This window comes from Poecilia reticulata, chromosome 6, assembly GCF_904066995.2.
Source record: "Poecilia reticulata chromosome 6, P_reticulata-male-v2, whole genome shotgun sequence".
Lineage (NCBI taxonomy): Eukaryota > Metazoa > Chordata > Actinopteri > Cyprinodontiformes > Poeciliidae > Poecilia > Poecilia reticulata.
Genome location: NC_088835.1, coordinates 19,760,859 through 19,900,509, shown reverse-complemented (window position 1 = coordinate 19,900,509; position 139,651 = coordinate 19,760,859). Strand labels below are relative to the sequence as shown.

Here is a 139,651-nt window from a genome sequence, read left to right as displayed (position 1 = left end):
AAGTTTGAAGGGAACAACAACAACAAAAAAAAAAGATGATTGGGCTATGCGCATACGATTGTGCATAACCCACTCTGTGTAAATAAATTTGGCAATTCTCTAGTTTAAATCATCCCAGAACCCCACAAATATTACTGACATAAATGACAATCACCTGATTCAGACGATTGCAGTTCAGCAGTGACAGGGAGAGAGAAAGTACTGTCTTCTCCGTGGAACATTGTAGGCGCACCTGTGGCCCTGTGTCCACGTGGCCGACCTCTGAGCTTAGAGGTAATTGAAACAGATGGGGGAGTTGAGCAGAAACCCTGAGGGCAACAGCAATAAAAGTAGAGAAGCGGTAGATAGCATGTTGAGCCAATAAATTTAAGATCTGTTGACCTTTTACAGTGCAGACAAACAAAAGCTGTGCACCAACTACTGTAACTTAATGTAATGTCTGAAAAGTTAAATATGTTGCGATGTTTCTACTTGTTTTAACCCTTGTGTTTAGGAGTGGGGTCCAACTGACCACATACATGTAAAAGTTGTATCATTTGCCTCAGTCCTCTACGTTTGCCTCAGTCCTCTACGTTTACCTCAGTCCTCTACGTTTGCCTCAGTCCTCGCACGCACAAGGGTTAAAAAAACCTGATTCAGATGATCTAATACACTACAGATAGAGGAGATGTTGACGGTTGTGTTTTTCCTGTGTTTTGAAGTTTCAAGCTGCAGCTGAACGCATGACGCACGTGCGAGAAAGACAGCAGTTAAAGATGAAGAATTTAAGACTATGGAAGAAAAAAGCAGTGGAAGAGAAATCAGTGAAATCAGATCTTTAATTTTTCATTGTTTCACATCATATAGGCAACTGGCACTAAAAACTGTTAAAAACGTGTCGGTACAGTTGATTTTAAATTAACTCCGATCCTGACTCCGGGGAGGAAAGTAAAAAAAAGAAGAGATCTGATCAGCATTACTATCAGCTGTCTAAAGAAGTTCTGAAACTGAAATAAAATCCTTTCTAACGCAGAGGAAGTTTTCAATACTCTAGAAATATTTTTAATAATTAAGCCTGTGAGATATGTCACATAGGAATACCTTCCACATTCACTTAAAGCTAGACTGTTGTTTTCTCTAATCAAACCTGTAATTGGTTAATGATCAGCAATTCAGGGGAGTAGTGATTTATTTCATTTGTATCTCAGTACATAAAAACTGGAAATATTTTAACCTAAACCACTAGCATTAGTTTAAAAAGTCCTTGATGAAAGCATTACTCTTTTAATTCCTCTCTGTGGAGTTGCCGAATGTGATACTAATGAAATATTTCCACTAAGGATGCTGTTGTTGTTTTTTTTTTTCTGTATTTAATGAAAATTATGTAAAACATTATAATATTCAGCACAGGTGGCTGGGTTTAAATGTCTTCTCAGACAAAAATACAGAACTCCTGTCAGAAATTGAAAGTAAACAGTAAACATGGCCTGCAGAGGAGGATAAACTGCAAGCTGACTGAATTAAAATGCAAGCGATTCCTGCAGTGGAGAGGCAACTTAAATGGGGGCTCAAGAGCTTGAAGTACTTTCTTGGTATGCTTTTGTTTGTTGTTCCTTCCTTTCATACTTGTGGGGCCTTATTTTCTTGGTGCTGCAGATTTTTCATGACCTTTCACATCCCAATTGTTGGTGACATTGAAAAAGTACGAAATAGTCCTTGTGTAGAGGTTTTCTAAAGACTTCATTTGTGAGACCTACTTCTTGCTCAATGTGAACTAAATACTCTAAAAACAGTTAGCTGGTTGTCTTTGACATTCTCCCTAGAAAAGCTGATATTATTGTCCACGGAGTTAAAGCTTCTGATAAAAGCTTTGATGTTTTTGAACTAAAAAAAAAAAAACTTTCAGAACTGAAGAAGTCTTTTAGATGAGAGGTAACATTGTTAAGAAATATGGAAAGGTTGTGACGTTCTGAAAGCACTTACGATTCTCCTGTCAAGAATAACTGAGAATCTGCACTGATGTACCAACACAGGATGTTCTGTATAATGTGTGTTTCTTATTTAACCCATGTAATCAGCAAAGCTCATTTTAATAGATTCATGTGAAGACATCTCAGAAGAAAAATCTATTTTACATGTATATGTTATTTTTTTCTAATTTCAAACATAGCACAATAAACAACATCCATGTTTATACAATGGCAGGATGTTCATATGCAATTATAGGTTTTACAAACCTATTACAAATCTGGTTTTGAGGCTTTTTTTTTCAGAAGAGAAAACAAATAATCCCAATAAACTATACTGAAAGTATTAATGTTAAATAATTTAAAAAAAATAAAAATTCTCTGAACACTGCACTTACTTTTTATAATTTTGGGGGGGATTAGTATTAAATAAAAATTTTGTATCACAGAAGTGAAAAAAATAACAGCCGTTTTTCAAATTCGTCAGGTTCTCTCTCCTACCTGTGGAGACGGCTCCAAGCCGCAGGAGAAGGTAACAAAGCCGAGTTCCACCGGCGGCTTCGCTTTATAAATATGCATAAACAAAAGAACAAATGGTTCTGTCAAAATACAACAAAACTAAACAAAAAGCGTCAAACTCCTGTTTCCGTGACGAAAGGTCGAGAAGGTCAGTCATATCCTGGAAGAAAAGTGATTTTCCGTCAGCTTTCTAGTCAAACGCCTGGGGAAAAATGAAGCTGCTGCTTTCAGACTTGACCCAACTGCTCAGCCTGTTCTTGTGTGTGTGTAGTAGTTATGTGTGTCGCCCTCTTTTTGTTGCCAATGGTAAAAGGATCCTGGCGTGAAACAATACCTGACCATTCAAAGGGAGATGAACTGACTTAACTGAGTCACGCTGGTTCCAAGCCAGAACAGACCAGACAGAGGCAGGGGGAACTGAATGCCTCCTCTGTGAGGGGAAGAAGGAGACCAGCTGTCTGGTCATTAGCTCCCAGTGTGTGTTGGTGCGTGCATGTTTTGTCGTGAGGAAGATTCAAAGGCTTTCCTGTAGGGTCAAATTGGGATGATACAGCTGGAGATGATGATGGAGATGAAAGTTGTAAGAGGAAATGGGGTGGTAGATGGGGTGAAATGGATCACTTTTTACCTGAATGTAAACTCTCCCTCTCTGCAGAGGTAATCCACACCTGCATGAATTATTGAGGAATGGTCTGTGTGTGTGCTCGAGAGGAATCTAGACACTGTTTTCTTTTTGTGTTTTTTTTACCAGTCTGCCTGTCTTCCCTCTCAAAAGTCAGTAAGATTCACTTTTTCTGGTTGGCAGTTTTTCAACAAGAAAATTGATCATTTACAGGCGATAATTACTTCCCTTAAGTTATTGCTTTTGTTGGTTCACACATTTACATATGCTTGCCCAAACCGCCTGTTATTCTTCTCACTCTTCCACCTGTGAAGGGCAGCAGCTGTCACTCATATCAATGAGCTTTCTGGGTATTTAACAGTCAGCGAGTAAATCCACTCCAGCCTCAAATTGATCTCATCTCAAACAACGCCCAAAAAGACAAAAAGACAATTTACATATTCATAGTGAAACAGAACAATGCTGACTAAATTTGACAGCCTTGAAGGAAGGCTGCAGCTCTTTTCAGCTGATCAGTGTCAAGTGGTGTACATACCTGCAAACTGCGCAACATGTCCCATCAGCCCAGATCAGGCTGAAGGGAAATGTGGTCAAAACTGCAGACGCTACATGCAGGATTCTTCAGCCGTCAAAGATTTATGCTTTTGTGCTAGCTTAATTTTAATTTGGTTAACCAATCATTAACTAGAAGTTTCATCATAAATATTCATATTAAATGTTTTTAACACACAAATAAATATATGTCAGTACCTGTACACCTGGGTGAAGGACTTTTCTGTATGTTTTTTTAAATAATATTTTTTACCGTTGTTTAATGGTAAAAAAGCATCTTTAGGCAAACAGGATGTGCAAATGTCATACTTATACAGGCAGAAAAATGATTAGAGATTTTTTTCTTTCTCTAAATTATACACAGTTCTCTTATTTTGGAGGTTGCGTGGGGCTATTTGCATGAAATTCCTAAAACAAAAAAATTAAAATAGCCCATAAAGCATGCATAGTTGAGTGGAATGAGATAATAAATATAAATATTAAAAAAAGAAGATGTAAAAAAAAAAGCATTTAAAGTAATATATATTAAAGTACTAAGAAAAAAAGTCTGTGATCTTTCAGTGGCAGTTAATTGTGACCTTATTCGTATTATCTGATGCTCTGCAGAAATGTTTCTCATGAGTGTGATGTGTCACAAGAAGCATCTCATGATGAATAAAAAGTGAAAATGTCTCAAATGTCTCTGTCAGTGCAGCTGACAATGATTAGACATTACTCAGTGATGTAAAGCACTGGATCAAAATGGCCTCCATGAATGCTCATCACACCAGAGTCCACAGCTAGAAGCAAAAAACATGACAAATCTGTGCAATGTTTGCTGCAGAACATCTGGACAAGCCAGAACTACCAAGACACTTTCCAGCTGAGGATAAAACTGAACTCTGGATATTTTTACCCAAACCAAGTCTGGAAGAGAAGTAGCACTTCAAAAACACAGCACCGGCAGTGAGGTTGGAAGGTGAGAATGTTATGGCATACGGCTGTTTTTTAGTCATACAGCACTAGCAGACTTAAAGGAAATGAATGAAGAAATTTAATTTCTTAATAAGACCTTGAAGATGAAGTGAGATTAAATTTTCCATCCAGTTACCTCAAAGGCAGATACAAATAATACAATGTCTTCTGGCATTGCTTCACCAGCTTCTGAATTTCTTTAGATCTTTTACAGTGCTCTTCATCTATGTTTTTCTTTTGACTTTGGACTGCTTTCTGATTCATTTTCAATCCAGTCCTTTGACCTGACCATAATGTGGCAGCTGTTTCTTTAAAAAAAAATCTGGAGTATAAATTTGAAGGATAAAAAAAGAAGCATGAAAAAGTTGAAAAAAGCTGAACTCTTGTGTTTAAACAACACGGAGGAAAAAAATCAGCAAAGACCTGATGCAAGAGTTATTTAAGTTCTGACAAGGTTTCAGATAAACCTGCTCAGAGGAATTTACACATACCTTCACAACACTTGAACATTTTTCACACTATCTCACAATGTGGTCATTTTTCTGCAGTTCAGTCATAAATCAGATCAGCACCCTGACTAGTTTGTCAACAAGTCAAAGTAAGAAACTTACACACATAGGAAGAAGGAAGAAAAGTAATTACACAACTGGGTTCAAACTAGGTCAAGAAGTACCTGAGGATTTTTTTAAAGGTTTTATAACCAAAGTGACTTCTGTTGGACCAAATGGATGAGCCTAAGGCTGGATCACTAATGGTTCACCGCTTACAGTGGAGTTTCAGCAGCATGGCGGAGTGGGAAAAACCACGGGCTGCCATTTTCAAACACGAGCCGGTCTGTCTCTGCAGCTAAAGGAGAATTCAGCAGCATCCAATTAGCCTGTAATCTTTATTCAAGACAATGCTCCATTACAGGCAATTATTCCACTTTTTAACTAGGGGAGAACTTGGCCTCAGAGTTGAGTGAATAATGACCTGGGCTCTTTCTTTTGCTTACCTAAATTGTGCTGGGCACTTGTGGGTCTTTCTCAAATGTAAGATTTACAATGGGGAAGGACAATACACCTCTACAGAGAGCTTCTGGGCAGCTGTGGTCGCTGTGTCAGCAAAAGTTGATCACTAACGACTCGGGAAGCACACAGTCGGTGGATAGCTTTTTGAGTTTTATTGGTCATTTTCTTGGTCATTTTCTTGAACAAATAAAGTAAGAGATGCTTTTTATAATTTTGCTATTCCTCAAAATATGTATTCATAATTGACAAAAAAAACAACATAGCTTCATTAAAAAACACTTTTAGAGGTTACAGATTTATTCTGTTTTTGCTTTTCTTACATATCTTTCAAAACATTTTAATTTAAGACAAATACATAATGCAGTCTTCATCATTTGGGAACTTTTTTGTATGCATTCCAGTTATGTTTGTCTGCTTTAAGTGACAAACATAACTGGAAGAAATCTGTAAAGAGGCAAATACTTTTCCACACCATGACATAAACAAGGACGGCACAGTTGTGGTGCTATGCAAATTTTTATTTCTAAATAAAGATCGTCTTTGCCAAATATTAAAGTTATAATTCAATCACATTCAATTTTCACAGTAAGACTGAACCACAGGAGTGCAATCACCCTAATAATTAAGCAAGCCCCATGTGCATGAGATATTACATGAGAAAAGCTAAAAAAAAATGCATCAGACTCTATCTGAAAATAGGTCATGCTCTTTCGAATCTGTACCATTTTAATACTTCTATCCAAGTTTTCACAGGTATAGAAAAAACACAGTTTTCAGTGTTTTAACTGCTGCTGTGTCTGAAAAGTGTCAGATAAGTGCAAAAAATATATTTCATTTATTCATTTATGTATTTTTGCTGTCCGTTTCACCGTTCGGTTTTGAAAATTGCACGGCAAGTCCAAATCGAAGACATTTGTGTTCACAGGAATTGTCTTAGAGCAGTTGGAGCAGCTGAGTCAATTCACAAAATGTGAAATGGACAACACTTTAAAGATCTATGAGACAAATGAAAAGCAGTTCCAGCACTGAAAGATGGACAGTGTGTGGAAAGAAAAGGAATAGGTTTTATCGAGCGTGACACAGAGAAATGGGATCTGGGTTTGTGGGCACTGGAGTGGTAATTGATTCAAGAGGCAAGATTTGCTTGGAGGCCGACCCCGGGAACGCCGTCGTATCAGGACAGATATGAAGCATGATAGCCTAAATACCCATTTAACAAGAAGAGAGATTAGGCTCTGTAAGGACTCCTCAAAGCGATGTATCTAATGGATTGGCATGCAAACTTTGTTTTAAGACTGTAATTAGAAACTTTATACCGGCTTATGTTCATATCATCTCCTTTTACTGAGTGATTTTCATGTGATTAAATCTAAACAGCGCTGGAGTTGGATATAAAGTAGAAAATTGTGTTTTTTTTCCACGAGCAAAGTCGGAGAAGACACTCTATGCAGTAAGAAAATTAAAAAGCAACAAATTAAAGCACTGTATAGAACCAAGCCAGCATGCAAAATCGTATATAAAAGTATGATGAGAGAAAATTTTCATTAATATTGTATTATCTGTAAAGTCCGATTAGCATCGTTTTAATTTGAACTCACCTGATTGTTGAACATTTCTAAACATTAACAGAGGCTGCTTTAGGAAGAGTGCAAGGACGAGGACGCTGTCAAATTAACACAAACAGAGTTTTGCAGCTTTTTTAGCTGAAACTGTGCAAATTGCTTTGTAGTGTGATGAGAGGAAACTTATTTTCATTTGAATGTCTCATAAATCATCATACGTTTTGTTTTAGTATGATGTTTGAATGCTGTACAGTTGAATTAATGAAAAAAATCACTTTCTCTGTTTGCATCTACTACACTAAATCTATTAAACTAAAACACCACAAACCATCAAAAGAAAAATCATAGCATGATGTGTTCTTATAACAGCCCTGGAGAAGTATAATTCATTTGACATAATTCATTAAAAGTTTCAGCTTTGTCTTAATATGTTTAAACCTTAAAATGTGTTATTTTTCTTTTCATAACTGTTTATTCTCTATTTGACTTCACCCTAGTTTTTTTTTTCAATCTCTTGAATTGTAGTACTTCAATTTGCTCAGTTTTGCTTCTCATATGGAAAAGCAACAATACTATTGTCATGCATCACTGCATTGTTCCTCACATTATTAAGCACACAGTTGAAAAAATGATACTATAAAGTGTTCTTATTAAAAATAGCAATTGGCAACACTTCAACTACTCAAAAAATAACAAATTAAACATATCTCTCTGTAGGCTACATACCTTAGAAACATAACGATTTATGCATAAAGTCTCTTGCCGTTTTATTAGAATATTATCTGGTCCTAACTTTATCAGATCCCCCCTGTACTCAGAATGAGCTGCAGAGGAAGTTACATCTCCTGACAGTCGATCTAGGTAAACCCTCAATCATGAAGTCAGCTCAGGCTTTTTGCTTTAACACTGTAGCAGGAAAGTCATTAGGAGGGATCTACCCCAGGACTGAATCCTTGGAAAAGCTTAACTAATTTCTTTACAACTTCTGCAGAAAACGCTTTACTGTTCACATCTGTTAAAATTCAGTTTGTTGTTGTATGATGAATAATTTGTGTTGTGATGTGTTGCACACGTTTCCACATCCCTTTAATGTTTCTGTAAAATCTTTTTTTTTTGTCATTTTAAGTAAAAGACTGAAACAAAGTAGTGCATAAAAGACTGAGATTATTCTGAATTTGGCATGGATTTAACTTTATCTTTGTGGAAGTAACCTTTATACAGTAGAACCTCCTTTTAATGCAATGACAGCTGCAAGACTTTTGTGACATATCTCTACCAGATGAGCAGAAACTGTCAGCTAATTATTTTTTAAAATGTCTTAATCTCAGTCACATTGTATATTAACACTTGTGACAGATTCTCAGTTAAAGTCTGGACTTTGGATGAGCCATTGAATATGATTATACTTTGATCTAAACCATTTCATCTGAGTTCTGGCTGTAATGATAAGAGGTTGTGATGGAACCTGTTTATGTGTTGTTTTTTTTTCCCAGGAACGTTCTCTATTTATCTCCGTTTACCTTCATCAGCTCTTTCAAACTTCCCTGTTCTTGCTCAAGAAAAACATCTCCCTAGCATGATGCCACCACCACAATCTTTCATTGAGTAGATGATGAGTTAATTTCTCCCACATATATATAATTTTGCAGACCAAAAATGTTTATTTGCCTCTCCTCCAACCAAAGGAAATAGAAGATGTGCCACACTTTTAAGATTCCTTTTTTTAAGGACATGGTAAACATTCAAAACTATGTTTCACTTTGCATTTATGAAGTCCAAACCTTTACTTTAAGGTTCGCAGTTTTCCTGCAACAAAGTGTAGAAAAATTAAGCGGAAACTTTTGTGAGGCCCAGGATAACGCTGAGGCCACATATGTGCAGAGAAAGAGAAGGCAACAGAGAGGAAGACAAAACATGTTCAAAGTCTCGTGAAGGTCGGAGAGCTGAATATGAAAATTTAGGATCAGAAAATATTGACATTTCAAAATTGGAGTCGCAAAATGCAGAAATTTCTCATTTGCTTTCAACAGCAGTCTTTGCATTAAAAAAAACTGTCTTGGCAGATTATAATGAATTCAGACAGTGCTGTTTACAGACAAAGCAGAATATTTTTTATCCCCGAGGACAAACTCAACCCATCTCAAGGTTAGTTAAAGAATGCACAAGAGGGATCAAGATAAAAACCTCACATTTTATCACAAATCAGGCATTTGTGTAACATTAACAATAGCCTTTTGTTAAGCCTATAATCTATTTCACATCTCCGGTGTAGAAGAAACTTCAAATTGGGCAAATGTTATCTTGCTAGGAAAAGCCAGCTAATCTCTAGTCATCTCTGTATCTATCTAAAGTCCCTCTTTTGCCATAACAAGAGCAGAGGTGATGTAAGAGTCAGTTTGAGATGGAATAAATCACTTGAGGAAGCGGCTTTGCACTGTTGTGACAGGCGACAGCCGAAGGCTAGTTGAAGGACGGCAATGGGCATGAAGGTGATCCAGCTGCCTCTCTTTGTAACATTTCCTTGCTGTTGTAGAGAAAAAGGTTACAAAGTTAGGTCATAATTACCACAGAGAGGGAAGAGGAAGTTTATACAAAAACTGACATACATGCACACATGCTCCCACATTGACAGCCAGTTGTGATTGGCCAGATCAATATTTGACCACAAGTTATTATTTCACCACTCTTTCAATTAGAAATGGCCATTCTCAGTACATTTGTTTTATTTACTGGCATGGATATTGGTTTTAAATGCAGTCCAAAAAAACGTTCACTATTGCTGAGGTTTGGGCCTTTCCAAAACCTTTTGTTAGTCTCTTTTTTTCTATCCCAAAATGAGTCTTTATGTGTGTTCAAGGTCATTTTTCTATGTGAATACGTTGATTTTACAACTGGCTCTGAACTGTGCCCAAAATGAGACGGGAATATTTTTCCTGTTAAAAGCATGTTTTCTTTTCCAGTGTCACCAGATACATGCTCAGCATAAAAGTTAACAACTTGATGTAAGCAAATGTCCACTGTTACCGCATAATCATTTAGGAGGAGGGATTGTTGCAAAGTGTGTCACATGATGCAATAGGCTGTGTTTCCTTAGTTTAAAAAAAAAACAAAAAAACTTTTTACCGCTTGGCCATATGTATAGTTTAAAATCTAGGGTTGAAATGGAACGTTGAATCTTTTTGCATGGCTGGATTTAATTAACTATTTATTCTGGATCTGTTTATTTTGTAAACTACTGTTAAACATTTGTTGTGGACCAGAGCCATATAAATAAACTGAATTGAATTGAATTGAATTGAATTGAATTGAATTGAATTGAATTGAATTGAATTGAATTGAATTGAATTGAATTCAAAGATTCACATTGACACCTCCAAACATAGTTAATGCCACAAAATAGTTCCCACCATAAACATTTTTACAGAAGGGATTTGGTTTGTCTATGTGGGCTAATGCATTTGTTTTGGATCATTTCCATTTTGAAGCAGATTTTTCCTTTTTGCTCCACACTCTCTCATGATGATGTAAAAAATGCCTAAGTGTGGTGAGAGACACTGGTATTCCAGCAGTTTGTATATCATTATAGGTTTTTTTATTTGGTTACATTATGTACATTCTAACTATTTCCCAATATTCTGATGCTGAGAGTTGGGTCAGATGACTACAAGGAATACTTTTTTCTTCAAGACAATGATCCCAACCACATATCAGTTTTTTTAAAAAATCAATAGTGTATGTTGACATTGAATTTCTAGAATATTCTTCCCAAAACCCCGACTTCAATCTTTTTGAAAATTGAAAGATTCGATTTAAAAGTCAGATGTGTGTCAGAAAACTAGTTGAATGATGTTTGCTAATTTCACAAAGAACAGAGGTAAACTATCCACCCAGAAGAATGCCGGAAGCATTTTGCTGGCAACAAAACTTAGACAGTTCAGGTGCAGCTTTGAGAAATGTAACTAACCAACTATGAGTTCTGTGTTTATAATTGACAGTGTGAGATTTACAAAATCTCTGCAATAAATTCAAAATTGCGCAACTAATTCCATTTTTTTTTCTAATCAATTCTAATAAGTTTTATGATTATTCAGTCCTTTACCGAAATATCTTCACTGCATTTGGTTCAGTAAGGGTGTTGCTGTGTGAGCTGAGAACGTTGACAAAAGTGCATACTGCCCCAGCAGGTTCTCAAACATTTATGAGTTCTTCAGCTCATGTTGCTCCATGGAGGCCTGTCAGATTTCATTGCATAATTCGGTGCTCTGATCCAGCTTCTATTGTGCCAACGTACCTCTATTTGCCAGGATGTTTTCTATTGCACCTCCCTCTGCTCAGGAGCTGGAATAACAATGACTGAGAGTGTACCGGTGTTCTGACTATCTGTGCTACTTAGTCAGATTTTCCTACTGTAGCACGGATAGATAGCTATGCATGGAAGAGGATTAGGGCCCCTGAAAAATAAAATAATTCTGACTTTAATATCAGAATTTTGACTTTTTTCCCAGAATTCTGACTATTTCTCAGAATTCTGACTTCTTTTTTTTTCAGTGGCCCTAATCCTCTTCCATAACTATGTCTTTCTGTTGGTTATAGTGCACAGGTAGAATGTATTAATAAGAAACCTGCTGAGTAAGCAGCAGGTGACGTAGCATCGACATGTGCATGCGCATTACCACAAGGTAGGACGGATTAATGTGTAGCACAGATAGTTACAACACCGGCTGATCCCTATTTAAACAGCAGATTGTAAGAAAAATCTCATGTTGCATTAAATGTAATGAGGGATTTAAGCCGCATTCAGTTTAGATGATTGTCTTACTATGTGGTGATAATGTGCGTAATAACTGTTATTTATTATAATGATACATGATTTGTTTGGTAATACTAAATTAAAACCCACAAGTGTACAATCATTTTTGTACGATTGTATTCATCACTATCACAGAGGATACTTTAAAGCAGCATGCTTAAATGCATTCACACAAGAGCACAATAATCGAAGTTATGCTCATTTACATCTCTGTATGTCTGGCTCTGAAATAATTTAGCACAAGAAAAAGCTAATTTACTAACTGCAGCGCTGCAATTAAACAGATACTACAGATATCAGTTGCCTTGCAAAAGCCTATTTTCTGTTGAGTAAATCTAATAGTATTGTCAGGAAAGAGAGATTTACAAGACAATGTCTGCTGAGCTGGAGCAATTATTTAAATATATTATTTTTCCTCTTGCAAAGTCTGTCAGGATCCATACATTAAGTAGTCAAGAGGAACTGTGATCTAATGGCGCCCACTTGTGTTAAACAGGCCCACCTGCACCATGTCATGTTGACTTCCACTGACACGTCTGCACGGCACTTCACAGTTTAGCTCACAGGTTCACACAGTCCACACCTTGTCAAATGACAAAGAAAGACAGAGAAATAAAGAGAAAATAACTGAGAACTGTTTTTCGCACCGACTTGCTGTTGCTTCTTCACTCCTTCGTCTTCCAGATAATTCCTTTGTGCATCTATTGTGAAAATAAATTTGCAGTAAGCTGTGAACACATCATAGGCAGAAACAAAGGGGGTAAGGAGAGAAGAGGTGGGGACGGTTTCTGTTTTTTTATCGTCTGCTTAGGTGGACTTTGTTTTCTATATCAGCTCTGGAGGTTTTATTTGCGCCTACATCTCCATCTGCCTGAATACACTAGCTATGTGCATGTAAACTCCTTTAAAATAATCATTACTGTATGTGTGCATAAAGGAAACAATCAAACTTCTATAAAAAAAACAACCTCAAATTACAGTGCATTTATTGTAGACACAAACATTTCTTACATTTATTACTATTACTCAAAATGATTTACAGCAAATGGAATCTTAAAATTCAGTTTCCCAGAAAATTAGAATGTTACAGAAGAGCAATGAATTATATATTTTCAGTGTTGGCCTAGTCAAAAGTATCTCCATATACTGTGCTGTATATACATTCAGTATACAGTACTTAGCTGGTTCTCATTTTGCAGTAGTTACGGCATCAATGCTGCATGAAATTGAAGCAATCAGCCTGTGGCTTTGCTCAGGGGTAAGTGATTTTGCTCATCTGCATTGTTGGGTGGTGTTTAATACATCTTCCTCATAGGCACAGTGAAACTACAGTAATTAAAGGAGGTGTTGGATACTGAACTATCTCATTGGCCACATCAGTATGCGAGGACACAGGGCTGAGTCTCTGACAGGATGGTCAGCAGTTCGGGAGCCCTGCAGGGAACTGTGCTGTCATCTTCACTGCAGGCTTTTCCATCAACTCCACACACTGCCGCCTGGAAAAATTCTCTGATGACTCTAGTTGGCCTCATCACAGGTGCGGACGACTCACAGTACAGACCGTGGACTCAGGACTTTGTGGGCTGGTGCCATCGGAACCACAACCCGATCAACACTGCTAAAATCAAGGAGTAAACTTCTGCAGGTGCACACTCACCCCACTGGCATCGGTGAACATCCAGGGAATGAACTTTAAGATGGTGAACTCTTGAGTCTTCACCTGGACAATAAACTGGACTGGACTCACAACACATGACAACTCTGTGAAGGAAGGGTCAGACTGTACCAGCTGAGAAGGCTGAGGTCGTTTGGAGTGCAAGGTTAGGGTACTAACGCACGGACATTATTTGACCCTGTGGTGACATCAGTAATCTTTTATGGTTTTGTCTGTTGGAGCAGAAACGTATGTGCAGCTGAGAGGAAATGGTTAGATAAGTTCATCAGGAAGGACAGCTCTGTGCTAAGACTCTCCCTCGACCCAGTGCAGGTGGTGGGAGACAGAAGGACTCTGGCTATAAAATCACATCAGTGATGGACAGATTCTCCCACCCGACACATGAAGCTGTTGCTGAGCTGGAGAGCTCCCTCAGTGACAGATTGCTTCATCCGAAATGCACAAAGGAGCATTATCAGAGATCCTTCCACTCAGCAGCTGTCAGACTTGATACCCATCACCGCTCCCAACAAACTCAATAAGGGTTCACACATATTCTAGTATCTTTACAGCTTTACTCATTCTGAGTAACATTCTCCTATCATCACATCTCTGCTGTTGCACAGTTTTTATTGTCACTTATTGTAAATTGTCTGTTTAATGCTTAAATACACATGCACATTGTACACCTGTGAATTAACCTACTCAAATTCATATTCCTTTGGACTAGGGCACGTTATTTTTATTTTATTTTTAGCTACACAATATTTATGTTGAAATTTTGCCCTTACTGTATAGTATTTTTCTTCTTCATTCTGTCTTTTTTAATTTATTGCTTATTTTAGTCTTTGTTTTGCTTTGATTGCCTTTAATTTTGCTGCTGTTGCACAGAAATTTCCCCATTCTGGAACAATAAAGAATATTTCTATTCTGCTCTATTGGTTCCCCAAATCATTATCGACTGTGAAGACCTTCTCTCTGAATCTCAAGCAAATTAAATTCTGTTGTTCTCCAGTCTTCTGTTAAACTCTGGGATTTAGATTTCAAACTGCAATGCAAATCTGAAAAATGCATAAAACATAATTGTACATACTTGCTACAAAAACGTCCTGTGGAAAAACATCCATATACTGCAAGCGTAACTAGTGTTGGGTCACAGAAACACACAGATTTACACCCAACTGCACTCAGACACAAGGTTGAGAGCCCTTTCACAGCTTTCGCTGCTTCACACTACATGGTTCTGCTTCATGCTCGTCACCGACAACAGTTTTCATTTACTATTCATGAAAAGGTCAGAGCAGTCATACTGAAAAATCTAGGGGGCTGCATGAGCTGTTGTTTATGCCCAGTGGCTCTCCTTATGAAATGTTTACAGCTCCAATGAAAAACAACCTCACGGGTAGTTAATGGATTCAAAACCTTAACCGTAATTATTCATCTTTCGCTCCTATTTATGGCAGCCACTATGTTTTCTAGAAAAGGCTAATGGAGTAATTATTGACTCATCATCCAGGTGGTCTTACCAAGTATGAAATCTTTAATAGTTGTCCTTGCGTTAAATAAGACATCTGTTCAGAAATACGGGAGCCTCCTCTGCAACGCTCCACAGTCACACCATTCCCTGCAGAGATGTTTCTACGAGTCTGTCTTTGAGAAGATTAGAAGAGCAGAGCTCCAACTGTGAAATAGTTCTTCAAAAGTTCCCAGAGACTGTGATGTTTCCTTTGTTGTTCCTGCATGGCCCCGGCTAATTCCTTTTCAACCTCCCTGCGTGCACAGTGTACATAACCGCAGATGTTTAGTGGTAACCTAACAGATCACAACATACACAATTGCACAGTGCTGGAGAAACACGAAGATGCGCGCATCAAATTTATGCTGATAAAATCCTCTTTTTGAAACAACAAAGCATTTTACTTGAAAGAGAATAGCAGAAAATAAATGCGATGTTAACGTTACGCCCATTCTGTCGTTTTAGATACTTTATTTCTCCACACTCCTATTCCTCTCTCCCACCACTTCCACACACACAAATTCACAAATCCACAGCGGCTGCTAAATCTAGGTCATCACTGTGGAGAGATGTGAAAGTGAATGATAAATCAAAAGCATCAATTTCCCCGAGGCTAGATTGTGGCAGTGGACAGCATGTAAGCCAAATGAAAGGTAGATGAAGGCACAGACAGTTGTATACGTATGACTTTAGAAGACATTGCAATGGCACACATTCATTCCTAAAGTTATTTTAGCCATACACAGCTGCTGGTCACCTAACTCAACCTACAGCCAACATTAAAATGTCAGCATCAATTGTTTGTTATCAGGATTTGCTTTCCCCAATAAATAAGACATTTTAAAATGTCACAACAGAGTGATCAGGCAGGGAAACCCCACAAAGCCTGTATTTGAGAATAACAAGTGCAGGATCAATTTAAATCATATCTCTCTTTTGATCTCGCATTATGCCACCCTGTGCAAATGCAGGTGTGTACCCTTTTCAGTCCTCACCATCTCATCTCACTGATGTTTGCTCCTGAAAATACACAAAGTAAACAGGCCCTGTATTCTTTTAACATTCCAAAATCATCTGTGACGTCCAATTCTGCACATGCCGATGAATTCTGCACCACACTGTCAATGGTCTATTTCTCTTGTGTTTGTGGAATTGCCCACATGTCGGCCTGAATCAGTGGAAAACTGTGGACTAAAGCATCACCAACAGGCTTAACTTTATTCAAGAGGAAAGCAAAATATTAGATGACATGGGTGAACAAAAGAGTTCATTCTAGGCAGATCGTGGAAAATTTGGATACACAAGGAACCTGTTAGTTACTAGGGTTGGAATTTATGATGATGTACTCATTACAGAAAGTTGAATTATTATTTAATAATTATTATTATTATTTATTACCCATTTATTCTTGCAGGTCTGCAGAGAGGCTGGTGTCTATCTTTACTGAACATTGGGCAGGAGGCAGGGTACACCCTGGACTGGTCCGCAGTCCATATTGCAGGACATCACAGAGACAGGCAGGACAAACAACCATGCACACACACACACTATTACATTATTATTACTATTACATTATTACATTATTACACACCCTGCATAATAATGTGTATTACTGCAATGGAGGTCTATGAAGGTATGTAAATATCTTCCATCCATCCATCCATCCATCCATCCATCCATCCATCCATCCATCCATCGACATATGTAAATATCATTCAAAGTTATTATTGTTAACTATATTACAATAAAAGCAAACAATATGACATGGCAAAACCTTCTACACTTAACTTTAACAACAGATAAATATCGCAAACATTCTGGACTGTTCTAGAATAAGAAACCCAGATGTCAAAAGCATGGTTGGTATGCATGGATAAAATCAAAATGCTTTGCAGACAGGACCAGAAAAAAAAAACTAGTTTATCTACTTTGTCCAGTACAGTTGTGGGGAAAAAACTACATTTCCCATCAACCTATGACGTCACGCGCTCAAAACTACAATGAACAACCATGTGACTTGTTTTTGCGTATTCATTGAATCGGGATATTCTGCTTCAGAGGAAGAAAAATAAATATGAGTCTCTATAAAGCTTGGTATTTTTTCCTTTAAAGATATTTTAAATCCTTCCGTTACTATTGGACAGGGATTTTTAACATTAATTTAAAATCTAAACGCCAACTCTCTATTTTGACGTTCTTCATCAGCGAAACATTTGGAAATGCAATTTAATGATTTTTAGTGAATGAGTAAGCTTAGTTAAATACAGATGGAAATCTCTAGTAATTAAACGTAAAGACATCTGTAATGTTAGTTAATCTCGGTGTCTATAATTTACCATAGAACAATTTAAATAATTTACATGATTTAAAATGTTCTCAGCTTTTTCCGAGGCACCACAAACGCCGCACTGATTTTGTTTTAGAAGTCACTTCCTTGTCTTTACAGAGTTAGAGGTCGGCTCACAATGGCTTATCTGCTCTTCACCTGCCTTGTTCTCTATGCTTTGTCCATTTGCTCTGCTTCGCCGCCGAATTTCGTGCTTCTCTTCGCAGATGATCTGGGATTCGGGGACTTGGGTTGTTATGGACACCCGAGTTCACTGACTCCTAACCTGGACCGCCTGGCAGAAGGAGGACTTCGATTTACAGATTTTTACTGCACCAGTCCGGTCTGCAGCCCCTCTAGGTAGCCCACCGCCTTATGACAAGCTGGTCAACAAGCAATTTATTGTACCAATTTGATAAGTGTTCGGGATACCGATTCTGTCCCGTTCTGCAGCTTTAATTTCCCTGCATTTTTAAAAGATGTCCTATTGGATTGCATTAACTAATTACCTCAATTGCATTGCTTGCTTCTTCTCAGAGCATCGTTGCTGACAGGTCGCTACCAGACCCGCTCAGGCATCTTTCCAGGTGTATTTTACCCAGGCTCCATTGGGGGTCTCCCACTGAATGAGACCACCATTGCAGAGGTGTTGAAACCTTTGGGTTATGCCACAGCTGCTGTGGGGAAGTGGCACTTAGGCTATGGAGCCAATGGAACATTTCTTCCAACCCAACAGGGGTTTGACCAGTACTTGGGAATCCCTTACTCTCACGACCAGGTTAGAGTTTCAAAACCTAAAAAAAAAAAAAGAAATTACATTTGAAATGATCTGTATCTAAATCTGCTTTTCTGCTTTTCTCTCAGGGGCCATGCCAGAACTTGACCTGTTTCCCTCCAGATGTAAAGTGTTTTGGACTGTGTGACGTTGGAGTAGTAACCGTCCCTTTGGTCCATAATGATAAGATCAAGCAGCAACCAGTCAACTTCCTTGATCTGGAAAAGTCATACAGCGACTTTGCAACCAATTTTATAATCACATCTGTCAAGAAAAATCAGCCTTTCTTTCTTTACTACCCATCACATGTAAGTAATAAAACAATATGAGATTTGAGAATAATTTTTTTTTTCTAGTACACTTTAGTTGTGTTGCAGACAGTGAAAGGGTAATTAATAATATAACTGTCATTGAATCACTGAATAATTTCAGTGACTCAATCCAATAAGTTTAATTTGCATGATTATAGATTTATTATACGTCTGTTACAAATCAAACATGTACTTTTTCACAAGAAACTCATTGGTTTTTCTGTCATTTGCCTGGTTTTTATGTTGCCTCCATAAAACTCTTAATAACATCAAAACACAACTTTTTCTCTTTTTTTATATATTTTTATGCAGGCTTAGCTTATTGAGTTTTTCCTCTTCAAGTGTTTTTTTTTCTGTTTTGAGAGTTTGCTCAAACTAAAGCTAGTATTATTCGCACACATTTAACTACAAGAATGTTTTACAATTCCAGCAGGACCAAATGTATTTTAAAATCTGTAGCATGCATACATTTTTTTTCTATAAACGTAATATTTCGTATTTTTTAGCTACATTTGGAAACATTGTGCTACATAATGCTTTAGTTACATTTTCCGTCATGCTTTTCTTACAGCACACTCACTACCCTCAGTATGCTGGTACCAGAGCAGCAGGTCACTCTCTGAGAGGTCCATTTGGTGACGCCCTCTTTGAGTTTGACAGCACAATAGGAAACCTAATGGCAACGCTGGAAAAGATGGGCGTGATCAACAACACACTTGTGTTCTTCACTGCTGACAATGGGTTGGTTGGTTGTTGTGGTAAAGAAATGAAGAAGAGTAAAGATGTTAAAGACATATATTTTGGCAGTAATACAGAAGTACCTGTCCTTTTTCTCTTACTGTGTTTAAAAAATGCAACCCACTGTTGTAGTAAGTCCTAAAAATGTAACAAGGACTCGCCTTTCATTTTTGTCGCTGATTTGAGCGGTAATGTTCATCTCTCACTTGCAAATGGTTTAGGAATAATATAGCTCTCATGTACTGCTAAGGCAGATCTGTTAGGGAGGTAAAGTGATACATTAGATGGCTTTTATTCTGTTCTTGAACAAATGATTAAAAAAATGCTCTTGCAGCACAGCTGAAAAAAAAAAAAAGAATTTCAGGACGTTTTGTGCTATGAACTGACAGACATACTTTTTATAGAGTAAGAAGGAGAAGTGAGACCCTCAAAACATGTGATTTCTAATGTTACAGCATCACTTGCAAATTACAGAAGCAATGATTACAGAGATCTGTTCTCCTGTGATGTAACCCTGTCTACCCACATAATTTTTGAAAAGAGACTGAAAACTTGTAAACAATCTCAGCAATGTTTGATGTAATTAAATAGAGTATTATTTCTGTGTGTGTGTGTGTGTGTGTGTGTGTGTGTAGGCCTGAATTGATGCGTATGTCGCGTGGTGGAAACTCAGGCCCACTGAGATGTGGCAAAGGTACAACATATGACGGAGGCATGAGGGAGCCAGCCATTGCATTCTGGCCAGGGGTCATCAGACCAGGTAAGGACAAACTACCTCTTCTTACCTCTTAAAAGAAAAACGTCTGATGTTTTTCTGGTTTTAGTCACACATCATAAATTACCTTAATGACTATATTTATGAGCAGACTGCTCATAAATATAGTCATTATATTTTTTCAGGCTTAGTAACGTGGCTTCATGGCCTTTTAACGTCAACGCCTTCACTCGTGTCTTTGTTTTGCCCATTGTATTGTCTGAATGTTGCCATTTGCCCTAATGTGTCCTTTCCTCTTTTTTTGTGTGTTTTAGGTGGGGCACTCCCTATTTAACCCAGAAAAGGATTATTTTAGTTTATTAGTAATATCAGAAATTGTGGAGTATGCACTATTTAGATCAACATTATACAGCCCAGAAATGGAATTAGAATTAGAATAAGTACAAACACTGCTTAGTTTATATTACTTTTAACCCAGAAAAGGCTTTAGAACAAACTTAGAATTGTGGAGTACTCACTTTCACCCAGAAAAGGAATTGGATCAGTCACTGTTTAGCTTATTTTATCAGAAACTGCAGAGTACTCACTATTTAGAAATGGAATTAGATACTTAGCAACCCTGAACAGGAGCACTTAGTTTACATACTTTAGAACAACATTAGATTAGTTTTCTTTCCTTTGGTTTGTTATTTGGTTTGTGTTTCCTGTTAACTCATGTAAAGCACTTTGAATTGCCTTGTTGCTGAAAATCTGCTATATAAATACAATTACCTTACCTTACCTTACTGCTAGGGTTAACTTTGTTTTTATCTTCTTAGTCATCTCTTGTCAGTATGAAAACATTTATTGTAATGAGCCTGCAGTAACAGCGGCTCTGTTTCTGGACTGTTTCCGTAAAGGGCTGACCCATGAGATGGCCAGCACTCTGGATATCCTCCCAACCATTGCGAGTCTGGCTGGAGCCAAGCTTCCCCCGGTGATACTGGATGGGTTTGATATGACAGATCTCCTCTTTCACAAAGGAAAGGTGACAGCAGTGTCCTCTTGTGTTCTTTAATTAAAGACAGATTTTTAAACCAGGCTGACTTAAGTGTAATGTGTGTCTTTGATCTCATTCTCTGTTTTGCAGAGTAAAAGGGAGGCGATGATGTTCTACCCCATAGACCCTAATGAAAAATACGGCCTGTTTGCTGTAAGATTGGGAAAGTACAAGGCCCACTTTTACACAAGAGGTAGAACCCAAAGCACACAGAGTATACTGAGTGTAAAGCAACATTTTTTTGTGAAATATGAATGGTTTCATCAGTCTGTTTAAATAATGACTTTTAGTAATTGATTGTTAATGTATCTCACAACTTTATTCGAAAAAGGTTTAAAAAAAAGAGACTATCAATGTGCGTGAATTATTTACTATTCATACTAGATAGAAATCTAAATAAATTACACCTAAATCCTGGACACAGTTAAAATGTAAAACCTTCAGGATTTAAAAGCTCATTGATTTGCACGGTTTATATCTGTGTTTGGTTGTATTCTGCTGTGAGTTAACAAATGGAAAAGCTTCATCTTTTCTCATACCATCTTATCATATTTAGAAACGTGTCCAGCTGACACGCACAATCCTTTATTTTAATGAGCTTTATTGAAGGGGGATGTTGAGAACGATGCTATAAATAGACGTCAAAAGCTATGAAGAATAAAAACATGTCCAAATCATTCTAAGGGCCATCTGTGATCCTCAAAAAGGCTTTTTTTTTTTTTTTTTTGGCCCACAGCAACAATTTAGAAATGGTACAAATGTGTCCTGCTAGCAGTATTTGCAGAAAGATGTTAATTAGGATAATATCTTGACAAATAAAAATGTTCTTAAAATGGGAAATATTATTTATCGCACAAAGTATTTGTCAGTTCTTAAACATATGAAGTAGGTATTTTCAATACAACAGCATTTTTTTAAGAAAGAAAAACCCAAGAGTTATGCAGTTAATGTGAAACTTGCTAATTTCTTTTACTGTTTTTCCCCATTAGGCGCCACCCACAGTGCTACCACCCCCGACAAAGATTGTTCCGATTTTGCGGTCCTCAAGGTCCATGATCCACCTCTCATTTTTGACCTGGAGGCCGACCCCTCGGAGCACTACCCTCTTCCTCTGGACGAGAGACCTGACATCCAAGCCGTGCTGCTGCAGATAAAGAAAGTTAAGGTGCAGTTTGAGGCGACCATGGTCTTTGGAGAAAGCCAGATATCAAAGGGAGAGAACCCAGATCTTGAGCCCTGCTGCAGTCCTGAGTGTAGCCCCAAGCCCACCTGCTGCCACTGCTGATTGGTGGCTCTGGGGGTGTTTGTGAAGACAAGGTGGGAGGAGACATTTCACTGAATTTATCCTAAGATCTAAAGATCAGAGGACATTAAGGTCATGTGGGGTTTTGCACTAATCGTTTTCTTTTAGCTTCTGGAGAATATATATCCTTATTGAAAAGGAATACTATGATATTTTCCTCAATGAGGAAATTTTCTTCTGATTAACATTGATGTCTTTTAGTACTGTATGTTCTCCAACTTGAACACAAATGTTTGAATATTTGTACAAAAATGTTCACCTTAACATTCCTACATAATAAAATTTATGTGAAGCTCAATAAAGACGACAAAAACGTTTCAGACATCAAGCATATATTTTATTCATAAGACCAAACCCATGACAAGGCAGAGTGATTTTTTTTTTGTTGTTTTGCCATTTTTCTTAAGTTTTCCTTGAATTTTTAAAGATACAAGATAGGTTATGTTGGCTTTTTCACATACTGTTTTTGCTCTAGGTATACAGTGATGAATCTCGTTGAAGTAATAAAGTCAAAAGTTTGGTTTAACTGTATTTCTCAGTGGCTATATGGGACTAGACCATCCTCAAAGGCTGTTTTAGTGGAGCTGCTTTGAAGAGAATGGGGTTTTTAACTCGGCTGGAACAAGATAGAAAACATAGTCAGAAGCAAGTAGATACATAGATCAGAGATGGATCACGCTGTTTTTGCTCAGAGGCGATGACCACAACGGGCAAGACGCAATACGATAGTTTTCCAGTGGCATCTGAGTATCTGAGTGGGTTTAACTCCACTGTTAATGTGGTGCGGAGGGTCGCTCTCGCACTCTGGTGGCCCCACAGCTCACAGATGTGCCCTAAGTGTGCTGCCGAAGCCTGTCTGTGTAGAAACTATGGAGCCAGCAGGAAAGTTCCACCTGAGTGGCAAAACGTAACACATTCAAATTAAATTATTGCAGATCACGTAGATTTAAGTCTTTTCTTTGTTTTTAGGAATTTTTGTCTGGTTGTGATCTCTCTCTTTTTCTTTTTTTTAATAATGAATTTTTGTAATCATTTTACATACTCATTTTGTCAACATACTCAACATAAAGGACACAGCACTTAGATTTTCTATTGTATATACATGACCTAACTGACAGCGATATATATGTAGATAAAACCCTCACTCCTGTCATGTCGACTTATACCACTGAAGTCCTTCAGGTCGGGAGTGTGTTCTTTATTATGACTGAACGTAGCAGAGAAAGACGCGAAATATCTGAATGCTAAGATGACAAGAGCAATGTTTGCCGCTGAGTTTCAAATAACAGATGGCTTCGGTGCCCGTTTCGTTTTTAGGTGTGCCTCTGTCTTCTCCTATCTAAAAATATATGTTTCCGCAGTGTCAACACCGGCGGAGATTATTGAGTGCATTATGTCATCTTTAACAAGCCTAGAAGCATTAAATAAATACGGGGAACCGGTGACTATTTTGTAGTTTACACGACTATAAAAACTCTCTTTAAAGCTCTAAGAAAAGGTTAGATTTCACTGATACCTGGACCAAGCAATAGCAGTTTACTGTGTCACTGACATGCAGCCACTGTTCGAACTAGTCTCTTTCAGAAATTTCAAAATAAAACAAAAATGTTGGCTAACACGTTACCCAAAACCACAATAATTCAGTCAAAACATTGAGAATATGGCTTGTCGGGGGAGGCTTGGGGTGGAGGGAATTCAGCTATCTTTGACCTGAATATCACATACTCTCCAGCAAAGCAGATTTTGCAGGTTTAACTGTTGTGAGATTTCGTTTGTTTGGCTTAAATATGCCACAATCTAATTAATAAATATTTTATTTGATAAATATTTAAAATATGATCATATAAGTAATTTCTTTTTATAAATGCATTAATTAAATCAATAAATGTGTAATATATTAATGTGTCAATAATATATTAATACACAAATCTAAATTGAAACCATTAATAAAAAGTAATTGGTTTTGCGCCAAAATAAGTATTTATTTTATATTTCTAGTGCTACAGTTCTAGTTGAAAATATTAAGAATAATACTGAAAGCAAGAATAACAATAACAGGCTGCACAGTGACGCAGATGGCAGCACTGCTGCCTTGCAGCAAGAAGGTCCTGGGTTCAAATCCCAGGGTCTTTCTGCTTGGAGTTTGCATGTTTTACTTCTGCATGCAGACTCTCTGTGTTGTCCTACCCCACTGACCGCTGGAGATAGGCACCAGCACCCCTCACAGCCCCACTAAAGAGAAGCATGTCAGATAATGGATGGATAGATAATAATAATAGTATTATAAAAAGATTTATCGATGATAAATAGATTTATAAAAAAATCATGTTATTACTCTGGATAGTCTGTAATGCCTAAATGATTGACAACAACAATGGCAATCTTGCCTGTAGCAGTGTTTGTTCCTATCCTTCGACGGGTTAGACAGGAAGATAAAAATAAATTCAAGAGGTCCTGAAAAACAGAGCTACAAAGCTAAATAAATCAGACACTAAGATAATTGCATATCCTTTTAACATATAATAAAAGCAAACTTCTAAGTTTGAATTTGTTAAAACACTGAAAATTTGAAACAATTTAAGATATATATGTTAATTCATCTAATGCATTTATTTTTCTTTGAATTATTACGTGTATAAATATCTACAAAACAATGTATTTATTAATTGAATTGTGGCACTTTTGGGCTTCTGTAAATTTGCCATGAAAGCTGCTTGTGGTAAAAAGTCAACAAGCAAGACAACTGTCAGGTCAGGAGAGGAGGGAAAATCAATGCTGTTATGTGATTCAGACAGTTACTGGATCTAATCCAATGTGAATAAAATATCTGCAAAGCTAATAGCATTAAAAGTTAGTTCCAAGTCAACTTTTCCAAACTTATTCCACTTTTACATCTGGTGTTTTCCCATCAGAGCAAGCCATTGGTTCATTACTTTTTTTTACCCACATCGAAATCTATAGCAAAATCAGTCCCATCTGTGTTATCAATCAGACTCAATGAGGCAATGTATGTCTGTCTACTTTCTATACACGTATTTACAACACACACTTTATCTTGTACGAGACGCAGGGAGTAGGTTGAATAAAAGAGCCGCTAACTTTCTCTAATCGACTCCAACATTTTCTTCAGTACAAAGCAAGTTAGCTGTTTGAACCAAAACCAAAAAAAAAAAAAAAAGATATTTACAAACCTTTTGATTCTATACCATTCCCTTACGATTGTTGAGCTGCTTGTCATTCACTTGGATATGTGTATTTGTTGGTGTCAGTGTGCAGCAACCCTACCAGCCATGCATTGAGAAGTGATACAGCCGTAGTAGGTATAATGCAAGTTCAAAACAAGAACTTTTTTTAAAATAAACAGATGCTCAGCTTTTTAGTTTTATATCATAGAAAAAAAACGGTAAAAGAAACAGGCAATCAATGCATTGCGATCAGGTAACTCAACGGGAAAAGGGATGAATGAAATCAGTCTAATAAATAGCTTACTGTAGAAACGATGATCCCAGTTTGAGAAGGATGCAGAAAAATATTTTACAGTGATCCTGGAGGAACGCAAAGAAAAGTAAAGAAAGACTGACAGTGTCCTCTGGTGGAAAACTTAACCAATGTACACAAGCTGTAGAGGAAAGGGGTTGTCATGTGAGCTCCTACTCCAGGTAGATGTCTTCGGTAGGGCAGGCGTACTCCAGGTGTTCTTGGTAGTACTCTTGGAAGGCTCGACTGCAGTAAAATGAGAAAAAAAAACAGACATGGGGACTGGTGTTACATTATAAAATTCAGTTTAGCGTCTTAATGTTTTAGAATGAATGCCCAGGTACAATAGCACAAAAAATAAAAATGTGAAGATAAACACAGGTCATGCTTAGGCTCAGGTCTTGATATTGTGTCTACAGAAGGCAGCATGAGAAGCCAATAGGTAAAACTGAGCCTTGCTGTCGGGCCGTAATATTTTCACAGACAGTGACGTATCTGCGTCTTTAAATACTCAGACATACAGTGGCTGAATGAGATGTGAGAAATGCTGGAGTCTTTTAAGTTGTCTCCTCCTACCCACTTAAAACTTGGGTGGGACAAAAATGGATCACTTCTGACTTTTAATGTTTGATTCCAAAGTGCTTCATATATATAGTACAGAGAAGCTATTGATGTATATGGAGAAGATCCTAACGTTGATTTTGCTTGTAGTGATAAGGGTCGTGGTTGTATTGGTTAGACTTCATGCTGGCGATGTTTGTAATTCTAAAAAAAACAATAAAATAAAATAAAATGTACAAATCAAAAGTAATTGTTGCAATTATTACATGGGAGTTGTTGCTTTGATAGATATTCCCCCCTCTTTTGATAAGAAAGCCTTTTGTATCTTTTCAGGTCATTTTATTAGATATTAAAATTAGTTTGCTAATCTGAAACATTGAACTGTGGAAAAAAGACAGTACCAGAACACGCTATAAGTTACCAGTCTTTTTTTTTTCTTCTTTTTTTCTGTATTTTCTACATCTATTATCAAAGAGGAGGTAGTTCACTTATGCCAGTACCTTACAACATAGAAAAAGTAAAATGGACAAATATTAGAACTTACACTTAGATCTCATTCACTGATTCTTCACAGTTTTCCAGGAACAATAAAACTACTTCTACTGGTTGGTTGGCACCAGCTCCGATGTTTGTTTGAAACATAGGAACTGTTTTAATCCCTACTTAAGAGCATTGTTTTAGCATAGTTAAATAAAATGCACTCTTGGTAATTTAGATTACCAAGATAAATTGATACATTTTAAACCAAGATAAAGTGATAAATTAGACCTTTTTCCTTGTTCGTTGAAATGAGACTTAACTTGTGAGCCAACAGACACAAAAACAATTTCACCATTTCTCGAACATTGTTAGATTGCATTAATCAACATTCTAATAATACAGACGCACCCGACACACTCAGCCACAGGCCGCATGGATTCCTGGGATACAAACACATGGCAAGCAAATCTGTTCAGCATTGGATGCTTGGTGATGAAGCCAAAGTAGCTGCAGAGAGACGAGAGCAACATGATGCAATCAGTCAGGTGTGAGTTTGCAGTAAAAAACAGGAGGGCAGAGGACAGGAGGCCTTGCTTACCAGTTGTTCCTCGGATGACATCCACAGAAAGAGATGTTCTTCATCTGGAAGAAGTGACTACATCTGTCGTACTGGGGATGAGAAGAGAAAGATGGACAGAATTTAGAACAAGATTGTAGATGAATGAGGGAAGTAAAATTACTCTGCACAAGTTGGATGTTCTGTCTCATGTATTTATTCATTTGTACCTCATCAAGGGTGTCATATTCGTCGTCCAAACTCATGATTAGTTTAACTCCTTGCAAGCTGATCTCCAGTTCACAGAGAGAAGGAGGTCGTACATGTACCGTCCGTTTTCTCGACATCGCAATCTACATGACAAAAAGCATGTTCATGAGGCTAGTGATAGTTTTTCAGGGTGGTGTTTGGTAAGTATGTAGAGTCGGTCAGAAGTTTGCATAAGCTTGTGATCTACAGAGTGAACTTTGCATTAATTGTGGCTGCTATTGAAGACCTATATTATTTTTTGATTTTTTTTCCCGTCAAGGTGGAATGATTGTACAACTTCAATAAATTTTAAAATCAAGGGTTGAGCACACACATTTGAATTTAATGCAAATTTTACTCAATTCACATAGGTTCAAACTTATCAACACAGGCTCAACTAAACATATACATCTCCACTGATATTTTGTATATTATTCCTTCTCAAGTTGCAAAGAAACCACATACTTTTTGTAGCTATCAACTCCTTATAGCAGAATTGGTTGAGCTCATTTAAATTGGTCGATTTCCTGGCATGAACTGAGCTTTTAAGCATGGTCCATAATTTGAGGTCATCACATTGGGGAGGACATCCAGGAAGCCTTTAAAAATAGCTATAATGTCTTTGGGGTTGTTGGCTTGTTGTTCTGGGCCCCATCTGTATTGAAGTTTTTCAAAGATGAGAATGCCGTGCCAAATGACAGCATGGTTGTAGTAGAAGTACTTGTTCCTAACTACAAAAATGTATGATGTCTCTGTTGACTTAAGATAATTTATAAAAATACAAATGGAAGCACAGTTATGTTTTTGAATGTGTTTGTATCACTGATTCAGAGTGGATTAGAGAAAATCCACCATAAACTGAAACTCGTTTTAAAAATACCAGTTCTTAAAATTTACTGAAAATAATCTGGAAAGAGAACACTGATTCCTGATTTCCTAACATCAGGAAATTTTCATTTGCTCAGTGTAAAAATCTTGCATCACTTTTTTTTTGCTTGTTTATTGTTGCTGTGAATCCCTTTGCTGTGGATGTTTGCTTTCTGTTTTTAGCAAAATATGTAGTCAAAGTTAATTTGACATCCATGTTCATAACCAGGGTGTTTATGTGTGACTGTAAGGAATGTATGTATGCTTTAATATTTTCACTTTTCTTACCTTTTGCATTGCAGCACAGAGAATACCGTTGCCTTGGTGATAAGGAACCTCAACAGAACCCAAAAACTGAACATTGAACGTCTCAATCCACCCTGGATTCCTTTTCAGGCCTACAGAGGGCAAAACAAATGTGTTACGCTTTTGTAATCCTTAGTTTGATGAAATGTTAAAAAGTACTGCAGATGCATGTCGCCACTCACTCAGCAACTCTTTGGACTGGCCTATGACCTCATGGGCATAGAAGGCAGGAAATATCCCTTTTTCTCCTGTCCGCATGTTGTAGCCTCTGTACCAATAGTCATCTTCTTCTTCCTCCACATATAAAGGATCATCCACATCCAGCTCCAGTTCATCCTCATGTCTAGGAATGAACCTGGATAAGGCAAACACAAAACAATGATATTGTTGTAAAATGCTGCGTTTGCTTCTATAAGGTCTTCCATTGTGGACAGAGGAATGGAGAAAGAACACCTCTCTTACACAGGGAAGGCAGTTTTGGGCTTTCCTCGTTATTTAGTTTAGTTTGGAGATGTGTGGCAGCTGATCTCATTGTTTTCAGCCACCTAACACCACCCAGTTCTACAAGTAACCATTACATTTTCTCTTCTCCTAAGTGTTGATGATTGCCTCAGAACACAGTCAACCACATTATTCACATTTAATTTCTCTGTACAAGAGTTTTCCAACTTATTGCTCTGGGTTTATGCATTTTTGAATCATCTGTCAATGTTTTGGATAGTTTATACTTTCTTTATTCACTTGTTATCTGATTGCAGGAACTCAAAGTTCACCTGTACACTGCTCTGTGTGTCTGGTCCCGCTCCTCTCCATTGATGGTACATGAGAAAAGTCCAAAGGATTCTGTGCCTGCATGGAAGACAGACAAATTACAAATGACTTATTTTGATACAATCAGGAAAGTGTTATTTCATTTGGTCTCTTCACTGATGCAAGAGAATCAGATTGTTTGTGGCTAATAGAAAGAGCTTACTTGATCATAGGCCAATAAAAAAGTGAAACATCTTGTTTCACTTTTTTATTGTTGCTGTGAATTCTTTTGCTGTGGATGTCTGTTTTCTGTTTTCAGCTAAATATGTAGCTGGGAGGTGTTAATGCAGTAAAGTCGGAAAACATAATAAATGCTGTTGAGGAAATACTTTTTCCCCCCTTTTACACTTAATACTAAGGAGGTACCTTCACAGTAGGATAGGGTACCTACTGTGAAGACAGCAATATGTTAAACTTTTAACGCAAAATATTCATAAAAGTGGTAGCTGATTCAGATCTACAGTATTTCCTTATGCCTGCTGTGTTTAAACAGAGCTAAAATGATTGCCTTAAAAAAAGAAGTAATAAAAGCTAGCTTAGAATCTATTAAAATATATATATATTTTTTTGCACTGCTTACTTGAGGAACGGGAGGTGCTGTTGACAAACACATTTAGGAACTTTTTGGAAAACGGCAGATCAGCCTCTGGAGAGGAGTCCTCCGAAGAGCTCAAAAGTTCAGGCCTGATCCCTTCATTGTCGTGCCTGTAGCCCACCTTGCCGGTCTCCAATGGCTCTTCATCACATAAGGTAGACAGCTCACTGTCATCACTCAAAACTGAGGTGCACCTAAAATAACAAAACAGCAAGAAATAAAGGTTGACCATAGATAAAACTGAAGGACAATTTGAACTCTATTTTCTAATTTTTGAAACAATGTTAGGCCTACCGCCGAAGGCTAACTAGTTCCAGCGTTGTATTCTCATCCACCACAAGTGTGTACTTCATGGAGTCATAAGCCAGTCCATCATCTTCATTCGATTGCCTGAGAATCAGGTCTTTCTCACACAGTGGGAGGTCATGGTCAGGTAACGGATGATTGTGCACACTGGAATCAATCGGTGGTGAGCTGTCGAGTTCTAAATCACTACCACCATACGATTGATTCCTCATGCTACCCATGAAAGAATAAGAGTCTCCATCGTCCTCCTCTTCATCATTGTCAGTAGAGTAGGTAAGACTAAAGCAGCGATTGGTCTGAGCGGTCGGTATGTCGAGCGTCAGACTGTTTTTGACCTCTGTAATTCGCTCAAGAGATGCAGATGAACGACTTGTTGGCCTGGGTTCAGTCTCCCGCCCCTCGTCCTTGTCACTTATCACACTCTCGCTGAGGCTGGGCGAGTCTAAATCCCTTCTGCCTTCCATCATTAAGTCATTATTAGGTTCTTCGTCCTCTGGTCTCCCAACATTCTTTGATAGCTTCTCTGTGGAATTCTTGTCACAGTCTATGCTGGCATACAAGGTGGTTTCCTCCTCTAGATTTGCACAGCGCTCTAAAATCAGTGGGCTTATAGTATCACCAGTAGGGTTGCTTATACAGAGATGAGAACTTGCTCCTGGCTCCATCATCTCTTTTCTGTAGCCTTTGCCTTCTTTTTCCCTTTCCTGTGACCTCTCTATCTCTGTTTTCTTATCCAGGGTCTCGTCATTGAAATCATCTCCATCTCCAATGTCGGAAGATGGGGAGATGGTATCAGACACAGATGCCTTCCTCCTAAAGCACTCCTCAGGGCAACTAATTGGATATGAGCCCTCGGAAATCATCCTATTCACTAAGTTACTAAGAAGCCATGGGGAGTCTGAATTCTCACTTAGGTCATCTTCACTCTCTGATTCGGACTCCCCCTCACTTGTTTCATCATACTCATCTGCACATGGCATTAGTCTGGGCCCCACTGGCAGGTAGAAGGAGCGTTTGAAACTCTCCAGGCTATGGTCTGGTTCTATCTCGAGCACCATTGGTCTGGACAGACGATCGTCGCAGCACTGGGCTGGAGGCAGCGTCTCATCTGGATCGGCATGGTGCTCACAAGCCAGCTCATCATCCACACTCTGCATCCCCATCAGAGCCTGACCATCATCGTAGGACTCAGGAGGTAAGATGGGTGAACCAACAAGTGAGGGTGTGGCGATAGTAGGTGAGGGATTAGGGGAAGGAGAAGGTAGGAGAGAGTCTTCTTTGATTGGATCACGCTGGCCCAAGAACAGAGATGTTTTGAGGCCAACAATTCCACTGTCCTGTTCTAACTCGGTATCTGGGTCTAGTTCCTGGTCGGATGTTGGTGAGCTGGCCTCCTCAATTGAGTTGGTAAGGTGAGACGAACGTCCACTGCTGCTCTCATCACTTGTCAAGTCCAACTCTGTTTCTGAAATAGAGGAGATCATGTTGGAAACCACAGGACCCCCACAAGTAAATGCTGCTTCCAGTTCCACTTCAACGTCAGAATCAGAACCTGGAGAGCTAAGGTCCTTGTCCTGGTCTGAAGTCACATAACCCTGTTGGTTCATGTCTGCTATCCCTGGGTCTGAGGATGGGGAGGTTGAATCATTAGCCACTGGCTCCACAGCAGAAGCTGTTTGAGTATCTGAATGGATGGAGTGGTCTGGAGCTTCTGAGCGGCTTGACGAGTGATAGCTGGAGAAAGAAACGGGCTCAGAGGGCTCAATCGAAGGGAATTCAACATAAGACGACTGATTCTCCTTGCAGACCATGTCATAGGCCTCCTTGCACATGAACTCCACTTCAAAGTCCTTCTCTAGCTCTTCATCAGACAAGGGTGTATCAGCGCCCTCATTTCCTCCCATGGGAGCCGTGGATGATAAACAATGACTGGTACCATCTGGGTCAGGATCGTTTTCTGGTTCCATACCAGACTCGCTGGTGATTGTATAAGTGTCTGTGGCACACCGGTTTGAGTGTTTATGGTTGTGGTCACTGTTGAGGTCATGGTCCACCTCTGTGTCTGAACACTGGGAGTGCTCGTCTACAGAGGGTACTCTGGCTGTCTGGATTGTTGGGTCTGCCTTTAAGTCAGTAAACTCTGAAGGACATGGGTTGGACCTGTGCTGGCCAAATGATCCTGTAAAGATAATAGTGTTGCAGAAAGAAAACATGGTAAACACAAAAACCACAGCACTTGCAACTTTAATGAAGTTGATGATGATGAAACGGAGATGAAAGGTAGACAATCTAAGGAGCTGAGATAGAGAAATTTAAACATGCTTGAGAAAAATAAAGGCTAATCTCTGTTTTTAACTGATCACAATATTCATTAAAAACTAAATATAAGCAAATGCCTATATTAAAAAAAAAGTTCAATTAATTTTCAAGTTGTACGTTAAATCAAATCCACAACACAGCACTACATCACACCAATGTAAATGGGGATGAAATTCAAGCTTGATGGGCTGGCCTTCGTGTTACCATATTCTGGCCTTTCCCGTCTGTTGCCCTCCATGTCGCAGAGGAGGGGCCTATGAGGAGACTGGGGGTTCCCGCCCTCCCCTGCTTGTTTTGGTGGAGTACCTTTGCTCTGCAACCCTGGAGCCTGGGAAAGTGGAGAGGTTCTGCACTGGCCTGTCACATGGCTACCATCCTCCAAGCATGAATGGGTTGGAGACAGACGACCTGAAAGTAGGAAAGGACCTACTTTTGTCAGTTCAAAGCTAATTGAACTTCAATGAAGAATAGGAAGTATTTACTTTTCATATTCACTGTTTTGTTTTGTACAGTATAATAACTTCCATCAAGTGCTTTACAGATAATGTGATGAGCTCACCTTGTGAAGTTGGATTGCGTAAAGAGTCTTGCCAACTTCCTTTCTTTGGGGACAGACTGCTGTTGTTGTTCAACGAATCCTAGTGAACAAGATCCAGTATTACAAAAGATTGTATGTGGCTAATAGAAAGAACTTACTTGAGGTTGGTGAGTTCTGGGTGATTAAATTCTGAATCTGCATACCTGCGACACAGCGGCGGTAAGATTCAACGTGGTGGGTCTGCTCTTCAGAGTGCCCAGGGAAGGGGAGTGAGGAGGAGATGCAGAGGGAGATGGGGGAGCATCAGGGTCAATTTCTTCCTCTTCATCCTCATCATCCTCCTCATCCTCGTCTTCATCATCAATCATCTCAAACTCTTGGAAGTCATCCTGGAAGGAGCAGACTGGGTGGTGCATGTCACTCTTCTCCAGGATGAGGGAATCCTAAAAGAGAGAGAGACAGTTAGTTATTGTAATATAATAATATATATCAGTGATTGTTGAACAGCAAACCACAGTGTTACTCCTGGATCTTGAACTGTCAGTTGGATAATGCCACTTTCTTAAAAATTGTCACCACAACCCTATCTCCCACTCCAAACGTATTATCCCAGTTTTCCATGCGACATTGAAGAGGGGTGTCAACTATGACAGCCCCACATTGTCCAGAGCCTTCAGGATTTTAGGCCAAATCTCATCCACATCTGGTACCCTGTCACGGAGGAGCTTTTAAAATTGCTCAGAGACTTCTGCCACTGTAGTGGAATCTCATTCTCCCGAGTCTTTAGGAGGACATGGTGGCTGATCGGATTGAGAAGATCCTCAAAGTGCTCGTTTCGCTGCCGTCATTGTCCTCAGTCCAGAGTTACAGTTTCCACTCCAAGGCCTATGTAGCTTATAATCGTTCCCTTTCTCTTTCTCTCACTCACTGAAAGGTCAAAAATAATACATGAAATGAAAGTCTCTCTTGGTAGCCTTTTTGAATTTCTTCCATTCCCAAATGATTGCTTTTGCAGCCACAGAAACTGCTTCAGGAGTCCCCAAAGATGACTAAGACCTGAAGTCCTCCATTTGTAACGTAAATCCTGAATGTGGTACATTTGGATCCCATTTCCCCAATCTCCCTCGGGACATAAAAGAAATTCTCCCAGAGAAGTGAATTGAAGATCACTCAAAGAGGTTCCTTCGCCATATGTTTCTAGTTCACCCCCATCATTTGTGTTTACCAGATCTGTACGGTAACCTACCACCAGGTGGTGACCAGTTGATAGCACGTCTGATGATATGATTACAAAACTGATCGTCGACCTTTGGTCCAAAGTGGGCTGGTACCAAGAACACTTATAAACAACAAAATGCTTGAACATGGTGTTTGTTATTGCTATTCCGTGCCTCACACTAAAGTCCAATAACAAAGCAGCAACGGAGTTCAGATCAGTAACGCCACTCTCGCCGATTAAGCTCTGCAGGTAACATCATCATCACCCACATCAACATGAAGCCCCCCACTGAATCCCCAGATGGCACTCGTTCCAGGACACCATCCAGAAACTCCAAGAAGGCCAGGTGATTTGAAATGCAGTTCAGTACCTAAGCAGGAAGAACGGTCAGAACCTTCCTTGAACAGAAAATAAAAAATAAAAATGGACAAATAATGATTTAAAAAAGCAATTAAAAATTCAGAAAGTAACTTTAAAGTATAAAAAGTTATCCTTTAAAATACATTAAAGGATCACTTTTAATGTATTTTAAAGGAGTACCTTTAAAATACATTTGGCAGTGTTGGGTTCAAACCTACTACCTCTATTACAGATACTGCAGCATGTTCTCTTTTGATGGTACTTTAAAACAATCATGTAGACATGTAGACAGTCGCATGTTGTAGTTCTTTAGCACTTAGTTTAGTAGGTCATACAATGTGGGAAAGCTCAAAGTGTATAAATACTTATGCAAAACTTAGTATTATGTTTTATAAGAGTTGGGCAAAAATGTTGAAATGGAGCTCATGTTCAACTGTTTTTCACGTTCATGAGTATTGCTTCTGCCTTTCTCAGCATCAGCTTCATGAAAAAGATGATAAGGCTTTGCAGACGGTAGGGAAATAGAGCACACTAGCAAGTTCGAGGTCAACAAAATAAAATTAGATCAAACACGTCTGTATCGGATTTCATTGGTTTACCGGAAAGCACAACACTAAATGGTTCGAGGTTCAATAAGCCACACCTCCTCTGTTGGGTTTCAGATGTGCGCAGCAGCTGAAAACATTGGCTTATGCTATACTACACATACAAAAAAATGCGTCGTTGCCACATTAATTAGTATTTCCGTCACAGGAGCCCCCATTCCCTAATTTGAATTGAACAATGCCTGGATTGATTTGTCCGTTTCATCCCGTTAACAAGCGCAGCAGTTTCTGTTCCTCTAAGTGCCGTCTGTTTAATGGACGAATCAAAGATCACCCTCTCACCCACACCCACCACACAATTCTGCTGATGCCTGATGCATCCACTTTATGCTACAGAATCTGAAATCAACACTCAGCTTACTGCATAGGGACTACACATGAATATGCAAACTTGTATCTCTTTAACATATCTCTTGTTGAGGATTTAGTTGTTAACATACAGTGGAATGTTTGGAAAAAAAGATATTGTTTTCCATGGAGGATGGCTCTGAGGCAAATATCTGCAGTCACTATGTAAAAAAGCCAAGGTTCCTTTTGTCCACACAACATTTGAGCATATGTTGTGTGTTACACTGCAATACACAATATGGCAGTGTAAAAACCTTAAAGATCCAAATCTAGGTTGTGAAAACGCTCCAACTGCCGGGGGACAACACTCTGCAGCATCACAACACATCCTCTAGCAAGGCCACCTGACAGACAGGCAGGCGGGATTAAAAAAAATAAAACAAAACTATAAATAAGACATGTGTGTTGGCAAAAATCAATCCCTGCAGTCTCCAGTTCCCAAGGACAACCCACCCAGCCCAGTAGCATGCATCCTGTCGACTAGTAGACAATGCTGAACGTCTGCATACGAGCCACTGGGAATATACTTACTGACTCAGACAGAAAATGCATTCAGTTTATTAATCAGCAGGCTTACATTTTACTGTACTAGGACAATATTTAACCTAAGCCAATTACATGAGTTCCCAGTTGACATCCTGCTGATATCCTTCATATAAACATTTCAGCAACTTTACAGGAGCAAGTAGAGCTATAACTGTAGCAAATATACTTAAAAGCAGAGAAGCTTTGCGATCTCTAATTAGTAGACCGCAGGCCAGAAGACCATGGCTAATTCCGAATCAAATGACTCTGCTGCAGCTGAATATCAGAGGAACAGTATGATGGCTTCCCCAATGGAAAATAAAATAAAAATCCTTTTACCAGGGCAGAAAACAGACCCTTCGGGTCAAATTATAGCATCATGTATCCTACTGAGCAGAAGAACCGACAGCAAAAAGGTTTAGAGAGCCTGAAGATGAGAGCTTAAAGCAAATAACATTTTACACGTGTTGAGTAAAACCAGAGACAAAAAAGAATTTAAAAATGAAACAATAAAATCAAAACACCTTGGAGGTAGTAGAGACTTAATAGCTTAAGTTTTAAAAATATATATATTATGAAAGATTATTGCAGACAGGAAGAGATAACTATCTTTTATTATAATTATAATGTGGGGTTAGTTTATTTTTGGCCAAGTGTTAAATTTATATTTGATGCTGGAAACCATTTAAAGTGCCTTGGAAATGTACTCAGACTCCTTGAACTTTTGAAATGTTTTCATGTTAATACTAGTAACGTCAATGTTTTTTCAAAAAGACTTTATATTAAATGCCACAGAAAATGTTACATCAAACAGAAGAGGAAGTAGAGGAAGAAGAAAATTATACATGAGATAAATTTTATATTTGAATAGAAAAGTGAAAATATGGCAGGTGTTACTATTTAAACCATTCCATAACACTGAGTCTGAAGTAATGTCTTCCATGATTGGCTCTACCTGGCTTCCAATCAGCAACAGGTTCTCTGCATCCCCACAACTTGATGCTGCCACTACCAAGTTTTACTGTGAGCATGGTGTGTTCAGGGGTAAGATGCATTGCAATGTAAGACTTTTGCCCTACATAACATTCACCACCAGGCAGGTGCAGAGGGGGGGGGGGCTAGGGGTGCTTGAGCACCTGCCCCTTTTGCTCCTTGCCCCCAAGTGCCCTTTTGGTCAAATTTTATTTATTTATTTTTTTGGTATTATTATTTCCTAAGCCCTCTTCTGACTCATAATAACATTTGCTAAAATTATTTGTTTTTTGTTGGGGTTTTTTTTGTACAACATAATAAGCCCTCCGGTCACCTTGTTACCTTTGACCTTTTGCCCGTGACGCATGACGCAGTTGCCTCTCGCACAGTAAGATAAAGCGGCTAACTGGAGCTCAACGTAGCAAACGTACCAGATAACAGAAAGGTTTTACTGTGTAGGAAAATTATTATTATTATTATTATTATTATTATTATTATTATTATTATTATTATTATTATTATTATTATTATCATTGTTAAACAATCACAACAATAATATTAAAGTATAATAAATGTATGTTATTATATTATATTATTGCTACTATTGGTGTCAATAGTAATAATTATAATTATCAACATAAATAATCCATCCATCCCTTTTCTAACACCAGGAGGGGTGCTGGTGCCCATCTCCAGCAAATATTAATTAATTAATTAATTGTAAATGATTAGTGTGATTAATTAAAATAATTTTAGTATTATAAAATGATCATAATTTTATAATACTATAAAATTATGATTTTATAGTATCATATAAAATTATAATTTTATATGATAAAATTATCATATAAAATTATGATAATTTTATACTATATTTATATAGTATAAATATAAATATAAAAATATATTTATATTTATACTATAAATATAATATATTTATAGTATAAATATATTATATTTATATACCAGGAGGGGAGACATCAAAACATCTATGACATAGATCTATGTCATAGAAGAGGTCATAGCTACAATGAGCTGTAGTTCTAGGGGAATGTCTTGCTTCTGATCGTTGCCATGGAAACAGTCTGATTAGTTCTGCATGACTCAAGCTATTAACCCTTTGCAACTGCGTGGAATAGGGACACATCGCCCATCCAAAACTGATCATGTCCATAATGGATATATGTCTTCTAATTTCCTTATTTGCACAATGTACATTGTATTTATTCCAGTGTTAGGAAAATGTTTCTTGAATTAGAATAGCACTTAAATAAAAGTCCAACAAGGATATTCATTTAGAATTAAAAATAACTTACCTTGAGCTACCATGATACATATAATGTATGCAATAAAAGCGGGTCATTAATGAAGGGGAAAAAAACTCAATCCAGACTTTAAGTAAGTTTAGGGTCTGGTTTGACGGGTATGCAGTTAAAACTGTTTCCCATTTATTCAATGAAAAAAATAAAATTTGCCTCAGTTAAGTAAAATAAAATAGTAATCAAAACTTTTGGAATTGTAATAATTTCTTTTTTAAAAACAAAATGTTTTGTTTAAAAAACTTTTTTTTTTTTTATTAAATAACTTTTTTTTCTCTCGTGTACTTAAAAAGTTATTTGCCAAATATAAACTTTTTTTTTGCACACATCAGAAATCTTTTGTTGTGACTTTGGGCCCTGCCCATGACATCATGTGTGAATCACAAGCAAAACTTTGAGTCACAAACAAATACTTAGAATAGGAAGAAAAGATTTATGACAAGAGTAAATAAGATTGTTTTGCAAATAATTCTTTCACTTCATGAGACAAAAATGTGTGATTTTAATGTTAAAACAGGTTTTTTAAGCAAAACTCTGTAACTCTTGGTGACATGCATTAACAATTACATTTTTGCTTTTGTTTTTTTTCTGCAGTTCCACGTTAAAGTTTGATGCAGCTCTGCTTTCCTGAATGGACCATCTTCATATCCACTGCAAGTGTAGCAAACAGGCAGCTCTTTGTTTATAGATTACAGTACATTAAAAGGTTGCATTGTGCCCTTGTTTATATTTTTAATAGTGTAATTCTGTAAAGACAAAATATGTCTGGTGGTCTAGCTCTGATTTACATATCTTGCTAAATTGCAGGTTTGAATATTGCAATACGTTCCTATAACAAAATAGACCTGCAGAAAAAAATTGCTAATAAAATATCTTACATAGGCATAGCTGTATGCTCTATATAGAGATTTTCCTTAGCTTTGATTGTATATCTCAATTACAATTTTGTAATTTATTGTTTATTAAACTCTGAAAGCTGAGAGGCTTTGTTGATATTCTGTCCTAGAATGCGGTTAGAGGGGCCCTTTAGTGGTCTCTGCACGGCCCTGTTCACCACACAGGGCAAAATGACAAACCTTTTTCTCATCTGATCAGAGCATCTTTTGCCACGTGCTCACTGTGCACCCTTCAGCACACACAGAGTGTTTTTATTCAACAATGGCTTTCTTCAGGCTGCTTTATTATACAGGTCTGATTGTCAGTCACCTCCTGGTGGCAATATATTAGTGCCACACAATTCCTATTTTCTGAGCACAAATTGAAAAGTGCTCCCTAAGATGTTCAAAGCTTGGTATGCTGTTTTCTAACTCATCTTTAAACTTTTTTATAATGGTGTTTTTTTACTTATGTTCCTTAACAAATATTTGAGGCCTTCAAAGAACAGCTATCTTGATCCTGAGAATAAATCACATGCAGTTGGACTTAATTAGTTGACTTCTGAGGTTTATTGGTTGCATTATATTTTATTTAGATGAGAAAGAAAAAAAACATCTGCATGTCCCACATTTTAGATTTTTAATTCTAACAAACATTATGTAATTTCCTACCACGACGAAGTTTAATTCTTTGTGTTTGTCCATCATAGAAAATCTCAAAAAATGCATTGATGTTTGTGGCTGTAACATGACAAAAAGTTTAAAAAAACTAGAGGAGTATTGAAGGACTATTGAAAGGGACTATATATTCAGATTTTTAGTGTTCTTAGTCTTGAAATTACTTTAATCTTACTTACCAAATACACAATGGGGCAGAATTATGTGATGCCAATCTCCCCCAGATATATTTTATGTCACAGGATGGGGTTAAGAGTTAAGTGCTGTATCTTTCTCCCACAATTTTTAAACATATTAGGTTACCGAGAAATTCCAAATTAACTGCAGGAGACTGGAAGAAAAAAAAAAATCACCATAACTTGCGGTGGCTCTAAATTTGAATCTGTTGAATGGCTGTATCGGTAAATGTCAGCATTTCAAATTAAGAGTTGCAGCGCAGCTAGGAACACATACACTTCTCTGTCACATGCTAAATTATGCATATGCTTCTACAGTTCAGTCTGAGCTCTGGAGGGATGGAGGTGGCTATTTGAGAGGCCACAAGGCATGGAGCAGCAGGGGTTGTGTGGTTGTGAGCATGTGAGACCCTGTGAAAAGATTAAAAAGCATGAAAGAGAAAGAGGAAACTGCTGCTGTGGTGGTTTCTCTGTTTGACATGGTGAAACACTGCCTACAGGGATGAAAGGTTGAAGAAAACATACAAAGTTACACTTTAGAGAAATTAGTAAAGGGAACCCTGGACCAAAAACTTAACAACAAAGTTAGAATACCATCAAAACAGATAGCACTGAGTGCTTTGAGCCAAATCCAACAGAAAAACACTTTCTGTTTTGATCACATGTACATATACGTGTGCCTCTGTCATAATAGCAATCTTCTGAGTTATACAGATTAAGACCTGAACCCCACAACTAATTAGGATTAATCAAAACTCTGGATTGGGGCGCAAAGATAATCTCACTATTTAGCTTGGCCGCTCTTCCTCAACATCAAAGGCATGAAGCCCAGTGTGATCAAATCATACTGACACGAAACCCACAAGCCTCTGTCTTCCACAGCAGAGTGATGATCAGTGAGGATAAAATGCTGCTGCTGCTTCTGCTGGGGATGATGAGCTGACAAACTGTCATGCGCCTTACTGATGCAAGCAAAATCAAATAGCATGTGAAGCACCCTGTCCATGTAATTCCTAGTCTCGGCTTTCTCTTCTTGTTATTTGGACGTACACACGCACATATGAACGCTCAGAGGGCATCTGAGTGTGTGTCCTATTCTTCCCATGTCAGCAAGAATCCCTCCTCTCAGCAATGATGTAGCCTAACAAGGACCGACGCTGTGTCTGAACTACGCTTTCATGTCTGTGAAGTGAGCAGTCAAGCTGTCTGACGATGGCGGACAGGAGTTTAAATCCATGCGGAGAACGTCGATGGGGGAGCGGACCACGTATGACGTCACAAGATGAAAGTTTTTTTTTTCTTAAATAATCTTTCCTCCTGTAGAGGGCTTCTACACAGCTCGGTTTTAAGTGAGCTTTCCGAATGTGATTTGTTACAGGATTAACTGGAAGGAAGCAAAATATCTGCTGCAATGCTTTGGCAGGAGCTTATGCCTCAGACTCAATCCCTGAGCTATTTCCCCATTCCCAGTCAAGAAAAAGAGGAATAGGGGGAGAAAGAAGAAGAATGGAAGCTTTAAAGGAAGAGGAGTGAAAAAAGGTGGAGATGGAGCAGGGAGTGTAAGCTCTGTCTCTAGGCAACGCTCTGCGCGGGGAGGAAGGAAAACACACTTGGGAGGGAGGGAAAGAAGGAGGTTGTCTCTGCATAGCAGCAAACTGCACTGGGTCACCCAGCCTCTGCTGCAGCTGTGGCTCAACGCCACCAGTATAAAACATTAACATCCTACAGGATGGACAGACAGAAGCAAACAGAACAGTTGAAACCAGATGACTTCATTACTTCTATGAAATATGATCAGACTTGTAGGAAGACACAGATGATGACGCAATCATTAATTCAAGCTTCATTGCATGGTTCTTTATGTACTGACAGTCGAGGATGAAAATTTGTTTAGACGTGGATTTGGTGGGTGACAAAATTTCCTTTAATTAGGTCAAGAATGATGTGCAAAGTGGTCAAACACCTCATCCAAAGAAGATAGCTACAGAAACTTTAATCAAAGCTATTTACATTTTGTTGCTTAAGTTAATTTTCATAAGATTTTAATCTAATCCTTTCATGCATGAATTGTGATCCTTTGTGTCAGGATTTTTTTCATTTTTTCATTTTTTTTATTTTCTTAAGGCATAAAAAAAGGTAGGATTTTTTTTTTTTTTAGGTAATTTTCTCCAAATACAAAGTTGTTATTTAAAAGTATTGTTCTTTAGGGGTTATCTGATGTCACAATATTTTTTTTTACCTGTAAGAGTCATCTACAGTAGAAGGAGGGACCGGGTCGGTTGGCATTCTTTTTTGTCTGTCGGCCATATTGGATTTAACAAAAAATAATTTCTTGCACTTGCAGCTGATGGCCAGTAGTTGATAGTGTATTTTATGATGCGTTAGTGTCCACTTCTGTGGTCTGTGTGCATTTATAACATAAAAATCCACAAGAAGCACAAGAAAATGGCTTTTAGACAGCTGTCCACTGTAGTGACCACTATGCATGAAAGGGTTAAATTCTGTATAATTGACCAAATTTCAAGTTAGTGGACTAAAAGTCGCAAACACTTTCTTTCCTATTTGCATTTGTGGTGCAACCAACACCAGGTAGCGTAGCTAGCCTACGTTATAGCTAGTCATTTTAAATTTCAGCGATATTGACAGTTTCCTTTAGTATCAGTTTGGTTTCTTTTTGTGTGCCTACTTAAATTTGGCTTCTCTTACCATATTTGTGTAGACAATTTTTAGTAAAACTGGCTTTTTATGCAAGTTTGTTATAAAATACATTTTTGAGTCATAATTGTTCCCAACTACATTCTGGTAACACGGAACAATTACTAAGATTAAAAAAAAAAAATCCTGATTGTCCACAGCTTGTTCAAAACTCCAAAACAAGACCTTAAACTTGAAAAAAAAAACCTGTATACTTCAAAACTGTATTAATGTAACCTCGTTATTTGCCAGCCATTCTCTGAAGTCAGCCCCAAGTTTCATTATTTGGACGTTGAATGGTTAAACCCCTGAATACAATTCTGATTTAATAAAACCTTACATATCAACATCCTTGCAAATTTATCACATCTGCAAAATTAACTCAGCCTCACGTTATAGGGAAAGCAATTCAAACATAATTGGATTTTTTTTAATAATACTGTCTACTACTTCTATGATGCTGAATTATTCTGCAGTTAGTAACTGTTAAGCTTTGCAACTTAAAGAGCAGTCAAAACTCTACTGGAAGTTGCGGACCTACAAATTATTGAGTTTTTTTCATCTACAGAATAAGATTTTGTTGATAGTTTTCAAAAAGTCTTGTGTTCAATATTTAGGAGGTTTACACTGGCCGCTTTCTACAAAATTTTAAAACAACACACTTGGATCTTATTGAGCTACTAAAATTAATCCACCTTGATGTCAAGTGCAAGGTGAGAAGAAGCTGGGGGTCCCTGCTTGGCTCCGGGCCACGGAAAAAGGCCAGACCGTCAGCTGAAAAACGGTGCGACGTTTGAATAGGAGGGAGACAATGTTAATCTATGCAGGACTACTGAAGTCTAATTGCAAAATCACACAAAATAAAAATGGATAATGGACTGAGTTTGCTACTTTGTTTCAAAGCCACAGATCTGAAACCCAAACTATTATTAATTTATGCTTATAGATGTCCTTTTTTATTATTTATAGTTTTAATAAATACTTAATTATGTGTGTTATTTCTCCTAAGATGATACAATACCAAGGATTGCCTTTTCCCCATTAAACCTGAGCTCAGCTTCAGAGAGTTCCATTTACTTTAATTTACACATTAATAATTAAATCATGCGGGAAAAATAGCAGAACACATGGCTTTAATTTTAGTTTATGGACAGCTTATACATGTACCCGTAAGATTTTGGGGGAAAAAAATATGTTAGCGTAAATACAAGCATTAGAAAATACGCAAGTCAGGATGAAACCTGCGTTCACCTCAATGTTGCCAAAATAAATTTTTTCTCCGACTTCTTAGTGTAGTGGGTAAACTACAAGAAGTATTTCCTTGAATAAAAATGAAATAAAGTGAATTTTTGGAGTCCAAGCAGTAACTTACCGCATTTTTTTTAGAGATTGCATTGTTAAACAATGTTCTTCAATCCCTTATAGCCACTTCAGCAACAGTTTATCCTTTTTTTTTTACTAATGGATACTTTGCCAGTTATCTTTCTAATGTAACTGAGTAATTATAGTTTTATTTAAGATTTGTGAGTCACTGCTCTTGTTCTTGGAGTCAAAAACTTACTCATGTAGAAGTTTTTTTTTTTGTTTTTTTTTTTTGCTTTGATGAAGGCCAAATATAAATTACACATAAAACATGTGAGAGAGACATTCCACAAAATGTGTAAAATGCTAGTAACTAGAAAACCATAAAACAGAGTATCACCTTTTCATAAGGATCAGAGTCATAGTTGAGTCCAATCCCACAGTCGTCTGTGATTTCGGAGAGATCTTCATCATCAAACTCCTCTAGGCTGATGTCATGGGACGGCCTAGAAACACACAGGAGGAGACAATATTTAAGAAACGTTTGTGAAAAATGCTTCTGATTACAGCTAAGTGGTTCTTTCTTTTCAGAAGAGCGTTCTGTTTGATTTGTGCCCTCCAAACTCAAACCATGTTTCAGGTGAAACCTGCTCTCACTTAGTGGCTTTCCAAGTCACATATTTTAAATTTACACAGCACCCCCAATACACGCTCACATACAGTAACTGTGCACTACATGATAGATCGATAGCAGTTTAGTTCTTATTATTAACCTTTATTTAATCATTAAAACACCATTGAGATGAAAATAAAAAATAAAACAACCTCCTGGCCAAGACCGGCAGCAGCACACAGAGTTTGTAACAGAGTACTAGTGAATGCTGCACATTTACTGGGTAAGAAATTGCTAGAAGTTCCATGTTAAAGTTTGTAAACTTTCTTTTCTAGCACCATCGCTCCACAGCAGGGGAGTGACTACATCCCTGTAATGAGCCAAAGGAAGTTTGGTTGTGTAGGCTTTATTTCATCTATGCTTCATTACGTCCAGCAGCCTCCCCAAGTCTGCAGCAGCTGCCTTGCAATGAATTGAAGGAAATGCTGCAATGCAGCTTTTCTGCAAAGCAGAGGATTCTTTACATATTACCTATAGGTGCGAGATTAGATCTCCCTGTCAGATTGGTTTCCATGTCCGCACGGCGTAACAGTGCTCAAAGAGGAGATGATGGTACACTGATATATGTGAAGGTGAAACATTAAATTGAAAAAGCAGGGGGCAAAATAAAGATATTGATGGCAATCTATATATATTTTTCCATTTCAATTTATGTTGCTCAGGATCAATTAGGGAGACAGTCCAGGCTATGCTGCAGTTAACACAACATGCGACTCGCTGAGGAAACCAGAACAGAGAATTGGGTGATGAGGTTACTGAATTACATCTCATGGATCAGAAGGAACAAAATTGCTAAAAGAGAAAAAAAAATCAAAGTGCATCCCCTTCTGGTGGAAATAGGCATAGATAACTTAACAGGTCTTTAAAGATGTTGAAAAGATAATGTTTCAAAGCCATATTAGTTTGTAGTCAGAACTTTTGCTCCTAAAAGTCATTTGAATGAAAAAGTGCAGGAGTGTCGAGAGTTTTCTCCCACCTGTAGCTGTAGTGTTGGTCAGCTTATTAAAGGAGGCGACTAAGCTTTTATCTCTGTCACAGTCTCTATCAGAGAGAGTAAAATGCACTGAAAAAAGGAAATAATTGCTTTTTTCATTTAAATCAAATTTTAAGAACTTTTAACATCTTACATCAAACTTACATTTGCTATGTTTTTTTTTTTTTGTATTTGTTTTTTTTACTCCGGTCACATTCAGTGCTGGCCAGTTAATGATGCACCAGTCAGATCAAAATGGCAATCTTATCATGATCTGCTGTGACCGGTAATCGCCGGGTCAAATGCAGAAAGAAATCTGATTTTTTTTTCCAGTTTATTACCTAGAAGAATAAACTGTTGAATAAAGTGTTTCCATATCACAAACACATTAAAAACGTCATGTCTTTCATGCACTTGGGATATGGGGCAAGTCAAAATACACTCCCTGTCACGAAACCTACAAGACATTTTTTATTTAAAGAACTACAGATGAATTGATTACATGTATTTAATTAAAACAGATTTTTCTGTATATGCTATAGCTCCTCGCAAACATAATTTGAATCCACAACTAAGCAAGATACACAAAGACATGAAGAGTACACAAATATGCAGTGAAACACTCGATCAGCAGAATTCTATAGTGAGCAGGCAGAGATGCATCTTCCCGCAGCACATCTTTTTGACGGAAAGTTCAGAAAAAATCAGCATATAGGTGAATTTTGCACAAATATGTAGGAGTTACATTCGACAGAAAATTCTGCAAATGGGCGGAGCCAACTGTAGTCAGATTCTTATCCGAGGATTACAAACACAATCACATGCAGTCGATCTTTTAATAGCAATTTGAGTCGTCTACCAAAGGAAGACCAGGTGAAGCACTGAGTCGTTGACTACAGTGATCCTGAAAACGACAGTATACTCTGTTGCGACTTAGCAGAGCAATTTATCTATATTGTCCTAAGCAATATGATAAATTCAATGGTTCCCAAAATTTAGATCCAACGTTAACTGTAGCAATGTATTATTTTCCTCATAAGACAGGAAGAAACTGCGCTGCAAGAACATAGAGCCGTGTAACAAAGAAGTGTGCGTGGAGCAGAGAAGTTGCAATAAAAGCAGGCGAAAATGTGGTGGAGCAAATCTTCAAACTGACTGTGGTACATTAGTGTGGCAAGCAATGCAGAAAAGTTATCAAAACGCATGAATTTCTTTCACTATATTTCATGAAAGAAGGGTGCTGCTAAACACCCTTCAGGAAAGGTGTGTTTATAAGTACAGGTGTACGTGTGGAAGGGTGCGTTGCAATGAATAAGCACTAGCAGATATTCCTATGATTCATTAAGCTATGAAATCAGAAGCTTTGAATTAAAAGAAGAGGTGCAGAAAAAGAAACAATAAAGGCAAAAACTGTCCCTTCCAGAGACACATACTGCTTTTGAAAAACAGTCATTTTTCAGATTCATAGAGAATCATAAAACAGGCAGCCTTTTAACACTGTCAATTTTTTCTCATATCTTTACTCTCGTTCTCTCTCTTTTCCAGTCTTCTCTAACTTCTACCTCCTCCTTGTTTACAGGCACAATTTTGTTTTCTGTTTGATTGTCACAGTAAAGTGTGGCCCCATTTTCCTTGTATGGCAAAATCTTAGAAATCTGTGTCAGTAAATTTTGCAGACACAGAGCAATAACCAGACCAAAAGTTTCCCCTAAAATCCTCTCCAAAGAGTTGTGGGGACTAGAGTACTTATCAGGAATGATGCAGTTCTAGTGCAGTGTTGACATTAGAGCAGCAATAAGTTTTAATTTCATTTACCCCTATTGTCTTTGTCTTTTTCTGCTTTTAAATTGAAGCAAAAAAATCTCCATCTGGCTGAAATAAGTCAGGCTACATTAACACAACAGTTTAGAAGCAGCTATGATTAACTGCCTCTATTTACTATTTACATTTTCATTATCTGCATCCTTTTCAACTACATTATATAATGTTCAGATCCTCACAGGATCCTTGTTATAAAATCTTGATGCATTTATCATTTACTTACAAATTCATGAGAACAATTTTTTTTTAAGACAATGCATCTACACTGATTTGAGAGTGCAAAAAAATTCACTAAACCGTTTAGGGCTCACGGCATTTAGGCTTAAATGTATAATCTTCAGCCATGAAAAGTGATATTTTACAGCTGCAGTTGATGTATTGATGGCTCAGCGGGACAATCAGTTTGACTCGCTTGATAGGGCACCTTCGCATAAATATATTTATGTTTTCCCCTTTTCTTCTTGTCAGTTAACGCATCACAGAAAAGTGCTACGGTGGCCTGGATGTCTCGGAGTGGAGTTATACAGTAACCTCTTTAAGTGCTGACACCCCTCTGGAAGACGTGCACTAATATGGAGAGCCATCACTAAAGGCTTACAATAAATAGTCTTAGGGGAGAGTAGTCAACCCCAACATGCTCCTCTTGGCTGACGGTCTCTAACCAGGCACTTGGGTTATTATTTGACACCCACTGCCTTCCTCCTCACTGAGTGGTGGCAAAATGAACCCTATTTAAACTTGTGTGACATAGCTCCATTTGCTGTGGAAATTTTTTTGTGAGTATTCCTTTCATTTGTATCCATTTCCCACCTTCATAAAGATCGGAGACACATGAATTGCACAATATTTTGAAGAGCAGCTGGAGAAATTGTATTTTTGCCACCTTGTATTTATAATCCAAGGAAAACAATCAAGTAAAAATCACATATTATTTTAGACAAATTTTAAGAGTTTCAAATAATTGGTACACTGGTGATTTTGCATAAAAAAAACTGTAAAAGCTATCAAGATAAAGGTTGTGAAGGTTTCTAACTTGCTATGGCAATAAAACATGAATTTATCTAAAAACAATTGCAAAACCTAACTGCTTCTAATATTTGTAAGAACAAAGATCTACATGCTTATTTAAATATATATATATATATATATATATATATATATATATATAAAAGTGTCAAGATAACATAAACTGAAATTCCAAATCAGCTGGATGGTGTTTTCTTTTATTTTAACAAGCCTGTTCAGTAATGTGTATCATGTTTTAATATTTCAATATCTTGGCAAAGAAAAGGACACATTTCATTAGAATTATATTTTTTACGTTTTTTGTTTATTTGATGAATCTATTAGTTCCTAGAAGGAAAGTGGAGCTTCCCAACATTAAATCTGACAAGTCAGAGATTTACAAAAAAATAAAAATAAAAAATTGGAAGTTCTCAGAAAAAAAAAAAAAGTCCATCAACCAGTCAGTTTCTCAGTGCAGTTCTAAAAGCATTAGAAGAGCGATCAATAATGGCTAATGCTAGCTGCAGCAAGCATCAGTCTTATAATCCTCACTCTTCACACTTATAATTTTGACACCCTTTGTCACAGTAAAGAATTATAATGAATAACTACCAATAAAACATCACATACAGTATAGATGAATGACAAAAATATATGAAGAATAGCAACATATCTGATAACAGTATCAAAGTAAAAACACACAGAGACTACAGTCTTTGTTGTAATTAAGCTTCACTTCAACCACAAGACCCTCTTTCGCTATGACATCATCTTTAAAGGCCACAGATATTCGATGTAGTTACCTCTGAATCATTAATAAAATCATTTTCCCTGACTTTTAAGCGACTGTTCTGGTTCTGGTAAGGACACACACACACACACACACACACACATCACTGTTGAATGAGTCATAGCTTCACCCTGATAAAGAGCTCTCAGTTGTCTGTGTTTGAGCCAAATGTGAAGATCACAACATGTTGAGCTAAAGGTGGCGATGATGATGATGATGATGATGATGATGATGATGATGATGATGATGATGATGATGATGATGATGATGATGATGATGATGATGATGATGATGATGATGATGATGATGCACACATTTCCAGGATACAGATGATACCATGTGGATTGATCTGGATTTGGATTAGTGGAATCATGAAATGTGATGTAAACGCTGCAGTTCCTAGGGATCCACTCAGCGTCGTCATCCACAAGTAAAATAAATCATGGACAAATTAACGGTCCTTATTGAACTGCTATTCGACAGGAGGAAATATCGAAGAGACAAGGAGAGAAATGGGAAACACAAAAACACTTAAAATGGGATGCAGAGACAGTGGAGGGTTGGCAGGGATGGAGTGCATTAGGGCTAAAATGAATCTGTATTTGAGTTAAGCTTCTTACGCCATAGTAACCACACCCACCAGTACTCCCAACCCCCCTCTCAGCTTTCGCCAGCTGCCTTCAAAGAGTTGGAAAGCAAAAGTAGAGCATCAGTTAATAAACATGAGGTTCACACTGAAAGGGGTTGGAGTAAAAGAAATCAGGACGCAGTTTGTGGAAATACTACACATTTCCCAGTACTGCTCCACCAGACTCAGAACAAGCTGTGAGTTTTAAGTTTACTGGATAGCTGATATTTAAGAATAATGTAAAGTTTACCGAATACACCGCAGAATTAATATGACTTGAAATTATGACTCAGATAAAAAAAATTAAAAAAAAGCTTTCTGACATTTTGATGGCTACTGGAGTCATGCAGCGGCATTTCCTTGCAGTAGCATACTATAAAAACAATGACAGAAAAAATATTCACAAAACATCCCAAATGTGAAATATGAATTGCAGTTTTTCTCCTTTCAAAACTGTAAAAGTAGTAAATGGAGGACAGGGGAAATGAGCATCACCATCTAACGCAGTTCTTAAGGCTGTTTTTGAACCTCACTCAATCGGATCTGATTGAAATATACTATTGGCCATCTAAATTAACATCTAACAAAAACAAGGATAACTAGTTATCTTCTCAATGCTGCTTCAACTAATCTACCCAAACCTGCAACATACATTTTTCCCCATGCTAAGACATGGAACTGGCCCCTAGGATTGGTGTCACAATAAGGCCTTTATTAAAGCACTGCAGGGGACATTTTAAAAAAAAAACAATAAAAGCAATTTTCTTTACAAACATTTCTACAAAATAAAGAGTTACCACAACCGAGAGCACTACAGACTCTTTTTTTGCTGTGAGCAGAAAGTATAAATTTTCTTATCAGCACAGTGTGGGGTCTCTTTCTTATACATAATTGAAAAAACAAATTAAAAAAAAAAAAAACCTTAATAAATGACCTGAACTCATCTATAAAGGTTTAAACTTCCAGCAAAAAGAGGTTTCCCTCAGTGCAGAAGGAATTACCGTTTGTCATAAATTTCTGCAGCTCAGGAAAATGATGGCCCCTTTAAAGGATTATGTTGCCGACTGGGAACAGAGTCAGGGTTATGTAAGGCAGATTACCACACCACCAACACCTCTGATGAAAACAGGAAAACAAACGCTAAAATAAAATTTGACAGATTGGGAATCCGATCGGCTGAATAAATACATATGAAAAGGCCTGGGCCAGTTTGAGATTCTCATAAAATTGTGACCTTGGGCTCAGATAAAACAGTTTCATTTTTCTTATTTTGGTTTTACTACATAGACTTGAAAATTGCAGTTTTACAACAGCATTGACTTAGAGTGATGGGTGACAGCTGCGCTGCACAATATTAGAAAATGATCTAATGGCAATGCCCTTGCTAAATATTGCAATGACTGTCACTCATTCAGCTTTGATAAATTCCTAGTTTCCTCGTGTTTCCTTTTCTCTTTGTGAGCTTCAGCAAGTTGAGCGCTATCATCTGTGCCAGGTGTGAGCGTCTACACAGGTAACATGCAATTCATCCTCCAGGAGAATATCTTATTGGCATGCAAAATGTATATTTGTGACATTTGAAATGTATATATCCATGTCAAAAAGTCATATGCGATATTAACATAGTATATGCAGTGATATCGATATATCTGCAAGATCGTGCAAATAAAGGTGCCAGTTCTTTAGTTACCACACTGCGCGTTTTTCACAACATGGCATATATCCAAATAGTTAAACTCGTCTTTGTTGTAAGCAAATATAACAACTTTCTTTCAGCCAGCTGACAAGCAGTGCAAGGCAAAGGTGGTGGAAGGGGATTGGTAGGCAGCGAGCAAAACCTTTCTCTGGCATCTCAGCAAAAGCACTTAAACCTTAGAAATAATAAGGTTTAAGGTGCCTTTAAGCCTTAATGAAGGTGTCGTGTAGCAGTTTTGACTTTGTAACTTTTTAAAACCTTGACATATGTTACTCTGAAAATTAAATGAGAAAACCTTTACATGTATCTGGATTCTGTCACATGCAGAATGCACAGGTAGAAAGTATAAAATAACTTTTTGATACAATAGCTATGTGATACACTTCTTGCTCTGGCTTCCTGCCAAAGCTGCAAATCTAAAATATTGATCCCAACAATTCGATTTGAACTTTATGGTCAGTGGGCGACATGTAGGAAAAAAGTCAGTCACATTGATTTTACATGATCCATCTTTGAGACTGAGCTAATCCCACACGAGTACATGGCCTGGATTGAAAACCCAGCAGGAATGACTGGCTAATGTGATTGTTTCTGTAGATCCATGGGCCATGTGGGAGCAGGGATGGTCGATGAGATCCTGAGGCAGTTTATGTATCAGTGACTCCTGACAAATACGAGCAATCATACTCTTTCCCCTAATTTACTATTACGTGCAGTCCTTTCTGCAATCAAGTCTCTGCAACCCGTATTGCAGCATATGAACAGTGGAAATTTTCTAAATTAGAGATATGGCACACCACCCAGGGTGCCATCCTATCAGTTGGCAGCACAAGAACTCATTCTTGTCTCAATGATTAAGCCATTCAAGTCTAAGTACACACCTCCAGTGCAATGAAGCGGAGATTGGCTCTTTCATATATCACCGGAGACTAATAAATCAGTCAAAATTTCTTATTTAGCTCTATATTTAAGGGTAATTTCACTTTTTTTAAAGGAATTATGGACTATCTTTTATTGTTTTTAATCCAAAGAAATCATGACCTGGATTATTCTACATTGATTTGAGATTTATTAAAGTGTACATTTTACGATTCATAAAACAAAATGTTTACTCCACACTAAACCTTAACTTCAAATGCATATGGTTACATTTTCAAAATTTTGAAAAGATCTACACTTGATTAGCCTGGTAAAAAAACAGCCCCTTGTTCCACGCTATTTGTTTAGTACAGAGGCTCTTGGATCTCAGCTACTAAGAAACTATTTTTCTTGAAGTGTGGAAGTTTTAAATGTTACCCAATTGCTAACGTTTGTCCGTGACGTTTGTAATGCGGCAACTCGACGCTATGGAGCTGGCTGGAAATTGCCTGCGCTGTAAACAACCATCCTCTACTGCAAAGAGAGAAGTGCCAGTCCAAACGAGGCGGCTGTTAACGTTGAATCAATATTTGGATGAGTGGCCAAAACGGACTGAATGGCTACGTTCACTTCCTCCACTGCTGTTGCTAAAACAGACTACAATTCTAAAACAGCGCAGAAAATCAACGCGATCATTCACAACTTCTCCTGTTCGCTGATTGCCCTGGATGAAATCCTACCGTGGGAATCCAAGTAAATAGGAGAACGACTTGATCTATAAAAATTATTTGCATTGTTACACAAATTTCATGAGAAGAGACCCAACTTTATGAGCAACACAGTATTTAAGAATGCAAAAACAGAGGCATACGCACTGTAAATTGTTAAACTTGCTTTTGTTCAAGCTTTTGCTAGCACTCAAATAAGTCCTGTAAGCATTTGAATGTATTGTGAAGTTAAAAGCTTGACTTGAATAGAAGAAATAATTTCGCATAGATATAAGAAACACTTAGTTTAAATAAGATGAGGGCCTTTTGAGGTCAAAAGTTATAAAATTGTGTTAAGTTATTTTGAAGTAATGTGAAAAGGTATTATATGACAGTGTGGATCAGCCAGTTTGCCACAATTCATTCTGACTCCAGCAGCAGGAGATGGAGACGGTGAAGAAAGTTTTCATTTTCTGAAACATCGTTTTAATTTGTAACTAAAATCAGTCCTAAGATGTTTAAGGTGAAAAAGTAGACCTCAAAGCTTCATCTGTGTAGTCATTCAAGACGGACCCTACTTTGACATGTGCTCTGGCCTTTTCAGAGCAGTGCAGCTTCCAGGCCCACCACCTATTTTTTGTCATTTACTTAGTAAAAGCAACATTTTAATGTTTTCTGACGCAGTGAGTTTCCATATTGTTTTTAAGCATAAAGAGAAAAGAGAACAAATTGGATTTTACAGCATGGTTGTTTGTTGGTCTGTTTAATTTTATTTTTGTATTATGAACTTTTCAAATCAAAACAGGCTTAGAACTGAGACTATGTAAACTAGTTAAAGCCTAACTAAAATGTACTGTTCAGAAATTTGTTTTGGTTGTTTGGGGTGTGGGGGAAGAGAAAGAAAATCTGATATGGACAGCATAAGGACGACCTCACCCATGCTCCCATTCATGCGATCAACAACATGGACAGCATAGGTCTGTGTCTTTTCACCATAAACAAAACGCTTTAGTTGTTTCATGGAAACTGCTGCAAGTTACAGATCTCATCCTATTTCCTGTTGTGCTGAGGCAAGATCAAATAAAACCTTGTAGATTTGTTGCAGAGCGCGTTTAAAACAGCATCATCATCAGAGTGACTTCCGTAAATCATTGTTCAGCATCATGCCCTTGCTGGGGTTGGACTCAACAGGGCGTGGGCCTCACACAGAGGATGCGCAAACGGGTGGATGTCGCGACAGTTTAGAATCTTAACATTTGCAATAGGTTTTGTTCTGTGCTTTGTTTCACACTTTAGGTTTGATGATAAAACGTGCCGATGAAGTAAATATTAGAAAGTGTGCATGAAGTCATTCAGCGCTGCTAGGGAAGCAGCATCAGGGGGGCTGAAACACTAGCAGGCCTATACACACAGCAGGTTATTCCAAATATCTATAACCAATCCAAAAATGCGTGTTTTCCTACAGTCATTTGCATTAAAGTGACATTCTTGTACGCCGTCTTGTGTGTCGTTATTTTTTTCCCCTCCGCTCTTTTCATCACCCTGTCACATCATCGCTCTACCGTCACTCCCGGTGAAAGCTCTTACCTGCAGCCAGGCGGAGAGAGGGAATGGAAAGTGGATAGAGAAAACATCTCAGCCCTGTCCGCCATCTTCTACTACAAATGACTCAAAGAGACTGCAGAAAATCACGGAGCGCAGCGGCAGTCCATGAACAATCACGGGGCAGAGGAGGGACGCAGAAAACCTGGACGACGGGGTATTTCTCCGCGGCCCCGCAAATGCCCGCCTGGCCGCAAGCCTTCACAATCAGACAAGCCTGCTCAGCACCATCAAATCTGCAGTGAAGCATCCACGCACAATTGGGACGAGAGGGGAGCCAAAAAATACAAAAATACAAAAAGTGGGTCCTAAGAGGCAGCGTGCAACGCCGCGGATTTTCCCGTGTTTCCCCGAAATGTCCACGGGAGGCATGAAGCGCGCAGCTGGTTTGACCGCAGTCCTCGATTTGCTCGCCAAATGTCTGCTGCCGTGATGCTGCCTGTGACACCCAGCAGCAGCAAGGGGGGGCAGCAGTGCGGAGACAGGCAGAGGCGGAGGGAGGGGAGGGAGGGAGGGAGGAGGAGGAGGAGGAGGAGGAGGAGGAGGAGGAGGAGGAGGAGGAGGAGGAGGAGGAGGAGGAGGAGGAGGAGGAGGAGGAGGAGGAGGAGAGACAATGTAACGTCAGTGTCGCTGCTGCGTGAGCAGGTTGTCCCAGAAGGAGGGTAGGCTTTGAGCCCAAACTGTGCTACAGAAAACAATCTAAGATGAGATTATTATTTTTTCTTCTTCTTCTTTAACATGACAAACGTTTAAAGTGACATTTCCTGATTTAAAAAAAGAGAGAGAGAGATGATTAGGTCTGGAGACGGAGGTGTTAAGCACAACAGATTTATTTTTTTGAGTACTCAAGACAGCATCCTTCACATGCTGTTAATGCAGACCACGAGCATAATATGGTAGCACACTGCAAAGACTAAATACCGCATCTTGCAATGGTAGATCCCTCTAACTTTTCCATAGTTTGACTCTCAAGATATTTTAGGTAATTTATATTCACTTATTTTACAAGGTATCAAAAGTGGTGTGAATTAGTACTTTACTGTGATACCTTTGAGTAGACCTCAGGACAATACATTGTGTTCCTACAATATTACTAATTCATAAAATTCTGGAGATTGTGTTTAGCAAAGCAGTTGTAAAGAGATAGAACGACCTTTTGTACCTTTTATAAAGTAAATAAAAATGTTAGTTTTCAAAATACGAACCAGAATAAGGTACTAAAGCATTTAGCTTTTCAAGATAAATCAATATAAATAAGCTCCAAATGATTTTTTTATTTATTAACTTATTAATAAGTGATATTAGAAAAAATGTTTATCAATAAATGTATTTATTAATAATTTAATAAATTAATTGAATTAACTCAACTAATGTATTGATTGAATAATCAAATAAGCATTTTTGGTTGATTGCTGTTCATTGCAAGTGGTGCTGAACCTCACAAAACAAAACGATACACATTTTCTGCCACACGAGGTCAGTAAATATCTATTCACTCGTTCATTGAGCTCACGAGAGCTATTCAACAGAGAACCTAAAACTCAAAAGTGAAATAAAAAAAAATTGTTTTTCTGTTTTTTTTTTATAATGAACCTGAATTTCCCCCTGTGGATGATGATCTATCTATCTATCTATCTATCTATCTATCTATCTATGACTAGATCTGTAGTTTGTCAAGACTATTATTTCTGACGGCACCTGGAGAAAAGTAGTACTTGAAGGTGAAAGCTCAAATCTTAAAATGTTTGTGAATCTGTTTATTGTTCCATTAGTTATTCAGTTAGATTTTTAATGGACAGCATGCCACTATTCAATTTTATTCCTTGTTTATTTTCATTGAACATTAGGTATTCTGTTTTGAAGGAAAAGATTTAATGAAACAAGCATCTTAGTTGCGATTTTTATTTTTCATGAAATGGAGAAAGTCACAGATTACGTGCTGGACACATTGGGTCCACCCACATGGACCCAATTGGACTCAATGACATTACATAGAAGTTAATTTAAATTACGTATTTTTTTAGTAAGTTGTTGAAATTTTAGGTTGATTTAAGAGACTGAGTGGGATGTTGTTACACGTTCAAGAACAGCTGACATGAGACAAGAGCATAACATAGACAGAGATATGAACCAATGATACTGTTTATTTTGGTGTTCATGGCTATATAGAGGCAAATCACGCGACACTTCTGCTTTTCAGAGTTTCTTCTCCATGACGGGGATGGGACCCAGAGTGACATCGCCTTCCCATTCCAAAACTGAACGAAAAAAGAAAAAAAGCCAGTAGGTATGCAGAAATCATGGTTGATCTGTTACTGTAATGTTTGTTTAGACAAAATCATGTCATTCAGAAAAAGTGTTGTAAAGCACATACGTTCAGGTTGGGTCACATCACGAGCTTTCCTTGAAAATGGGAGATTATAAGGGACTTGAGGAGTTTGTTGTCCTCCTCCACCATCACTGGTAATGACGAGGGGGCTACCGAATGTAATTCCTGGAGCAGTATACGATATCACATCACCAGACTCACAAGAAGCACAAGCTGGATCAACTCCACTAGCCTCTCTCCATCTGGGGACAGAAATGTCAGCGACTGCAGATTAGCGGAAAGAGTTTCTTCTCCATGACGAAGAAACTCGTCATGGAGAAGACGAGTTTCTCCATGACGAGAAACTCGTCTGCTGCCTTGCAGCTGGTTTCTGCTGCAAGGCAGCAGAAACCAGCCTTGCAATTGAAAAGTTGAAGGTTTGATTCCAGCTTCTTCCTCTGATGTGCCCCTGGGAAGGCACTTAACACTAAGCTGCCGAATGTGCTTGTGAATGAATGTGTGAGCATTGGTGAGTGCAAATGAGCAAATTTACTCTAGTGTAAAGTGGAAAGAGTGGTCAAAGGAATAGAAAAACACTATATTACTATATTGAGTCCAATTAAGTGTGCAAGCATACTCACCCGCTAATGTAGGAACAAGCTCTGTGCTGGCCGTCTATGGGATGGGCAGTAGTTGTTGCCTTCAAGTGGCAGGTAATGTAGATCTGTTAAAGCAAAGGAGGACTAGGGTTAATAATATATGGTACAATATAAAAATATATAATTTGTCTTGGTCTGAGTGATGCCTACCAATCCACTATCAGGATTCTGGAACCTGAAGGCCTCCAACTGGAACTGAAGTTTATTCTCTTCAGTGCGAGCCATGAACCTTGAGTCACAGACTGTGATCCTGGCATCAATCAAACACCTGCACTCATGCAAAATAAAGCAAATGAAGAGTAACAAATTTGTTTTCCATGTTACACTTACCTTTACTGCTCTTGTGAACAAGTTCTCGTAACTGTAAGTAATACTTTACCCAAAGTTATCAAGGAAAGCATAATAGGGACTGGAAGTTGCATCAGGTGAGAGGGTAGCCACGCATCTGTCCACGTAAACACGCAGGGGTACATGGAAGTACTGCTTGACGGTGACCTCTATACGGATCAGGTCTCCAAGGAAATACTGGTAGCTTGGCCTTTCATTGAGCCAGTCATCTGTGCAAAGATTAGCAATGATAGTTTTTTTTTTTTTTAAATAGATTTGTTCTCGGATATCACACATTTATCAGAACACAATCTGTGATCAACTTAAATGCATTTGAAGTCATGCAGTGTAGCCTAGCAACAACTTAGTAGACATTTGGCAGCAGAAACCAGCCGAATTGATGTGCATTTGTTCTGCAGATGGCATTGATGGAAACTATTGGCTAACAGTTCAATTTGTAAGGAAGAGATGGTTCTTCTTTTAGATGATGTGACCTCACATCGACAAGTGCTACAATTTCTCCAATTTTATACGTACAATTATCTTTGTATTTGGCTTTGTAATTTGCACAGCTAAAATAGTTGTGTTAATTTTTGTCAAGCTCACCAGTCATAAGTTTCATAGTGAAATACAGGAACTCCTCAGCCATCTTAACTGCAGAAAAAGGGACCCACACGGGTTCAAGAGGAAGGCTGCTCACATTGTGCTTCCTGAAGGGGAAAATAATTTAATTAAAATGTAGAATTCAACAATTATTCTCAGACCAATGTGCCCTTTGCATCAAAAATTATAATTATTCAAAATGGGATTGGGGATTAAACCTTTAGTAAGTTCTAAGTTTTCTTTAGAGGTTGTATGTTACATCTAGAGTCACCAAACTCTTTGACTTTGCTCTACCCACCTTGGGTAGTGGCATTCCACAATCACAGGAGCTTGGGTGGTTCTTACAATTGGAGTAATACCCAAATTTGAAGGGCTGTAGTTGAGAAAGTAAGTGTAGACCAGAGCATCATCTGTCGTCTAGAAAAGACATGCATTGAACCAATTAGAGATCAAACATTAACATATCTTACAAAATTCTAATAAACATCTATGACAGTTTTTTTTTGTTTTCGAGAAAAAAATCTGTTTCTTACAGTTAGCTGGCTTCCACATTTATGCAGTTCGACTTCATAAATCAGCACTTGAGCGACAGGGTCTTCTCCAGTAGGTGGACAGTTACCCAAGACGAGGTCGCTTGGGTTGATGGGCTGCCCGATGCCAAACAAGTCCTTCTTGGCCTCCACGTGAGCTATGGCTTCTCTGCAGTCAACAGCAACGGTTGCAGCAGGAACCGTTGCTGGATATCTCAGCTCAAACGGCACAATAGGCTTGGGGTCAGGCTGGGGATCATCAGGGTATTTCCAGGTGAGCTCTTTCTCAAAAGTCTGCAAATGCTGGTGGGATTGCTGAAGTGGTTGTTTGGGAGGTAATGGTATACCAGGTTTTGCATCACAGAAGCTGCCAAAAGAGACCAGCACCACAACGCAAATGGCAATTAATTTCATGATCAAGGCTTTCAGGATCAAGGAGTTCACCAGATGCTTTAGAGAATATGGAATTGTGCACCTGCTTTTATAATAGAGTGAGTCTGTTTACTTGTATTACAATCCCGCCTCCTAACCTGCCCCCATCACATGTACCTGCCTCTTCTTAGCTACAGAGATGGATCTTGACCACTTAAATTATGCGGCTCAAAAATTACGACAGCCCCTGAAACTGACAGTAGATTAGGCAAGAGTTATGGCAATAAAATATATACACTGAGCACAAGGTCATTATTATTTTTATGAAGCACATTCTCTTGGACTGAACAACACACATAAAAACACTGGCAAACTGAAATTAAAAACAGGTCAGAAAAAGTCAGCGTGACCCAGCGTTAGGTATTCCTGCCCAAAGCAAACAGACCAAAGTGCATTGCCAAATCAAATTTTGTTAAAGGGAATCAATAACCCCCAAACCATGATCAGTGTGAAGAAGTGTTGCTTCCACCTGCCAAGTACAGGAGCTATCGTAAGGTGTTGGTTTCGTAAAAAAAAAAAAAAAAAAAAAGACTGAGAAAAACAAAAATGGCATTTGGGAAAGAGTAGAGAAAATAACGAAAGCTGACATTTTCCTTTACCTATTTATTGTGATATTTATTGTTCTGTATTTATGTCTTTATTATTAAAATAATAATTAAGTACAATAAAAACAAGTAAGGTCAGTTACAAATAATCGATTTGAGGAACAAACTAATTCATCATATTAATTCATACCATTGTAATATTATATTGTAACACAACAGTATATGCCTGTCTCTCTCTCTCTCTCACACACACACACACACACACACACACACACACACACACACACACACACACACTTCTATCTGTCTGCGTCTCTGGAAAAATTAAGAGACCACTTAAAATGATCAATTCTCTGATTTTGCTTTTTATAGGTATATGTTTGAATAAAATGAACATTGATTTTTTTTTTTATTCTATGAACTACTGACAACATGCCAAAATCCCAAGCAAAAATGTTGTATATATCTGCAGAAAATGAGAAATGGTCAAAATAACGAATAAGATGCAGTGCTTTTAGACCTCAAACAATGCAAAGAAAACAAGTTCATATTCATTTAGAAACAACAATACACATGTTTTAACTCAGCAAGAGTTCAGAAGTCACCATTTGGTGTAATTACCATGAGGTTCAGGAGCAGGACCACGCCCCAAACCACACCTCTAATTTTCCAAGTAGCTTATTTGCCTATTTATACCCTGCTCGCCTTTTCATCTGTCTGTTACGTTTAGTTAACGTTACGTTCGTCACTTCAGACTCGTAAAAAATTGGTTCATCAAGAATCTACTCACCACGGAAGATGCCCTGATAATTCAGCTCAACCCCTCCGACTCGGACGACTTCTTCATTTGATGAAAAAAAAACTCCTCTCGTGACGTTTCGAGACAAGCCTCGCGCTCCAAACGCTTGCGCTCCGTGATCTTTGAACCTCAAAGCCAGTCTCACTCTTCATCTCCAGCAGTTCTTCGTCCGACCAAGGTTCATCCCTCTCCTTCAATACCATCTCAAACCCGCGGTCGCGGACTGCGTCGTGGTGGTATTCGTCAAACTCGTTCTCCCGGACCTCAACCCCATTCCCGAGCCTCTCAGCCTCAGAACGTAAACCCGTCTACATCTCAGCGGTCCTCTCCAGACCTCTCAACATAACTTCAGCTTCGTTCAACACGCCAACGTCTGAAATCCTGGACTGTCGCCCGCCTCCAACGCTCCTTGAAAGACAAATGATTTCCTTTCAGCCATTAAGACTTTTCCAATTGCTTTCATCCTCAGGTTCTCAATAAACAGCATCACCGTCATCCGAACACCCCGGGCTTCCAGCTTTTTTTCCACTCGGCGTCTACTTCCTCCTGTCATTTCCGGTGACGGCAGCGAGACCTCCTCGCTCACCGACAGCTCCCCCTCGTGGGAGCAGGGTCGTATTACCACCACTGGCTGCACCCTCTTTAGCAGATCTTTCTCAGCTCCTATCTACCGCTATTTTATCTCTGTCCTCGCAGACTTCTCAAATTCCTCATGCTCATACCTCCACCCCTCTTCTCTTCATGGTTCTCTCGTCCTCGATCGTTCCTGCAAGATGGAAATGCGTCTCTGGCATTACTTACTTTGTTCACTCGTTCAGCTTTGGAGGTGGTCCAAATTGTGCTCCTATTGGTACAACTTCAGCTTTTGCCATTTACCAATTCCCAGTGACTGCCTGCGGCACTGTCATAACGGCAATTTTTGGAGCTCATGCCGCTTTTCAATGTGCTATATGTGCATGTCAGCATGTGCAAGTGTTTTTCATGTAAAGCATCTTTGAGGGTCCTGAAAAGCCTTATATTGTCTGTCATTTAATCTCATGTTTTGTTTTGTTTTGTTTTGTTTTTTATCTTGCCATTTTGCCACAGGATGAACCCGGTGTTATAGTCTGAGAATGTAATGTACTCTTATGAAGTTGCTGTTGGACCTTATGGCACTATTACCAGGGACAGTCAATACAAGTATGACATTTTATTATTTTTTTTATTTAAAAGATAAGCCAAATCTTGGACCAAAAGCCAACCACATGTTGGCAAAAATTCAAGAATTTGGCAAAATCCACTATTTGAAAATAACTGGATAACCTTCACAAATGAGAATTTTCATTCAGCTTACACACTGAATTTTCTTTTTTCTTTCTAGGCTGTTTGTCCAATGCAGATACATTTGGCACTTCTGTTGAAGCTTTGGTCATTGAGGTTGGACCTGGACCTCTGCGAGTGGAGCTCAGGATTGGAAATGGTGTATTTGCTAGCAAAGGTTGTTTGGAAGGTTAGTGGAAGGAATAAGTTTTGCAAACTGGCTTATTTATAGCTTATTCCAACCATTGTTTTGTCAATACAGAGCCCGCAGCCTACACTTCCTACTGCACAGATGCTGTCTAACCTGTCACAAAGGTTCTCAGAGACCCAGTATATGTTGAGGTCCGAATCCTGGAGAGAACTGATCCAATTGTTTTGACTCTTGGAAGATGCTGGACAAGTACTAGTCCTTTCCTTCAAAATCTTTCCCAGTGGGATTTGCTTGTTGATGGGTAAGATGGTGACAGGCTTGAGTTTTAAGAAACCTTTGTTATTTCAACATTTTCTTCTCTTTTCTCTTGTTACAGCTGCCCCTGCTGTGATGACAACTACCTAACAAACCTCATCCCGTTAGATGGCTCAACTGGACTGCCATATCCAACCCACTACAGATGCTTTGTTTTCAAGATGTTCACTTTTGTGAGTGGTGGTGGTGCTTCTGATCCTAGAAAGAGGGCACCTGCAGATCCATCAGCATGGACTCCGCTCCATGAAAAGGTATGAGAGTAGTACAAAAAAATATTATCACTTTTAAATCCACTCACCCATGTATAAATAAATACAGCCTACTTTTGTCCTCCAGGTGTATATTCCCTGTGATGCTGCTGTGTGCCAGCCTTCTGCAACCAATAGCTGGTTGCAGAAGGCTGGTTGCAGAAGCCTACTTACTTTTCCTGCTTACGTTGCAGCAGGAAAAGTAAGTAGTTTACTACATTTTCAAGTACAGGCATTGTGTGGGATTTGCCTCGCTGATCCCACACAATTTTAACTGTGGTTAAAATGACTGTACACAATATGAAGTTATTTTAATCAACTATTGTTTGACTTTTAAGTGTTTTTTTCTGTGCAGACAGATTTCCGGTTCCTCCAGAATTCTTTCCAGAGAAGAGACCACTGTTATCAGTAAGAAAGTTGTCTTCACTACACCAACTGCTCAGTAATGTCATCGGAATGGCATTTTCATCGTCATGTCCAATTTCTGATAAAAATTAACTGCGTTTCAAATAAACATTATACTGGCTCACTATGTTGTCTGAATTTGATTCTGTACTTTAAAAAAAAAAATTATTCATAAAAACTTTTTAAACAAGTTATTAGAAATAAACCTTCATATTGAAGCTTTTCATAAAAATGTGCTTATTCACATAGTTTTAGAATCTTTTAGATGGTTTTTATTTGATTTCTGTGCAAGAGTTTAAAAAAAAGCAGTAAAGACAGAGTCCTGACAGAAGCTGCCACATGTTGTATTAACATTGTGGTGGGATGGTGTTTCACCCTCCCCCACGCTTTGCGTCGGGTGTGGCGAGAGGCGCGCCACTGATTGGTGGGCGGGGCAGATGCCTTTAAAGCTGGGTAAGTCGCTGCGAGGTGTGTGTGTGCCCTTGTTTCCTCCACTGTCTGCACAATTGGCGGCTACATGTTGGCGGTGTTTGATTTGCTCGTCTGATATCGTAAGTGCCATTTTGCTATCCGGGCTGGGATCGTGGTTGGTTTTGTTGGGTGCTACACCTGTCGTGCGTTTCCGCAGTGCGGCTCTGCTGGCGTTGCCGGCCGCGGCTGGAGGTTGTGGTGGTGTGTGGCTTCTGCCTAGTCTTCGCCTGCTGATCTGCTCCCTCCTGGTGTAGGCTGTGTCTCCATCCCTGGGTAAGCTACCTGCCATTTAGTTCTGGATTATTTTATTTTGTACTTAGCATTAATGGGTTTTCTGTTTCAGGCAACTGAGTGTTGGGAGCTGCAGTGCTTTGGACGCTCTGCTGCTTTGTCTTGTCGCTGTTTGTTCTGGCCGCTCTCCACTGAGCCTGTTGTGGATTGGGCGGGCTGGTGGGCGGGGCATTACTCCTCTGGCCCCCATAGAAGGGCACTTGGAGAGACGACGACAACTTGTTCCATCATTTGAAGTATTTTCTTTTACCGTTTGTTGAAGTATTCATTTGTTTCTGTTGAGTGCTGTTTCTTTTGTGTTGCATGTTCTTTTGTTTTCTTGCTTTATTTTGTTGCATTTGCATGGTTTGCTTGTTTTCTTGGAACAACCTTATCTTGTCTGTCCCTTCTTGTGTGTTTCCTTTTTCTTTGGTTCCGGCGACCAAGTAGTGAGCCCGATGCCTTGGATTTTAAAAGAAGTGTTTTAAAAAGAACTTTTAGATAATTGTTTAATAAAGTATTGTACACTGTTAAATCTGTGTTCTGGTGTCTCTTGTTACTTTTTTTTAGAGATATCTCCACCTGCTGGTCACATTTGGCGTTGCTGGCAGGATTCACCATTGAACACAGATTTTTTTTTTTGGGTTTTGTATGTGTGTGTTTCAGGTTTTAAATTTTTTTGTGGTTTTATTCATGTGTGGTAAGACAAAGCAGCAGTAGCTACCCAAAGGAGAACTTACCTGTGGTCTCAAGATTTCTTTTTTTTTCCTGTTTGTTTTTTTTTTTCCTTTTCTTTTTGGTAGTCTTCCCCTGCAGGCATGGAGGTGGCACAGCGGCCGGTGGATGGAGTGGGTCAGCAGAATGTGACGGCTGGGGGTTTGCCGGGTGCCTCTGCTTCCCCGGCTGTGGCTGGTGGTGTCATGCCTGCTGGTGCTGTGGTTGCTGAGCGGTTGGTTGTTGTGCCCAGGGACCGACGGTGTCCCATGTTCGGTGGTAGGACTGGCATTGGGATCAGTGAGTGGATTGATGAGGCCCAATCATGTATTCGGGCCCGCCATTTGTCCGCGGCAGACGAGGCTTTCTTTCTCTTTGATCATTTAGAGGGGGAAGCCAGAGAGGAGATAAAGTATCGCACCAGTGCAGAGAGGAATGACCCAGCTAAAATCTTGGCTATTTTGAGGGAGTTGTATGGTTGTGCGGAGTCGTATATAACTCTTCAGCATGCTTTCTTTCTTAGGAAGCAGCAAGAGGGGGAAACCTTGCTGCAGTTTTCCTTAGCTTTGATGGCCCTTATGGAACCGGTGAAGCAGAATGCTCCTGATGGGTTGCTAAATGCTGAGATTCTGCTACGTGATCAGTTCGTAGAGCATGTGTTGGACAGTGCTCTCCGCCGGGAACTTAAGCAGTATGTTCGGGGTCATCCTGATGCGACCTTGCTGGAGGTGCGTGGGGAGGCGATTAGGTGGGAGAGGCAAGGGTTCCCAGGTGGCGCTAGGGAACGTAGCCATTCTCTTCCATCCACATATGGGCTGCAGTATGGGGTGTATGGCGGTTCTCGGCCAACTCCACCTGCTGCTGCCCGCTCTGAACTTGGTGAGTTGAGGGAGCTGTTGAAACAGCAACAAGAACAGATCAATCAACTCACCCAGTGTATTGCTTCTCTGCAGACCTCTTTACCACGGGCGCGGCCCCCTCGTCCGGGTGCAGTGATCTGCCACAGGTGCCAACAGTCGGGTCACTTTGCCAGAGATTGTGATGGTGAGCGGGTCCGTGCTGGGGCTAACTCTGTGGCGGGGCTAGCTAATGTTAGTCAGGCGGAAAACTAGCACCCACTGAGCTGTTGAGCCACAACTCGGGTGGGGGAATAGCAGGCTCACAACCGGTAGCCGCGTCAAAATTGTTGGCATCTTGTCCGGTCATTGATGTTGTTATGGGTGGTATCTCGGTGACTTGTTTAGTGGACACAGGGTCCATGGTGTCAACAATCACTGAGAGCTGTTTTCAGGAACACTTTGCATTACTGGGACATGATCGCCTTCGGTCGTGTCATTGGTTGCAGCTCCGGGCTGCCAATGGTCTTTCCATCCCATACATTGGCTACTTGGAGCTGGATGTCCATCTTTGTGACAAAGTGCTCCCGCATTGTGGGATTCTGGTGGTGAAGGATCCCACTAATGTGGGTTCTTCTGTTCCTGGCATTTTGGGAATGAATATACTTAAGCGCATCTACCAAGAACTTTTTGGAACATATGGTGGTTCATTCTTTGACTTGCCTTCAGTAACTCAGTCTCCTGGTCCAGTTGTGGAGGCTCTTCAGCAGTGTCATCAGGCAGCAACTAAGTCCCCAGCCCTGTTGGCCGGTGCTATTAAGGTCCGGGGCCCTCGAGCAGTGAGAATACATGGTGGGGTTCTGAAATTTGTAGCTGCAACCTGCCCTGAACAACTTGCTGGTCAGGTTTTATTATTTGAGCCCCTGGAGTCTGGTTTGCCAGTTGGCTTAATGGCCTCGCCATGCCTCGTTCATGTCGTGCATGGCACTGCTTATGTTCCTGTCGTAAATGTGGGGACTATTGATGTTTTACTCTATCCCCGGACTCGCCTTGGTTTGTTGAGTCGAACTGAAGTGGTCAGCCTGCCTCCTGATGTGACCGAAGTATGGTCCTGTGCTACAGTTTCTTCTCAGGTAGCTTCTGCTCCTGAGCAGAGCCTGGTGGAATCTGTTGATTTGTCACCATTAACAGAAACTGAACAACGGCAGGTTCAGTTGCTCCTACAAAAGTACAGCTCTGTCTTTTCAGTTCATGAAGGTGACTTGGGGTGCACTAACCTGGTCTCCCATGACATTCCCCTGTTGGATGAGGTTCCAGTTCGGCAGAGGTACAGGCGCATTCCTCCTTCAGAGTACGAGGCTGTCAAGTCTCACATCGATCAGCTCCTGCAGAACCAGGTAATAAGGGAGAGTAGTAGCCCTTATGCGTCTCCCATCGTTCTGGTAAGGAAGAAAGATGGCAGCCTACGTATGTGTGTGGATTACCGTCAGTTGAACAGCAAGACGAGAAAGGATGCTTTCCCATTGCCGCGCATTGAGGAAAGCCTGGACCATCTCTCTGGGGCCCAGTGGTTTTCCACCCTAGATTTAGCGAGTGGGTATAATCAGGTTCCTGTATCGGAAAGGGATAAGTCAAAAACTGCTTTTTGTACACCATTTGGACTCTTTGAGTGGAACCGTATGCCCTTCGGACTTTGTAATGCACCGAGTACCTTCCAGCGTCTCATGCAGAGGATGTTTGGGGACCAGCAGTGCCAGTCCCTTCTGTTGTATTTGGATGACATCATTGTGTTTTCAGGTTCGGTCTCCCAGCACATTGAGCGTCTGGAAGCAGTCCTTGCTCGGCTTCAGAGAGAAGGCTTGAAGGTGAAACTTGAAAAATGTTCTTTTTCAAACGGCAGGTTAAATATTTGGGGCACCTCATTTCAGACAAAGGCATAGCCACAGACCCTGCAAAAACCGAGGCAGTGGCTAAATGGCCACGTCCCACACATGCTTCAGAGCTTCGCTCATTCTTGGGCTTTGCTAGCTATTACAGGCGCTTTGTGGAGGGTTTTGCTGGGTTAGCGGGTCCTCTGCATAGGCTGGTGGCACAACAAGGGAGCACAAAGTCCAGGAAGGGGTCTGGTCAGGCTTTTCAATCTGCCTGGACACCAGAGTGCGAGGAGAGCTTTGAGGCTTTAAAAGCTAAATTAACATCTGCACCAGTGTTGGCGTATGCTGATTTTTCACGTCCTTTCATTCTAGAGACGGATGCTAGTCACAGTGGACTTGGGGCAGTATTGTCGCAGGAAACAGAGGATGGCGTGAGGCCCATTGCATATGCCAGTCGAGGTCTTAAACCTTCTGAGCGTAACATGGCTAATTATAGCTCTATGAAGTTGGAGTTTCTGGCTTTAAAATGGGCCATGACTGAGAAATTTAGGGAATATCTTTTGGGCCACCGGTGCATGGTCTACACAGATAACAACCCTTTGAGTTATCTTCATTCAGCCAAGCTTGGTGCCATGGAGCACCGCTGGGCTGCGCAACTTGCTGCTTTTGATTTCGATATTAAGTATCGTTCTGGACGCAGCAATAATAATGCTGATGCACTCTCCCGCCAGCCTACATCAGGTACTAGCCTGGCAGAGCGGTCATGCACCTCGGTTCCAGAGGCTCTTCGGTGTGCCCCATGCCCTGTTCCAGTGTCGGCAACTCAATCTGTGGTGACTGCTCTGCCGTCTCATTCTGTGTCTGACCTTTGTGCTTTGCAGGAAGCTGACCCTCTCCTGAAGGACATTTTGGGTTTTTGGAAAAAGCAGGTGTATCCTACTCCTGAGGAAAAACGCCAATTTCCCAGGCTGTCCTTGGTTCTTTTAAAACAGTGGGGTCGTCTTGTGGCGAGAGATGGTGTGGTATACCGTCAAGTCCATCGGTCGGATGGTGGTGAGGAGATTTTACAACTTATCTTGCCATCAGTTCTTAAACAGGATGTGCTGACTCAATTACATCAGGAACATGGACATCAGGGTGTGGAGCGCACCACAGAGTTGGTGAGGCAGCGCTGCTACTGGCCCGGGATGTCTAATGATATCAAACAGTGGGTACAAGAGTGTCAAAGGTGTCAGGTCGCTAAAAGGGCAACACCTAGGTCTGGCAGTTTTATGAGCCATCTGTTGGCCTCTCGGCCGAATGAGATTGTTGCCATGGATTTTACCATGTTGGAGCCTTCCCAGAATAGTTTTGAAAATGTTCTAGTAATTACTGATGTATTTACTAAATACACCATAGCTGTTCCCACTCGGGACCAGAAAGCAGCTACTGTTGCTCAGGTTTTGCTGACTGAATGGTTTTTCAGATTCGGGGTTCCAAACCGCATTCACTCAGATCAGGGTCGGAGCTTTGAGAGCGTGTTGATTCAGCAGCTTTGTAACCTGTATGGAGTTAAAAAGTCACGCACTACCCCTTACCACCCTGCTGGAAACGGGCAGTGTGAGCGCTTTAATAGAACACTTCATAATTTGCTACGCACTTTACCAGTGTCAAGGAAGCGGGATTGGGCTTCCAGCCTCCCCCAAGTACTTTTTTGCTACAACTCCACACCCCATCAAAGTACTGGCGAGTCTCCATTCTTTCTTATGTTTGGCCGTGAACCGCAGCTGCCTGTGGATTTCTTGTTGGGTCGTGTTCGGGACCCAGTACCAGGTGATGTGGAGGATTGGGTGGCTGAGCATAAGACCAGACTAACTATGGCTTTTCATCATGCTCAGGATCACTTGCTGGCAGCTGCAGGGCATAGAAAAGGGCATCATGATCAGGGTGTAAGGGAGGCTCCACTGCAGGAGGGACAGCTGGTCTATGTGCGTGACCACAGTGCCAGAGGTCGTCATAAAATCCAGGACCTCTTTAGCCCAGTTATCCACCAAGTCGTGAGGGCGCCAACAGCGGGAGGGCCAGTTTATACTGTGGCTCCTGTAGACGATTTGCAGAGAACTAGAAATGTGCATCGTGAGATGCTGAAGGCTCGGGTTGGGCCAGAGCCCACACCTGTACCCCTGCAGTTAAAGGCTACCTTGCCTTCAGGGGCGTTGGATGACTCTCTGGAGGACGATTTGTGCTTACTGGTCCCCGATACTTCAGTACCATCTACCTCTGTGGCGGGGGGGTTGCCTCCACAGGTTGCTCCCGGATATGATGAATCCGTTCCAACTTCTGAGGCAGTTTATCCACCCTTGCGTCGTACTGTCCGTTCAAGAGCTGGGCAGCATTCGAATGTCAATCACCTCCCTCGACCTGTGGGTCAGGCTGCAGGATTTAGTCAGCCAGTCTCCAATGCACAAGCTGCAGTTTTTCGCCCTTGGTGCTGAGGTGTGCAGGCTCATCGTCGGGGCGACGATGCAACACCAGGGGGTAGAATGTGGTGGGATGGTGTTTCACCCTCCCCCACGCTTTGCGTCGGGTGTGGCGAGAGGCGCGCCACTGATTGGTGGGCGGGGCAGATGCCTTTAAAGCTGGGTAAGTCGCTGCGAGGTGTGTGTGTGCCCTTGTTTCCTCCACTGTCTGCACAATTGGCGGCTACATGTTGGCGGTGTTTGATTTGCTCGTCTGATATCGTAAGTGCCATTTTGCTATCCGGGCTGGGATCGTGGTTGGTTTTGTTGGGTGCTACACCTGTCGTGCGTTTCCGCAGTGCGGCTCTGCTGGCGTTGCCGGCCGCGGCTGGAGGTTGTGGTGGTGTGTGGCTTCTGCCTAGTCTTCGCCTGCTGATCTGCTCCCTCCTGGTGTAGGCTGTGTCTCCATCCCTGGGTAAGCTACCTGCCATTTAGTTCTGGATTATTTTATTTTGTACTTAGCATTAATGGGTTTTCTGTTTCAGGCAACTGAGTGTTGGGAGCTGCAGTGCTTTGGACGCTCTGCTGCTTTGTCTTGTCGCTGTTTGTTCTGGCCGCTCTCCACTGAGCCTGTTGTGGATTGGGCGGGCTGGTGGGCGGGGCATTACTCCTCTGGCCCCCATAGAAGGGCACTTGGAGAGACGACGACAACTTGTTCCATCATTTGAAGTATTTTCTTTTACCGTTTGTTGAAGTATTCATTTGTTTCTGTTGAGTGCTGTTTCTTTTGTGTTGCATGTTCTTTTGTTTTCTTGCTTTATTTTGTTGCATTTGCATGGTTTGCTTGTTTTCTTGGAACAACCTTATCTTGTCTGTCCCTTCTTGTGTGTTTCCTTTTTCTTTGGTTCCGGCGACCAAGTAGTGAGCCCGATGCCTTGGATTTTAAAAGAAGTGTTTTAAAAAGAACTTTTAGATAATTGTTTAATAAAGTATTGTACACTGTTAAATCTGTGTTCTGGTGTCTCTTGTTACTTTTTTTTAGAGATATCTCCACCTGCTGGTCACAACATGTTGGGATAAGAAAAATAACAGGATTGTTTTCATCTGAAAGATTAAGGTACCACAGTTTCTTAAATGCTGTTAAGCATTGTTTTATTTATTTTTTTATCAATGGGTCAGTCCAGTTTTGATCGCAAGACAAAAAGTGCTCGTTGATTTATTGTCTTGAGACTTTTGATCAAAAAATGAACTCGCTTGGTTTTTAAATAAAAAGGAGAACCCTAAGTCCATATCTAACATCAAAGACAAGTTCTTGTTTAACCTACAACAATGACAGCTATTTGATGTGATTTTTTATTATTATTATTTTGGAGTGGGTGAATGTAAAAACCTTTTTAAAAAAAACAAATGACATGCCATTGCGTACACAATCATTGTGCTTGCTTACCTGGTTAAACTGCGATTTATTTATTTTTTCTTCATTTTAGTAAGTTCATCAGTCAGTGCAAATAAAAACAGGTGCCTTCCATTGTCACTTCTAACGCTTGCAATGGGATTTGATAAAACATTTTATCTCTTCTAGTTCTGCCTTTGTCTAACACTACACACTGCCTGTTTTCTCTTCGTAAAACATGGTTTAAGTTTCTTCCATCTCGGCCCGCCTTCCAATATTCCTCGTTGGATGTCAGCATCGTTCCAGCTTCACGCAGCCAATGCTTTTTACGTACCGCGTGAAGCATTGGCGGTACATATTGAGTCTGTATTTACGGATCAAGCCATGACTGTTTGAACACATTGGGCAGCAGCGGGACCCCAGGCCCAATTTTCTCGGGGTACCGAAGAGCTGCTTGTCTCTTTTACTTCAAGTGTCAGGACTACACTGCCCAAAAAACCTTCAGGAAGCGAGACACCTAACGTTTCTAGTGACGTACACATTACGTATTAGCTCACTAACCAATGAGAACAATTCCAAGATTCTCCTTGAAATGTGATTGGATGTTGATTACTTGGCTTCGGTTACAGACATTGCTGCTTGCTGCGCTTGCAAGGGTAATAAAAAGTAATTTAAATACACCATATTTAAAGCCGCCCAGCGCGTTTCATGTGGTTCAGGACATTCAGCTATGCTTGGCTCTTTCGGTTGAGCAGCTTTACTGGTGAACAGTGTGTGTCGGCGAGTCCATTGCGCTGCCTCATCAGACCGACATTTTACGGCGGTGTTCATTTACTCCTCACCCGGAAACCCACGATGCAGTCTGGTCGAAATGCGACCCATAGTAACTCCGGCGCGAATGATTTGGACAGAGCTGAGAAAACGGGACCAGAGCTCCACAGCAGCAACATTTCCAGCCTCTCCCCGGAAGGCGTTTGTCCTTCGGCAGGGAGGAAGCGAGTGGTGACCTCGCTTTTGGTCAGTGAGAGACACCTGAGGACCCCGAGTCCTCAGGTAGATGACGACTCAGAAGCTGAGTCTTTTCGGGATGGGAGAAGCGAAGAGGTCGACCGAGATACAAAAAGCAGAGCGTTTTTGTGGTGCAGGGACTTTTTGTCTGGATCATGGAAAACTGTTCAAGAAGCGGATTTTCAAATTAGTATTGTCAGGTAATTATTGGCAGTTATCTGTAAAAGGTGGGATAAATTAGTAGAAGCATTTTTGTCAAATTTTGCTAAAATGAAGTGAACACGATATTCCTAACTTTTGTATTTTTTGTTTTATAATTTTATTTCTTTCCACATCCAATGTTGTACCAATCAGCAGTGTCAACGTGCTGCAATGGCTCTTTGAACCTTTTAGTAAAAAGGGACATTGGAGACAACGGGTTTGGTTTCTACCCTTAGGAGTAACAAGTACCACCACTTGGTGATGTTCTCTTTGTATCGCTGTGGAGAACTTTTGGATAACTCTTCTTTGCCAAATTGTTTTAATTCAGCCACATCACAGGGTTTTTGAGTACGAACATCCTGTTTATGGACTTTATCCCACCAGCCATCCCTGACTTCTTTGAGCCAACATCATGGACGGTTCTACAAAAGCCATTACAGGGGCCAGTGTCCCTGTTCTGTTAACATGAATGCACAATGAGCATACATGATGCAGGATTTGATCTAACCCTTCCAGAAGGCGGTGCGGCACCCTGCAGTAGGGTGTGCTGCCCTGCGGATGCAGTTTAAATTGTCTCTTTGATGTTATGGGTAATTACTGTGCAGTCCATTCCATAGCTGAGCAAGGCAGAAACACAAACAGTGTAGCTTGGAGCTAGCGCTGTGTCATTTGTGAATCAGTAGGGAACATGCTGCTGAGAGGAGCTGCACCGTGTGTGTCAGCTATCCAGACAGAGCCAATAAAAGACAAAAGCCTTTGCACAGTTTTTTTTCCCCCAAACACACTGTGTAAGTTTACTAATAGTGCTCAATGTAGACAATGTTAGCAAATTTATGACTAGTTAATCCATGCTAACTTGCCATGATAGCTAATTGGCTTGTTAAACAAATATTAGTATTCTAGTTAACAAGAATACTAATGTTACCTAGGTTACATCCCCTGCTGGTTGGTTAGTTAATCCTAGGAATAAACTCGATCCTCTCTCATTTCTGTACAGAAGTTGTGCTCGCTATTGTTTCCTCAAATTTAAAAGAAATCTTTATTGCCACAGTAGAGAGAGAAAGGTCAGGGAGGAGACAGACCAGAGGCCTGCAGCAGGGACAGTGATGCAGGGTCTTCCTTTCAGGTAAGAGAGATTAGTGATGGGTCATGCTCAAAAGCATCCAAAAGAACTGGCTTTCTGAAAAGAGCCAGACTTCCCATCACTAAGAGAGAATATAACTTGCTGGGAAAAATATATCGGTTGCAGGGAGAAATCATGCATCAGGACAGGGTTTTATAGAAATTCTCTCATTCACACTCCAAAATATGTTAGTCTGTAACTATTCCCAGCTCCTGAGGAGTTTAGCTTTTTTTCTTTCTTTTTTTTTTTTTTATTTCTCCTTGTTGCATTTCCACAGCATGCTCCGCCCTGGGGAGAAAGTCATATTCAACATATCAAGAAGTGTTTTTGTCAGGCAGACTTTTGACAATCTTTATGAAAATTCTGTGCAGCAAATTATGTAACTTCTAATGTAAATATTGTCTTTGTTTTTCTTAGTGGTGGACTGAGTAATCTACTGTACCTGTGTAGCTTGCCTGACCATGTCCCATGTTTGGGGGAAGAACCCCAGCAGGTGCTGCTGAGAGTCTACGGTGCCATCTTGCAGGTTGGCAGGCTTAGTAGAGGTCATCAAGAATCTGTGTTTGGCCATGAGTCTGCCTCACTGCTAATATCTGTTATTGCACTAGTTCTTGCTTTGTAAGAATAAAATAAACATATCCTAATCGCTTTTTTTCCCCACTCAGGGTGTGGATTCTCTGGTACTGGAAAGTGTGATGTTTGCTATTTTGGCAGAGCGAACTTTGGGGCCAAAGCTTTATGGTATCTTTCCAGAGGGACGATTGGAGCAGTACTTACCGGTACGCAACGTTTTCAGTCCAAATGCTCTTTCTGATACTCTGGACAATATCTGTTTGATTGTTTAGTTATTTTCTGAGTCTCTCTGTCTTTTCCTAGAACACTCGCATGCTCACAGAACAGCTCTCCGACCCGGTCATTTCGTCTGAGATCGCCACCAAACTGGCCCGCTTTCATGGCATGGTAATGCCCTTTAACAAAGAGCCCAAGTGGCTGTTCGCAACCATTGACAAGTAAGAACAAGACACAGTCCCACTTTTCTTTCTGGACAGTTAATGCATTATATTTACATGGATTTGTTGTCCTCTCTGCTGTTTTTAAAGATACATGGATGAAGTGATGAAGATTAATTTTGTGCGTGAAACACATGTGAAAAAGTACAATAAACTGATACAGTTTGATCTGCCTGCTGAGCTAAAGAGTCTCCGGTGAGTCTGGCCATATGGTATTAGCTTAAAGTTTTAGCTAAATATTTTGCGGAATGTACTTTTAAGACAATATAGATCCTTATAAAACTCATTCAATCATTTTTACTAAAGAAAATGGTCCCAGTATACAGACCGATAGATACATGTAATGCTCTTTAAGTAAAGCTTACCCTTTATCAAGTAGGCTACATCACTAGATATGGTACGCAGCACAGCTAAACAGAGCAACATAATTGCTTCTTATCCTATTTTCAAACAAATGTGACATCGACTTGCACTCATGAGCCAAAAGCAGGGAAAAGTTCCAATTGCAAAAGTAATTAATTTCAATTAAGATTATTTACATAGCACCTATTCACAGTACATACCCTTTTGGCACTTTACAGAATGTCATTTTAGAAATGTAATTTCAGTCCATTCCAATCTTAAGAGACATTCCAGATCATCCTAGCTATCAAGTCATACATTAAGTTCATTATTCATATTGGTTGAAGTTTTCTACCTAAGGAAATACAGATTGTATTGTTACTGATGAGCAGGATTCACTTCTTGTCGACAAGCATGATCATTCTGCAGGTTTTTGATAGATGTCGCAGTTTTAAATCAACCAGAAAAAGAAGACATTAAAAGATTATCACCATTCATGTATCAAAGTATTTGAGTTTATCTGACTAAGCTTGATAAAATGTAGATTTGGACCACCAATCGAGTAAATTTACTGAATCCAATCTTTTGATGATTGATTGGTTCCTTTTCTTTTCCACTCAATACAGTATCATCCATCCCTACATTTTAGTTGGGATGCAGACTATAAATGCATGCATCTTTATACTTTTGGTTCTTATTAATTCATTCGTATTTGTATTGGAGAGTTAGGGATACAGTAACTTGTCTCCTTCACAATTCCTCACATCTATCGGTAATGTAAACCGATTCCTTCAGTAGTGAAAGATTATGTTCACTTCCCTCTCACCGCCTGTGTGGACCCATCAGAAGCTTGAGCTTGTTTAAGATGAATGAGGCACACCTGGACAGCAAGACATTTATTGCACAGAAATTCAAGACTTGATAGTTTAACGTTACTTCATTATTAGAAATGGAAATTACCTTTATTATCTCACAATAGGGAAATTCAGGTGTTGCAGTAGCAAAGTGACAGACCAGCTGAAGCAAGCAGATTCACACCAAGATGGAAATATAAAAACGGAAAGTAAGACAAAAAAAACGTATGGGGAGGGTGGGAGGGAAATCATCAGATTGAAAGAAATGTTGTGGAGTAGGATAATTTATTTGTGTATGAGAAACGGCTGCAAACTATTTACAAGAAACTGAAAAAGCTGCAAGTGACAGCAGAGATGTACATACTTGGCTTGCTGGATATAAAGTAACAGCTGGTGGGAGGAAGGCTCGACACTAACTCTTCTTTGTACGGAAAACACAAGTCTAAATGTTCTTTGTTCTCAGACCAGTTAATGACCTTTGAACCTCTGTTTCCACGACTTCACTTCTGATTTCTCCTCATAGTTCGAAAGTCCGAACCAAAGCAGGATCAGGCCACTGTGTATCTGTTTGGTGTTGATGTGGAAACCGATGTTATCTTGTAGATATCTCTGCGTCTTCCTTTGAAGCAGGATTAGTACGAGATTTATTGTAACCTATTTAAATCTGCTCTGTCAGCTGTTCTTAATCTTATCTCAAGATGGATTAATTTCATAAGTCTTTTGACACTTGCACAGAAAACTTTAGGGGATGTTTTGTTTTTCCTGTAGCCTTTCTTTGTGTCCTTCATAGTATTTTAGCGTTGGCTTTTATTTTTCAAGTCAGTTCTGTGAATTATGCAATGTTAAGTAAAAGTACATCAGACTTTATAACGTATTTGATAAAGAACTGGAGAAAAAATACACAAGTAATGCACTCTCCACTTCAAAAATGTTTGTTTTTTTTCTTTTACAGCATCTAAGCATAAATGATGCAAGAATGTGAGCCAAAATTGATATCCCATGTTATGGCTGATACAGATACTTACCAATATTTTATATATATTTTTCACTAGAAAGCAACCACATTGCTGACTTCACCATCGTTTCTCTCCCCACAATTCTGCACTGCATCACTGTCACATGACCGACCTCTCCTCCTCCCGCTCCAGAAACTAACAGCATTAAGATGGAAATAAATACTGGTTCTTAATATCGGTGTAATTTTACTTATTGCATCTATACTGACATGTTAAAAAACTGCTAATATTGGGCTGATATCGGCGTTGGTGCCAATTCCTTGTTAATAACATTTTCTTTGTGTCCATTTTCTAAATATTTTAGTTTAATTTTGTGGCAATATCTGCATATGCAACACTGATGCCTTCACTGTGCAATTTTCCTGTTTAATGTGTTTATTGTCTTTTCCGGTTCTCTGGCTGTTTCATTAACAGTTCTTTGTTGGCAGCGACTCCATCACCAGTGGTGTTTTGTCATAATGATGTCCAAGAAGGTAAACGTGTAACTACTCTCTCTGTGGAAGTTTTCCATACATTAATGTTTTTTTCTCCAGCCACACTTTCAACCCTGATTGCAATATTAATATTAAACCTGATGTCAGCTGAAGCAGAAAGTGTTTCCTTGAACTGTGTATAATAATTGTTTTCTTCTTGCTTGACTCTTGCAGGAAACATCCTTATCCTGGAGGACAGGGACCACACATCGACAGAAAAGCTGATGCTGATTGACTTTGAATATAGCAGTTACAATTACAGGTAAAATGAGCCCTTCAGTTATAAATTCATTGGAAACACAAGACTTGGGTCGAGTAAGCTCCAAAGAAGCCCTTTTGTTCAGAAATGTCTAATTTGGACTCGTGTAACAATGCTAACGCGATAATTTTTCCTTTTTTGAAGGGGTTTTGACTTTGGGAACCATTTCTGCGAGTGGACGTATGATTACACGTGGAATGAGTGGCCGTTTTACAAAGTCACACCTGAGAATTATCCGACCAGAGAGCAGCAGGTCAGTCAAAATCATGGCAATGAGGAAGATTATTCATCTTAACCATGTAAATTAGAGATGATATCTGGTGATGTTCTATATACTAATGACTGTAAAACACAGTTTAAGTAAGTGGTGGGTGATATTACAAAAAAAACTGTCAATATATTTTTCACTTCGATAACAAAATCACAGACAATGTTACAAATTTTCTGTTTTCTTTTTTTTTTTTTTTTCTCAAAATTTTTAAGTGGATATGGCCAAACAATTATGTAACTTGATTTAAGTTCTCTTTTGAACTATTAAATTTACCTTTGGGATAAAGTATTTTTGTAATTGAATTTGAGCTTCAAAACTGTTTTTTTTTTATTAGTTTGTTTGTTTTTTTACTTTTTAAGCCCTCAGCAACAATTTGACTCTTAAGCAAATTAACTTTTTAAAAATCATTAATCACTGCAATGGGTAATTTTAAACTTGGAGGATATGCAACACTTTATACATTTAAATTCAGCCTACAAGGTTACACCCCAATAGATGCTGTGCTTGTTGTATAGTAACATCTAGTGGTAAAAACGTGGTAATTGAATAGAGATCATGAGAGATTCAAATAAATAAATGAAGCGTTTCAGTAAAATTCAGTCAGTGTGCCAACTATAAATGATTTATTGTGGATTTTTTAACATGCAAAACCAAAACTTTTTTTTTTTTTACCATCGTTTCAGCTTCACTTCATCAGAAGTTATTTGGCTGAGCAAAGTCGACACACCAAGAGTGACCTGGATCAGACACAAATTGAAGAGGATATGATAATTGAAGCAAACAGGTGAAGCTTTTAGAAATGCTTCACTGCAGCAAGGATATTCTTTTATTCAAGTTTCTGAAGAATCTGCACACTGCTAAACCTGTGTTGTTTTTATAATTTTACTGTAGATATGCATTAGCATCACATTTCCTCTGGGGACTGTGGTCCATCATTCAGGCCAAGTTATCCAAGATTGAGTTCGGGTATATGGTAAGGTTTTGTTTTGTTTTTTCAGCACATGAACTTAATTTGCTTTAGCTATCTTTTTAAACAACGATTTAAGTTTTTAACTTTTTGTTTTAGAAATATTTGAGCAATCAAGAATCTAATTGCAAATTAATTTTGTTGAAAGAAAAGTTAAGTTAGCTTCTTTTTTTTTTTCATTTAAATTAACGACCAAATGTGATTCTTGATTATTCAAATATTTTAAATAATACGGTTGCATGCAGCATTTACTGGTAGGTATTTAAGTGTAATAATTTGCTTAAATCCCTACCAGTAGATGTTATTCATATTATAGCCACAGTGTGCATAATTGCACATTATGCATACTTTATTTAACTTCATGTTTTTAATTTTTGTAAATATTTCAGAATGATTAAGATCCGTACTTTGAAACTGCAAGTGCAGGACAAGAAACGGTGAAGAAATATTTAGGCTTTTTCATTGAGAAAAATTTTTTGTTGTTGTTTTCTAATCCACATTTTCATTAGTTTTTGTGTCTAAATGCATCTTATTTCCTTGAAAATCCACAGCAAGAATGTTGACAACTTTAATTAAAAATATCAATCGGATAAATCATATGAAAATTGTTATACGAATCAATTGCATTCTTTTATAGAAGGTACTTGAAGTATTTATATAAAGCAGATGCCACCTGTACTCAAAAGCATATTCTTATTTTTGAGATTATAAATGATTTTTCTTTCATTTGACATAACTTTATCATTTGAATTAAAGTCCTTACAGAAAGATAGAAAAAGGGTTAGTGTTTTCCTTCTCCATTGTCATCAAAAATTCAACATTTTCCATTGCATGTGGTTACTTTTATGAAGTTCAAGTGAGACATTTCAGTTTTGTCTTTTAAATTTTAATAACGGTTTTGCCAATGTCTTTTTTTTATTTTTCGCAGGATTATGCTCAGAGCCGTTTTGACGCCTACTTCAAGCAGAAAAAGCTCTTCTCCTAAATTCCTGCATCTGGAAATCAGAAAGTACTGTCTTTTTCCGTGTTTACCACCTCTCCAGCTCCGCTAATGGCTATGCAAGGATTTTTATACTATCTTTAATTTGTCTGATTATAATTTGTGAGTGTAAACACAAGAATGTAAAAAGATGTTTTAAGAAAATGCACACATTCAATTTGTTTAACACTTTTATATGAAGAGTTATGAGTTGATAACCACTCAGTATATTTTTGGCTATTTAACTCTTAAGTTAACCAGTTCTGGACCACTTTGTGACATTCATGCATGTTTAATCTTTTGTCTTGCCAGAGAATTATTGTCTTCACATTGGACTGTAAATTTCATTATTTTCGTAAATGAATCCAAACTACAAAGCTTTTTTGGAATAGAACGCTTGTTTGTAACCCATTAATGTTTATTTATTTATTTTTTAATTCTACTTAAGTTGTTTTGATGTTCACTCCACATTAGGATGTATACACTTCTAATAGTGAATGTGATTAATTCCGTCCCTTTGTATCAAAACTGATTTCCTTGTGACTTGCATGCTCCATATGTTACCTTTTTTTGAAAGAAGAAAACAATTTTTTTTTTCTCCAGATATTCTTCAGAACTGAATAAAATTTAAATCATACTCGTATTACACACTGTATCACAGTAGTCAGTGATACTGTTCATGTAACCATGAAAGTAACTGTAAGGTTTATGTTGTTAAATGTTTTTTTTTTTTTTTGCCCCAACATTTTTTTCCAGTTACTAACTGATTGCTTCTGCTTCATGTCTGCTCATGTACAATACTCATGCTCATTCTTATGTTCATGACTGTAATGATTAGTTAATTGTACAATATGCACTGAAATGTTAAGGTTGTATGTTATTTGATTTCAAAAGATGGTTTTTACCTTGTGTAGAGACTTTGTTTATATTGTCTCTACAGATATGTTATTTATTTAAACTATAACTAGATGCCTGAACATATTTCATGTGATGTAATTTTTGTAAAAAAAGAGTCTCCATTTTTAATCAAAAACATTTTTTTTTCTGTTACAATATCATTCTATAACTACTTGGATATGTTTGGATGTTTTTTTTCTCCCACAAACAAGAAAAATCCTAAACTTATTAAACTTGTCCTCAGAGTCCAAATGGCTTTTTGTTTATGAGTTTTGTTTCTTAATCACCATGACGGCAATCTTGCTTTAAATTGAAAAGTACAGATCAAGTTTTCCAAATTAGAATATCATTCATTTTAATAACTTTGATTAAATTGAAACTGGTATATAGTTTCATCACATAGAGCGGAATATTTGTTTGCTGCTGTTGCTAATGTAAATTCAGGCTCTTAGAAAGTTTTAATATTTCATAAACGAAATTTTTTTTATTAATGCAGAAATGTGGTCCTGGTGAAAAATATGTTGATCTATTTTACAGTGTGCACACTCAATACTTTGTCATGACTCTGCATGATCAACTGGCACAGAGGCGATTAAACTATTGCCGTAGTGAGATGTTAAAAGTTCTGGTGGCTCTAATTTTTAATATAAATATAAAGTGCTGGAATGTTTATCAGCGCATATACAGGTTTTACTCTTCAAATTAATCCGTGAAATTTCTAATTTCTTGAAATGCACCAGTATTTTGAGACCCCAGTGACGACATGAGAGCAGTCTGGGTCCCTCATTTAATCCCACTGAGTTGACACTTGCTCCACCTTCGAGATCTAAGAATAGACCAGCCAACATGGACTGCTCTGCTCAAAGATCGAGAGACTCCCCGGTAACATTTTGATCCAGTTAAGAATGAAAAGATTTGCTCCAGAGGATTTTTTTTTTATATCTGTGTTTGTGTATATGCTCTTGAATACTTTAATGACTTTTTACTTTGTTGTCTTTTCCCCTCCCATTGGACTGTGGTTTTCTTAGACATACTAAACTGAGTTAATAGTTCTGGATGCTTGAATTATTTTTTTAAGCTGCATTGAATCACTGAATCAATTTCCCAAACTTTAGATGAATGGAACACTCTCAGTATGATTAATGCAATCAGAAAGTGTTTCATAATGCTCATTGAATGCTTGATCTTGTGGTTGAAACAAGGAATTAAAAGGCTGTTGGGTGCTAATTCAGTTGTAAACAACTGGATAGCATCCACCCAAATCCCTCCTAGAAGATTCTATCAAGCAGACTCAGAGTGGAAAACCAATGAGGCCCTCCGCACATATCACCTAGGAGACAAAAATGGAGCCAAGGTTACAATCCAAACTAGCACACATGCCTTTCATGTGAGTACATATAAGTTTATAAGTTTCCAAACTGCCAGACTAGTTAATACAAATCCAGTTTAATGATTAATTTCACAAAGGTGGACCTCCGAAAGCTTTCAGAGTGCAGCGAGTACTTCAGAGCTTTGTCCCAGTCCAGCATGAGAGAAACCTCAGAGAGCCACATTCATCTGGATCACGTGTCCTCCTCCATTTTCCACAATCTCCTTGAGTTCTGCTTCAATCATGATTTTAATGTTCCCCGAGAAGAACTGGGGGTACACATCCAGGTATCCAGTCAAACATGAAGATTTCTTGGTTTATTTTAGGTTGTGTAAGGCTAAATCCAGTCACTGTCTCGTCTTTTCCGCTCCTCAGGTGGGCAGCTATCTTCTGGCTGAAGCCTTCGTCTCGAGGTGCCTGTTAGCCCTGGCACATGAACTCAGTCCATCGAACTGCTTATCGTACTTGAGCCTTGCTCAGGAAATTTTCTGTCTACAGCTGAAAAACACGGTGTTCGCTTATTTGAGCCGGAACCTTCTGGAACTGCAACACGTGATCAGGTGTGTGAAGTTATGATCCGCTGGTTTACTAAAACATCTGAAATAACTGAGACAGATTCATACATCAGGTGTCTGTGCGATGAGGAGAGGGAGGAAGTCATCAAACTGAGAGCAACAGGAGAACTGTGCCTGTGCAGCCTCAGGAAAGAAAACCTGACTTCCTGGAACGACCCGGAGACAGAACGTGCCCGGAACATTTTCACCATGAAACTTTCAGAGGACAGTGAGGACTGGCATTCAGTCACAGAGCTTCCCTTCAGGGCCGATAAGTGGTGTTTTACTGTTGTAGTGCTGTATAACTACTTGTATGTCATAGGAGGCTACAGGCAGCGCAGGAAGAGAGGCTGGGAGTTCATTATGGCTTCCTTTAGGTATAATCCCTTTAACAATTCATGGGTGGCTACATCACCTCTGATAAAGGTATGAAAGGCCTTGAGCTCAATAATCTAACTGGTTATTTTGTCCAAAGTTACTATTTTTTTCCCTTTATTTTTTATAATTAAACCAATGATCAAAATGTTCTGTTTTACAGCACAGAAGGCACTTCAGTGCAGTGGCCTGTGAAGGCTTTATTTATGCGTTTGGAGGCTGGTATTTGGATTCTCTGGTGTCTCCAGACTCCAGTACAGCTCTGTACACAGCAGTGGAGCGATACGATCCATGGGAGGATACATGGAGGTTTGTGTGGCAGCCCAAACACAAGCTCACTTTCGTCGTTGCCATCACTGCCACACACGACGGAAAATTTCACAAGATTTGATGAAGACATTTAGTGTATAGTTTTGAATTCAATGCTGATTTTCTGTCCACACAGGCTGAGCCTTACACATACAGAATCAAATACTGACTAAGTGTCCTCCAATTATGTCCATGATTGGTGTGCATAATTTCTGCCTTAGGTTTGTGTCCCCATTACCACTCACCGACTTCCAGTTCACCCTGTCGTTATCCCATGACGTCCCCCTCACTGCCAGCCTTGGAGAGTGTATCTATGTGCTGGGGAGCATCCAGAGGACAGGAGAGAAATTACTGTTGCAGTACAACACAAAGCAAGGTGAATTAAATAAAAACAAAACTAACATTATGCTTGTCCTCTTCTAACTCCTCTGTATGTTGTTGTTTGCAAAATGTCATTGTTTATTCATGGCACACATCCACAGTTCAAATGAGTCGTCTGACGTCTGTACTTCCTCTGTCTCCTAGACTCATGGTCTGAACTGCTTCCCACCTTGACGAGAGCTGATGTAGACCTTCCTACTCTGTACTTCCTGGGCGCTGCTGACGAGCTGCTTGTGATTGGTGGGAACAACTCAAGGAATGTGGTGACATCATTCCATGTAAAATCAAAAAGATGGGGGAAGGTAAAGATTCTTAGGCCTGATCTAATTTCTTGGAAGAGAGTCAGCTAAGCAGAGATATGCTTCCATTCAAGATATTTTTGATGTGTTATTCTTTCTTCTCTCCAGATCCACAGAACAGAAAGAGTGTCATATGCTGGACAGGGGACATTTGTAGGTGACCAGCTGCTGATGTCCAGTATTGACCACAACACTGTTGTGAGGCTGGATCTCTCAACCCTAACCATCAGGAGGCTCCCACCTTTACTTGTCCCCATGCGTTATGAGGCTATCTTTTACCTTTACTTTTAATGTTATAGCTCACTGGTTTACCTAATATATACCTTTGTTTATGGAGGAATGAGACGGTCATTTTAAATGATTTAAATATTTTATTTTATTTCAAAATCACCTTGGCACTCAATGTTTCTTGGTGATTTTTAAAGGTTTTTGTAGTATTAGTGGCCTTTATTTGCAATTTTTAGACAAAATATTAGCAGAAAGGAGGGAGAAATGCAACAAAGGTCCCAAAACTCAAAATCCTGGCCAGCTGTTTTAAGGACTAATCTTCTCAGAATATCAATCTGAGAATATTATCCACCTGATCTTATAATGCTGATACCATTATCCCCTTGGTGCTTTCTTATCTTTGTCAAATATTAAGTTGTTTTCCTTTGGATTTGTTGGGATCTATTCTCTTTTAAGATGTTTCTGATTAAACAGATTATCCACAGCTAATCCAGACAGCTCATCTCTTTGGTTATTGGTGCTTAATTAGTCTACATCACAGTTAATTTGTTTGTATTTATTTAAAAAATAAATGAAAATAGCAGCACTCTGGAGCACCCCAATATGCAGGCTGCCACGGTTTAAGAATTACGGAGATAGGAAAAGATGGAGTCAAAACCATTATGACAGACTGGGAAGGGTTTTTTTCAGAATGCGGTTTGTCATAATGCTAGGGTAACTATATGCTATTTCTAAAGCATCTCCACTCAGTAACATGATATAGTGTTGGTGTTAACTGTGCATTAAAGGCAACTAGTAGCCAACTGCTTTATATATATTAAGATCAAGGCATCACAATGTACTGATATCTGTTTTTGTGTTTTCCAGTGTTTCAGCTCATATATGTATTTGGAACATTAAAAATTCCCTGAATCAAGACGGTGGGCTAAAACTAATTTCAAGCATCTTTTTTTACCCATTTAGCAAAGTTGTCCAAGCCCTGTTAAATATCTTTTAAAACCGTGCCTCTGAAATCAGGATAATGTGGTATCACAACCAATGTGATCTCTAACCGCAGTGGCCAAGATTTTATGAAGGACCTCCGTTATGGGAGATAAAAAATTAAGTGGCGTTATCCAAGCTACTACCTGACTAGAATTCAAATGAAAACATACAGAAATAAGTAAAAAGTTGAGAAAATTGAAATGATTCCCCAGAATCTTCAAGATTTGAAGACAGTTTGTCCTAAAAAATGGCAAAAAATCACACTTCATAGTCTCTACGAGAGATTTCAAAACTCTTCTGCTAAGTAATACATTTCCCTCAGCATGTTCATTCCACCTTCGTTACGCATAACCTTATTTATAGACATTTTGTTTTGATTTCTTTTAATGGGTTGTTACCAAAATTATTGTAAATTTAATGTCAAACAGGCCACATGCTTGACAATGTCTGTAATATCCAAATTAACAACTTTGCTGAGTCAAATAATCTTTTACTGGTAAATTAGGTGAAATGTCATAAGGATCACATTCAGTTACATGGCAGGGAGAACACCAGGTCAGGCGATGTCTATGTTTGGTGTCTGGTTACAAAGAGAGGCATGTTGTGGGTGAGAGAGGACAGGGAGAAGCACAGGAAGCAGTGACTATGTTCACTACCTGAGTAAAGCCACGTCAAGGACACAGAGAGCACAAGTTTCAGTACAGAAGAAACCCACTGGTTCTGGGCTGCAGACCAAAGTCACTGATTACCAGCTTTCCTTTCACCTCTGTGTGTGTGTAACCATCTGCCTGGTCTCAGAAAGGTAAAGTACACTCTTGATCTTTATGATTCTTTGACTCTGACAACTGGGACACAAATTTCAAGTTTTATGAAAACGACAAAGTGCTGACCTGTTTAGGTGCGTTGCTTGTTTTCTAAGTGAAAAATCTATTACAAACTGGTGGAAAATTGAAATGACAAAGTAAAATACAAATATTTGTACAGTTTGTATTAAACTAATGACTTGTGCAACTTGCTTCAATGAGATGAACTTAAAATTAGCAGGGAATCTGGACATTTTTGCCGTCCCTTGTTGGTCCTACTCTGTGTTTATATTTCCATTCCTGTCTGAGTCGTTCTGCACATGCTCTGTAGATGTACCACTATATCTGGCCATTGAACTTTGTCCCAGTTGGGGATAGTTTGGTCATGTGACATGGAAAAAGCCATACCAGACCTGCCACTAAAACACAATATGCAGGTATGTTGGAAGTCCAAATATTTCTGTTTAAGACTTCTGAGGTACCTGACATTTAGAAGTCAGTAGTTTTAACTTTACTATGTATTAATTTATTTTACTAATGCAGACATCTGCACCTCACCACCTCCCACTTTTCAAACTTTGCCTGTTTAAATGCACGAGTGCCAAGCCAGTTGTTTTTTCTATTTTTTATTTCCACAAAACAGAACAGCAAAAGAACCATAACTTGTGTAAGTGGAAAATGTGAATTCAAAGAAGCTCATAAAGGTGGTAAAAAAAATACTCTTTATGTTCAACACCCTGCACAATTACTAACACCACAAGTAAAAGGTGGTGCAGTTCAGATACCTTTTACCTAAGAAGTAAAAGGTAAATATATCCTTTATGTAGAGTTCATGTATTAATCATGGAAAAAAAATCCCACCTTTAAAAAGTAATATAACAAAATCAGACAGATTAATCCCACTTAGTAATGCCAATATCAATTACTATTAATAAGTTAAGCCTTTTTAAAGTTTCTTAAACTTTTTTTTATTTAATCCATAAATTCTTGTGTCCCCTTGATTTATTTATAACATGACAGAGATGCTGTTGAACATAGCATTATATATATAAAGCTAAAGCAACAATTTGAAGGTTTAAAACAACTGGAACTGTGTCTGAGAGGTAAATAAAAATGTATAAAATTGTTTACATCCCCACATCTCACTGTTGAAGAACTGCAGCACAGAATGTTATGTTGTCATGTTAGCTTGGTCTCCATAACAACCATTTATTTTCAAATTATTTTAACCTTAGCAACTGAAACAGTTGCTAAGATGAATGTAAACATTGTATAGTGTAACATTTAAAAAGATAATATGACATTTCAAATCAAATGAGAGAAGGTTCTTCGTTATTTCTAACATGGCGCCTATATAACTTTAAAACATTTGCTTGTATTACAATGCTAATGCCATGCTTAAACTATCTATGTTAGTGATCTAGGGAAATGGCTGAGGCCCATCAGGCAGTGGGCTTCGAGTTCACTGTGCGCCCAGATGGTGTGGATGTGAAGCTGACTAAGGAGGTCCTCAAAAACATCTACCTGTCTTCACTCACTGCCTGGAAGAAGAAAGCCATTAGGCTGAAGGTAGAAACACAATTTCAGCATATGTGTCTATGTTTAAAGCATTTGCAGTCAGTCAAAAAGATTGTAATAACTGATTAAGTCTAGTATTTAAAATCACCAATGGCCATCTTTTTTTATTATTATCGAATATAGGTAAAAACAGAAAACATATTAAATCATTTGCATTTTATACAGAATGGAATACTGACTGAAGTTTACCCAGCCAGTCCGTCCAGTTGGTTGATAGTTGTGATTGCCATGATGATGTCCTTGTACACTGGCACAGACCCCCCTCTAGGAATAATAGATACCATCAAGAAAAACCTGCCTTACCAGTCAGTATCATACACTCATAAAATATTTAACTCAGTCATTGCTGTTTTGAAAATATTCATTTTGTGTGTGTGTGTGTGTGTAACAGATCATTGTGTCAGTTGCTCCAAACTTGTCAGTCTTCACATTTCGCAAGTAGCTGCTGCCATACTGACAGATTTTTGTCTTTTCTGAGCAGAGACTTTTTGTCAGCGCAGGCGAGAGCAGTTGTGAGCGCCATCCTGTTTGCCACGGCAGTATGGCTGTTCTTCATCCACATCATACGATTCGCTCTAAAGACTCTTCTTTCCTACCACGGATGGATTTTTGAAACCCATGGAAATATGAGGACAACTACAAAAGTGTGGCTGGTGGGTTTGCTTCAAGTCAAGTTTATTTGTTTACATCAGCAATAAGGAAATTGCTTTACATCATACAAACACAAAAAATACAAAGTTACAGGACACACAGTCAATGATTGAAGCATTGCATCAATAAAGGTCTCTGTGTTGCTTTTTAGGTGATAGCTCCCCTATAACCTTTGGTGTTCAGGATTTTCATCAGTGTATTTCACTTACACAATCTGAGTCTTTCTTTCACTATTTGTGTCACTTTGGCCCATTCGGGGTAAAATCATAGCTAAGAAACTAAGAAACCTGTCAGAGGAGCATAGGAATAAAGTATATGCATTTGATTTTAATTAGTTTTCATTCATTCAAAATTATCATTTACCACCCAGAGACTGGTAAGGTTGCTCTCTGGACGAAGGCCCCTGCTCTACAGCTTCCAGGCTGCCTTACCCCGACTCCCCGTCCCTCGAGTGAAAGACACCATTGAGAAGGTTTGTAGAAGAAACACAAGTGAATTACGCTAAAAAAATGTCGGTAACACTTTATTTCAAGGGGTGTGCATAAGACTGACATGAGACTGTCATAAACATGACATGACACCTGTCATGAACATGAAGAAGTATTTATGACAGTTGTCATGAAGTGTCATTTGGTAAATAATGACACTTTCAATGCAAAGTTGCTCCAAAAGTTGCATTGAAAGTCCATTAAAAATGCCAACTTTGCATTAAATTGTCATTATTTACAAAATCATGCAAAGTTGGCACTTTTAATGGACTTTTAATGCAACTTTGCATTAAAAGTGTCATTATTTACCGAATGACACTTCATGACAACTGTCAAAAACATTCATAAAGACTTCTTCATGTTTATGACAGTGTCGTGTCAGTCTTATGCACACCCCTTCAAATAAAGTATTATCAAAATGATTTTGAAACATTTCTTAATTGTCCCCTTCAAACCACAAATGCAGATTTTAGACAAAATGTCCCCTGTTTGTGTTGCACTAGTTTAAGTAGTGAGAGGTGGAAATCTGCCTTGCCAGTATGGCAGGAGACGTAGCCTGAAAGCATTATGTGTCGTTACGTAATGCTTCATTCTCGACTTCATTCCGTGCATCTTTCTCGTAGTATCTTGAGTCAGTGCGCCCTCTGCTGGACGACGATCAATACAAACGAATGGAAGTTTTGGCACGTAACTTTAAAGAAAACGAGGCATCTCAGCTCCAAAGGTACCTGGTGCTAAAATCCTGGTGGTCAACAAATTATGTGAGTGGTCTTCACATATTTTGAAATTAAATCCCAAGTTTGCTGAATTTGTTTATGAATATTTTGTATTGATAATGCCCTAACATCTACAGGTAAGTGACTGGTGGGAGGAATACATCTACTTAAGGAGCAGAGGTCCAATAATGGTCAACAGCAACTTTTACATCATGGTAAGATGAAATACAGTTATGTTTATTTGTTTAGAAGGGACTACAAGCTACGAACGTTTTCAACAAATTTTGGCTTTTACATAAACACGATTAAACATAAAGTTTAAGTAACAAAGCATCTATTTTGTGATTGGACATCTAATGTCTCCAGCTGATGGTTTCATGTTTTTGTTTGAAGGACCTTTTGTATGTGACCCCAACGCACCGTCAGGCTGCCCGAGCAGGAAACATAGTTCATGCCATGCTGCAGTACAGGCGCAAGCTGGAGCGTGGTGAACTTGCACCGGTAATCTGCCCGTTTTACAAACCATACCTGTTTTTTCTGAAACATACAAACCAAAAAATGTGGAAACACTGTGCCTGGAGAATGTTCTACCATTCAACAAACTACAGCCCAGTGAAATCTTGTTTTCTTTTGTCCAGCTTTGCTCGGGTTTTTTGGCACTTAAATTCCATTTCCTTCCAGATCACTTTGGCTGTAAACATGAAATTTTATTTAAGTTAATTTGTCTTTTGATTTTTTGCATTTATCTGTTAAGTAACACCTTTATGTTCTTCATTATCTACCTGGATTTTGTTTGTGTCACAACTTTCACTTTTTTCCTCATTCAAAGTTTTACACATAACTGACTGGGAACAGTGATCATCTTTTGCACAATTTTTACACCCAACGTCAATTTAGTTTGAGGTAAACATGAATACACTTGTCCCATGTTTTCACTTTAGAAATATAGAAATATACTTTCATTTTCAAATTATACCAAAGAAAATGTATGCGGCATTAATAAAAAAAATCTTGTTTTAAGTGTTTTAATTACACAACCGACCGAACATCGTCCTACTATGGTTTCTCTATTTTGAACCTTGTGAATTGATGGATGGTGATGATATCCTAGTCCCTTCTCTTCACAGATGAGGGCTTTAGGGACCGTTCCGATGTGTTCCACTCAGATGGAGAGAATGTTTAACACCACTCGTATCCCTGGTACGGAAACAGGTAAGAATAATATGTATGGTTTAAGCACTCATGCACTGGTTGAAGTAAATCTTTCCAGCACGCTGCACTTGCTGCCCTTTTGGGCTAATTTCTATCAATGTTGTCAACAGACTCAACTCCAACAATGACTCTCCTGTTGTCCTATTGTAGTTCTCCAATTGTTCTCTACATTGTTAACATGAAGACATTTGCCCTAAAGCAAATGGCATAAATCAGATGATGTGTAAAATAAGATCAAAGGCACATAAAAAAGTGAAATTAAAAACGACCCACAGCCAACAGTGTGATAGTTTTAGTCATTTAAAGCCAGCAATGTATTAACTTGCTAATAATGCATGATTTTATTGCTGGCAAATTTTCACACTGGCACTAAGCTACAAATTTCCTCGTTAATACCACATGCTTTTCAGCTTCAAGTTGAGTATGATTCAAGTTTATACCCTTCTTACTCTGTCTGCAGATTTTGTACTGCACCTGACAGACCGAAAGCACCTCGTTGTCTTCCACAGAGGCCGCTACTTTCAAGTGTGGTTGTATACGGGGGGGCGCCACCTCTTACCCAGCGAACTGGAGAACCAGTTTCAACAGATTCTCAATGACACGTCAGAACCGCAGCCAGGAGAACTGAAACTAGCTGCCCTCACTGCAGGAGACAGGCATGCTCAAACACACAGTCTCACAGCACAGCACACTAAAACCCTCTCACCTGCTAAAGATATGATACTTACTCTTTCTTACTTTGTTTTCCAGAGTACCTTGGGCACGGACTCGGCTTAAATATTTTAGCAAGGGACCAAACAAGGAATCCCTGGATACCATTGAGTCTGCCTCATTCTTCCTGACACTCGACGAAAAGCCACAGGGTTATGATCCAGGAAAGGCTTTCTCACTTGACACTTATGCCAAATCCCTACTGCACGGCAAATGTTACGACAGGTAGGCAGAGAAGACTCGGGGGGGGGGGGGGGGGGGGGTCACTTCCATGGTCATTTCCATAATGTTTTCTGGAAAAAGAGAACCTTCTTGTCATGTCTTACAGGTGGTTCGACAAGTCTTTCAACTTAATTTCATATCCAAATGGAAAGATGGGAGTCAATATTGAGCACTCTTGGGCTGATGCACCCATTGTTGGACACATGTGGGAGGTATAAACAGTATTTCAGTCTTAAAAACAGAGAAAATGAAAGTTTCTTAGCAATTCCTCATATGTTATTTGTGTGTGTCTGTAGTATGTTCTTGCAATAGACTGCTTTCATCTTGGCTACACAGAGGAGGGACATTGTAAAGGGGATGTGAACAGGGGCCTTCCTTCTCCCACTCGACTAAAGTGGGAGATTCCAGAAAAGGTACAATAAACTTCACTAATTAAACGAAACCGATCATTAATTGCTATTTATTTGCTGTGTTTTCTCCTACATCAGTGCCAAGATATCATTCACGCTTCATACGTGTTAGCCAGACACCTAGCTGACGATGTGGACTTCCATGGCCATCTGTTCACTGAGTTTGGCAAAGGCCTGATCAAGAAGTGCAAGACGAGCCCTGATGCCTTCATTCAGATGGCTCTGCAGCTCGCACAGTTCAGGGTCGGTCAGCCATCAGTCACTCACATTGTTTTTTTCCTTGAACATCGGTTTTATCAAACCACATCAAATGTATGTTTTGTTTTGTTTTTCCGTAGGATCAAGGTGTGTTCTGTCTGACGTACGAGTCATCAATGACCCGTATGTTCAGAGATGGGCGGACGGAGACGGTGCGCTCCTGCACCTGCGAGGCTGCTGCTTTTGTCCTGACCATGGAGCATCAGGATGCAACAGTAAGGAAAACAAACACAGTTTTCAAACCATTTAAATCCGTGTTAATAAACTGTAACATGCTAAAACGCTGCATTTGCTTCTGTTACCCGGCTCACGTGAAACCAATGTAGAGTTAAATGAACAGAGATAAATGTGTAAGTAAATATACAACTACCTTTAATGACTTTATTAAATATATTAATTTTACGAATATGAATTGTATTTTTCCCTTTTTAGTGGCATTATTGAGTTTCTAAATACAGAAATGTACATGTATTTTTTTTTTTTTTTTTACAGAATAAACAGTTTGGACACAAATGACGTTAAGTTATTCTTATCATCCTGTGTACATGTTTGTTTTTTTCTAAAATGATGACTATCTACGATCCAGATGCAACAGTAGGGTTAGGCTTGGAGGCAATTTGAGTAAACGTCGATGCCATGTTAGGGGGTTGAACTAACACTTGTGACTTCATGACTTTATTACATGATAAAGTCATAAGGACATCCAGTTCTTGATGTGCGCTATGTTTTTGTGTACATGTCAGAATAAGCAAAAATGATGAAGTAATTTCCTAATTACCTGCTAATGTCTGTGAGCAGAATGCCGAGAGACTTGCGCTGTTCCGGAAAGCAGCAGACAAGCATCAGAACATGTATCGTCTGGCCATGACCGGTTCCGGTATCGATCGGCATCTCTTCTGCCTTTACATAGTATCTAAATACCTCGGTGTTGAATCACCATTTCTCACGAAGGTTAGAGATACAGTCAAATCACTTTCACTTTGTTGAATACTTCAAACAGGACTTATCGGGTCTCCTTTCCATCCCAAAACCTTCAGGTGCTTTCCGAGCCGTGGAAGCTGTCCACCAGTCAGACTCCTCAGCAGCAGATTAATTTAGTTGATATCGACAAGTTTCCAAAATACGTGGGTGCAGGAGGCGGATTTGGACCTGTGAGTGTTCTCGGTCAAAATCTTATAGTTAAAACACTTTAGCACCTTGTCTAATTGTGCCTCTTTTGCACTCTCAGGTGGCTGACGATGGGTATGGTGTTTCTTATATCATTGTTGGGGAAAATCTCATTACATTCCACATCTCCAGCAAATTCTCCAGGCGTAACACAGTAAGTACTCGATGTTTTCCATCCACCTGTAGAGTCCTCGTCGTGTTCCTCCAAGTCTAATTGTCTTTTCTCTCTGTTTAAAACCGCAGGACTCCGCTCGGTTTGGTCAGCACATTCGGAAAGCCATGATTGACATCCAGACTCTTTTCAAGCAAGAAAAAGACAAGAGCGTGGTGGAGAATGGAAAGGATGTGCATTTGGAAAATAATAAAAAGTACATGTAGTACTCTGTGGGGAGAAGTTTTGTGGGTGGGCTTGCATCAGCTAAAAGAATTGCACTTTTACTTATGCTTTTCTGGTGAGCCACATCACAGGAGATGGGCATTCCACTCAAAGAGAACAGTTATATCACTCCTCTAATTTATTTCTGTTTTACATGCTGGAGTTGCTGTACATTGTAATTTAATGATGGGATTTTTATGGCACCTTCTTGTTTCCTTGTCAGAGTATGCTGACCATAAATCTAGTCCAATCTGATGTTAAAAATAAATAAATAAATAAATGAATAAAAACAAAGACACAAGAGTGTTTGTTGGGCATTATTGGTTGTTATTATATTAAATAGGTTGTTGTTGTTTTTTGTCTAAACCCGCAGTAAGTAAAATACTGAGAAATTACACTTTTTTTGAGAATTTGCTATTGAAATAAGACTGTTATTCAATAAAGAAAGTGTTCGGGATGTATCTGTCTTTCTAGGTTAATTTTAGGAGCCATGGAAAAATAATTTGGATTTAAACATAAAAAATAAGGGATAAGACAAAAGTTGTTTAAACAAATTCTGACATCCCATTTTCACATCAGCAAGTAAGAACAATTTGTGAACACTCAAGTTTGAGGACAATCAAACTGGATTTGGTTGAAGAGAATCTATAGGCAAGAAAATATAAAAGATTCATGGAATATCTTTGGTTTTCTAGAACCAGACATTGTTTAAGACACTGAGCTAACCTATAAAAAAAACTATTCATTATCAATTAGGTTTGCAAAAGGAGCCTCAACCAAGTGTTGAGTGCAAATGCTTCAGCCTTACTACTTTTCAGTTTGCATACGTGTCTCTATCAGAAGGACATTTATTGGTCACATTTAATCACATTTTTAAATTACAGAATTTTGGTTTTCATTGGCTACAAGTCAGAATCATCAAAATTAACACGAATAAATGCCTGAGTTACATCAGCCTGTGTAATGAATCTATAGGTATTTAAGTTTTTGAAATACATCAACATTTTTAGTAATATTCTAAGTTATTGAGATGCACATTTACCTGCATGTTAAGGTAATAAGTTATTGAAAAAAAAAACAAAAAAACTAAAATGTTCACTTATCCCAGTTAGTGTCAGCCTCATTAATAATTTGAGGTAAGACCAAACAAACTGTGATGGTATGTAATTGTACTGTGTGCTATATGGATGTTGTGGTGTCCCATTATTGAATTGTTTTTTTTATTTTTATGAATTTATTTGTATTTGTTTTTACTGTCTGCAAAGCAAATTGCCCTTTACGGACAACAAAGTTGATCTAAGCTAATAAAAACTAAAACCAGTTTGTTCCCTGTCTCTTCCCCACTGACAGCCATAATACACCCCTTTAAAAACAGCAAAGCCTACTTTCTTTTTTTTTTTTTTTTCACCTGAAATTTAAAAAACACAGAAGAGCAATGTTTTATAAAACATTTATTGTAAGGGGTGGGGTAAAGATTACATCTTGTTTCTAACATTTGTCGATGTCATCCAGATTATTTTCATCTGTAGAAGAAATTAAAACGTCAACTGGCGGGATTCTTCATTTTCAGTTAGCTTTTATCACATCACATGGCATCGTCAACGTACCATGCAGACGCCAAAAATAAACCGTTCGAGTTCACGAGGTGGATGACCCAACACACTCAGCTTTTAGGAAGATTTTTTTTTTTCAATTTACAATGGAAAACTACATCATATTCCTGTAATTATGATGCTACATTTGGAATGAAGAATTTCTTCTTAACGTCTTAAAAAAATAATCTTTAACATATGAAGAAAGCACAACGGTGCAGCTAAAACTAAAACAGATTGATTTGTTTCAATCGCATGAGTGCAGCTCCCAAGTAGCAGAAATCAACCATCTTCTATTTGAGAATTTATTAGCATATGTGGGGACGATACAAAAGTAATAATAATAAAAAAGAAAAAAAAAGAAAAGTCATTCTGATCAGGTTGCGTGTTTTGAGGCATCAGGAAGAGCAATGAACTAAAACTAGGCCTTTAAACTGTACAAAGCGAAACAAAAGCAAAACCACCAAAACACAGGGTGCTTGTTTGATGAGAGCAGCTTTAAGAGACAAAAAGAGGCAACGGACTCCAGACTTTCAAAGATTCAAAATGAATCAACAGATTATTGTCTTCATTACCACTCTCCCATCAGAAGCTGCCAGCCAATCAAGCACGTTAAACAATACAGAAAAACAGAGCAAATGGATTACGAGTATGTCCTAGTTCTTGCCAATTTTTTTTCAAGGGGAAGCTGCAGCTTGAGTCCACTGGGTGGCGCCATACCCTTGAGAGGCCGCAGTGTGGGGCTGTTTCCACGTTGATGCACGCCAACCCAGTCTTTGTTGTGTGTTTTTATTTTACTATCTTGTGTAAATTTCTCAACACTCTACGATGGTTTTGTAGTTTATAGGTCTAAAAAAACTCTCAACAGAGGTTTCGGGGGTTCAGGTCTATGAGGCAACAAGTCGAGGATTAAGAGGTCGCGCCGGGTGTTGGGTTGACATTCTGCGTGGCTGCTTGCGGTGCCACCTCGATGATTCGTGGCTTGTCGATGATGCGGGCGGTGCGGTTTCCTTTCTCTACGATCCCAATGATCCAGGCTTGGTGGCCCTCTCCGTATTTTGGGGATTTGATCTCGGCGCAGAAGCGGGCCGCCTGCTCCCGGGGCAAACAGATGAGCAGGCCTCCTTCGAATGGAAAGAACAAGGAATCGGTCAGTTTGTTTTTTTTGTGCGCATCTCTCAGTACAAGTCTGAGAGATGTACTCTGTTGTTTGTAACATATTCTGGCAAGCACTTATAGGAAAAGTGTCAAAAAAAGAGAGCAAAAAAAATTTTTAATCTAGTGATGTGCATCCCAACACCAAAGAACTGCAATAATGTTAGGTTATAATAAGAGCAAAAAGAAGGCTGCAGAAAGTAGCACTGAAGTTTTGAAAACATGGTCAGCTATAGCAAATGCAGTAAATGCACAATCAGACTTAAACAACTCCACCAGACACGGTTCATTTTACTGTCATCACGTATATCAAGATTTTTAAAACTTCTAAATAGGAATGATATAAACCTAAAAAAAAACCTGTAATGTGAAGTTATTTTAGTGATGCTACATTGGTTTCACGTTCTGTGGAGTATAAATTAAAACAGAGCTGTCCCTCCCACACCTGTTGCTACGCACAGGTGGCCAACAAGCTGGAAGATGATGGCTACAATTTCTCTTTCTTTTCAAGAGACAAATTTGGCTGTTTAAATTTCAGGAATTTAAAGTTTTAACACTTTAGAAAACGGTATACAATGAAGTTTGAACAGTCAAGCTTTTTCCCCATTTGTGCTTTTCAGTTTTTAAATACCACATTCATTTGTAAAAGGAAACCTGACGATGCCAACAAGTTAAAAGCAATTTCCTCAAAATATCATGTGTTTATGAAGGCCTGTCTGATTTGCTTATGGATATACAAATAAAACAGTTTTTATTATCCTGGCTTCTTAGAGTGCAGAGACATTATTTCATCATGTCTGTTTACTATAGACTCCATCCTGTTTGATCAAAACTCAGGACTTTCTTACCAAAACCTTGCTTACTCCATCCAACTCCGTATAAACAAACATTATTGGCAGGATTTTACAGAGCTATGGTTGTTGACGTCAGAAGAACCACATCAACACAGACCTGATGTTTCAGGGCAGGTGCCATGCATGAGTCCAAACATGTTCCCGCAGGCTTTGGACACGGCGGCCATCTTGGCGAGTACTGGGAGGTTGTGGATGACGAAGGACACTTCGCTCCGCTGCTGCCGTGCCAGCGTCTGAGCGTGGCCGAGGATGCCGAACCCTGTGATGTCGGTGGCTGCGTGTGCGTTGAAGGTGTGCATGAGGCCAGCAGCTACGCAGGAGGACAGAGAGGAAGTTCAGATGAACAATCATTTGTCCCTTTTACCCTGAATCTGCTCGGCTTCATCCTCACTCTGCTCCACACCGAACCTGTTGTGCTTCCATCGAAAAGCTGACAGCTGAAGGTCTGCAGTGCGCCACTCTACAGTGTGGATATTAATTGCAGTGTGCCGCCAGTGTGTAATTCAGAAACTTTAAATGCAAAATTACACTTTAATTTTACCTGCTCCTTCCATTGTGGTTCTAAATATCGTTGCAGTCGCTCTAGAGTTTTATTAACCTTTCCTTGCGCTACCTCAGTAAAAACCTCCACATTTTTTCCTCTCCCCTTGGCCAATCAGTGAGCAGCAATCTGCTCACACAACATTTCAAATGCATCATGAGTGAATGATGGGTTTACCTGTACGGTTGAGCCGGGCCATGTTCAGCATAGCTTCGTGGTAGGCCAACTCTACATCTTCCTGTGTTACCACCAGCTTGATTTTGTTCCACTTCTCAGGCTAAATGTTGAAGAAAGCAAATAGGAAAGGTTTGTCATGAAATAGCAGAAGGTATCCCAAGACAAAAAAAATGTAATCAGAGAGACTTACAATGTCTAACCACTGGTGCACTGCGACAGCCACTTGAGTCCCTAATGGTTTGGTCAACACCAACACGTCCCCAGGCACTGCGTTATCAGGCCTAAAAGACATCAGACATTGTCGAGGCGTTTCTTCTTCTAACAGAGACTGAAAAGTCAGAGGGAGTGTACATGTAACAGGAAGTTATTCCTACATGATGAACTCATTGGGCTGACACACTGTCGTAGCGACTCCGCCCATTACCACCCAGGGGTTGACCACCGTTTGTCCCCCTGTGACAGACGTGCCGGCCTCCTCTGAAGCGTCCTTGAATCCCTGAATGATCAGTGGCATAACTTTGTCTCTTTCCTGCAAACACACACATAAGAGCAAGTGTAAAATAAACACATGAAGAATGGATGCTTCGAATCTCCCAGTTCCATCAAATTATCCCCCTGAAAGAATCAGAGTGATAGCACTGAAATTGTATGCTATGCAATCTTTTGCAACTTCCCTGACTCAAGGAGTCAGGATATTATTATTTTTTAATGTCTGATGTGTAAAAAAAAAAAAAAAGCAACCTTTTGGACTTCAGCAGGTGCTACCACCATCACATAGCCAGAACTTCTCAGAAGAACAAAGCGCTTGAACCAATTTACAAAAACGACTAATTGTTTTTCTGTTTGTTGCTTGAGTAGCTATACTGTCTCACCAAACAAAAAAAAATTCTCACTTTTTCTGACATCTTGTTGCTGACTCCCAGAAGCATCAACATGTTGTCACACTCTGTCACTCCCATGGCGTACAGGTCACTTAGAACATTGGCACAAGCAATTCTTCCCTACAAAGCAGAAACAAATTAACCACAGAAGCTGTTTGTGCGGCACAAAGGCACCTTTTTTGTTTTATTCATATTTTGTAATGTTTCACATTCACAAATTGTTCATGTCATACGTTGGTCATATCACAATTCATAAATACAAAAGCGCCATGTGAATTTGTGGCAGATATTTCTTCATCAATAATCAGAACAGATTTATGCGTGGGCGAACCAACACGACCTTAAGACAATAGAATAGGGGAGAAAATCAGGAAATAGGAATATTTTTAAGTGTAGATGGAAACCCAGTATTAACAACTGCAGACCAAAGAGAAACTCAAGTAAAAAGGAGAACTGTTACCATCATGTAGGGGTCGTCAACAATAGGATAGATGTAATCTGTTGTCTGAACAAGAGAAAGTCCACCATGTCTGAGAGGGATCACACATGTGTCCATGCCTATTCCTTTAAAACAAACAGAAATCTTAGCAAAGAGTAAAAGTGCAAATAGTCTTCAACAATGACATGTAACTGCAAAATAAAGCCTACTTTTCTCAGCAGTACAAGCAAATTCATTTCACTTATAAAATGAGGTGCAGTCAGTTTAGCTTTAAGTAAAGGTCAGCACTCTCAGTTGATTGAGCATTTTTGTAGAATAAAAGTTGCACAAAGAACAAGCTGAAGCTATCAGTACAACGGTGGGAGTGTCGAACATGAGCGCAAGTTAATAACTTAGGTCACACATGACAAGGCCTCAGTTTGAACACTCATTCATTCAAGCTGGCAAGGCTTTAGCATGTCTGCTACCACGGCAGTAAAACAAGGCAATTATTACCTAATCGAGGCATAACTGCCCCCAAGAACTGTTCATCCTCTTGATAGTGGTTCTCCTGTAAGGCCTCGAGCAACTTCTGTAAAACCTCTTGAGGGACCTAAGATCAGTGGAGAAAAAGAGTGGCAACATTTTTTTTCTTTTCCAGATACCTTCAGTAAATATTTTCAATCAGAAAGAAAGTCAGATTTTGATTTGGACAACCAACCTTGCAGCCTGTCCCCTTCAGCTCAGCGAAGCGTGTGAGCCTGAAGTTCTTGTCCAGCTCATAGCTTTCGGGGTTAAAAGACTCCCTCACAGACATTTCTGATGGCGCTCCGGATCCTCACCACTGAAAAACAGACCAAGAAAAAGAGGGAATGATATAAAACACCTATAGGTCACAAGAAAAACTAGAAGGGAATCAAAGAGGCCGCATTACGAAAGAGACTTATTTTGCACATATTACAAATAACACAAGGTTGATCAAAAAAGCAAATTAATCCTAGACTTTTACATACACTCACCGGCCACTTTATTAGGTACACATGTGGAATTGCTCGCTAACATACAAGAATAGGTCAACAACATGCCAGCAACGCAATACATTACGTTTCTGAATGTGGTGGTGAAAACCTACTGATGTTCAAATTGAGCATCAGAAAAAGGAAAAAGGGTTTGAGATGGTAGAAAAGCTACAGTAGATCAAACAACAACTCATTGCAACAAACCTCGGAACAAAAGAAGACCAAGCCAGATGTCACCCATGTCAGCTGAGAACAGGAAACTGAGGCGTAAAGGGGCCCCATAGAAACCTTCCTCAGGATTATTGCTCACCATGTCTAACCGTTTATGATCCCGGTGTATCCAACTAATAAAATTACGTCTATGTCATAATGTCAAAAAACTCAAATCATTTCAAACTGGCTTCTTGGAACATGGTAGTAACTTCACTGTACTCCAGTACTTTGTACAATAGATTATCACTGGCACTGCCTGTCACGATAACAAATTTTGCTGGACGATTAATTGTCTAAAACATTATTGCGATAAACGATAATATTGTTTCAATACCTTTTGACACTGATTTAATGGAAATGACTAATAATGCATGGGATTTCCTGCCATAGATACACTTTATTTTCAAAAGAACACATAACACTGGAACTGATAAACTAAATAAGCAAAACAACCAAAAACAAAAAATAAAATGGATTCTCAGTCTCCATTAACAAAAAGCGTACTTGAATAAAACCTAAACAACAAAAAGCCAAAGTGGAAATAAATACTGCAAAAGAGTGCAGATTATGAAGTCTGTATACTATATTGCCCTTCAGTCCTCACTAGATTTAGATAGAGAAGATGGGCACATCCGACTACCTAATGCAATAGTTCACACTACACGATTTTTTTGCCCATATTTTCCCTTTAAGATAATCTTAGATCGTTAGGAGATCTAAGATTCTCTCGCTAGTGATTTCGTAACCGATCATCCTGCAGTGTATGGTGTGTTACGGTAGGTCGTCGTGGCCGCTCCGATCTAAATCAGGGGTTTTCCCCGACTGGGAGCTTAACGCTGAATGTGGCAGGTAGCCAATCAGAAAGCGCGGATCCTCCTCTGAGGGGAAATTACAAGTGGAATCCCTAACAGCTGACACGGCGCAACAGGAAGACCAGGGGACATTGGAGATGATGTGTGGAAACAACATTAACATTTATTCAACATTTCGTGCAAAGAATATAGAAATGACAATGAGAGGAGTTGGAGCCAAATTGCTACCGCAGATGATAAATCCGGTAAGTTTTCAACTGTTCTTCGTTAACGTCACGTAAATAGGTTATAATGATTTTCATTCAGTCAGGAGTTTACTCTGACTCTAGTCACATGCATCACAGGCAGATTGTAGTAAAACATTGATTAATGCCTGGTTTTTAAATTAGTTAACTGGACTTGTAGCCATTATTTTGTGCCCATGTGGCTGGACACCACAAGGCACAATCGAATCCCATCGAATCGTTATACCTAGGATTTCTGTCGGCTAATGTGTGGTCTCTCAGGTTTTGGAAATGGGCCGACAATCGGCTGACAACTTGTGTAGTGTGAGCTGGACATTACACTAAGGAAATGAGGAAGGGAGGGAGGGTCAGTGGAGAGCACCGGAGAAAGGAAGAGACGATAAAGCCGATAATTAAAAAATAGGTTTAATTTATCGTGCGATTAATTGATTTATCGTTTAGACAGGCCTAACTGGCAGTGTCGGAATCAGAGATTTACGTCATGGACATGACAGGGTTTCCCCCAGTGTATTATAGACCTGGCGGCCCACCATGTTTTACTAGCGCCACCGCCAGGCTAAGCCTTTCTTGTTTAATTTTTTTTAGAAAAATAAAATAAAATAAAAAAAATCACATTTTTTAAGCCGGATTGTAAGCGTTTCTGTTGCTCCGAGCGTTTCACTATCAGAGCAGATTTATTCCTAAAAGATATGTTTATAGTTTATGCATTTAAAGCCGGACCAATCACACCGCTGGGCCTCTGCGCGTTGCCTCGCGCGCTGCAGCAGCTGGATGTCTAAAGTTAACCTCAGCGCGGATCCCAGGCTCCTCCTTTCACTCGAACTGGACACAGGCTGACCGCTATGGATATTTACATAACCCCCCTGTGAGGAATTATGATTAGTTATGAGGAGTTATTGATTAAGGTAAGAGTTTAAACCCACCGAGTTAGCTCTGGTTGCGCAGCTCTACGTGAACCGCAGGAATAACTTGTAGTCGCGCTTTCCGAGGTGTTTTGAGCGAGCGGTGAGAATGATGTATTATTTGTGAACAAAACATTATGCGGCGTTTACATCTCAACACGCTGCCCAGCGTTTGGCCCTTTAGGTCTGTGTTCCCGGTTAGCCGGTGAGTTAGTGGTTAACGACCCACTGCTAATCACTCATCGTGCAGGTTTAACCCGGTGAGGAGCTTTCGTGCTCTCCTCGTGCTCATCACGCTGATTTTATATTATTTTATTATTATTACTAGTGTTATTTTCCCGGTCATACTAAGCACCAAACCGTATCAAATGTTTGCCCACTTAAGACAGAGTTAAAAAACTCTGAAAAACTCATCCAGAAACTCGGCCAACCAAAATAGTTTCTGTGTCCCCTTGTTAAAAACTCAACAGACACGAAATGAAAGAGCTACTAAAGCCACATTAGCAGCATTGAATTAAATCTCCAATTTGTTGCGCATCTCTGCGCAGCGCAGCGGATTACCACATCATGCAGGGCCGGTCCAAGGGTGTATGAGGCCTGGAGCAGAATATGACTTAGGGGCCCCATTTGTTGCTAAAAACATCAGCACCTCTAACAGCTTCTGTGTTAGATTTAGTGAAATCTAGGACAGGGGGAGTAGTTTAACTGGCAAACCTAAAAAGCAATAAATTATAACTGCAGCTTACTAATTTGTATTTGTGAACAAACACAGCTGAAACTCAAAGATTAGAATAACAGCATCAGATTGTAGCTGTGGTAACAAACCAATCTGACTATGAATATTGTTCTTTGAACTTCTACAAAATAAACTTGCCAGCTCCTTAAAATCTAAGTCTAAGTCTTTTAATTTATATATGCTGAAACCATTATGTCAAATTTAGCAGCAATGATAATCTCAATAAACAAATGCTACATTTATATATCTGTGGTCTATGTTAAAATATTAGCATTTATCGGGCCCCTGAAGCTCTGGGGGGCCTGATGGAGCCGCTGACTTAATTTGGATTTAACAGAAGTGGACATAATTGATATTTATTTTAATTGTATTTTTTGAGTAGTTGTTTTTAAGACTAGTTGTGGGTTTATATGGCAGTTCATTGAGGATGTTTTCCCATAACATATAATTACCCAGTGATATTTTTACTTTTATTGTCTACTTAACATCTTTTAATACAAAAACACGGTGGACCGCCTCGGCGCCCAACCACCAGGCTCAGCAAGTTTTCTGGGGGGAACCCTGATATGCAACCACTTGATATGCAACTACTTGATATGCAACTACTTGATGCTACCAAGTCACTTTGACACAAAATCTCTTGAGAAATATTTGACACCTTTTTGAATCTATGCAAGAACAAGTTGAGGCAGTTCTGAATGCAAAAGGAGCCCAACCAGATACTAGCAAAATGTACCTGATAAAGTGGCTATTTGACTTTTCTAACCATCTTTAAAATAAAACAATCAAAAAATATACAAGCTTATCATCTCTAATGGTCACATCCTTCAAAATGAAATATTAAAACTGCCATTGACTTAGACAAAAACATACTGTATGTCCAGATTGAGAGAGCATGTTTCGCTGTGATTTATACTTTTGTACAGTTAAGGAATTTTCCAGATATTTGTCCAATACATACTGAAAATAATAATAAACCATTAATAACTCAGAAAAGCGCTCATATGTTTTACAAAGGTCAAATTTGTGTCAATTTACATAAACAACAACAAAGGAATGTTATCTTCTCACCTCATGATTCATGTGGTTTCCACTACCTGCTCTCCATTCACCCGCTCTAATTTAACGTTGAGAGGTTTTTATTTCAATACACTAACCTGCATTTTATACCTGTTTTGTCAGATGGAGTCAATCTATAAAAACTTTTTAATTTCAAAATTGTTAAGCAAGTATCAAAGCCAAACATCACCACATCAATGAGAACTGAATATTTAGTTCGTATCCAATTAAAAGAACTAAAAGTAATAAACGTGTATATGCCATGATTATAACTGTGCCATCTAGCATATTCGCAGTTTATTGTGCAAACTGGAGTTGCTGAAGGGAACCACAATGCATAAAATGATTCCATTTTCATTCAACCCCTGAGGAACTGGCTGAGAATATCAGTAATGTCCGGTGTTAAAAGTCGGTTAACTGTAATGTAAGACACACGACAGCCCATTTTAAGACAACTCAATCTGCAGAGACAACTAACTCCACTCCCAACGTTTGTTTAGCTGAAAATGCATCTTAGATTTTCTGCTAGCTGTGGCTAGCCGGTCCTTGCATGCGGCAATGAGCTGAGGCTGCTATCTGCAACAAAGAGCAGGTGGAGAGCAGATATGCTAGCCGTACTGCCACTGAGCGCAAACATTGTGCACATTTCTATTTAACCCTGATTTACAGTGTAGAACCATAATCCCGGCTGCTTGCACTTGCAAGTTAAAAAGTTGCGGCAGGGCGCCTAACAAAAATGTCGGCGGCGGAAAAAATTAACCCTTTCCTCTCCCTCGCCATGCGATGTGTGCAACATCAGAGTTAGTATTAGCACTAAATCGCTGAACGTGCTGCTGATGCAAACACCGTAATGAGACTGTACAATACAAGTGTACAGAATGAGCCTATGAGCAAGTTTAGGAGCTAAACTGGATTAGATTCTTACAACATTTCCCCTTTAATTGGTCTGAGCAGTTTATCCTTACCAGCTTCGGGTTAGCGGTGGATCCTGACACAAGAGCGGGGACTGCAACAGAACGCACCAGGGCTACATTTAGGCGACCTCTTAGAAAGCCTGACTAGAAATCATAAATTATTGTCTTTTAACTATTGTACAGAGGACAAAATAATCATTATAATTTAATAGTAAATGCAAAGTAAATACGATTATTAATAAGCAATTTGTGCTGGTGCTATTATGTAAAAACATGCGCCTAATTTAACGTGGAAACTAACCAGATAACAAAGGGTCCTCTGTTTGCACGGTGGCTTCTTCAACATCCCCTTTAATGATTCCAAAAGTCTGCCAACAAAATTGTTACAATGGAGTGTACCTTTAATTTGTGTTTTCCCTCCTTTTACATCCAACAAAACATTTTTCTTATAAACGTCAAATTAAATAACAAAAGAAAGGTTGATAGACAAAAATGTCATATTTTTTTCGAATATATGAAGAATAGGTTTGATTAAATTTTAATAAACGGTGCCTTTTAATAGCATTAATAACCATGAAATTTCAACACACTTCAATATATTTATGTGAATTTTATTAAAAATAACAATAACAAGTAATGTATAACTGTCAAAATGAGGAAAATGTATAAAATTTTCAGGTTATTTTGCAAAGGAAAATCTGAAAAGTATTTATTTTCAGCTCCCCATGGTTAATGCTTTGTAGAACTACCTTTTAAAAACAATTACAAGTCTTTTGCAGTTTGTCTCCACCAGGTTTTGTACATCAAGAGACTGTAATATCTGCCAATTCTTTGCAAATTAGCTCAAGGTCAGTCAGATTGGATGGTGAGTGGCCGTGAACATCAACTGTCAAGTCTTACAGCAGAAATCGTTGGTAGGTCTGACCTTTGGCTGCTTGTTCTAACATGAATACACTTTCATGTAACTCATTTAGTTGTAGCTATCACTGTATGTTGAGAGCTGTTGTCGTTAGAGGTGGTCCCAGCCTGTTTGGCACCCCAAACACACTCCCAAAAACTAAACAAAACTGTGTAGCATTTTGGTGCCAAATGATTTATCATGTGGGTGTGCTGAAGGTTTTATGTAGTATTAAATTTCCATAACAGACAGCATTTTGAATGTAGGCCAACAAATTCAATTTTGAACTCTTGTCACTAGAGCAACTATCATGGCTGCTTTTACCTTACTTCACTTGTGGATAACTTTAAACAGCAATTATGGCTTTATTATTATTATTATTATTATTATTATTATTATTATTATTATTATTATTATTATTATTATTATTCACGCTTCCATAAAGACCTGATTTTCCCCGTTTACTGGTAATAATAGCTCAGTCAATCAACAGACCTCTGCTGCTCCTTCCGACTTAACACTGGCCTCTCAGTTTCTTTGCCACCCTGTCAGAACGACCATGTTTGCTGTTAAAGGGTATTATAAATGCATGTTTTAAGGAGGGAGCAGTGGTGGCTACATGTTGTCCTTTTCTGTGGGTGAGATGTGAGATTTATGAATGACTGTCTTTCTAACCTGCAGTAGAAGCTATTACAGTCATCAGCCAGACGATAGTTAAAGTGGAGGGAGATTTGTTCCTGTAGGTGGTGATGTGCTGTAAGCCTCTTCCATGGTCCAACACAGCTTCCTCAGATGAAGTAAACCATGATTTGCTTTATGTGCAAAAATTTTTGGTCTGTGCACACATTCTCAGAAAGCCTGACGCATAACATCCATAACATACAGTATTTAAAAATGCCAATCCTCCTGATGGTTCTTCATGGAATTAAAGTCCTCTTTCCCATGTGTAATTAAGCATGCTGATTACCTTAAGTAAAGAAAATTAATTTTGGAAAATGTATTTATTGGTGGATACAGTGGTAACTGTCTTATGTAGAGTGAAATCTATTTAAAGGAAAACTACTTATGTTTTGACAATATTGAAAACATATGCTTTGATAACCATTTGTTAAGGTTTCAGTAATAATAAAAAACATAGACGGACCTTGACATCTTTATTCATTTATTCAGATAAAGCCCCATCAGTCTATTTTCAATTCCAAAAATTTACTAAAAATACATCACATTTAATTACTATGTTTTCCAAACAAGGTGGATGATGCACTGCACATTACACCCACTGAAGTATTGGTCACTTAAAAGGCACAATTCACAATAGAGAACATTTTAAAAGATATACTCTCTGGACAATAAATGTATAATATTTTATACATACTTTGTATTTTTCAGGTCTTATCCCTTTTAGTACCATCATAAAAGCAGATGAAAGTGTTTTTCATTTTTAACTGCAGGTCATTTTCCAGTTTTCTTTACCTCTTCTGTATAATGACTCAGTCTCCCAGATCCTGGTGGTTTAGTCTGTACCCTGATGTAAACTCCAGCAGGCACATATCTACAGTACAATGTGTGATTTATTGATAGCTGATAATTAATTTGACCACTCTGCGACCTTTTTGTTGTGCAGTTCAAATTGTTGATCACTGATATAAAGGAAAGACAGAGGGTGACAAATGAATAAAGCCAGAGAAATATTAAAGATAAACTTATCTGCTGCCAGGCAATAGTGGCAGCTGATGAAATCAGTCGTGTTTAACAATTTCTGCTCATCACTTTCAAACCTGTTAAAAATGAAACCCTGTAGAAAAAAGACAAAAAAACAAATCAATATGCTTTATATTATTTCTGAAAAAGAAATCTGCGTAACCATGAGCAGCAGTTCTGAAACTAGGAAAGCTAAGGGTACAATATAGAGGGAAAGTTGTGCATATTGGGAATATAATTAGCTGACATTTTAGAAAGCTGCATGAAAATGTCAAATGTCACAGAAGGAACAAAGCAAAGACTTGTGAGTTAACGAAGGAGACCAGGCATAGTAATTTGTGGATGTGTTATGACAGTAAACGAGATCAAGTTAAGGCTGTAGCTTGCTCATAATGTGTCTGAGCAAACAAATTATGTAATTGTAACAACATTTACAGGTACAAAATAGATGAAATCAGTGACATCATCACCTGCTGTAAATGTGTGTGTGAAAGCCAGTTGTGGGCAGATTCATGTGAGGTTAGTACTTGTAGATTGTTCATTTGAGTTTTCCTCAGCATCTGCAGCATCTGATGAGACAAGAACAAAAGCGATTATACTTTGCCTTCACTTGAATATTGGGAGTGTGCCATAAATATTTTTCTTGAAGTATTACCGAAATATAATTTCAGTACATAAATACAAATTTTTGTTTAGTGAACAGTACAATGAAAAACTATTTGACTTTGACTATACTTCTGATTTTTGCCTTTTTGTCTACTGAAATGTTTCAGATGATCACGCTTTCCAGAAACATCTTGATGATCTGTAGACTGCTGAGACAATGGAAAGGATTTGGTTCTGTAAGAGTTGGTGTAAAACTAACAGCGTTACAGAAAATAAAATCAAACTGACAGTCAAAATTTGTAGTGGCCCTATGAAAGTTAAACTGTCTTGATCGATCTGGATGACTTGTGGTAATGAATTCACTGGTCTACCAGAAAATCTTGAATCTGCTGTAGCAGACACGCATTTATGCAGCAGTACAGTGATACCAAGTACAGAAGCAAGTTCACATCTGAATACCGCAAAATAACCAAATTGAGGCTTTTGCAATTTTTTCTTCAAAAGTGATGACACATAATGACCATAAACTGTTGCGATTCATTGGTCTTTGTGTTAGGATTATAATTTAGATTTTGAGGCATTATTATTTTGGGATTTTTCTCTCACTAAGTCTCCAGTTATTTATTGGTTAATTAATTCAGTTCCCATGTCACTAACCACCTCTCCAGCAGATTCAGTCCCATGTGTTTCTTTAATTTTGTACAGAAAATTCTGCTGTACTCCCATGCTACCAGTTCCTTTCAAATTTTTCTCTCTATGTTTCTTTCTCTGCTTTTGTAAGCTTTTTTTATTAAGCACTCTTATTTGGAAATACTCTGTCTACCTGAAAGAAGAAAATGAGGGCAAATACTTTGTCATGCTTTCTGAATGGGTGACTGAATGTAGCTTAAAGCGCTTTGGAGTCCTCCGGATTTGATCCAGTGCTCTACAAGTACAGGCCATTTGCCGTTTATTTTGCATTCCAAAAACAAGATTAATGACAGAAAACCTCGTTTCAGCCTTCTTCTGGCAAGTTTGATCTGATCTTGGAGGATCTGTACCCAGTCTCGTGGTCCAGGCAACTTCTCTATTCTGTGTTCAGTGCAGTATTTTTCTGTAAACACTGGACACAAATTACACAAAAATGTAGAAACATATTGTGCTTTTTATAGTAACTCCTTTTGTATGTATTTGTCCTTCACCTTTAATAGCACCCACAATGTTCTGGTCCAAGCCCTTACGGTTGTCGTTGAGCCCTCGCTTCCTTTTACCATTTGGCAGAGAATTAGCCAAAGTAGCATCGTCAAAGAAGGCACACACCTAAAAACACAGTACAGCTTAAGGGAAACGAATATTTTATCATAGCAGATTTTTATATTTTTCAATTTTTTTTTTTTACATTATTCTAATTATTTAATGGTTAGCATGGCTGTTGATATGACATCTTGTGCATTAATAGTACATTTTCATGTAAGCCACTGCTACGCACTGTTCTGTGTAAGCTCACAAAAAAACAAATCTTTAAACCTAAACAGTCAGCTAGAAATGCAGGGTCCTTATGAAATAACTTACCACTACTTCTATGATGATTCGCCCTTACAGATCTGTTCATTAAATTGGATGTCATGGGTCACTGGCTAAAAATTGTACCGTTACTCTAAACATATTGCTTTTAAAAATATTTCAGCAGTTAAAACTTCTGCAGAAAAACTCTTGACAAACAGCTTTTGTAACCGAAACATTATTTTTTGCTGAAAAATAAGGCAAGTTATGTTAAGCAAGTTATTTTTATGATTGAAACACTTAACGAAATATTACTGTGTGAGGCTGTCATCAGTCATAAAAGGCATAATACAGTACAAGCCATTTGCTAATATTAAGGTATTACTGTTAATCTTAAAAGCCATGGATACATACCAGCTTCCGAAACAGCAGGCTGCCAGAGCGTGTGTAGTTGACCAAAATGGAGTCTAGCTGGGCCTTTGAGATAAACACATCATAATCCTCCGCAAGGCGAACGTCAGACTGTGATGGAGTCAACAACAAAATATAAATGCATTGAATGTAGCTATTTCTGAAATATCACGGAAATATCTTAATAACAACATGGGGATAGTATCACAAAACTTAAGAAATCAACAAGTACCCTCATGGTGTTCCACAGAAGAAAACATTACAATGAATTTTCTATACCTGTAGCTTAAAAAAAATGAGGTTTTAATGTTAGGCTGCATGAAATAAAGGACAGCAACAAATTTAGAACTGCAAACTCAGACGATCACCTGTTGCTAAGCGCAAGTATTACCTCTAATGCCTGATGTCCACCGAGTGCATTCAGAAGAGGACTGTGTGTGCCAGAGTCTGCTATCTGATCATTCCTAGATGGCGGCTCAGAAACGTCACAGGAGATCATAGATGAGCCGAGTTTCTCACATTTCTTTTTCTTTGCATCTTCTCGGGGTGAAGTTTTCAGAGTCGAACCCCCTGGAGAAAAAAGAGCCGTTCTTCCGGTTCCACAGAGACTCAGTGGAGTCACCTTATAAATAGGTCTTCTCTTCTGAGAGATGCGGCGTGGAGAAGAACTCAGGCTGACCTGAGGCTGGCATGATGATTTAGTGTGTTCCCGCCTTTCAAATGTTCCTAAAACAAGAAATAGCACGTTATGTTTACATTGCCTCAGTTTCAGTGATATGCACATGTTCTGCTGACCTTTCTGAGTCTGCATCAGCCTCCTCATTGCACGAAGCTCGTGCAATATCGCCTGCAAGGTGCCTTTACAGTTACACATGCAGCAGGGGATTTCTGGCACAGCAGGACGGAGCTCATCTGTTGGAAAGTCAGGAGTGCTCACATTTGTTATTGTTCACTTACTTACATACCGTAACAAAGTATGTTTCTACACATCTATAACTACAAACGTTTAAAAGGGAATAAGTTGCATTTCTACAAGATCTTGAAGTCCCTGTTTCTTTTGCATTGCTTTAAAAACTCTACATGCCTCTTTAACTTTTCTACTTTTGTCACATCACAACCACAGATTTGGAATTTGAAAGTAGTGCATAAATGTGAGGTGAAAGGTAGATAAATAATGTAAACAATAACAGTATTACAGTGTTAGTGCACACCACTTTCTAATGCCGCCCTGGTCAACTGCCCGATACCACCACTTTATGGCTTAATTTCTTTTTAAATAAATTAAACAAATGAATAATTTGCACTGTGCTTGTATTCAGACACAGTCTGGTATACAACTACCTCCAGAAGTCCCCTAAATACTACACAGAGTTAATCTGACTGTAATTTTTGCGTTATTGTTATAAAGACTTTAAAAAACATGCAGATGCAATTGGAGCAATAGCTGGTGCTAGTATAGACTCGGTTTATAAACTTTAATCTATTTAAAAAAGAAAAAAAGAAAATCCATTAAAAGGCTATTGTCTTTCCACGTCACAATTATGAATTACTTAGCATTATTCTGACACACAAATAATAAGATGCATTTAAGTTTGAGGTTTTATTGAGATGATGAATGTAAAAAAGTTAAAGGGGTTTGAATGCTTATTTTTTTAAAGCATCACATGTTCATTGATTTTCTTTTTTTTCCTTCCTCTTTAGAAATCGCCTGACACCAAACCTTTTGTTTCACTGGGTTTTATTGAATCCTTTGTGGTGTTGACAGTCCTGAGCCCCCTGGAGCGGGTACTGTACTGGCTGCAGGCTTGACCATTAGGGAGCGACGTTGATTCGGATGAGGATGGAGGCTCTGGGTCTTCCGGAGAGCTCCAGCTTTGGTCTTCTGACATAACAGGTAAAACTGGAGGTGAGTGCATACAGTTCAGTTGGCTTTCCTGGGGCTCTTTTGTTGAGCTGTTCTGCTCGACACCCAAACGCTGAAAGCCTCTGCCAGTCTTGTCACCCAGGAGCCTCATCATTCCAGTGATCTGTTTCTTAATTTCCATGCTTCCGCCGCCCATCCAGACTACACAAAGACGACATGAGGGTGAATATAGTTTGTAGTACCTGCCGCAGCAAGGTTTCACACACTAATGTTCAACTTCAAAATTCTATACTGTTCCATAATCTGGTTTATTTTGATGAGAAAATGGTTTCTTCATCACAAAACATTCTCCAAGTTTGGGTTAAATATTTTCATAAATCATGGAACAACGAAACACTGAAAAAACTTTTTTTTTTTTATTGAGGAAACTCTCTGATTGTCATATACTTAATATGACAATAATTTTGGTCAGTAATTCCATACATATTCTAACGAGTAAAAATGTCAGTTCTTTGCTTGGCATTTTTAGTGAAACATAACTTTTGGTCCAATATAACTCTGTTAAAGGATTTAGAGGCTAAAAATATAGATGTACCAATCAGGATTTTTCTGATTTATGCTAATTTCTGGTTTTCCCTGATGTATTTAGTTATTAAAGTGCAACCTTTAATAACTTTAATAATAATAGAAAAACAAAACCCAAAAATGAGTAATATCTGACCTGGCTGATCTCAAGCTAATAAAAGTAGCAAAATTGTGCAGTGATGCAATTGCATATTGTCATTTTCTTTATATTTTTTACTCTCCCTTTTTTTTCACACTTAAATGATGCAATCTCATTTCATACTTTTTAGGTTTTCCAAGTACCACACAATCTAAAAACATTTTTGAAACGATCCGAACCTTGAGGCACGGCAGCATCCTTGCTCTCACCATTCTCACCATTGGCATCTCTGCAGCTTGAATTTATCCCATATGAAGAGCCGAAATCTAGATATGACAGAAAAGAGTGTCGGTAAAAAAAAAAGAAGAAGAAAAAAGTTATATAATGTAAAAACGTAGGGAAACATGTGACTGTAGCTTAATTGAGTCGACGAAGCTTTGCAGATTGATGGAGTGTGAGGAGCAGAACACTCCCTCCTCCCATCCCATGCAGGAACCACCACCTGTGGGTAGCATAAAGTAGTTCTCCATCGAGGTGTTCTGGAACTTCCATCCTCAGCCAAAAAAGTGAGCAGTTTCGGCTGTAGTTATCAGAATACTAATACGCAACAGATGATTACATATGTCTTGCTCTGTCTACGTAATTACTGCTAATTTATTTAAACGAAGACAAATGTCATATTGCCTCCCCCCTCCCCTTTATTTTTTTTTCTTCATTATTTTTGCTTCTGCTTTAATGGTTACATCTTCACGGTCAGATGTGTGCAAAAATCGATCGACAGATCTGCTGCAATGTCGTGGCCATCGCTTTTGTCTGCGGATGGTCTGTGCTTGGCACCCGGCGCCAGACAAACAGCCAGACAGGAGCGCGTCTCGCAGCCTACCTTCATCCGTGACCAGTTTGAAGCTTTGCGACTTTCTTCTCCTCTTCCTTTCCCCAAACTCCATCTTCAAGAGAATAATTCAGAAAGTCGAGCAATGGGAAAATCTCTCACCACAACGCCAAATCAGTGCCTCCAGCCTATAGGACGCACTCAGCGCAAAAAAAAAAAAAAAAAAAATCACTGTCCGTGTGCTTTATTAATCAATTATTTTCCTCCTCAGGCTGCGCTGTGGATCTTGACATCGGATGATTATCGCCGTTTTGACTTAAATTTACCCCGAAAACGCTGTTGTTGAACGTGATCTCCTTTCCCAGCATGACGCTGCTCTTTCCCTTTCGCCATGTAAATACATTAATGACTTTAATATTAAAAATTCGTCGCATATCCCTTTGCGCCACCTGATGGTATGTTTCATTTAGAAGGTCGAGTGACACATTTCCCAGTGTGCAGAGTGCAGACTGGGATTTAAACTAAAAGAAAGCTCTCACAAATAGATAGATAGATAGAGAGATAAATAAATAAATATTATGCTTTAACAAATTTGTTCTTGCTTTTACTGTAACATGTTTAAAGTCTGTGTAAATAATTGTAGTCTTATTCTTTACAGTACCTTGTAATAGTACTCTTTTCACAATTTGTCAAACTACAACCTAAAACTTTAATATTTGAAAAAAAAAATATGCACACCATTCCGCAAGTCTTTTAGGAAAAGTCTCTACAGATCTTTAGAAAATAACTCAACCAGCTAGATTGGATAAATGGAATCTGGGAACAAATGACATTTTGGTTTAAATAATTCAGTATTCAGAATTTAGGAGTAATGTATAGAGGTTCAGTTATTGTGAATTCCAGCATAAATTGGAATTAAAGGAAATTATTTAGCCAATTGCAGACAAAGATGCAACAGTTAGATGTAAAATGAAGCAACAGTGAAGTTAAAATAATAGCTAAGTTATAAGTTAAGAAAACGTGTCTAGATCCTGTTCAGTCTTAATATTTTTATAGTACTGAACTGAAGGTGAGGCAGTTTAGGAAGTCATAGAATCAAGAAGAACATGAGACCATATCTAGGATGAGTTTTTATTATGATAGAAAATAGTTCCATCTGTTCTCCACTTCGGAAGGTGGCGGTAATGCACCTAAAAGCTGCTTGCCAACCTCTGCGAAACAGGAAGAAGAAGACGAAGAAGAATATCAAAAAAGAAGCTCTCCGTAAAAACGAAATGGATATACTAAAAGCCGAAATAGCAAGAAAGAGGAAACTTCTGGAGGAAAAACAACTTGTTGATGTGAGTATTAGGAGATATTAGTATTTTCTAAGTTTAGTTTAATATTAGCCTAGCTTCTGTTAGCTAGCGCTAATTAAGCTAGCTTCTTTCTAGAAAGATCGTTTTTTTTCATGTCAGATCTATCTAGCAATACATACCCATCAGTACTGCAGGAGGTTTCTTACGTGTTTAAAAAAAATTCAAACGCTATACGCTTTAACATAAACCTGTTTCCGAGTATTCACTTATACCAAAAATATGATTAGCATTGTTTTGTAACTGTAAAATAGTTTGATCAAAACCACATATGGTGTTACGACGTTAGCTTAGGCTTTATTTGTGTCATAATTATCAATATTCGCTACTCTGCTGCAATTGCAAATAATATCTGATTGTATGTAAAGAAATACAATCATGGGTGTTTTTGAAAAATCTTTAGTTATCTTTTGTTAGTGTATTCAGTTAAAGATTTAACATGAATCAAGTTTCTTCATCAACTTTTCAATTTTATGTTGTCAAATAATTGTTTCACCCCCAGGCGAAGGAAAAAGTTAGTTGAAGAAATGTTCCACAATGATATTCAATGAGCTGAAAAAGTCACTATTATGGTCTCACTCTACTGTCTGTTTTTGTTATTCTAAGCATAAACTGTGATAGTAAAGTAGATCATTTTTATTTTATTTTTTTCTTTGATGTAAAGTTGCTGCAGTGGCGACATTTTCTAATTATTGTCCAATTGCATGCTATGAATGTAAATAAAAAGGATGAGTTGAGTTATATTGACTCTGTCGGGTTACCCTGTGATGGGTGTTTTCCTTTTCACCTGTATGGTTACTCCTCTAAGTAATAACTAATGATCTTTTTTCCAGGAATCTAAAAAATTCTTTAAAAGGGCTGATCTCGTACGGAAGGAAAAAGAGGAGTACTTTAAGAGATGCGGATACAAGGTAAACATTTTAGGATATTTTTTGACAGTGTTTACTCTCACATGCTGACACATCTGAGTAATTTTATCAATTTTGTCTTGAGCATTGCTGTAAAATTCTACATTACTTACTTGGTGTAAATGTTTATACTTGTAAACAGTGCTGCTATCTCACCAGGTCCCTCTTGAAAAAGAGACTAGCTCTCAATGAGGTTTTTTATCTGGTTAAATAAAGGTTATTATTATTATTTTTATTATTACAACATTCTCTAGAAAACAAACTAAGGCCACGAACTTTAGTTCAGGTCTGCATTAGTGTTGTGTTCACTGTGTTGTTTTTCTGCAACCTACCTCTGCTGCCTGCACCTGTAGGTTCAGACAGAGACTCCTAAGAGCCAGGTATGGGATTGCTCAGTGAAAGTAGCAAACAGGATGCATGATGAAAGGATAAAAACACTGTGTCCCAAAAGCTTCCTCTTCCTTGGCATCTTCTCCGGTTACTGAGGATTAAAATAAACTGTAAATTAGTAATTGTTTTCTGGATGTTTTAATTCAAGACATTCAGTTTTTGTCTAAAATTGTTAAAGTCCCAAAGCTATTTGTTAGAAGGAAAGTAGATAAGGGAAGGAAGAATTGAAGCTTAGATGGGACACAGCTTGACTTTGTATTTTAATATGGAATATTGGTTTAAAACAAACAGTTATCTGGTCAAGCTTTGCTTTTTATTATGCAAATTACTTAAGAAAAGATGGAATTTTTGACCAACTACAAGTGGCCTAAATAATTATTTGTCATTTTTGCAATCCCTTTAAAATTGTTTTCCCAAAATTTAAAACACAAAACTCATTGTTTTTTTGATGTAACAATAAATTACGTTTAGTTTGTATTTTTTTGGGAAACGTCTTGTTACCATTTTATAGTTGGTCTTTTAGACTGTGCACCTGAAACCACAATCTGAAAGGCTGCAATGCATGTGTGCATTAATGCATGATTTGATATCTTCTTTGAGTTTTCATTTTCCCACTTTACACTAAATCTGCTTTAGTTTCAATTTGGCTTTTGAGTGTGCAAACAATGTTTAAATCTGTCATAGTGAAAGTCTTTAATTTAAATATTTGATAAACAATCCATTGAAAATTGTTTAATATCCCCTGAGGTTTTTCACATCATATTACCCACAAATTCCAATGTGTTTTTCTTAGATTTTATGTGAAACACCAATAAAATGTAGAGCAAGCGGAAAGGAAAATGAACTAAAGTTTCAGAAATGCTCATAAATAAAAATCACAAAAGTTTACCATGCATTTGTTTTCTATGAACATTAATTTTTGCCAGTTTCCACTATTAGTGGGATGTATATTTGTACCTTGTCTGCTCCGTTCTGATGCATTCATATCTTTTGATACAAGTCATTCCACAGCTTTATGTTTAGGTCCCTGGTCCTGCAGGTCAAATTTCCTCCATAGTCTTAAATCTTTTGTGTTTTATTTCTGTTCTGCTCCTTCTATCCACCAACTCTGGCCAGCTTGCTAGTGGAAGAAGAATATTTCCAAAGCATAACGCTGCCACCATCATGTTTCCCCATGGTGTTCTGTCACATAAAATAGCACTAAAATACATTGAAGTTTGCAAATGTAATGTGACCGATGTGAAAACCCCAAGGACACCTCTGCGATGTACTCTGTTGAACTGTTGTGGCTGTGTGAGGTTAATATGGCGAAGTGAATCTGAATTAATCTAGGACAGAGTCTTCATTTGAGCTGACATGATAATAACACTTTTTGCACATATTTTTTAATCAATTTTATTTATTTATTTTTGCATTTGTTGAACCATCGTTCCCTATGATGAATTTATTAGTGTTACCCACCGTGATTCAGTAATCAACACATGTCTGTTCATCCGTCCTGTCCTGAAGCTCGATAAAGCAGAAGAAAACGAGTCGTCCAGTTCAACTAATCCAGTGTTGGAGCTTGAGTTGACAGAGGAGAAGCTGCCAATGACTCTGTCACGACAGGAGGTCAGTCAGAGTATAGCATAATTTCCTGCCTTTCAGTACTCTTCCCTTTGCATGTTGCAGTTTAAATTTTGTCCGTTGCTCTATTTGTGCAGGTAATTCGACGACTTCGAGAGCGAGGAGAACCAATCCGATTGTTTGGAGAATCTGATTATGACGCCTTTCAGAGACTCCGGAAAATTGAGATCTTAACCCCAGAAGTAAACAAGGTAAAATATTTAGGAACCGGGAGCAGCACCGCTATTGTTCCAAAGCCCTAGAAAGCTCTGAAATAACCCTACTCTGTCCACTCTGTGCTGGGTATTGCATTTATTTTAGATTTGGTCACCATTCTGATGTGTTTTTTTTTTTCACAATGTCCAGGGTTTGAGGAATGACCTGAAAGCTGCCATGGACAAGATTGACCAGCAGTACCTGAATGAGATTGTTGGAGGAACAGAGTCAGGGGATCCAGACACTCAGCACGACCTGAAAGTTCATGAAGAAAACACCACCATAGAAGAGCTTGAGGTATAACACTTAAGAAAGTGTAGGAGGAGTAAAATAGTTCCAGTGACTGTCGTTCAGATTACATTTTATGAGCTTATGTTTTTCTTACTTATGAGTTATTTACTATGAAATGTTGTTTTGTTAACCAGAATTAAAATATCTGTGTCATATTATTCAAATTCTATCATAGGCTCTTGGGAATACCTTGGGCACGGGGGATGACAGTAGAGATCAGGATGTCATTGCCAAATTTTTAAAGGTAAGGCAAAAAAAGACTCCCATTTTTGTCTAGAGGGAGCTGTTGGATAATATTTCCACAGTTTGATTCACTGCTACTTATATCTTCTTAATCCACCTCCTTAATACATATTCAATTTGAATTAAATCATCAATTTAACTTAATGATAAGGCTCAGCTGCAGGACATGTTGTAAAGCTCACCTAATCCCTGTCTAAGATCTCTGCTATAGTACTGGATCCGTAAAAAGGGGCAAGACTAATGTGCATGAAATTAACACTCTTAATTATTAGACCACATTTTGCTTTTAAATAGAAAAGTTATCAAACAGTTTACACATAAGGCAATGCATCTTTCTGTGCTCATTTATATAAAAGTGAATAACTATTATCATCTAATTTTTCCAGTTTGAGTGTCAGCTAAACCTGTTTTACTTAGCTTTGCTTGGAGTTATATAATGCCACGATTTTATTTTGAAGTTTGTCTTATTCACTCGGTACCACTGTATGAAACTGCATTTGTTTTGCATAGTCATGCAAGAAATCTTATTTAAATTGTAACTTAAGCGGTTGTTTTACGTTAGCTGTGTTATGTGTTATGCCACATTACCAAGAATATAACCTTTCTACTGCTTATGTAGTGTTAAAACTTACCTGCTGTTGCCGTCTTGATGAGAACTTGTATAGATGTGATAGTCCAAGTGGGTTTAGAGTTGTTTTCAAACAGATTGCACTTGGTGTTGCAGTTTCTTCTCGGTGTTTGGGCCAAAGATCTGAACAGCCGAGAGGACCACGTGAAGCGCAGCGTTCAGGGAAAGCTAGCCAGTGCAACACATTCACAGACTGAGTCTTACCTTGAGCCCCTCTTCAAGAAGCTCAGGAAGAAGGTACTGCTTTTTAAAATAAAATATTAAAATCAGACTTTTACCAGCTTATATGACAGATGAAATCATTTTTCTGTCTTTATTTTTTTTCTGTTTATTTCAGAATTTACCTTCTGACATCAAAGAGTCGATCACAGACATCATTAAGTTCATGTTGGAGAGGGAATATGTTCAGGTAAGTTAGCAGTTCATATTTATTTTGACTACTGTTTATGCATGACTGCATGTTTTAACAACCGATTTCCATTGCAGGCTAATGATGCGTACCTACAGATGGCTATTGGTAATGCTCCCTGGCCTATTGGTGTGACCATGGTGGGTATCCATGCCCGTACTGGACGAGAAAAGATCTTCTCTAAACATGTGGCCCATGTTCTTAATGATGAAACACAGAGAAAATATATTCAGGTGAGTAAAGTAATTCCCAAAATGAAGGTATAGGTAAAAAAAATAAAAAGGAGTGAGAAAGAAATGCATTCTGAGAATGTTGTTATATACTTTGAGATAACCTGTCTTAGTAATGACAGCTTCAAGACACTTATCTGAGGTTTGTCAGTACTATATGCTGGTAAGACTATCATGTATCATGATATTCCCACCTTCACTTTTTACATGGAGTTCTCAGAAACATCAGAACATGGTGTATGCAATTACATCCAAGAAGTTTATCTTTGGCTTTATCTAACCTGTCAGTGTTCTCCTAATATTTCAAAATCATCTACAGCACAGTTTAAGCAATGTCCATTTGCATCATGTTCTTTTTTTTTTTTTTTTTTTTTTGCAGTAAGTGTCCATGGAGACCGTTGTTTTCTGATTGGATTATTTTATTGATTTCATGGGAAAAAAAGCCCCTGCTATTTCTACGTCTCTCTAAAGCTCTCTGTGGGTCCTGTAGGCTCTTGAACAACACTTTTGATTAGACTTTTGACAGAAATCTTATAAAAGGCACCTGGTAGTGATTGATTTATGATGAAATTATCTTTTTTTTTTCACCTTTTATTTTATGGATACAAAAGCTATCTGGAACATTTAGCATCATGACTTTATTGTGAACTTCTCATTGCGTCTACCAATCATATTACTCTGTACAATACCTTGGTAATGATACTTTTTTAATTGCCTCCTTGGCTTTCATTGTTTTTTTGCTCCACGTGTTCGATACTTGTTCTGTGTCATTCCAGTTTCTCACGCAGAACTTTACCTTTGAATTAATGAGCTTGTGCTACATGCATAAAGTATTAACTTAAGAGGACATATTGCTTCTTGACAATTGATATTATATTTCATAAACAGAAAGCACCAGACATCAACCATGAATCAGCTCTTTTTATCGGACATGAAGTCATTCCTCATTTTAAAGAATTCAGTCAACTCCGCTCCACCACTTTTCCTACCCATGTTGCCGAGTTCTCAACACTTCATGTGTGCTATTTCTGCATGAGGGAGCATAAAGTAAAGAACAGAGATCTCATAACAGCACGGAACAAACTGATTACTTTACAGACAGTTCTAGTCTCGGGTACATACATGAACACTACTGCAAGTTCACCCTGAGGTCTGACTGGCTGTAAATCAGAGAGATTATGAAACACTCAACATTTTAGACCATTAAAACTCTTCAAGGGCATCAGGCCTCAGTGAACATGCTAAATATTAATAATAATATTTCTGGAGAGAAACAAGGTGACATTCATAAGACAAGGTGGCTTAAAGCACTATTGGATCAAGAGCTTTCTCACAGCATCTATATTTTTGTTTAATGTTTTTTTTGTTAAGTCTATAATTATTCAGTTCTGAATATGAATAGAAAGCTGTTTTTAGTAGGAATGTCCTACAGTGATTGATTCTGAGTAAACCTCAACTCAAGACCTGTTGTTGTCTACTGGTTTAAACATTATAACCTATTTATGTAAACAGAAATTGGAAAATTGTATTGCTTTGCTAATTAGTTCTATAAATTTACATTTTCCGCTATTAGAATGACACTCAAAATGGACACAAAATTCTTCAGCTTTGATTGCATGTGACTACCTGGAGAATCATTAAAATAGTGTATGCTGTGAGCCAAATGATCAGTAAAACATTTCAAAACAGAGAGGAAAACGTTTAAATCTACCCTACAAATTGTGCTGCATGAAAACATGGGCAACTATAGCAAAATGTAAGTAGCTGTTTCAGGTGACGTGTTGTTTATCTCCTTAGTTAGCTTTATGTTGGAGCAGCATGGTGTAACTCCTGTTAAGACAATATATCTGTTGCTGATATTTTTGCGCACAAAGCGCAGCATTCAGTTTGTTTCTTTTAGTGCAGTACTGCAATGCGACATTGTGTTGGTAAATGTCAGTTTTAAAATAACTCCGATGTTTATCACAGCCTAAAAAAAAAGTCTTGTTTGGGACATGGTGGTTGAAATTCAATGACAGATGACAATCTGCTGCTACCAGTAAACAAAAATACTTGAGCGGAATCATTTTGACTTCTCGGTTTCTCGGTACTCGAATGCATCATGAGTCTAAGCTGAATTTAGGGCTGGTAAAGATAAATACTTTTGATAATAATTCTGAGCTTCAGAAGATAATTGTTTGGAGCAAGGCTTCAGTACCAAAGTGTTACTGATATAAAATAAATCAGGAATGATGATTTAAGCTCAGAAATGATTTATCTAAAATATTTCTGGCTTTATAATAAAATGCATTCAGCTGTTCACTATCTCTGCATTCCAGGTGAGGGATTGCCCGATGCCTTCAGATGGGTTCCCTTAGAAAACTTTTATCATATTGCCTTAATAAGCTGAACGTGACAGTATTGCTCTATTATTTGGATATAATTAGTATATAAGAAATTGAGTTTATTCGGTCTACCTTAGTTTGTGTTGTAAGGTGTCGTTAGGATTAGTATAATATAAATAAACTGAATTTAGTTAAAATTGAGTTTTTAACTACTACATTTATTTTAGTTATTTTTTAGTTTACAGAATAAAAAATAACTCTTCTTTTAAACATAATAAAGATTATGCATTCTTAGTAACCATAGCTTTGCTCGTTCCTTGTTCTGAAAGATTAACATGGCCCAAAAATAGTCTTTCTTTTTTCAACATTTTTGTGTCTTTCTTACAGGGTCTGAAGAGGCTAATGACTATCTGCCAGAAACACTTCTCAACTGATCCCTCAAAGTGTGTGGAGTACAACGCACTTTAAAATCACAATTTGCCCGACGTCCGGACTGGAGCCCGTTCATGTTTCCTGTTTGTTTCACACCAGCTCTTTCTTTTTTTGCTTTGACCGACTCGCAATTGATAAAGAAAATATTTGAGAAACTTTCAGTGCATTTCTTGCGATTGTTACCTTTATTGAAAACACATCAGTTAAAACGTGATTTGGAAAAGTAAAGATCAACAACATATAGGCAGAATTATGCCAGTTTTAAATTGTACCAAACATAACACGTGCTTATTTTGTATACATTTTTTTTTTCTCCTTTTTACAATGAGAAGATGGTATGTAAATGTTGTGCAACAAATGTTTTCACTTGGACATTTTCATGTGGTACACAAAAAGTTAATTTGTAAAACTAAATAAAAGTGGTGTAAGTTTTATTACACTTTTAGATAAATGATTATTAAACGTGAATCTTTCTGTTGGTTTATCTCTGTGTACATTTTGAGCAAATACAAAACCCAGTCAGTGTATAACTTCATCTTCTTAGTGAGAGAACAGTTTTGTTTGTGTTCACTGCAAATATGATTTTTCCTTTTTGAGATACGTTTTGATTTTAAATTGCCAAGATTTTCACTTGTCCTCTGCAGCAGAGCTTCTGAATGGGACTATTTTTAGTCACCAATGTCTGTTTAGTCAATATGAATCATGTGACTATAGGGACAATAAAAGACTCTCCACAGCAAGCTGCTCTACTACCTGGGAATTCATGACTGACACTTTAACAAGATGTAAATATAATTAAAGAACACTGTTATCTTTTTCAGTTTTTAGGATGGCGGTGAAAAATTAAATAACGTAAGCAGAAAGTAAATTTTTGCTACGACTGCGTGCTTATAAAAGCCCGTTAAGTAGTTCAGACAGTAACGTCCAACGTCAAATGGTGACCTTATTACTCTGCGTAACCATGGCGATGGGATCTGCTTCTTGTGGTGATAGTATGTTCTTGGCTGCCTCAGACCACGTCATTGCAGTTACAGTCTGTTGGCTCTGGACACGTAACCAGAGGCTCATCTGGGCAGGTTGACAGCTGGCATTGCAAATACAAGGAGCTGGTGTTGGATTTTTTTTCTTCTCTCAACTCCTTTCCTCTTGAAGTCAAACTACAGCCGGAACCACATTTCCTTTAGCAGTCACAGTGGATAAGTATTTGACATAAATAAACTGCCTTATCTGAGGTCAGTGCATTCATCTGTGAAGGTTTTTGCCCACCCGGCCTTGACTTAGAGTAAGCTAAATGTTTTTTTTTTTCTGTTAGTTTTTTCCCCCTAATCTAATCTGTTGTGTCACTCTTATCCATGTCATAGGTAAGGCCTTGAAATGTCTAATTGAAAGTGCAGTTCACTGGAAGATAAAGCCTCTCTTTGTTGCCTTTCATATCTTGGGAAAGTTGTACATTGCACACTTTCTTTGTATAACAGACAGTGGATGATGCTACTATACAGTATATAATGCCACATAATGTCCTTGTACTCTTCTCCTGACTGATACTTTTGGATAATTAGATGATTAAGGGTTAACCAGATTGATGGCAGGTATGAATGTTAAACCTGAATTGAAAGATGTTTCAACAAAATATTTGTTTATGGGGTGCACCTTTATGCAACTAGGTAATGGAAGCTTTTAAGTTTCACTCTTTTACATCAAGAAAAACCAGACATTCAAACTGCAATTTGAATGTCTGTCAACTATAGAAGGTCAGTGGGGGATTTATAGAAGTATAATGGCAATAAAAATGGGTACACAGTATTTCTAAATGTGTGCTTTTGTGTATCATCGAAACTCAGCTCACTGTTTCACCTTACTGTCTTTATATCATTTTCTATTTAATCCAATTTTGTCACATTATTAAGGCATAAAATAAACCTCTCCAGAACTAATTGGAGGCCTAGACCTGGTCTATTGCTCACGGCCCTCTGGGTGGATGTGAACAAAACGGACAAAGAGGGTTTGTATTCATTATGTTGTGAGAGTTTAGTATTTTTCTGTGCGTGTGTCTGATGACCTCAGGTCTGTACCAAACCCTACTGGCATTGAGATGTGGGCAGACTGATCCGATCCCCACTCTGATCTTTTTTTGTTCAGGCACAGGAAGCTGCGTTAGGGAATTTTCTTGATGCACTTAAATTCAAATCCTCAGGATTCGTGACACTTTCTCAGTAATTATGCAATCACATATGTTATGACTGGAAATAAAAGATAAACATGCTGATATAATTGTTTTCTGTAAGTTCATTCAGATGCTTTACAAATGAACCAACCTTTTGATGAGATTGTGTGTTAGGCACTCATGTTGTATTTCAAATTAATAGACATTTTTTACTTGAATTAAAAACAACAGTTTATGTTAGCATGGTGATCATTAGTGGTATGAATTTACCCCTCAACCATGTTTCACCTCATGCTTAAGTTCTCTGTTAACGTTTTCTGAAAAAGCCTCATTAGTCTGCCTGCTAGCAGGGATTTTTTTTTTTTTGCAATTAGAGCTTCACTACTCTTTTCATGTCAAATGACCAGGCAGTGTGATAGTTGCCAGGCACCTGAGTGGAGGTGAAAACCAATTACTGGTGGAGGTGTATTGTGTCACACCAGCATGCCTCCCTTCTTTGTCTGTCTCATCCTCGCTTCCTATTCGGATCATTGGCAATGTAAATGGATTTATAAAACAAGCTCTTTCCAGTCAGAAACAAATACACCTGTGTAAACACTCTGACTTGTATTCAGGTCCACAGGCACCTTCGAAATATAAAGTGCATTAGCAGAGCTTACAGGTCAAGGAAATAGTTAAAAGTCAATGAAAGTCACTAGAGAGAGACCAGATTTTTTTTAAATAATAACCATAATTAACATTTTAATGTGTGAATTTGGAGAAATTTTCTTAATGAGGCCCACACAAGGGTTGTCCACAGAAATGTCCAAGTACCAATGAGGATGAAGACGGATATAAAAAGTAAAGCAAATGTATAACTGATGACGCATTACCCGCAGCGTGTCAATATTCTTAACAGCCACACCTCAAGGGGAAAGAAAAAATCTCTTCATACATATTTGGCCTCGTCTTTTGATTAGCTATCACCATGGTGACATGTCTTCATTGTTACAGCTTCTTGAAATAAGAGGAGATGAAAATGACGGTTAATGAAAAGGGAAAACGGTGCTAAGGCTGCAGGCAGGATCAGATGCTGACAATGATTAACAGGGATGGAGTGAAATGGAAATCTATATGACGTAGATGGATCCAGGAGAAATGAAAGGAGGGCGAGATGTTTGTCCAAGCATGTCACCACCAAGGATATCAACATATCCCAGCTTTTATTCATTCACCAGGAATTTGAGACAAACTCAGTGAGCACTGAACAATCATAAATACCCAAAAGCTGAAATATGGTTGAGGTTGTGATGTTGCTGCTGTACTAAAGTTACAGTGGATATGAAGCGTTTGTACATCACAGTTTAAATGAATTAGAAGCAAGTTGACTCATCATTTAAAAGCTCGACAATAGTTACGGTGCATCATGAAATTATTCACAGCGCTTCACTTTTTCCCACATTTTCCCATGTTACTGCCTTATTTCAGATTGTATTAAATTAATCTCTTTTCTCAAAATTCTACACACAAAGTGTAAAACAACTAGACGAAAATCCAGGCACACGGCGGCCCATCTGGAGTCTGGATATCATTAGAAACATCATGCTTGGAGGTACTTTCATCCACCATGCCAATATTGTTTCTACAGTGAAGCATGGTGGTGGAAGCATCATGCTATGGGGGTGTTTTGGAGAAGCAGGAACTGGAACAAGAACTAGTCAGGATAGAAGGAAAGATGAATGCAAAAAGGGTCTCAACTGTGAAGATGTTTTTGGAATAGCAAAACCATTAAAAAATTAAAAAATATTTAAATAAAACCCTCAAAATCTGATCATTTTGAGAACTTTCACAAGATGTTGCCAATTCAAGACGTCACATTCTAAAGCAGCTACCACAAAGACAAAATGCTGAAATTATATTAAATGTCATATTAGCTTATGGGTATAGTTATAAAGCCAGGTTACAGGAACATGTGTTTTATTAGACTTGCCTCACAGATTAGTATGTGTTTTACACATGTAACGTAAAAGACAGATGAGATTTAAAATGATCTCACTAAGGCATTTGAACTTTTTTTTTTTTTTTTAGGTTCACAGGTTCACAGTTTACAAGAGCATGTGTCTGAGAAAGCGAGACCGATCTGGGTTCTCTTGTTTTAGTAACAAGTAGCCTAAATCAATAGTTTCCCACAGAGTAAAGTCAGAGCACACCATTCAGCGTCATGTGAGTGCTCAAGTCACGGTTTAAGCTCTAAAGTCCGGGCACCTTCAGGAAAAAAAGAACAAAAAAATTCCTGCTGACGCTCCCTGGACGCACACCTTAATGCCTGGGAGAGAGAAAGGGAGCCAGGCAGACGGAGGAAGTCATGCTGCACAGCTGAGAGGAGGTCTGTGTTGGAGCCGCTCGGGTTGTGTGTGTGCACGGATGCAAAGTCATCTCTTCTTCTTGCAATGAATGCCTTAATGTGGACGACTGGTTAGTCATCTGAAAATACCTGGACCCCCCCCCCCACCCCCAGTCAACCCGTTTCTCCCTCCCTGCGATATGAACGGGTTGCAGCCAGAAAACGCTGGAGTTGCTGGAATCGGGGAAACCGCCGAGGAAAAGTACGGAGCTCTCGCCTTCGACACGGCTCTCAGCACTTTGGTGGTAGTGGCCCTGTACGTGGTGGTGAAAGTCAGCCTCGACGGCTTCAGGCAATGGCGTGCACGGATCTCGGTGCTCGTCGTGGGCTCGGGTCCCGTGGGGCTGACGGCGGCGCTGGTCGCTGTCCGCTCCGGGAAGGTGCTGAAGCTGACCGTGCTGGACGAGAGGTACCGGACCGCGCTGCTCTGCCGGCCCCAGCAGATCGCCCTGGACCCTCGCAGTGTGAAGTTTCTACTGGGACTCGGAGTGGACTTTGATAACATGGAGGGCTGCTGGCACAATGAGCACTTCTTCACTAGAATAGGCGTCTTTCAGGAGTATCTACTGAGCATCCTGGAGCAGAAGAAGCAGAAGGTGGAGATCAAAGTGCAGCTGGGAACTAAGGTTGATTTTTTTTTAAAATATTAATTCATTTATTTTTTAAGTCAAACACAAGCAGACGCAAAAACAATGTTATTTAAGTAAATTAATATTGAGAAAAAAATACACACTGCACTGTAAAACAAGTTTGAGTGATTTAAACATGACGTTATAATCACCATCAAAAAGCCTTTTAGTTTGCTGACATAACGTTCACTAAAAGTTACATTATTTAAATATAGTTTGTATTGGTCCAAATTTTTATTACATTTTAAGATTCAGAATTATTCTCATAACCATTGGGAATAACCATGGTAGGGCTGCTACTGGGTGTTTAGGTCTAGATATATCACCTGAGAAAATTTAAGTCATAAAACTTGTAGCCAAAAAAAAAAGAAAGGTTTTGTGATAAGCATTAATTTTAATTTAGCCTGTTTACCAACACTACAAAATGCTACAGTCAGATTTCCAAGTACAAAGCGTTAATTTCAGTGAAGATGTACAATATATAAGAAACTAATTTGTTTTACTTTTTTAATGATATGGAGACAAATCAGATTAACAATAAAATTACAATTTAGGTAAATTAATTGACTGCACTTTTATTGGCATAACTGCAAAATTGGTTGGAATTTAACCAATTGTGCCTCAAGCTGTGGAACAAATATAAACAATACACATATATACTGACTAAAATGTAAAGAAAAAAAATGGTTACATAAGTTTCATTGCCTAAATTCAGTTTGTTTCCCATCCTTGTGTTAGCTTATGTTAAAACTTACCAATATAGTCCTCCTGGAAATATACACTAAGTCAATTGTGGTTTATACTTTGTCAGTAACCAAACTTAAGTGATTCTCTCTCCATAAGAGCTCTCAGTGGGAGCAGCGTCCTCAGGCTCTTGATCCAGGCAGAACAAAGCTGATATTGACTTGAACCCCTCTACAACTCTGACATGTTTTCTTCTCCAAAAACTTCTTTTTAGTTGCTTGTAAGTTGTCATCATAAACTTTGTCTTCCTATTGATCCGTTTCTCAAATTCACGATGAACAAACCGGGCCCTGAGCAAATCTCTTTCTTGCACTCCACTGTAATCCACTGAAAGAATCCACTCAGCTGAAATCGCGTGTTACATAAACTGACCTAAAAACAACCCTTTTCAACATTTGTAGGTCAGTGAAAAGCAAATGACAGAATTAGCTTAAACAAGTCTCCACCCCGACACTTTACGGCATCAAGCAAGTGGATTTTGAATGTAATCCTATTTTGATTCCAAAGGATTTATTTTCCAGCAGAAGATCATTTTCTCGTGCATCCAAGTCAAATTGCTCGGTGTGTTCTGGCTGCTGAAATTACGGCATTTTTCAGCTCCGCTTCAGCTTTCAGTACAGTATAGTGATGAAAAAACAAGACACTTACAGCTGCGGCTCAGGTAGCCGACTGAGATAAAAACTGTTGGAGAAGCTGTAAAAAGAGAACATACTCTGAGCAATGGCTCAGAGTGAGCAACAATTATTACGAGGGCAGCGACTATTTTTGGCCTGCCTTAAAATAGCCTTCACTTGTTACAATGGTTAAAACAGTATTTAGACCAATACATCTTTCGCAAGAAAGCTTACAACTACTTTAGAGTATTTTTATTGGGATTTTATGTGATGGACAAGCAAAAAGCAGAGCCTAATTGTGAAGTGGAAGGAAAGGGATTCATGATTTTCACAGTTACTGTCAAATACAAAACAAAAAAAGTGTGGCATTTATTTCTATTCATCCCTTTTTACTCTAATGCATCTCAAGTTATCTAAATAGTTGCATGTGTGTGATTTGCACAGTAATCTCAGTATAAAGTCCAACGTTCTGTGAAGGTCTTAAATGTTTGTTAGAGAAACGGGGGAAAAAAAACTGCATAATGTAAACCAAGGAACACACCGGCTACCGTGTTCTAGAACATTATACCACGTTCTGAACATCTCATAAAGTATAATTAAGACAGCAAACGTTTGAAGACGTGGCGCAGCTGGAGCAGCTGTAGGGAAATGCAGGAGGCTGGAAGAATTGACAGGACAGTTATTAGTTCCGCTCTTCATGAAAGTGGGCCTTTATGAAATGGTGGTAAGAACAAAGTGACTGTTAAAAACCCAGATGTCTCATTGAAATTTGTCACAAGTCGTGTAAAATATAGATATGTGGAAAAAAGGGTCTGGCCAGATGAGACTAAGATGGAAAATAATTTGGTACGTCTAAACCTCTGTGCTTCCTGGAGAACTGTTTCTGCACGTCATTCTGAATACGTCATCCCCTCCATCCTCATGCGATGTATCCCAAGAAACTCTGAAGTTTCTGGTTGCGACCTCACGCGATGTGAAGAGGTCAAAGGAGTACGAATACTTTTTGAAGGCGTTGTACTTGCGTAGTACATTTTGAATCTTCCATCGTACATGTTTCCAGTACACCTTGTTTTAACTTGACATTTATTATCTCTTATTTTATCGCCCTTTTTAACTTTGAATGTGTCCCCCCCCCAAAAAAAAAGCGTAATCATGCTGAATCTTAGTTTTCTCTCTGGCTCTGGCCTGTAGATTTTCCTTTTTATTTCAGTGTTTGCTCTCATCCCTTTCTTGTGACTCAGTGACCCTTGGAAGATGGAGGACAAGGTCAGCAGGGCTTTCGGTCACAGCAATCTGCGGCTTCTTTCAGAGCTGCTGCCAACCCGGCCATTTCGTCTTGATTAGACAAGACAGTGGGCTTGATGACAGATACTTTTACCCTCCCAGCCAATGCTTCAAAGGTCTGAGAATATGTTGGGGGTGGGGGTCTTTTAAATTACCTGTTCAATGTGGTCTAAATAGATTAGACATAGATCTCTTTGGATGTAGGCTATTAAAGTCCCTCCACAACCTTTTTTATTCTCTCTCCCAGCCTGGCTGGCTGTCCTCCAACTTGATTTGGCTGCCTCTTTTTCCTCCTTAACACAGGCAAGAAGCTGGTGAGAGGTTGCAAACATTCACCAGAGAAAATGAATAAATCTCTCAGTTCAAAGGGACATTCTGTTTTTAGGACAAGCTCAACCAATATGTCTCGTATAAATAGCTTTCACTGATATATTAAATTAAAATCCACTCGCTTCCTCCTGCAGATGAACAGATAGCACAACAAGCGAAGTCATATCCGTTAGACCAGCTAAGGGGGAGGAAATGTAAACAAAGCACCAGACAGACAGTATAAATATCACCTAAAATGCATGGAAAAGAAAAGTACATTCTCAGTAAGTAAAATATTGATTTATGTGTGTAATTTTAACATGCTACATTTGATTTAACTATAATTTTTCAAGGTGATCTAGTTGTTTGTTCCCATAAATGGTTGATATTATCTAGCATCTTGGAATTAGTAGTTTTTTTTCTATCCTCTAATTGGTTTGTGTCTGGAAAAACATTCGCTTTCCTCTTACCATGCTGTGAACACATTGTTTACAATATCCGTGTTTTTGCTTCTTTCTTTTTTTTTGCTACACTGCAATGTTTTATATAAAAACCACAATTCCATTACTACATTAAGATAAACTGAGTGGATGCAAAAGACAATTTATTTATTTGTAATTTAATACATTTTCTTTACAAAGAGTGCAGTTTGGACTCTTTGTTATTCACTGTGGAGAATTTTCAGATACCTTTTCTTCCAGCATTGCTTTGACTCGGTCATGTTGTTCTAGGTTGTTTGCGTTCCGGGTTTCACTTGGGTTTCTATTTTAGTAATTTCTTTGTTGTTACTTTCCGAGAATTTGCCTTATCAACTTATTCTCATCTTTTGCTATTTATGCATTTTGGGTTTTGTTTGTTTCCTTTTCTGTTTATAGTCTTCTCAGGATTTCCCTTTTGCTTCTGTGCCACCTGTGTTCATCTCATCTCCCTTTCTCCTCCCCTTCAGCCTACTAGCTACAGGTGCAACTCATTTCCTGTTTGCCTCACCTGCAGCGAGTGTCATTGTCTACCTCCTGTTTTGTGTATATATTGTTTTCTGGTTTCATTGTTCTCCACTATAGTTTTTTTTTTTTTTTCCTGAAATTATGTTTGTTTTACGTCAAATGTTACAGGATACATAGATTCTGAATTGTTGGGGTTTTTTTTTACAAATCTTATCTTCATCTTATTTTTTCTGATATTAAAATTTGTTTCATATAAGATATACAAATTTGACCAAAAAAAAAAAAAAGCCAAATCTGAAGAAATCTTTAAGAAGACAGATGCACTTTTATTGGATGTGTGAAACGTATTCTTCCTTTCTGTGTTTTAGTTTACGGAGGAATACCTGCAGCGGATTCTGCACAATGACTGGCCTCGAGTCATCGTGGTGGCTGATGGATCGTGCGGAGACTCCTGCTCCATTTTAGGAATCAGCTCTGACTACATTGTGGAGTCCTGCCATGCCTATGGAGCTAATGCTACCATAGAAAGATCAGATCAGAGGCAGGTCAGGAGCCACACTCTGGTTTTTGTTTTTCATAGACATCCATCAGTTTGTCCATCTGCTTATTTCAGCTTTTCCAGTATCAAGTGGCGGACTGAACTGACCTGTTGTGGAAACAGTGGATCAATGGTGCTAAATAAATTCTGTAGATATGCCAGTGTTTACAAATTGGTAAAATGTTCAAACCCAATATCAATAAAGCATAGGAAACTATGAAAGCATAGGGATTATCTTTGAAATAAAAGTAATGAAAAACACGAAGTAAGCAGGAAATTGGCTACACCTATCATTACCATGAATTGTATGTGTGCATTTTACCACATGTACTCTGAACCAATAAATATTGTGTTCTTGTTTTTGTCAGTAATGAACCCTGCTTCAAAGAAGGCAGCTTTATTTGCTTTCCTCGCGTGAATGATCTGCCCAAACAATGTAACTGGAAACTGTGGCATGCATCGGTCCTAATCTGAAATACATCTGGAGATTGATGTTTTTTGCCCATTTCTTTTTGCAAAACACCTCCAGCTTAGTCACGTTAGCCTGAAAGCTTCTGTGAACATCAGTTTTTGAATCTTATTGATTCGCAGTTGGATTCAGATCCAGATAAGAGTCCAATTGAGAAAGCCATTCTAAAGTCGGATCTGAACCAGTAGTGTGCAAACTGTTCTGTGTCATGGGCCAAAAAAAAAAAAAGCACAAAACTAAAATCACAAAAAAGAAAAGCATCTAGTTTGCAAATTCCTTTGGGTCAGTTTGGGAAAAATAGAGAAAAACCTTAGCCCATTGCCAGTAATGATAATATTTGGGTGACTTGCTCTTAAAAAAAAAAATCCACAACCTGTAAAAGCGCACACATGGTCAGTGTGACCACACTGGACCACACACAAAGTAAAAAATGTGGGATCTAAATGACCCTGCCTCTTAAGACCTGGGCGAGTTATAGATAGGAAGCAAGTTATGTGGAAGTATTGTGAAGGTAATCCAACAACCAAACATTACGTATGTTAAAGTGGAAGAAAAAAGAACAACAATTAGAAGTTCAACAAGAGTTTAACCGTCTGAATCATCAGATGACGGATGTCAATGAAAGCTAATTGCTCAAATTATATTTCAGTTAATAATAGATCATCCACAGTGACAACAGGAGAGTAGGATTATTTCCGTTGAAGAAATAAGCAGGTTCAGGTCAAACGCTCCTGGCAAAAATGTGACTAACGCGCAAACACAAGCAAGTGTCTCTTGTTGTTTTTATGTAACCATAACCATTCATATCACGTCCGCCTTGCTGGCTGTGTGGCTGCCTTTTATTGGCCACTGTTCTCTCTGGCTGCTTCCTGTAGTGATTGAATTGTCCTCCCAGGATATGACCTGGTCCTCCTTACTGTCCATTGCCACCCAGTTCCCACTCCCCTTCCTCTCTTTCTCCAGTGCCTGCTCTAAAAGCTGCTTTATGCCTCTCTGCTGTTTTATGTCACTGAAAAGAAAATTGATCAATTTTCTCTTGAGGGAAAATGAGTAGCTACAAGGTTGAGCGGCTGAATAAAAAGTGAGCTATTTTTAATCTCTTCTGAAGTGACAGCAGGCCTGCAGACAGAGGTGATGATTTTCAGATGCGTTTGTCTTGCTGGGACTGCAGTTTATGGGCTTGAATTGATATGAATAAGATGAATTAATTACCTGTTTTACTGCCTGTAGGTGCCCACACCTGAGATACGTGCGCACAGCCTCTATTTTGACCTGTCTGCTTATGGAGTGGAGGCTCTCCGAGAGCACAAAAACCCGACAGCCAAGTCTGGCTTCCACCTGAAGATCTATGGCACCTTCAGAAACCGCTACATGGCCCTCGCCTGTCCCACTTCTGACACCAAAATGGTTCGTTACCTCAGACAGACTGCAAACTCCTTGGTAAGACTTCTGTTTCTGTATGCTGTTGTGAAGACGTAGTACGGCTTTTAATATTCATCCTTAGCTTCTTTTTTTTTTTTTTTAGGAAATGCACTTTGATTCACTTGCGTGATTGAGTCTCGGTATTCTGTTTACATGGGTTACTATTATGTGTATTCATCTAGCAAAAAGAGCAGCATATAGTTGAATAAGTAGAGAAGAACCTTCTGAGTTGGTACACCTACATTACTGTGAGCCTTTTCTTTTGTTTTGTTTTTTTAAAGCCTCTTGATTGTCCAGTCAAGGTTCTTTGATCATGCATAGCCTGCAGCTACGGCACACAGAGCAGTGGTAGTTCACTCAGGTACATAGCAAGACCGACCATGGAGCTCTTGTTGCTATGTGGGTGGCCATTCGAATGCACCGTTACTTGGTAACAGTTGGCTTTGCAAGTATGGGTCGAAGAAGAGCAGAGTTGAACAGAGAAAATAGAGAGAAGAGAGACTTGTCATTCAAAACCCACAGATGCTGTGGAGTTGATTCAAAAGCACAGTCATCAGACGCGTTTATTTTTCGTTAAGTAAAAATGAAGAGGGTGAGTAACCGTCAGATCAGCTGCTCACTAATAGCTGAGAGCATCAGCAAGTGCTAGAAGCTATGACACAGCAAAAGGTGTGTCTGTTTGGTGATCTGGAGCAAGAAGAAAACAGCAGGCATCTTAGAGAGGAAGTGATTTAACTCCTTCAGCTGAGTAATAGCTGGATGCATGTTTAAACAAAAATACTGAACCTACCATTTAACATTAAAGTAATCAGTGTTTGGTAAGAAAATGCCAAAATTATGGGATATTTGTCTTCCAAAGTTAGTGATGCAACATCTCTCTTTTTTGTCATTTTAAAGTCTCTCGGTATATATTTAAACCTAAAATGACTACACAAACATCATAAAAATAAATAAATCTAATACGGTATTTTTTAAACATTTAAGATGCTGTTTTGTGAATTTTTTTCAGCAATGCATTTTTTAAAATGCATTGCTAAATAAATTCAAAATTTAGCGATTTTGACTTTTGGGACTGAACAATATCTATTGTTAATTAAAGTGTCCCCTTTCATTTTTTGTGTGTGTTTTACAGATTTATTGAAATGTATTAATTGAACATAAGGACACTGTGCACATTAACGAACACAATCAAAGCATTTATAAATACTTCAGATCGTCTCCTAAGGGTAATATCAATTATGCAAATTTAAATTCAAATGTTACATTATTTTTACCTTTTGGTCCAGAATCACATTTGAAAAGAGTTTTCAGCTCTAAGTAATCCTCAAATATATCAATATAAAAGAAGGATTAGTGGTGCTGTGATGAAATTAAGTTTCTACCAACGTCCCCATACAACCATTTTTTACATTTTAAAAGAATATGTCTTAACATATTTATTGTTGCCTTCGCTTTGTTGGTCAGATCATGAAGAACATTTTCCACGAATCCTTCAACGCCTACAAGACAGACATTGAACCTCGTCTCAACGACGTGACGCTCCACCACATGCAGTGCAGCCGCCGACTCTTTGAGGTGCAGCTGTCACACAGACGCATCAGCGCCGCCTACATAGAAGGAGAAAACGTTGCCGTCATTGTGGAGGGCGAAGCGGCACGCGTCCTCAACTTCGACACAGGTACGAAGCCGAGTTCAAGCATGAACTTGTTGCTTCAGTTCATCCTCTCTAGACAGGATGTCCTTTTGTATTAATTGCTCTATTATTTTCCATTCACACTTTCATGTCTTTTTGTTTTTACAAGAATATCTATTTATCCACAAATGAACTGTAAATCTTATGGCTTTTATCTTGTTAATTTAAGTGTATTTTTATCTGTGTGCCTTTTCACAGGTTTTGTGTTTGAATCGTACCTCCCCATCATTTCTGCTCTTAATAAATAACAACAGAGAGAAGAAAAGACAAGCTAAATAATAGTCTGAACACAGAATTAGACAAGAAAGGAAATTAACTGAAACTGAATAAATGATTAATAAAAATTGAAGGCTAAATTTTGAAACAAGTGGCATTTTTTGAAATTCAGATATGTGGTTTATTTTATGAGTTTTACTTAAACAAAAAAAAAACATTTTGCTTGGCCATGACGGATGTTTTATTTTTCAACCCATTACAAATACATTTATTTCTGACCACTGGAGATTTGCTCCTCCACATTGTGTAACATTTAAGTATTTCTCTGCCAAAGCATCATTTCTTTACCCAAATATGTGTTGCGACAAATCAGCTGTCGTAGCGTCTGCAATTTATATTTTCAAATCTCTCTGATTCCTCCTGCAGGGTTTGGGGTTAATCTGGGAATGCGAGGCCTTGAGTCAGTGGGGACCTTCATTTATCGGACAGCCACTGCTGTGGACCAGAATGATATTCTAGAGGCACTGTCAGCTAAGATGCAGCACTCCAAACAGGTGGCAGAGACCTTCAAGCAGACAGGTCTGACTGAGTCGATGTATGAGTGAGGAGGCAGCAGATCCTGCTGTGTACTAAGTGCCACCCAGTGGACAGAAGTGGATCAGAACGTGAAGACTAGGCCTGAAGCCTTCGCCGTGTTAATAATGTCATTTCAGACTGAGCTTAAAGAGACTGATCAGACAAATAATTGAGAAAATTGGTAAACGCTTTTCTGATTTACAGGCAACATATGAAGTTGATGAAATCAAGTCGTATTCAGGAAACCAAGGACAATCATAAAGCTGCAACAACATATTTTCTGTGGTTTGTATGGAAAAGATGTTCTGCTCTAAAATAGTTGGAATTAACTGTGAATTATTTTCCTCTATTTTTCCTCCTTTAATTAGACAATCCATTGACTTGATTTCCAGTTAATTGACAGTTGTGCACGAGAGCTGCTGGAGAATAACAGACTGTGTTGAAGCATCTTCAGCTTAGAGTGAGAAATGCTAGTGCTATAATTAACAATGATAAAAAAATAAATAAATAAAACATATGCTAGATCAGATGATGTAAGGCAGCAGCTGTTCCACACGGGGTTTTCATTGCCTCCTTTGTATTTGTGTTGTTGGCTGCTGATAAGGTGGCACACTGGTGATAATAATGGTCTTAAGCATTTGAAACGATATCTTCTTTTTCCTTGTACATATTTTATATGGCCATATTGTGATTTGTTTTGTTTTTTTACATATTTTCATCTTGATGATGTGAAATGTCTCAGTGATAATGTAGTAGAAGTGCCAATAAAACTGATGAGGAACTCATGCAGTGACAGTGGAATAAGTGCTGCTTCTATTTATCTTTTTTATCCTTAAATTAGAAATCAGTTTGGTCCGGTAGGAAACCGTGCACGTATGATTATGATGCATGATGTGAAAAAGTGATCCATAATGGCTATTCATTCAGCTTTTACCTAAAGATGCTTTAGAATGCAAGGACACTCTGAAAAACAGATTACAATTTATTGCAAAGCATGGAAGTTTTTAGATTAGATATCAAAGTAAAAACAAGAATAACTAAAAAAAAAAAACATTTTCAAAACTGTTTCAATTATATATCCATACTCACCATTTTTATGTTTTCTCGAGCTTCCCTTATTTCTTGTTTACTACTTTCTACTGATCTCTGTATGTGTGTGTGAATGTAAAAGTGGCTGAGGTGTAAACTGCTTTAAATTGTCAGTTTTACCAGAAATGTTTGATATAAAATCACTGTGTAAAATCTGCAAATGAAATATTAAACTACAAATGCATGTGTTTTATCTTGCACAATGCACCTCCGCCTGCCTGTGCTTAATTTAAAAATTAACAGGAAGTTATTTCTGTTTATATTATGAAAGGAAGCAGAACAAACAAAAGTGTTAAAAAGCCGTCCTCTTCTAAGCGTTGTCATTTATTCCACTTGCTTCTGTTTTCACAGAAAATTTATAAATGAGCATGAACTAAAATGTTTGTGGTATTTATGGATGTTTATGAGATGGGTTCAAAGGCTTCCAAGGCAGGTTGATTCTTTTAAAATTGAACAGATTAAGATTTAACACTATATGAAAAATTAAAACGAAAGGATAAACAGTGATTAAGAAATGTACTTTCATAGCTGTAAAATAAAACAAAATTTGGTTAATTTATGTCCTTTTTCATTAATGATTCAGATTATATCATAGCTCCATCGTCCATCAAGTTCACGTTTTTCTGTAATTATTAAAGTTCCTGTACTTTAATTTATCGAACAGAAGGAGTCTGTTTGTCTTTTCTTGGCAAAATTGTTTACCAGCACTAAGAAGAAGGTGATGTAGTTTTGGTTTGGGGGAACAATGATGACAACATGGTTTAGTATCAAAAGGTAATCTTACATTACCAACACATTCGTGTCTGTAGGAGATTGCAAAACCACAAACTGGTGGGAAAATTGTGATCTAAAAGCATTATTTGGTTATTAATGTGATGACAATCATTTTAAATAGAAATTCTTTAACATTTTGCAAGGTTGTGATCTAGTAACTTCATTTGTCGCTTCAGCATTCAGTTGTTTGTTTCTGTTAGATTGAAAAGATGGAAAATGTAAGAGACTTAAAGAATGCTATACAATTTTTCTTTACAGATGATTTGTACTGATCACAATGGCGGCGTACCAATACAATAATTCATTATTATTTAGTGACATTAAAAGTGACATTTCCCACAAATTTTGGCTTTTTAAAACCATTTTACACATGCACTAAACCTGGAATGCGGTGCAGAAAAAGAGAACCGGTTTTCATGTTTGTATAATTGCAGGAGGGTTTTTCA

At 38.5% G+C, this 139,651-nt stretch overlaps 11 protein-coding genes, 2 long non-coding RNA genes and 1 pseudogene across 27 annotated transcripts in view; 8 read left to right on the top strand and 6 right to left on the bottom strand.

Moving 5' to 3' along the window:
• The window catches only part of shank3a (SH3 and multiple ankyrin repeat domains 3a), a 195,761-nt gene extending 193,069 nt beyond the window's left edge, over positions 1-2,692 (bottom strand). For 3 of the 7 annotated variants that reach the window (XM_081608113.1, XM_081608114.1, XM_017305279.2), the window contains exons 1-2: positions 2,448-2,685; positions 155-308 (exon numbers count right to left, since the gene is read on the bottom strand). The gene's annotated coding sequence lies outside the window, so the exon portion shown is untranslated. Of the gene's footprint in view, positions 1-154; positions 597-2,447 lie in introns of those variants that run through there. The other 4 variants (XR_014087898.1, XM_081608116.1, XM_081608115.1 and 1 more) reach the window with 3 other exon arrangements.
• Positions 2,693-17,532: 14,840 nt separating this feature from the next.
• On the top strand, positions 17,533-22,676 carry arsa (arylsulfatase A). The gene is made up of 8 exons (XM_008411330.3): positions 17,533-17,831; positions 18,009-18,249; positions 18,336-18,554; positions 19,129-19,298; positions 19,931-20,055; positions 20,910-21,037; positions 21,140-21,242; positions 22,039-22,676. Exons 1-8 carry the CDS (start codon positions 17,611-17,613, stop codon positions 22,332-22,334), a joined length of 1,503 nt encoding a protein of 500 aa, XP_008409552.1. The 5' UTR covers positions 17,533-17,610; the 3' UTR covers positions 22,335-22,676.
• Positions 22,668-55,731, bottom strand: mapk8ip2 (mitogen-activated protein kinase 8 interacting protein 2). Of its 2 annotated transcripts, none has more exons than XM_008411331.3 (14): positions 55,228-55,731; positions 44,890-44,995; positions 33,620-33,859; positions 33,438-33,516; positions 33,083-33,286; positions 30,548-32,738; positions 30,239-30,447; positions 29,622-29,697; positions 29,031-29,203; positions 28,831-28,940; positions 27,657-27,779; positions 27,469-27,539; positions 27,279-27,377; positions 22,668-26,075 (listed from the first exon to the last, which is right to left on the bottom strand). In XM_008411331.3, exons 1-14 carry the CDS (start codon positions 55,290-55,292, stop codon positions 26,003-26,005), a joined length of 3,819 nt encoding a protein of 1,272 aa, XP_008409553.1. In that variant the 5' UTR covers positions 55,293-55,731; the 3' UTR covers positions 22,668-26,002. The 2 variants fall into 2 exon arrangements, with proteins under 2 accessions (XP_008409553.1, XP_008409554.1); XM_008411332.3 differs by having other exon boundaries at positions 33,185-33,286.
• Positions 55,732-57,366: 1,635 nt separating this feature from the next.
• Positions 57,367-60,942, bottom strand: LOC103466036 (zona pellucida sperm-binding protein 3-like). Its single transcript, XM_008411334.3, has 8 exons — positions 59,673-60,942; positions 59,438-59,556; positions 59,143-59,246; positions 58,589-58,766; positions 58,360-58,477; positions 58,192-58,274; positions 57,617-57,813; positions 57,367-57,500 (listed from the first exon to the last, which is right to left on the bottom strand). Exons 1-8 carry the CDS (start codon positions 60,081-60,083, stop codon positions 57,439-57,441), a joined length of 1,272 nt encoding a protein of 423 aa, XP_008409556.1. The 5' UTR covers positions 60,084-60,942; the 3' UTR covers positions 57,367-57,438.
• A 731-nt stretch (positions 60,943-61,673) lies between these two features.
• LOC103466035 (zona pellucida sperm-binding protein 4-like) lies at positions 61,674-63,990 on the top strand (annotated as a pseudogene). Its single transcript, XR_014087897.1, has 8 exons — positions 61,674-62,357; positions 62,532-62,624; positions 62,806-62,934; positions 63,007-63,196; positions 63,272-63,461; positions 63,547-63,599; positions 63,638-63,664; positions 63,814-63,990. The product of XR_014087897.1 is annotated as a zona pellucida sperm-binding protein 4-like (transcript).
• A 4,055-nt stretch (positions 63,991-68,045) lies between these two features.
• Positions 68,046-71,473, top strand: LOC145551987 (uncharacterized). Its single transcript, XR_014087896.1, has 2 exons — positions 68,046-70,941; positions 71,012-71,473. It is a non-coding gene; the product is annotated as an uncharacterized LOC145551987 (long non-coding RNA).
• Positions 71,474-72,455: 982 nt separating this feature from the next.
• On the top strand, positions 72,456-81,511 carry chkb (choline kinase beta). Its single transcript, XM_008411335.3, has 11 exons — positions 72,456-73,067; positions 74,609-74,717; positions 74,857-74,970; positions 75,068-75,201; positions 75,292-75,396; positions 77,828-77,886; positions 78,061-78,148; positions 78,290-78,398; positions 79,100-79,200; positions 79,308-79,389; positions 80,312-81,511. Exons 1-11 carry the CDS (start codon positions 72,568-72,570, stop codon positions 80,366-80,368), a joined length of 1,458 nt encoding a protein of 485 aa, XP_008409557.1. The 5' UTR covers positions 72,456-72,567; the 3' UTR covers positions 80,369-81,511.
• A 342-nt stretch (positions 81,512-81,853) lies between these two features.
• On the top strand, positions 81,854-85,709 carry LOC103466038 (kelch repeat and BTB domain-containing protein 2). 2 transcript variants are annotated; one of them, XM_008411338.3, is made up of 9 exons: positions 82,095-82,141; positions 82,288-82,646; positions 82,727-82,915; positions 83,004-83,188; positions 83,257-83,608; positions 83,721-83,866; positions 84,088-84,242; positions 84,392-84,549; positions 84,655-85,709. In XM_008411338.3, exons 2-9 carry the CDS (start codon positions 82,395-82,397, stop codon positions 84,835-84,837), a joined length of 1,620 nt encoding a protein of 539 aa, XP_008409560.1. In that variant the 5' UTR covers positions 82,095-82,141; positions 82,288-82,394; the 3' UTR covers positions 84,838-85,709. The 2 variants fall into 2 exon arrangements, with proteins under 2 accessions (XP_081464238.1, XP_008409560.1); XM_081608112.1 differs by having other exon boundaries at positions 81,854-82,141; positions 82,492-82,915.
• Positions 85,710-86,368: 659 nt separating this feature from the next.
• On the top strand, positions 86,369-94,354 carry cpt1b (carnitine palmitoyltransferase 1B (muscle)). Of its 2 annotated transcripts, XM_008411340.2 has the most exons (19): positions 86,369-86,560; positions 87,978-88,130; positions 88,305-88,444; positions 88,621-88,792; positions 89,161-89,262; positions 89,902-90,039; positions 90,132-90,209; positions 90,388-90,495; positions 91,122-91,206; positions 91,667-91,862; positions 91,957-92,142; positions 92,246-92,351; positions 92,436-92,552; positions 92,628-92,792; positions 92,888-93,022; positions 93,606-93,758; positions 93,845-93,958; positions 94,036-94,128; positions 94,218-94,354. In XM_008411340.2, exons 2-19 carry the CDS (start codon positions 87,990-87,992, stop codon positions 94,350-94,352), a joined length of 2,364 nt encoding a protein of 787 aa, XP_008409562.1. In that variant the 5' UTR covers positions 86,369-86,560; positions 87,978-87,989; the 3' UTR covers positions 94,353-94,354. The 2 variants fall into 2 exon arrangements, with proteins under 2 accessions (XP_008409562.1, XP_081464236.1); XM_081608110.1 differs by lacking the exon at positions 86,369-86,560 and having other exon boundaries at positions 87,822-88,130.
• A 1,879-nt stretch (positions 94,355-96,233) lies between these two features.
• On the bottom strand, positions 96,234-106,030 carry sephs1 (selenophosphate synthetase 1). Of its 2 annotated transcripts, none has more exons than XM_008411341.3 (10): positions 105,920-106,030; positions 100,690-100,812; positions 100,485-100,581; positions 100,011-100,114; positions 99,563-99,670; positions 99,044-99,198; positions 98,860-98,950; positions 98,670-98,769; positions 98,049-98,261; positions 96,234-97,066 (listed from the first exon to the last, which is right to left on the bottom strand). In XM_008411341.3, exons 2-10 carry the CDS (start codon positions 100,783-100,785, stop codon positions 96,852-96,854), a joined length of 1,179 nt encoding a protein of 392 aa, XP_008409563.1. In that variant the 5' UTR covers positions 100,786-100,812; positions 105,920-106,030; the 3' UTR covers positions 96,234-96,851. The 2 variants fall into 2 exon arrangements, with proteins under 2 accessions (XP_008409563.1, XP_008409564.1); XM_008411342.3 differs by lacking the exon at positions 105,920-106,030 and adding an exon at positions 104,967-105,683.
• Positions 106,031-107,907: 1,877 nt separating this feature from the next.
• Positions 107,908-114,886, bottom strand: bend7 (BEN domain containing 7). 3 transcript variants are annotated; one of them, XM_008411343.3, is made up of 10 exons: positions 114,378-114,882; positions 113,734-113,820; positions 112,687-113,031; positions 111,762-111,878; positions 111,358-111,692; positions 110,970-111,077; positions 110,255-110,372; positions 110,114-110,175; positions 108,938-109,036; positions 107,908-108,561 (listed from the first exon to the last, which is right to left on the bottom strand). In XM_008411343.3, the coding sequence occupies exons 1-10, from the start codon at positions 114,439-114,441 to the stop codon at positions 108,355-108,357; spliced, it is 1,542 nt and encodes a 513-aa protein (XP_008409565.2). In that variant the 5' UTR covers positions 114,442-114,882; the 3' UTR covers positions 107,908-108,354. The 3 variants fall into 3 exon arrangements, with proteins under 3 accessions (XP_008409565.2, XP_008409566.2, XP_017160908.2); XM_008411344.3 differs by having other exon boundaries at positions 108,475-108,561; positions 110,062-110,175; positions 114,378-114,877; XM_017305419.2 differs by lacking the exon at positions 107,908-108,561 and having other exon boundaries at positions 108,944-110,175; positions 114,378-114,886.
• Positions 114,887-115,518: 632 nt separating this feature from the next.
• On the top strand, positions 115,519-124,097 carry prpf18 (PRP18 pre-mRNA processing factor 18 homolog (yeast)). 2 transcript variants are annotated; one of them, XM_008411345.3, is made up of 11 exons: positions 115,519-115,666; positions 116,515-116,592; positions 116,943-116,969; positions 118,489-118,590; positions 118,683-118,796; positions 118,951-119,097; positions 119,267-119,335; positions 120,059-120,199; positions 120,300-120,371; positions 120,449-120,604; positions 123,313-124,097. In XM_008411345.3, exons 1-11 carry the CDS (start codon positions 115,601-115,603, stop codon positions 123,391-123,393), a joined length of 1,053 nt encoding a protein of 350 aa, XP_008409567.2. In that variant the 5' UTR covers positions 115,519-115,600; the 3' UTR covers positions 123,394-124,097. The 2 variants fall into 2 exon arrangements, with proteins under 2 accessions (XP_008409567.2, XP_008409568.2); XM_008411346.3 differs by lacking the exon at positions 116,943-116,969.
• A 2,134-nt stretch (positions 124,098-126,231) lies between these two features.
• Positions 126,232-131,156, bottom strand: LOC145551986 (uncharacterized). Its single transcript, XR_014087895.1, has 2 exons — positions 129,289-131,156; positions 126,232-128,479 (listed from the first exon to the last, which is right to left on the bottom strand). It is a non-coding gene; the product is annotated as an uncharacterized LOC145551986 (long non-coding RNA).
• Positions 128,045-138,977, top strand: LOC103466044 (uncharacterized). The gene is made up of 5 exons (XM_008411347.3): positions 128,045-128,530; positions 132,797-132,973; positions 134,666-134,875; positions 136,322-136,535; positions 137,193-138,977. The coding sequence occupies exons 1-5, from the start codon at positions 128,045-128,047 to the stop codon at positions 137,369-137,371; spliced, it is 1,266 nt and encodes a 421-aa protein (XP_008409569.1). The 3' UTR covers positions 137,372-138,977.
• Positions 138,978-139,651: the final 674 nt, after the last annotated feature.

Bases quoted from the DNA above. Each gene is read 5' to 3' on its own strand.
- mapk8ip2 (XM_008411331.3), bottom strand. From the start codon at position 55,292: ATGGCGGACAGGGCTGAGATGTTTTCTCTATCCACTTTCCATTCCCTC. The intron at 29,698-30,238 runs GTAAGCAGTGCA...TCTTCCATGCAG, and splicing joins CAGCACCTCCCGTTCCTCAA to GCACAGAATCCTTTGGACTT. The intron at 27,780-28,830 runs GTAAGAAAAGTG...TTTGTCATGTAG, and splicing joins TCTGTGCTGCAATGCAAAAG to ATTGCGATGTCGAGAAAACG.
- LOC103466038 (XM_008411338.3), top strand. From the start codon at position 82,395: ATGATTAATGCAATCAGAAAGTGTTTCATAATGCTCATTGAATGCTTG. The intron at 82,647-82,726 runs GTGAGTACATAT...AATTTCACAAAG, and splicing joins CTAGCACACATGCCTTTCAT to GTGGACCTCCGAAAGCTTTC. The intron at 84,243-84,391 runs GTGAATTAAATA...TCTGTCTCCTAG, and splicing joins GCAGTACAACACAAAGCAAG to ACTCATGGTCTGAACTGCTT.
- prpf18 (XM_008411345.3), top strand. From the start codon at position 115,601: ATGGATATACTAAAAGCCGAAATAGCAAGAAAGAGGAAACTTCTGGAG. The intron at 119,098-119,266 runs GTATAACACTTA...ATTCTATCATAG, and splicing joins CCACCATAGAAGAGCTTGAG to GCTCTTGGGAATACCTTGGG. The intron at 120,200-120,299 runs GTACTGCTTTTT...TGTTTATTTCAG, and splicing joins TCAAGAAGCTCAGGAAGAAG to AATTTACCTTCTGACATCAA.
- LOC103466044 (XM_008411347.3), top strand. From the start codon at position 128,045: ATGAACGGGTTGCAGCCAGAAAACGCTGGAGTTGCTGGAATCGGGGAA. The intron at 128,531-132,796 runs GTTGATTTTTTT...TCTGTGTTTTAG, and splicing joins AAGTGCAGCTGGGAACTAAG to TTTACGGAGGAATACCTGCA. The intron at 136,536-137,192 runs GTACGAAGCCGA...TTCCTCCTGCAG, and splicing joins CGTCCTCAACTTCGACACAG to GGTTTGGGGTTAATCTGGGA.
- cpt1b (XM_008411340.2), top strand. From the start codon at position 87,990: ATGGCTGAGGCCCATCAGGCAGTGGGCTTCGAGTTCACTGTGCGCCCA. The intron at 89,263-89,901 runs GTTTGTAGAAGA...TCTTTCTCGTAG, and splicing joins TGAAAGACACCATTGAGAAG to TATCTTGAGTCAGTGCGCCC. The intron at 92,143-92,245 runs GTAGGCAGAGAA...CATGTCTTACAG, and splicing joins CACGGCAAATGTTACGACAG to GTGGTTCGACAAGTCTTTCA.
- chkb (XM_008411335.3), top strand. From the start codon at position 72,568: ATGTGGTTCAGGACATTCAGCTATGCTTGGCTCTTTCGGTTGAGCAGC. The intron at 74,971-75,067 runs GTACGCAACGTT...GTCTTTTCCTAG, and splicing joins GATTGGAGCAGTACTTACCG to AACACTCGCATGCTCACAGA. The intron at 78,149-78,289 runs GTAAAATGAGCC...CCTTTTTTGAAG, and splicing joins TATAGCAGTTACAATTACAG to GGGTTTTGACTTTGGGAACC.
- bend7 (XM_008411343.3), bottom strand. From the start codon at position 114,441: ATGGAGTTTGGGGAAAGGAAGAGGAGAAGAAAGTCGCAAAGCTTCAAA. The intron at 113,821-114,377 runs GTAGGCTGCGAG...TGTCATATCTAG, and splicing joins CAAACTGGTCACGGATGAAG to ATTTCGGCTCTTCATATGGG. The intron at 111,879-112,686 runs GTTTGGTGTCAG...ACTTTCCAACAG, and splicing joins AAAACCCAGTGAAACAAAAG to ATGAGCTCCGTCCTGCTGTG.
- LOC103466036 (XM_008411334.3), bottom strand. From the start codon at position 60,083: ATGAAATTAATTGCCATTTGCGTTGTGGTGCTGGTCTCTTTTGGCAGC. The intron at 59,247-59,437 runs GTGGGTAGAGCA...TTTCCCCTTCAG, and splicing joins GTGGAATGCCACTACCCAAG to GAAGCACAATGTGAGCAGCC. The intron at 57,814-58,191 runs GTGAGTATGCTT...TTCTGTCCCCAG, and splicing joins GCTTGTTCCTACATTAGCGG to ATGGAGAGAGGCTAGTGGAG.
- arsa (XM_008411330.3), top strand. From the start codon at position 17,611: ATGGCTTATCTGCTCTTCACCTGCCTTGTTCTCTATGCTTTGTCCATT. The intron at 17,832-18,008 runs GTAGCCCACCGC...GCTTCTTCTCAG, and splicing joins CCGGTCTGCAGCCCCTCTAG to AGCATCGTTGCTGACAGGTC. The intron at 18,555-19,128 runs GTAAGTAATAAA...CTTTTCTTACAG, and splicing joins TTCTTTACTACCCATCACAT to CACACTCACTACCCTCAGTA.
- sephs1 (XM_008411341.3), bottom strand. From the start codon at position 100,785: ATGTCTGTGAGGGAGTCTTTTAACCCCGAAAGCTATGAGCTGGACAAG. The intron at 98,770-98,859 runs GTAAGTCTCTCT...TTCAACATTTAG, and splicing joins TGCACCAGTGGTTAGACATT to CCTGAGAAGTGGAACAAAAT. The intron at 97,067-98,048 runs GTCTGTGTTGAT...TTCCATTCGAAG, and splicing joins CACCTGCCCTGAAACATCAG to GAGGCCTGCTCATCTGTTTG.